Source organism: Lissotriton helveticus, chromosome 7 (genome assembly GCF_964261635.1).
Source record: "Lissotriton helveticus chromosome 7, aLisHel1.1, whole genome shotgun sequence".
Classification (NCBI taxonomy): Eukaryota; Metazoa; Chordata; class Amphibia; order Caudata; family Salamandridae; genus Lissotriton; species Lissotriton helveticus.
This window is the reverse complement of record NC_136068.1, coordinates 1,294,604,700-1,294,726,595: the sequence shown is the minus strand read 5'-3', so window position 1 is coordinate 1,294,726,595 and position 121,896 is coordinate 1,294,604,700. Positions and strand designations below refer to the sequence as shown.

General features: G+C 46.5%; 1 protein-coding gene across 1 annotated transcript; it reads right to left on the bottom strand.

Moving 5' to 3' along the window:
* Positions 1–729: 729 nt before the first annotated feature.
* On the bottom strand, positions 730–56,784 carry TRIM47 (tripartite motif containing 47). Its single transcript, XM_078650824.1, has 6 exons — positions 56,103–56,784; positions 46,426–46,521; positions 46,104–46,337; positions 16,747–16,906; positions 14,541–14,639; positions 730–2,263 (listed from the first exon to the last, which is right to left on the bottom strand). The coding sequence occupies exons 1-6, from the start codon at positions 56,667–56,669 to the stop codon at positions 1,674–1,676; spliced, it is 1,746 nt and encodes a 581-aa protein (XP_078506950.1). The 5' UTR covers positions 56,670–56,784; the 3' UTR covers positions 730–1,673.
* Positions 56,785–121,896: the final 65,112 nt, after the last annotated feature.

Below are 121,896 nucleotides of genomic sequence, written 5' to 3'. Positions count from 1 at the left end.
GAGTCATGTAACTTCCAGGGCATAGCTCTTCCTCCGAGCTATCTTCCGCGGCCCCATAAACTTCTTCTCCAACGTCCCCTACCTCCTCGACGTTTTCAAGGTCCTGGCCCTCGACGGTTTCTCCGGATTCGGGCTCAACCTCCGTCGACGGTGGTGAAATCTGCAGATGATGGCTTGGGCCTTCTGCCTCGGGGTCATCGAAGATGTCGTCCGGTGCCGGAGCCACTCGCCGGGCCTCAAGGCGCGCCGCGCGCCTAAGCTTGAGCGTCTTCTTCGACCTGAACTTCGAACAGGCCATACAGTTTGTCTCGTTGTGGTCCGGCGAGAGGCATTTGTTACAGACTGGATGCACGTCGATGTGTGGGTACTTCGAACCACACACGGGGCAGTACTTGAACGGACTCCGTTCCATCGTTGTATCGTCGGTGTCTTGCTGCGACGACAGGGCCTCGATTTCCGAAGAGTTACTCGACTCCGCAGAAGACCGACTCGTAGAGTCGGATGAAACACGAGACCGAACGCGAACAATACCGACGATGTAACGAAGGCCGTTTGGCCTTAAAGAAGTAGTTTTTTCGATTCCGACCAGGAGAGGTCGAAATCACATCCGAACCCAATGGCGGAAAAAAACAATCTGGGGATGGAGTCGATGCCCATGCGCACTGTAGTCCAGGGGAGGAGCCACCTATCTCGTGATACTTCGAAGACTCTTCCAGGACAACAATGTGCAGTCATCCGGACCCAACACTAGGCGGCGATCTATGCAATAGATATGAATTTAGCAGCCCACATGCCTCGAACAATATCACTTAACCGCATCGCTGCGACCGGAATTCCACCGCGGTGCGGAGGAATTTGACGCATGCACGGTTCGGACGGCCCCCGCCCGTCCTTCGCACACGCCCACCGTGACGTCAGACGGCCGGGGTCCATCCAACGCACGGAAGAGGTTAAGGTGCCTGTAACAAAGAGATTAGACATGGGCTTTTTTTAGAGGGATTGCAGGCCACTGTGTATTAGAAAGCATTAGTATTCCCTCCAAGAATATAGATCTGAGAGTCTGTGCGCAATACAGATAAAGAACAGGGGGCCAGATATACAATCTATAGTCTAACAGTGGTTGCAGTTTGAGCACCAATGTTTAGTGAATCCCAAGATTTTTTGCAAACCGGCCTACGTACTAATAGGTCAAGGCGAAAAATACTGAATCGCAGTGGGTTGCAATTCCACCTGCCTCATGCACTTTGGACCACTGCCTACCCTAATGTTTTTGCCAACATTCACAAAGGGCAAGGGGTCGCTTAAGGACCCCTTTCCCTTTGTGAATGGTTCACCACTACCTTTAGGTAGTCTATAAAATATAAATATTTTGCCACCAGATTTTGGTTGCAAAGCATTAAAATGTCCCACAGCAAATTGCTACTCAGATGGGATGCCCTAAACACGCCCTTTCTAAATAGTGATTCTGTATGCACTTGTAAACCCAATTTGCGTTTCGTAGATACTAAAAGTTCATTTTGCAGTTTTAAAGGCTCCAGTTGTGGCAACCGTATCATTTGCGACTGCAACACCCCTTCATTGATCTGGCACATGGTTCCTTCTATGAAGTGGGAAAGAGATGTTTCAGGTACTACATCCAAGAACCTGCTCACGGACTTTGTGCATTTTACTACTCAGAAGTCTGCTGAAGCTTGACGCATGAACTGCCTTTGCTGTGTCTCCACTTTCAGTGTTGGTGTATCTACACCAATTGTGGCAAAGGAGTTCCAACTCACAAAGAAGATGGGGCAGAGGGGTTGGCTGAATTCCGCCTGGAAGCTGTGGATAAGCGGCATATCATCTCCAACCTCATGGAAGGACAGGGTTCCTGCTGGGTAATCAAGGAACACTCCCAGCCTGTCGTGATGGCTCTTTTGAATGACACTCTTCTGGTTATCGTGCCAGGCTGAGCAGCGGGCGCTGTTCCATTCAAGGCACCAGGAGTGAGCGTTCCTGCCCACCAGACAGCAGCTCTGGTGGCCCTTCCGTGGGATGCTCTGGTACGACACTCCCAGTGCCACACGGTTGCCAGACAGCTGCACCTCCCAGTAGTGGCGCCCCCCAACAAACTGCTGCTGGCATAGCACCTGGGTAAAGTGCTCGAACCTCTCTGGGCACTCGGGATAGGCCTGTGGCTGCAGCTTGCAAATCACCTTTCTGTTTCCTGCCATCAGGCAGAGATTCCTATGCGCCGTCGTCTGGTCCAGGGTGAGTTCGTGGGCATCTGAACGGGTGAAAAGAGAAAGAAAGTGGTCAGTATAAACATCACGAGATTGTTCATATCAAGGAAAACAGTGAGAGAAAATAAGAGGACTAATAACACAAAATTCTACAACAGCATGGAGCTAGGCTTGGACAGATTGACTGGAGCACTGAATATTATTCTCCTTTGTAATAATCATTTTCCATCTTCCTACTTCCTATCCTCTATTTCCTTCTATATCTTTCTTATATATATTCACTACCTACCCATTTTCTATGCTACTTTTAATACCACCCACTTCTTGACAGATTTATTTAAACACCCTTTAAGGCATTGCCTCTCACTCTGACTCTTAACCTTTATCTTTCTGTTGTTATCCTCTGAGGCGGAAGCCGGAAGACTGTATTTACATCTGTTTTTAAAAACTGCACCATTTTCACCTGTGTTAGAATTGAGGCGGAAGCCGGAGGACTGTATTTTCATCTGTTTTTAAAAACTGCACCATTTTTCACTTGTGTTAGAATTGAGGCGGAAGCCGGAGGACTGTATTTACATCTGTTTTTAAAAACTGCACCATTTTCACTTGGGCTAGAATTGAGGCGGAAGCCGGAGGACTGTATTTTCATCTGTTTTTAAAAACTGCACCTTTTTCACTTGTGTTAGAACTGAGGCGGAAGCCGGAGGACTGTATTTTCATCTGTTTTTAAAAACTGCACCATTTTCACTTGTGTTAGAATTTTAAGACCTTAGAGGTCACCTGCTTGGAAGCGCTGACCTGAACGCGCCCTCACAGACCCCCGACCACCCTTGACACAGCGACCCCAGCGCTGAATCAGGAAACGCCCAAGGCGGTAGCCACGCCCACTGCGAGGCCACGCCCACCCCCAGAGACTACAAATGTGCCAGCCATACCAGCGCAGCGGACGAGCGCAGCGGGAGCGCCGTTTGCGTGCCGAAGGCGCGCCTAAGGCAAGCCCGTCTGCGCCCGTCTGCGCACGACCGGGCCTAGGGCCACTACCCCTGCCGGATACAGCTGCCCCTAAGGTAAGATACTCACGTCGGGAGTTACTAAGTCTCAGACCCCCCACCCCCTCTTGTAAATACACTCACGACCTAAATGGACCCTTCATCTGCTGTACCCTCTGCAAGCCAGTACAACGCAAATTACTTATAAAACCTCACAAGCCTGCTGCCCTGATACTGGCCTCACTTAACTGCTGTTCGCTCCCCAAACATGCGACGCAGATCAACCACCTCATTGAAGACCAAAAGATTGATATCCTCTTCCTCACGGAAACATGGCTCGCCCCACATTCTGAGGCAGACATGGTGCTAGCAACCCCTCCAGGCTTCCTCATTCAGTCCCTAGGCCGAGGTGGCGGTGTCGCCATCATCCACCGGGACCACCTTCTTTGCAAATCTGAGGATGCACAGATCCCTGACTCTGAAAGCCTGCAATTTACAATCAACTCGACCAACTCTCTGACAGGAGTCCTTGTCTACCGCCCTCCCGGGCATCCAGGCCCTTTCGCGAGCGCTCTCCTGGACACTGTAGCAACCCTGGCCCACTCCATATCGAATTTCCTGATAATAGGAGATCTTAACATCCATCTCGAAGACCCTACCGACCAGACAGCAGCTGACCTGATCGCTGATCTGGCAGCACTTGACATCCACCTCCTTAATTCCGGACCCACTCATACCAAGGGTCACCTGCTGGACCCAGTGTTCACTAACACTCCATTGATGCAAGTGAAGGATTCCTCCCCCCTACCCTGGACAGACCATTTCCTAATTTCCTTCCTACTGCTAGGTTTCTTCAGGAAACCTCAAAAACCGCCCACCTACATCAGGGACAGGACCTGGTCCAGACTTCCTACCGAAGAGTGGGCCAGCATTCTTAAAAACACCAGCCCGGCACGCGCAGACGATCCGGCTGTCGCTGACAGCAATCTCAGAGAGTGGATCACCACCTCCCTGGACTCCGTACTCCCACTAAGAACTAGGGAGGATAAAAACGGAAAACCTGGGTCCGCCCCGTGGTATACCACTGACCTCCGACTCCTCCGTAAAAACTGTAAAAGAGCCGAACGGCTTTGGAGGAAAGACTGGCAGCACTCCAGCAAGGATGCATACCACAATACAGTCAGACTCTACAAAGATGCCATCAGGCACGCCAAAGCCTCCCACTATGACACGCGGATTACAGAATCTTCTAATTCAGCCAGAGAATCCTTCATAATCGTAAAGGAGCTGCTCAAAGTACCCCATTCCCCGTCCTGCAGTGTCCCATCGGTGGACCGAAGTAATGACCTAGCCACGTACTTCAACGATAAAATCGCCCGTATAGGGGGAGGAGCCAAGATGGCGACGGAGACGGACATGTAATCGCCCGGCTCCCCGAGCCTGTTTTGCTGATAATCTATCCTGCTTGATATCCGGCGACATAATAGCCGCAAAAGGACGAGCGAGGCGCGCTGTGGCCGGTGGCGTCTCTCCGGTACCCCTACCTGCCTGTTTTTTGGTGGTGAAGACGGGTTTTCTGGCCGACCGATGCCGAGCCCTGGACCGGTGCCCCGGGTTGATGCGCCCAGCTGGAGACGACCGAAACTCCACGTATCCCGCCTGCGGGTGATGTGCCTGCGCCCCCCCGCTACGACTGCCTGTTAGGTGCCCGCACTGCTCTCTCCTGTGGAAGGACTCTTCTTCGTCCGGCTGTGATTTCGTAACGCCTTTCCCCTCACACCGATGTTAAGGTGGGCGGCGTTGTTTTGCATTCGCTGTGGTGGAAGTGGCCGCTGTGCTCTGCCATAGCTACACGCCGGGACGTGTTGCTAGACGGGACCTACAGGATCCAGTGCACGCTACTGGGGGAGAGCTCCGACGTTCTTCTGCGATTACACCCCGGCTGCCTATCGTGTGTCCCACCCGTATGTGCGGGGACCCTAGGTTGGTGCACAATATGGCGGTCGTCTCCTCTGTGGTACGTATGGATTCAGTCTCTGCCCCTGGAGATCTCGCCCTCCATGATCTTGAGTTCGGACCGGATCCCTTTGTTGTTCCTCACACTGCCGATTCCCTAGATCGGCCACATTCCATCACCCGTGCCTCCATCCTTGCAGCCCTGGTCGAGCTGAGGTCGGACTGGCACGATCGCTTCTGTGCGCTCGATGGGAGGCAGGACGCATCCGCTCTCGGGCAGGAGAATGCCTTGCCAGCTGGACCCCCTTTTGTTATCGACCGAGCCTCTCCTGACACCGGCATGGGAACATTGTTGCAACGCAACTATCGACTTGTGGAACATCCTGAGACTGTGCCCTTTGTGAGCCTGCCGCCAGCCCATGTCGTGAACGCTACTTTGTTTCCCTGCCTGCCTCAGCTTTTCCTGTTGGACAATGGACATTTGTCCGCGCTCGCGGCTCGACTGGGGATACCACTCTCATTCTACGTTGCCCAGGCTGGGGATGCTCTGGGTTTCAGTTGCTGTTTTGTACTGCTTTGGGTGGATTCAGGTGTGACATTATTCTGGATTGCCATGGTTTGTGACTGTGTGAGTGTGACCCGCGCAGGGGGACCTTCTCCGTGTAGAGGGCGGCCATCTTGTCCCTTTGTTCTGTCTGGGGCGGAGCGTCATCCGGGGCCATTTTTGGATGGGCGTTTGAAATCTGGTCAGGGTTAGGCTTGACCTTCTTCTGTGTTGATTGTGTTTAAGGGGCGGGTGGGGGCCCGTGTCCGGACGCCTCCTCGAAGTGTTCTGCAGCGATCTCTGATGTCTCTCCCTTCTTTCTATATGATGGACGCTCTATTCGTTATTGTGGGGAGTGACAAGGTTTTATGGCCGGGGAGTTCGGGTGATTTAGAATAGGCCCTCCTCCATTATTAGGGATTTCTTTTTCTTTTTCTTTCTTTTCTCCTTCTGTATTTCGGGTTCTTGTGGGCGACAGACACATTGTCGGGGGGGGGGTAGGCCGTAGCCTCCGCTTTGATGTAGGGAGGGGGGGAGGGGGGTTTATTTTTATATAGTTCATTTCTATGGGCCTTCTATTTTCTGAGCTTTCCTTTACCTGTTTCCGTCCTGGGTCCAAAGGTAGGGTTACTAGGAGTGGGTGGCGCTATGCGTGGCGGGTGTTGGTCAGTCTCTGCTCCTGTTGTTTTGCTTTGATCCGCCATGTTGTTTTCGATGTCGCTTATATCGGTGATTTTGTACTATGCTGTTGCCTGCTCCTGATGTGAAGTTATGACACGGACTCAGTACTCCTTGATCTCTATTCTTCTCTGTTTACGTTTATAATTTAAAAAACATTTTTTTTAAAACTTAACCTTCACTGCTCCTGTTGTTCTGGTGGCACATATTCTTTCCGCGGACTTACTCCATGTATTGATACTGTTTATCTTGGTGCCGCTGGCAATTTGTATTGTTTGTTTTTATACTGATAGCATTGTGGCCGGCCTGACGGTGGTGGGCCCGTATTTGTACACTTTCCATGCGCAATAAAGGTTTTAAAAAAAAAAAAAAAAAAAAATAAAAAAAATCGCCCGTATACTAGTTTCCCTCCCCCCTCCCGGGCCCACCAGCCACTTGGACAATCCGACACCCCCCAGTCAAACCGAAAGTCATCCTCGTCCTCAACTTGAGACATTCAGGCCAGTAACATGTCTGGAAGTCGAGCGAACCATGACCAAAATGAGAAGTGGTTCACCACTTGATGCGGCTCCCATCAGATTCCTCAAAACCGTGGCCCCGGTCATCGTTCCCACGGTCACGGAGCTCATTAATAGCTCACTTACCCAGGGATCTGTCCCTGCCAGCTGGAAGAGCGCGGTGGTAAAAGCACTCCTTAAAAAACCTCAGCTCGATCCAGCAGACATGGGAAACTATCGACCAATTTCTCTCCTACCGGCAATCAGCAAGCTAGCTGAGAAACTGGTCAACAGACAATTGTCCCAGTTCTTTGAAACAAACAACATCTTACGGGAATCCCAAACTGGTTTCCGCCCGGGCCATGGCACAGATACTGCCCTCCTCGCCGTCATCGAGGAGGCAAGGCGCATACTGGATTCAGGAGGGTCAGTGGCAGTGATCCTCCTGGATCTCAGCGCAGCCTTCGACACAGTCAACCACCGTGTCCTCCTCCATCGGCTCGCGGCAGCAGGGATCACCGGGACGGCACTTAGTTGGACAGAATCCTTCCTCACCGGACGCACGTTCCAGGTATGGGACGGCATCTACCACTCAGCCACCCTCCCCCTCACAAGCGGGGTCCCTCAGGGATCTTCCCTGAGCCCGACGCTGTTTAACGCCTATATGGCCTCCCCTGGAAGACGTGGTGACACCATTTAACATAAAAATGGTAAGCTACGCTGATGACACTCAACTGGTCGTCTCTCTATCCCAACTAGCCGACCACCCAGAGAAACTGGCGAACTGCCTTACCCAAATACACAGCTGGATGAGTGATTCATCATTAAAATTAAATGGGTCTAAGACCGAAGTGATGCTCCTGGGAAAACAATGGGCAACCATCCCCCCAACAGTCTGGCCCGACGTATTCGGAGAAATCCCCTCCCCGAAGCGGGAAATCAAAACCCTTGGAGTATGGCTCGAACCGGAGCTCACCATGAAGACGCAAGCGGCCAAAACTGCTGGCACCTGTTTTGGGCTCATGCGCACCACCCGTAAGATCCTCCCATTACTACCTCCTCCCTCTAGGAAACTTCTTATCCAGGGGCTAGTATTGTCCCGTCTTGACTACAGCAATATGGTCTACCTGGGCGCTCCAGAGGCCACCCTGACTAGACTACAGCGGACACAGAACGCTGCGGCCCGTCTGCTCACGAACCTTCCTTCGAGAGTGTCAGCAAAACCAGCCCTCAAGGCCTTGCACTGGCTCCCTGTTCGCCAAAGGGTGGAATTCAAAGTCATGTGTACAACACACAAACTTATCAACGGATCTGGCCCTACTATCCTCAGCAGCCTGGTCACCCCCTACAAAGCATCCGTATCCCTCCGTTCAGACAGTGAGCACCTGGCCAACGTCCCCAAATTCAAAAGGACCCGCACCGGAGGCCGACGATTCTCGGTGCAAGCGGCCGCGAGATGGAACTCCCTCCCACGCACCCTCAGACTGGAAGCCAGCTACCTGACCTTTCGCAAAAAACTGAAAACGCACCTATTCCCGAAATAACTGTTCCTCCTCCCTCCCTCTCCTTACAGGATAAACATTCTCCTTACAGCGCGGGGATGCCCTTGGGTCACCAGGCGCTATACAAATCGCTAAAATAAAAATAAAATAACGAGATGGGACACCTTGCCACAGCCAGTTATAAGCAGCATGCGGTCAAAGCTGCAAACGTGGGAGCCTTACAAAAGGATTAATTTACCTACAGACAAGTGGAAAGGAAAATTATCATGGATCCAGTTTATTAAAGCAGCGAATAGAAACAAAATATTACCAATATTTAATTCACAAATTGCTCAACAATCAGACTAGGGCACAGGCATATTGTTGTGTGAAAGCTATATTGCAACTCTAGTCTCCTGGCTACACAGTCGACAATTTAGCCACTCACTGGACTAAATTTCCTCAGACTCATTTGCAGATCTTTAACCTGACATCTGAACTCTTCACCATAGAAACAATGCACCTGCAGAAAACGTCAATATGCTGATCTTGGCTGAGGAGTGAAGAGAAAAGTTGGCTTGTTCAGTGAGTCAACTATGGGAGTATTACAAAGCACTCACTCAAAGAGCATAGGCTATTCAATGCAGTAAATCAAGTACTTTTAATCTTTCATCCTCCCTTTTAAATGCCTGGGACATACCAGAATGTGAGCCTCAGCACCAAGAAAGCCGCCGAACGCATGGGCATCCTTTCTCATGCTCAGGCTCCATGCTGTTAAGCTTTAATACTTCAGTTCGGCTCCTTCTCTTTGTCTCGAAGAGTCAAAACAGTGCAATCTGCTGTCCTGATATAAACTATGAATGCTTCTGATGTTTACTGTTGATTGTTAGACTAGCATTTATATGGCACAAGATTACATAGGGAATCACAGAATCTTTCATGTCTTTACTCCTGTGTTTTAAACAGATTTTAATGTTTCCCCAGGGCCAGGTTCAGTGTCTCTATCTCAGCCTTCATCCATCTGGCTAGCTCAGCAAGCTGAATAGGTACACACTGATTGTCCAGCAAAGTAGCCATCCGTGGCTCGCAGGTCCTGGTGAATTAACTGCATATTGTAGTCATTGATGCTGCACCCCATCTGTAGTGGGAGAGAACAGGAGCTTCCTATCAAAAGTTTTGCCACAGTAATACTGTGTAAAAGGCCTCAGCATCTGGTGATGATTGCATTTGAATTTGGTTGCAGAAAGAAGGAAGGAAGTAAGTATATTTACCCTCTTTGCCTTTATGCATTTGTATAAGATATTTGGAAAGACGAAACAGATAGAAATGTGGCAGTAGCCAAGGAGCCACTTACCCACTTGCAGTAAATCAATTAACCAGGGTTTGTTAAGTGCAGCTACTCACCCAGAAGGGTCTCAAGGCGCTGGGGGAGTGGGGTGGGCACTCGGCTCCTAAGCCCTCGCGGAGAATCATCAAAAGGCTATCATAGTCCATCGAGTGCGGGATGCCTTCTGTTTACACTAACTCCCTCTTTTGACCCAAGTGTACTTTTTAATCTATAAACTACTTCAATCCATTCTGTATCAAAGGGACTCACTGAATGCGTTTCCCGCTTGCACCATCATATCATAAACCTGATCTTCAGATGATGACCCAAATGATACTTTCTCTCAACTATTCCACTCATGGGTCATAGATGTAAGAGTTATTCAATCACCTTGAGTGAATATTCACTCCAAAGGGCACACCTTGATGTCAGGTATATTAAAGCTCATTTATTTCTCATACTGTTGTTCTTCCAACTATTTGGTCCATAATTTTCTGGTCAGTTTTACTGCATGCTTCCCAGAAAAAAAGTCTTAAAAGATCTAGCGTGACTACTGACATAGTGTTACTTCATCGTCTCATTATGGGGACAATTTAGAGTTAAGCAGAGTGGCTACTCTCTCCTCCATACTAGCTAACCCGCCCACTGAATTTTAAGGTCGGCAGACCATCAGTATGTCAACGACAGAGCCAACTCTGGCTGTGTCACTGACCTACTCCTTTGACAGCCCAATAAAATACAGGCCTTGGAGGTAAGCCATTCTGACTGTTTGCCCAATTTAAAATGGGTGGTCAGGTGGCTTTTTTGGTTGTATGTCACCAGCTGGTACAACCCGGGGTGAAGCACAATAAAAATAATAAACTGCACCCCCACATCATGGGGGAAGACTCCCATGATCTAGGGGTTATTAGTTTGACCTTTTTCAGAAACAAACTTCTGCTTTGGAAGTAATACTCTAAGGGGAGATTTACTAAGATTTTGCACCGTCTTTGTGTCACATTACTTTGCGCAATGGGGGCGTACAAAGGGTGGTACATGGGCGTTCCGATGCAACCACCCAAAGTTTCTCACGCTAAACCCAATTTACTAAAAATAGTAGACTGTGTTTAGCGTGAGAAAACGGACCCCTTTTCAACTAGGCGCAAGGAAGGAGAAATGCTTTCATTTCTCCTTCCTTTTCCGTCTTTGCATGCGTGCTGCACTGTACAGCATGTGCACAAAACTGGATAAAGCTTTCCCTTGTGTCTAGCATAGTATTTACTATAGGAAGAGTAACCTTCCTGTAAAAAAACGATGCTACATTCATGCACACACCCTAGCACTACAGCGCTAAGTTGTGTGCCTGGCGCACGGCAGCTGTAATCAGCGCCGGAGAAAGGGGAGGAGAGAGCCGTATCTTTGTAGATGTGACGCTCTCCTGCTCCCTCCCTGTCGCCTAACGCAGCACTGCGTCGCGAGGGCTGTGCTGCGTTACGTGGAGACTTTGTAAAACTCCCAGTTAAAGTCTAATGGCCGTCCGTCATGTTTGATGGAGCCCTCCATCAAACTTTTACAACTTTACCAGGAAACAATGTGGTGGCGGTTCCGGCCAATGTTAAAAGATGTCCACGAGGCCGGCAGACATCTCTAAATTTGGGGGGTGGGATGTGTGCCAGTGCAAAAGAACAATTTACTCTCTTGCCTCTGAGAGACATTACTCTATCCTCCACAGCCTAAATCAGGCCCTTAGTCTGCTTGAGCAACTTAATGGTGTTAATTACCTAAAATCATTTAATTACTTGTACAGTGGATTTAGCACTCTGTTCTGTATTCCTATTTCCAATTCATGGTTTAATACCCAGACTCTCAATGCGAGTGCTCCTGGTTCAATTGTGTGCTTAAAGCCATGAAAAAAAAACATTACTGGCCCCTTTCAAGGATACTGCATTCTATTTTATTCCTAATTGAGGCAGTCTCTATCAACTTAATCTGTTTGATTTTAGACTATCTGAAAAGTATGGACTAGTTTTGGGTCCACTCCAAGCTGGGATACCAAAACGATGTAGGTTGTCATGGAAAGAAGTGAGAAAGACAGCCAGGAAGTATAAAGAAGATTACATAAATAGAAACATCATTTTAGGTGACGAGTGAGAGCACAAGGCATTCATAGAAATACCTTGACGAGAGGTAAGAGATGGGCCCAATTCTTGATAGACATGATCTGTTTATACACCGATGATATATTGTAGCACATAATAAATCCAGAAGGGTCCATGGCGAAGATTCTAGATATCTTTGAAATATAAGGACCATCCTCAGAATTGTGGATTAACTGGGATAATTTGATCCTTTAAACATGAAGTTTGTTGCAGTCCATGCAATATAGCAGAAGTTCCCTTCCCATTGCAGAAGATGGGTTCAAGAACTTATGTAATGCCTCGGAAAAACAGTTTTATGACCAGAATTAAGCTGTGCCCGTGGTGAGGCTTTGAACGTATCATGGCTACTGGGGAAAATGCTGGTAGTCGCTGCTAAGTAGAGCAGCACTTTGTAAAATGATTGAACTACCCAGATTATTGTTTTATTTTGAAATACACCATTAGGAATCTCTGAAAGTATTTTCAGCATTTTAGACTCTATTTTGTGGTGGTTCTTATGAGGAGGGAAGGGAGCCCAAAATATCAGTGGACATTTGGGAGGGTACTACCATCGCAGACTCTCCAGTACGAATGTCCATAGATATTACCAGGCATCACATCTATTAGTGATAAATGATTTAGCGTTTAGCATGGAGGAGGAACCCTCTTAACACAAGGGCAGATAAAGAATGGGGGATGTGGAATATGTTTATGATTTGTATGGTGGAGGAGCACCACTTAAGCTGCCATCCCCTCCAACAGTGGCAATATGTGTTTAGAAGGTGGACAATTGGGATGGGAAAAATACCCGAGACACCCTCTGTGGACCAGTGGCATTATAAAGGAGATTAGTGGGCTACAAGGTTTAAAAAGAAAATGGAACTTCGAGATCCACAAGATAAGGGATTTATGGAGAATGGAAACAATGTTAACTTTTACTCATTTGCACTAGTAATACAAATAATCAAACAATGACATTATTATATATCTTCAATTGCGAGCTACGGGAAAACATGAAGGCGGGCTGAACTCCGGGATCATGCTCATTTAAAGAACCCACGTTTTAAAGAAATGTTGAAGTTATACAGAATGTACTGAGTCATAACATTTGTTATGTTAAAATAGGGAAAAGATGTAGGTGAGCTGCTGGAGTTGGACCAGAGGGAGGCATTGATGCATCACAGGGAGGTGGCAGTAAGGGCTGAGTCATGGTTTTATTTAACTGAATATACTGCATATAATACACTATTCAAGAAGTCAGATGCAGGTGTTTGGGTACACTGGCCTCATCCATATGTTTTCATGGGAAAGTGCACAAGTAGGTACATTTTACCACATTCTGTGGTCATGCCCTGAAATACAAACTTTGTAGGGGAAAGTATTGGAGACGATAGAATAAACATTAAGAATGCTGCACTGCTTGGAATATTGGATGATCCTGAAACCAAAAGGTGGAATTACCTTCGCTCTAGTGGTGCACAAAGGAAATAGGGTGCAAGAATGGTTATCCTTTTGCCCTTTTGTTTTACAAATGGCTTAGGGATCTTGACTGGGACTTACGAAAGCCAGCGATGTCTAAAAAAAAAAGTATGGGGTGCCTAGCGTAGCAATGCCAATTTCCACTCAATTAAAAGGTTAACTGGGTTACATTTGTACATAAATATTGGTAGGACCAACACTGTTAGCATAGTCCATGCTGTTAGAGCTGTCATGACAAATGAGGTCTTAAAGAGAATGTCAGTCCTAGAACCTTAATGACTATTTTGCTGATTTTTTTTATTCAGAAATAAAATCATACGGTTTTTAAAAAATGAGAGAGCACGAAGAACACAAGTGTATAGGTGGAATACAATGGAAGTGTTTAAGAAAGGTGCAAGAGTGCAAGATCACAGAAATTAAGAAAGTTTGTACAGGTAAGAAAAGGGCATGGAGTGCACTAAGACATGGGGAGAATGTAGTAGTTCAGGGTGCACACGACAGTGTAGGAGTAATGTAGCAGTGCAGGAAGGACGTAGAGGTGCTGCCCGCTCAGTGGCGTGCAGACTATGCACAGGACTGCAGGGCGGGCCCAGAACGAGAGAAGAGAGCCGCAGGAGACTGTGAGTGAATGATGAATTCAAAAGTGTAGGGAGAGCATAAAAGTATGCAATGCACACAAGAGGGTAGTGGAAGCTTAGAGGTGCAGAAGTAGAGCAGGCACGTAGGGTGAACATGGACATGCACAACATGAGAAGACAGAGGCTGGAAAAGATCTGGAACCACGCAGATGTTCAGGAGAGAAACTAGAGTGTATGGAGTGCCCAGCAGTGCAGCAGGAGTGTTCAAAGAGTGCAGCAGAAGACAATGAAGAGGGTGGAAGTAAGGGAAAAGCACATTAATACAAGAAGAAATAAAGAGGCGAGGATTGTAGGACTAACACAGGGGTTCAGGAACAACATAGGTGTAAGGCAGAGTGCAGGTAGGGCACAGCAGTGCTAGAAAAGCATAAAACTTCACGAAAGATACAGGGATGCAGTTACAATGCAGCAGTCAAAAAGAGAGTCGGCTTGCAGGGGTGCACAAGAATGATGGAAATATGCAGAAGGGCGTCAGAATTTTTTGAAAGGTGCAGAATGAACTCAGAACTGCAGCGCAAATACAATAAGAACAGAGGAGAACAGATGGGAGTAGAGGGTGGACGTAGGTTAGCAAGAAGTGCAGAACCGTGCATGAAGGGCAGAATCTCAGCTTACAATGCAGGAACTCCGATCGTACCCTGGGCTTCAGCGGCTGCAGGTGGGAACGGTCCAAGCCTGAGATGGGGCCAGCGGATGAGACCGGCAGATCCGGCACTGCAGAGAGTTTGAAAGAAATCAGACCAGAGACACAAGAGTTTCAGGTAACTGTGGCAGCTGGATTCGCTCTTATTAGAGAATATATGGATGCTGTTTACAGTTAAAAATTGAAATGAACTGTCATAGGCTTAGGCAGAATATTTGGTACGATCTTGAAGATGTATCTCTTTAAAGAACACTACAGCACAATGGATTAACTGTCCAAAAATCAGCTACCTCGCCTACCGCTCACTGACTTCATGCTTGTCGTTCACCCTGTACATCGCTCTGCTGCCTTTTGGCTATGTTCGCTGTACAGAAATACCCTATTCACATACATACATACTGAACCGATGCTCTTTTCATGGTCCTGTCATTTAAAAGGCCAGCATCCTCTGGCCCACTGTAGTGAGTGGACTCCGCTCTGGACATTGCTCTGTGTGTGTACACCTCTCACTCCCAGGATCTCCAAGCAGTCAGAAACTTCTGGTCTCACTTTAGTTCAAGGGCTCAACTCTTCAGGATGTTTTCTTTATGTACTATTTTATTGGTTTTATTGTATTAAAGAAGTGGAACATGTATCATTCGCCCTTCATGCAGACTGCATCGTTTATAAACATTTTGTTTTAATTGTGCTACAATTTTGCTCTCTCGAGTGTGATCTACAACCACGTCACAATAGTGAAGTTGATGCATAGCAGCCTGTATGAAAGGTATGCGATCCCCTAATAGTACATCCAATCTCCCAATATTTTGTCATATTTCTGCAGCAGCTACCTGTTGTGGGAGGGGTATCTCCAGTGTCATGCAGTGATCTATTGCTCGCACCTCACTCTCAAAGGTAGAGTGTGCTCTGCCACATTTCTGCAATGTTATTTTTTGCATTCCCAGACCAAGAGCTATCAGTGCCGGTTTGTGTTGGTTTGTCTGTAGGTCTAGTGGTATATGATGGAGCAACAACTTTGGATAATCATTTGCCAGCTAGTTATTTCTTTAGCGTACCCATCACCCTGTCCCAGAATAACGGTATCCCAGGGCATCGCAGTGTAGCGAGCACTAGGTCACCTACAGGATTCTCACATCTGATGCAATCCAGTCAATTTCCCAAACTCCCACGTTTTTTGATGAGTGATATTAAGTCCTGTGCAGAAACTTCAACTGAATCATCTGGAACTGTGTGCCAATATCTACCTCATGTGGTGCCATCTTGCCTTCTGCTAGTCCTTGTCCGAAAGTTTTCCAATGTTGTTTTCCATGCCAATCTAAGGGTGTCCAAGGAGTTAGGTGTGGATTACTAATTAACAGTACACCTGTGAAATATTATGGGCACCTATATCTCGCTAAACAGGAGCTTAGTTAGTTTGGGCCCAATCCACCAGGGGCTCAATTGCATTGACGAAAAGCAATCGGGACAGTGGGCACCCGACTCGTTCCCTTCTCCATCAAACAGCACTTGATAATGCTCTCCTGTTCCAACCCTTGCCACCAAATCAGCCGCCCAAAACCTGGTGTCCAAAATTGAGCTTCTTGAGTTAGTTCCACTCAAATGAGTTGAATGCCTTTTTGAGATCTACCATCAAGAGGGCCAAAAGCCATCCAGAGAGTTCAACAAAGCTAGGGTGTTGTGTAGCACCAGATGTTGTGACGTATGGATTGACCAATACTTCACTAGAGCATAGATACTGACCCTTAAAAACACGTAGGGGCTTATTTACAAGCCCATATGTCACTTTATCCCATTTTAATAGTGACGCACCTGCGGCGCAAGGGTCTTGTAAATAAGCCCCATAGTACTTTGCAAATTGCGCCCAATCTTTCTGCATCTACATCATGTTTGAAATGACTAGATAAACATTAACAGTCGGGCAAGAAACCCGGACTCAGTCTGGTCACGCCGTCCTAAGAAATATAGCTATCAAGCGGCCCAAGCCTTGTCATCTGCAACACCCCAGCCACTCCTCCTTTTCTATCCACAAGGTTCACTGCTGTCACCCCTGGGCTCCACCATGCAGTGCACAGTGGGAAATCAGGCACCATGTGCAATACTCTGCATGTACACCTCCTCCTACTGCCAGGCCTGTGGAGTTATTGATATCCTGGTGTCACTCGAGCACCTATTACTCACCTCTTTGAATGATGCTCTCCACATGCTCCGTACACAGGTTCAGAAGCTTCTGCTTGAATTCTGTCACGGACTGATTTAGGCGTGCAAGTGGTAGATCCTCTGGACTCCAGCTGTTGCGGCTACAGTCAGGATTCACATCCATCACCAGTCCCTGCAGGTCCTGAAGCGGCAACATAAAAGGGTATCAAAGAATGTTAAGACTCTCTAGAGCACATCAACAAGCACTTCTGCACACCAGATCCACACTAAGGCACCAAAACTTGGTAAAACAACTAGAGCGCACATGGTAGCACACCAAGGCACACATTTTCATACTAATACACAAGAGCATGAAAATGTTCAGGTTACAGTGCTCACAAAATCATGTCAGTTTAGGTACCATCAACATATAACATGACCCTGCCAAAAGCATCAAAAAATAGGGTCCCCAACATAAACCTAACATACAGCAGAGGGCAGTTCCAGGACCCTGGTTGGACAAAAGGACATGCAGCACAGGGTATCAGGGGCAGAAAGAGGCCCCAGTACCAAGTTAGATGAAAAGAACAGGTGGCCTGCTAAGGGCTCTAGCTGCAGATAGCCTGCAAAAAGGAAGTATGAGTTGGAAAAGTGAAAGGACTATGCTGTGCTGGGAGACAGTAGTACAGTTTGTCTCTAATGCAATCTTTCCCAGTACAACACCCTGACAGGTAACATACATAAACGTAATGTGTGCATCTTTTTGTGTGATCAATCCACACTGGCAAGCCTTCTTTGAAATGTTATGTAATAAAGTATATTGCAAAGTATGCTGTTGTTTTGCAACGGCCATCAGCTCAACCCATGTCCTGGAAATCTGCCTCTCTGTAGTAGTCCCAGAAAATCCATAAGCAAAACAGGCAATGTACTATGCCCTGAACCTTCAACAATCCTCAAACGTGTCCTAACTACGTGCTGAAACCTCGCTTGGATAAGATCATACTGACCTCACTGGAGTTGCTGGCCATGCAACAGAGGGTTAAGACCAGAACGTTGAAAGCCCGGCACAAGGCCACAGTGGTCTAGTCAAGTGAAGGACCAATGCCTTCAGCACCTTGTGAGAACATCTCCACAAGTCCCAATGCCCTTCCCTACAGATGGCACCGCACCAAGTGATATATAACCAGCCACAGCCATCTTGTGGCATATCCATTTTCAGCTGAGGATTACACAAAATGTCTGACTGTGGCATGGTGGCCAGGACATGAAGAAGTGGCCGCCTTCTCAGGGGCTCCATGGCTAGTGGGGTGGGGGTCATCTCCTGCCTCCCAGGGGGCCTTTATGGGTTGTCATTATATACTTGGAATAGGGTATAACGATTTCAAATTATCTGTAACACATATCCTCTCCACCGTACCCGTCTAACTCCTTAGTTCTCCTTTGCTCACTTCTCTCAACCATTCTTTTCCTCTACAGCTCCTTCCCTACTCGCCCAGTAGATACAAAAGATTAGCTACACACAAAACACTATTCACCGTCTTTTGAGAACTGCTCACATTATTAGAACTTGTGTACTTCTTCTTTTATGTTATGTCTTATTATATTCTCCATCAGATGTTTCTATCATATTCATAACATATTTCAGAAGTTGGTGGTTGTTGGAGCAGCCAACACGTGTTTCGCCCCCTGTTGGTCCATTGACCTGGGGCTTTCTCAAGGCTCTTGTATTAACTTGTGCATCAAAGTTGTCAATCATTGCAATTGGTATCACTTATAAGGTATTAACAGCAATGAAGACGGAAGTATGGTTGTTGGAGTTTTGCTCGTCATTCAGTTTCGCGCCGGCGCTCACACTGTTACGTGGGATTTGACCCAGGACGCAAAACTGAAAGACGATGGAGAATAAAATAAGAAATTACATGAAAGAAGCAGTACTCAAATTAATTATAGTGTACTACACTCGTTCGTTGGAAGAAGAAATTACCTCAAATTAAATACGAGGACGCACTCAACCTTTTTACAATTGTTCATAACAGAGGCATGGAAGGTCCAAACCTTGAGGGAGCATCCTACCTCTAAGAAAAAGAGGCATTACTTTCCAGGGGGAGATAACTTGGACCTTACAACCCTAACACAGCAGCATTTTTAGAACTGTTGGGCATCCTTAGGACATACAGTTATGTAACTGTTAAACATGATTCCAATATTTCAGTATGTGATTGCTAAACATGGATGAGAGAAGCACCTCTCTTATTGTTAAACAGGAAGCAAAGCAATGTAGTTAGAAAGGAAATACTCATCAACAGTAGAATCTATTCCTCACACAAACATCCTTGATGACAACAGAATATCATTAAAACACCTCACAAAAACATACAAGGCTATGTGACTTTCGTCAGTGAGAAAGCTCACAAACATGTAGGGAGGCATCCCTAGAGTGCTATAAAGCCACCCACAGAAATGTGCTAAAAGAATGCTGATAATATGACTTGGACTCTTACTTGGAATGTTGGGGGACGGGATACTCTTTTACAAATGAGGAAGATTTTCCATCTGCCGTATTACAAAGGCTTTGTAGCCTGTGGCACTTGTTATCCAGTGGAAGGGATATCCGCCAGCTTTGACAGCAAACCCTGTCCACCAAACTCTAAATAAGGCCCATAATCTTCAGATACTGTGCTCATGCCAAAAGCATCAATATACTAGGTACCGAGCATTCAAGTGTACTCCCCTTCTACCACCCAAAAAGATCAATGTAGTAGTCCTCACCTACACCACTCAAATACAAGGTCACCAGCAAAACCATCTGCATACAGAGTCTGAGTCAAAACAATGTATCTGCTGAGTTTCAGACAAAACCAGCAACTTACTGGGAACCAAGACAAAACCAGCAATGCACAGGGAGCTCACCTTTTGAAAAATCTGTGTGACCACATAAGGTGTGTTACTGAGCACCTCGCTTTGAAGAAGGCCTTGAAAACAGTCCCCTTCAGCCACCATGTAAACATCACATGTTATGTTAACATCACTTGGTGACATATTAGAACGCATATATAAACAGCACATGACCATATGGCCCCAGACTCTCGTTACATTGTAGAATAGGGGGCTCAGGCAATAAAACAAACAGAGCCATGTCACGCTATAGAGCCAATTCCAAGAATGGGTGCGCTGTAGATGCAAACAATCTTTATCAAGAACAAAAGAAACCAAGAACAACCAAACCCCCCCCCCACGCCCACCCCAACCCCCCTCCTCCCACTCACCACCCAGGTTCCAAGTCCACTACCCCCCTCCGTCAAGGGCTCCATCTCATTAACCCGTCCCCGACTGATCCGCATCTGACAGACGCAGCAAGCGCAGATAGCGAGGACATGTAACCTCTCGAAACTCTGAGACCAGCAAAGACAAGAAAGGCTGCCAGAGCTCAGAGTATTTAGCACCCTCCCCCGCCAATATCAAAGACAGCTTCTCCATGCCTAACACATGCCACAGACGGTGGAGCCAGCCCTGAAACGTGGGAGTATGTGTAGTGCAAACCAAAAGAGAGACACATGGAGTATGTGTAGTGCGCCAGAATATTCTGGATAGCAGAACAATGGGAAATAGCTATTAATCGACCCCTACGAGAGCGTAACGGATATGTGATGGGATTCGGCAACCCTAGCAATACATAGGAAGGAAACCGTGGGATCTCTGTGTCCAAGTGTGCATCAACCTCGTCCAGGACCTGCTTCCAGTACCCCTGAAGCTGAACACAATCCCAAAGCAGGTGGACTAGTGTGCCCGTCACCCACGCCAACATGTCGCCTCCCTAGAATGGTCAATCTCATGTAACCTCTCCGGTGTGTAGTACCAATATGTTGCGACTTTAGTGAGGGTGTCGGTAAGACCCAAATGGTATGTGGAGTGCCGGTCCCTGTAGCAAATACCATCCCAGTCTTTGTGGCTAAACGTCCGACCCAACTCCCTTTCCCAACGTGCCTACCCTGAATTATATATGTGCGTGTACTTGGCTTGTAACATTTTCTATAGGTCAGAGATGAGCTTTTTATCGGATTTACGTGTAATTAACCAGTACTCATACGGCCACAAATGTCTGTCGGCCGCAGAGCGTACCTGGCCGTTGAGCGCCCAGCGTCGAGCCTGGAGATATATGTGCCTCTCTGACTCTGGCAGACCATACACCTGTCGGAAAGCCTCAAATGTTAACACCCCTCCCTCTGCATACAAGGACCTACATCCCGCCGGTCGCCATTTTGCGAAAGCCACGGTGTCCCGCCCTGGGCCAAAATCCGGATTATCCATCAAGGGTGTGAGGGGCGACGGAAAAGAGGTAAGCTCATGTTTGACATTAGTGCTATCCCACACTTCCATAGGGACCCTGGTAATGTGCGAGGCATACAGGTTAGGGGGTCTATGCTGCCGACGAAGGAAGGGGATCTCTTGAAGCAGACGACCCGCGACTGCCTGGTCTTGAAAAAGCCAATGCTTTTCAGACTCCCATCTGCTCCCAGACTCCCATCTGCTCCTCTCAACAAGGAAGCGCAGCTGGGCCGCTTGGAAATAAAGAAGAAGGTCTGGGAAGCCAAGACCCCCTTTCTCGGGGGGAAGTGTCGTGAGTCTGAGCTTCATCTGTGGTTTTTTACCATTCCAGATAAACTAAGCCTGTTTTTCTGACTGAGCCTGGCGGATCCAGCCCACCGGTGGCCGCAGCGGGATGGTGCCTCCATCTGCCCAGCTCGCGCCTGATTTTCTGGCGTAACCGCGTATAATTATTATGAACCGTATCATGAAGTGTAGGCGCCAGCTGAATCGGGATTGCTTCAGTCGACCAGTGAAAAGGAAAAGCCCTTGCAAAAATGTCCGCGTGTGTCCGTCCAAGGACAAGTCCAGGGCCACAGACTTGTTCATGTTCACTTCAAAGCCCACCGCTTGTGCAAACGCGTCGAGGGTGTCAAGACACGCTGGCAACGACTCCCTGGGATGGGACAAGGAGAGTAGCACATCATCTGCGTACAAACTTATGGTGTAAGTGTAGCCACCAAATTTGATCCCCTCCACCTTTGGGTCAAGCCTCAGTCTCTGCGCCAACGTCTCCATGTATAAAGCAAAGAGCAGGGGCAACAAAGGGCACACCGGTCTCGTTCCACGCTCGATAGCAAACTGAGGAGAGGTACAGCCATTAACACGGACGGTCACAGTTGGGAACTTGTAGCAATTCATGACAAAAGTGCGAAACTTCTCCCCCATTCCTGCCTTCACTAGAACCCGCTCCAGGTAGGGCCAGTGGACCCAATCGAAAGCCTTTTCAGCATCAATCGCCAGCATCATGAATTCTCCAGACATACGTGTGGCTTTCTCTATCAAGTGCAGGGCCCTCTAGGTGTTGTCAGTGATTTGGCGTTCTGGGATAAACCCAGCCTGATCCGGATCAATCAGGCCACTCATAAGGGAGGCAAGTTGTGCCGCTAGAATGCCTGTATAAAGCTTAAGGTCAACGTTAAGAAGTGAAATAGGGCGGTATGCCTCACACTGCGAGCGATCTTTCCCTGGTTTCGGGATGACGGAAATAGTAGCGTCCAGCAGGTCTTCGGGGATCGCGCCCTGCGCCGAGAATGAATTAAAGAGGGCCATCAGAAGGGGGGTTACTTGTGAACAGAACGTCTTATAAAAGCTAGTAGGAAAGCCATCTGGCCCCGGCGCGTTTGCCAGTGTACGACGCGAAATAGCCGTAATAACCTCTTCTGGCCTAATGTCACGATCTAAGAGGTTTGCCTGCTCTTTCGTGAGGGCGGGAAGAGGGACAGATGCGAGAAAGGACTCTCCCGCAGATGACTCAATGGAGTACCCAGCATAAAGGGAGGCATAAAAATCACTAAAGGCAGCGGTTATATCAGCTTCCTCTGTAACCCGCCCACCCCCGCACCTGTCACCACCAGTATAATACGTGTTTTTCAGCCTCAAAGCAGCGTACTCTGCCCGGTCTTGGTCTAACGCTGCCAATTGGTGCCGCATGGCCTTAAGTTGTTTCCAAACCCGGGGAGCCCCCGTTCGCTGGTGCATTTGTTCTAGTTCCCTCGTCCGCTGAGTAGGCTCCTCCCTTTTACGAGCGAATCGCAATGAGCTCACCCCGCAACACTGCCTTTAGCGCTGCCCATTGCGTCACCAATGTGGTGTGCGTATTGCTATTATGCTCAATATAGTCTGCTATAACCCCCTTGAGCCGTACAACTACCTCGCAATGTTACAGCGTTTGCCGCAGCCTCCAGCTCCGCGTCACACGCGAAACAGGCGGGAGGGAAAACACAACGGTCACCGGCGCATGATCCGAGAGAGATGCAGCACCTATATCTACACCCGTCGTGAGTGCCTGAAGTGATGTGGAAGCCAATAAGTAATCTAAACGTGCGTATGTCTTATGTGCATTAGAGTAATATGTGTACTCCCTGTCCCCAGGGTGAAAGCTGCGCCAGAGATCCACCAAGCCCACATCCCGCAACCGGGCCAACCCGTCCGTGGAGAGAACTCCTGACTGAGAGGTGCGCTGACATGACCTATCCAAGGTGTTGTCAAACACTAGGTTAAGGTCCCCGCCCAGCAGGACATGGCGGGCCGTTGTACTGGAAGCCTCACTAAGTGCAAGTTGGAAAAACTTCTCCTGACCCTCATTGGGAGCGTAGACAGAGCGTATAGTAAATACTGAAGAACCCAGAGAGAACCTATATGTCAATAGCCTTCCCCTTATCTCGACCCCCTTCTGCAAAACCTTACACCTAAATCGCTGGGCCACCAAGATCGCGAGCCCTGCAGTTTTTGGGGCAGCAGAGGAGAAGAACTGTAATGGGAAACTACGAGCTCTGAGTCGGTGGCAATCTCTCTGTAGTAAATGTGTCTCCTGTAGGAGGCAAATATCGGCCTGCGAGTGCTCTAATAAAGAAAGGACCGCCCTGCGCTTCTCCGGTTTATTTAGCCCCCCGACATTTAACGTCAAGACTCTAAGCTCGGTGTCAGGCATTACTCACCAGATACCCTCCTCTCACGGGGCACCGCACTGGCCACAGCCGCTCCATCAGTCACCGGCCCCCACAACAGCGCCGATTCTACTGCACCCACACTCAGTACTCCAGCTACACTGTGCCTCGGCTCCGAAGTGTGCCCTATCTTCAAGCAGGGTCCGCTGCTGTCCTCCTCCACACTCTTACTCCCATTCACAGGGCCCCCAGCCACAAATACAGAGCGATCACCTGGAGGTGCACAGTCCAAATAGGGCCCATCGTCGTCCTCTGCCACGCACTTGCTCCCATTCACAGGGCCGCCAGCCTCAAACACAGCGCAATCACCCGGGGGTGCACAGTCCAAGTCGTGTCTCGCTTGGCCCGCCGGCGCCACCTGACATAGCCACACCAGCCAAGACCACACTGGAGTGCTCTCGCGTAACGGCCCCCAGGCCGGCTCCCAGCGCGGGCCTGTCTTTGGCTGGCCGCAGCCCAGTGCTCTCCTTTTGTAGCGGGAGCCGCTGCCTCCACACACCGCTTCGGCAACACCCCCGGGCCAGTCCGCGCCACCACACTTCCCGGGCTCAGGTTACATGAACTCCGCAGCCTCCGGTGGTGCTCCACGTGCCGCCTAATCACTGGCAAACCCAGCTCACAACGCTCACAACGACCACCAACTCACAACGCTGACGGGACACCGCTGCCGCCTCCGGCAGGGCCCCATTCCAACCTCTGCTGCAGAGCTGTCCCGGCCCTCACTGAATTCCGGCGCCAGGAGCCTCAAGCGGTGGCAGACTCAAAATGGCATCTCCGCCACCGCCCAGGTCCACACTCGAGGTCCGATCGGCCTCCCTCAGCTGGCCGCGGTCCTCCGACAGTCAAGATCGGTTCAGACCGTCATCAATTGCCGCCCTGGCCGCCATCCGCACCGCCGCTGCTACCTCCAATCTGGGGACCCCGTCCGGGCCGCACTGCCTCTCCGGGCCTCCGTACTGCGGCCGCCGATCAGACTTCTCCAGATCTGGGCCACAAGGCCGGGTCCCAGCAGCCCCCTCTGATTCCAACGAACGCTCTGGGGCCCCCTCCTTTCCAAGCGCCTTCCCCGCTGCTGCCGCTGGATGCTGTAACGGCCCGGTGCTGTGTGGGCCATCAGCGGGAGCTCCGAAGCCTTCCGTCCGGTCACGCCGCCATCTTGGCCACGTACCCCCACAACCATGTCTTTAAAAGCTTTTTAAACTTACTAAGCTCTGTACATGAGCTATTTTTCTGGGGAAGTAGAAGGGGAAGAAGAAGTAGAACAGGGCAAGGCAAGAGAAAGACCTCCAGCCAACTCTCAAAGTATGGAACCGAGGAATCCGAAGTAAGGATTTGTCCTTCGATCTAAACAGTCTGACAGGGCAGATGTATCTAAGCCTGATTAGCATGTAATATGGGCCTTTGCTAGTGAGTGACTTATGGGTGAGGAACTAACTATATGGTCCCAGCATCCACGCACAGCACCATACTATGACACTTTAGGTTGTGAACAACCCTAGATGCCTCACTGAATATTGTCTAACTGTATTGTCGTTATCAGGGGCATGCATACTGTACATGATCCTGTGTGTACCTACAATTTGGTTTATTTAACTTACGTTAGCAGCGTTTTGAACAGTTAAGATTTTCTTGCCTGTCTATAGCGCACTGGAAGCCTATATTCTAATGTTGGTGAACTCAGATTACCCAAAGGCACTTTGATGACCTCATGATCAGGGTCTTTAGAGGCCTCATGGAATCACCACCTTACAGTTTTGGGCCACAGGCCCGGAGAGCACCTTTTTTTCCTCCTGGACACCTCTTGAAACCAGAGGTGTTGGGTAGGCCTGTGCAAAGAGGTCAAATGCTGGGAAAATGTTGATGAATATGCTTTGCATCTGGGGACAGGACCATGAGTCACTAAATTCTTGCACCACCAAATATGAAGTTGTTAATAGGGATGTCCCAACGTGTGGCTCGGGTCTATGTTGCAATCAACAGGGTGCAATGGTAGGCCTAACTTCAATGCCACACTGGGCAGAGAACACACAGGCTGGGCTAGAGACCACAAGGGATTGCTACTCCGAGCTGAAATTTAGAAGTGGTAGAGAACGATGGTTGCCGCAGGCCCAGTTCTTTGTATATGAAGAACTGAACCAATGTATACAAAAGGTGTGGGATCAACGCAATTTGAAGACACCAACCCATAAGCTCTTACAAGTTCTACTGACTTTTGGTGGCAGACGTAATCGGGTGCCATGGCTGTATAAAACAATGTTGTCAATGATCTTCAATAGCATCCCTGTATAACATGTCAGGCGGGAGGAAGCACTAGGGAGACACTTTTGAGGGAAAGAATGGGAGCAGGCACTAGAGCATGTGCATAAGGGACCTAGAAATACTCAATACAAGTATACATAGTTCAATTACGTACACACTGCATACCTCACCCTCACAGATTGAACATTATGAAATCAGATTGAAAATTTTAAAACACACTGAAGATGTGACAGAGTGGAGTCGTGCTGAGTAGAGTAGAGTGCAGTGGCTTAGAGGAATGCAGTAAAAGGTGTATGTCAGAGTCTCAGTTCAAGTTCTACGGGGTCCTTAATCTCTGAAAAGAAGCAACTCTCATGAGTTTTATCAATTTTCAACAGAGGCACTGCACTACTGAGCACTGCATTTTGGACAAAGTGAAGGACACTGCAGAAACAATGTTTTACTCCATAAATGAGATTTTGGGGACAAGAAATAATGTTGCAATGTTCGTTATTTATAAGGCACAAAGAATCACAGTCGCACTTTACAGTACAAGGATATGCATATTTTGTGCCACAACGATGGACCTAATCACTGCCATAGATAAGCTGATTTGCTTATAGTGTTGGGCAAGGGGATGGGAGGAAAATAAGGAGCATAGAAGGGGGCAGGTGGTAGGGATAGAAGATACATGGACAACAAAATGGGAGACGGACTGAAAACACAAAAGCACTCATATGGAGTGCTTAAAAACAAAAAAACGTAGCTCCAAAAAAGGGAGCAGCGGAAGGACAGAAGTACTTGGTTAATGCTCTAGGGTAGGGCCAAACACAAGAAGAGGACATGACGCAGCCATGCTAAGACAAATTAAAATCAAGGAAATGAGAGCGACGCTGAAGCTAACAAATGGTAAGCTATGAGCAGGCTGTGGGGCTCTGTATGTAAATAAAATGTCTCACAGAGCTATTTAAGGGAAACCTAAAAAGAGAAAGCAGGCTTTTTTCTGCCTTAAAAACACAGGAGCCAATCTGGAGTTGGGTATGAGGATGGTCTGAGGAAAACTTTAATATCCCTGGATTTTATTTTGAAAAACGTGGAAAAGTCCAGTGGAGATTTACTGAAAGAGGATGAAGAAGATTGTAAGGGTGGAGTCAAGGTAAAATGGATGGAGGCCAGAGTGGTGAAGTTGGAGGGCTGCTGTGTTGTGTGGTTTCAGAGGTCACCCATGCTCCGCTTCAGAACAATATTGTGTGTGCATTGCTGAAGTTGAAACACAAGATTAAAAATGTAAACAACACTAGAGTTCTGCCCATCCCAACTGTGACTTCAAAGAAGCAGTCTTTATCTGTGGCTCACCTAGCTGACTGGCACCTACTTGCTGCACATTCCCTCCGTCCCCGGGCCAGGAGGGATCTGGTGAAGAGGCCTGGATGTCTCATCCTCTCCGCCATCATCACCAAAATTGTGGTAAAGAAAGTGGTGATGTTCAGTGAGACTCTCCAAGTGGACATAAACATTTTTTTAATCTACCCTATCGTTGGTGCCCAATTGCAATTCAAAAGGAAACAACTCCTGGAACTTTTTTATTTGGGCTTGTCTGTCTTAACTTTGATGCTAAAAGTGAAATATGATGGCAAACTATGCGCCCCATATAATGTGGCTACACAGAATTTCCTACACAGTGTGGCAGAACACTATCAATTCAGCCCTCTAATCCTTGCAACTGTAATTGCGAATGACTCTTGAACTACGGACACTGCTTGATTCCTCCTGTATATAACAGACAGTTGTGACGAGAGCTATTTACTTTAAGGGGTGTACAATTTGGCCAGATTTCTTATCCTCTTGGCTCCTTGACTTCTTTCCCTTTCCTTCCTCTCTCCCCTATAGCCCTCTCATCTCCTTTAAAACATATCTCGGTCTAATGCTTCTGTGAGTGACCCCACTTACTTTTAAGGGGTGGACGAGTCACTGCTCAATTGAAAGTGTTTGGGATAAAAATACTCTCTCTCTCTCTATATATATATATATATATATATATATATTCTGCTCCTCGCCCTCCTGCCCTTTCAAGAAGACACAGCACTCACGGGGGGGAAGTCAATAGATTTATTTCAGACTTCCAAACGCAAACGCACCAGACGCGTTTCGGCTATCGCCTTCCTCTGTGGTACAGGGGGATTGCGGCCATTGCAGTTTTTTATACATCTGTGCTCAATCGTAAATAATAGTAAACATAAACAAAGGACACAACATTATCTTCCACATATTGTGCCAGCGCCATCTTGTAATGGTGTGAGTTCATATACAACACAACCTTAGCAAATTTCGCTATTGATTCCGATCTAGCCCTGTATGGGCTTAAACCTATTTCAATCTTGCCCTGAATGGGCCTTTTGTTGCATAAGTCCTCCGTTGCTTCAACAACTAAACGTGCTCCCCAAATTAATAAATTCAAAATACAAAATTACAATTTTTTACAGTTTTCCACACATTATCCTTCAAAAATTTCCATTGTATTTACACAGCAAACTAAGATCTTAGCAATTATACATCTTTGACTACATCCAACTATTTACATATGAAGCAAAATTATTATTCCTAGGTCAAAGAGCCCTTTAACCCAGGTGTACTGCTAGCTCTCTTTGACCTAGGAATAATAATTTTGCTTCATATGTAAATAGTTGGATGTAGTCAAAGATGTATAATTGCTAAGATCTTAGTTTGCTGTGTAAATACAATGGAAATTTTTGAAGGATAATGTGTGGAAAACTGTAAAAAATTGTAATTTTGTATTTTGAATTTATTAATTTGGGGAGCACGTTTAGTTGTTGAAGCAACGGAGGACTTATGCAACAAAAGGCCCATTCAGGGCAAGATTGAAATAGGTTTAAGCCCATACAGGGCTAGATCGGAATCAATAGCGAAATTTGCTAAGGTTGTGTTGTATATGAACTCACACCATTACAAGATGGCGCTGGCACAATATGTGGAAGATAATGTTGTGTCCTTTGTTTATGTTTACTATTATTTACGATTGAGCACAGATGTATAAAAAACTGCAATGGCCGCAATCCCCCTGTACCACAGAGGAAGGCGATAGCCGAAACGCGTCTGGTGCGTTTGCGTTTGGAAGTCTGAAATAAATCTATTGACTTCCCCCCCGTGAGTGCTGTGTCTTCTTGAAAGGGCAGGAGGGCGAGGAGCAGAATATTTTGCGGCGACACTTCCCGCATCAACAGCACCCGTGAAGGAAAGAGTGCGTGGAGTAAGTGTATGAGGAGCAAACATATATATATATATATATATATATATCAAGAATATTTCACGCCTTGTGCAGCGCAGAAATCAAGCCCACCAGTCTGATTGCGGAGGAACCTCTTTTAATCAGCAGGAAAAGCATTACCGGTTTCGACCTCACCAGGTCTTAATCATATGCAAACATGGAGGAGCAGGTAAGCCAGGTTTAAATGCATTTTCGTTTAACCAAAAGTAAAGAAGGACTTGTAAATCGGTTGCAGAGTCAGTTCTTAAAATCAGTTCTTTTTTCTTTTTTTCATATTGTAATCTTCACGAACCTCCGTGCATTTCATGACCTTTCTTTGGTAATTTTTTGGCAACAATCCTAGTATTTCAATGATGTTCGAAGGTCTCACTTTGGTTTCAGTTGCCCATACTTCCGGACTACAAGGTCCAGCATTCATGTCAAACAAAAGTAAATGCCCCAAAAGTCACTTCCTTGCAAATCTTCATGTAATTGGCTTTTTGCTAACCTTAGGCGCACTGATCCTCCAAGTCCACACTGTCCCAATAAACAGTGTGGCACCCTGCTGATTGTCTGTCCCCGATATCCGACCATGTAGGAAAAGCAGTTTCCCACAAACCTTGACTGCACACTGGAGTGGCAAGATATCACGGGCCCGCAGACCTCCCAAAGACAGTGGCAGCGCCTCCTGCATACTCCGGTGGTACTCGCTCGGCGCAATCCTTCCTTCCAATTTCGTGTGCAGCCGGCGGGTCACCCTGATTAATGTGTCTCAATTGAAGGTGTTTGGTATAAAAATACTATATATATATATATACATATATATATATATATATATATATATATATATATATATATATATCTATATATATATTCACTGAAAAAACCATAGGTTATAGACCATATATAGTTAGGAATTAGCATTTAGAAAACCTTATTTTACTCACACAAAACCATTGAAATTCCATATATAGTTAGTTGCACTAACTATATATCGCGCACCCGCAATCCACTGCTGATGATGTCACATATTACATCATTCATGACATGGTCAGTGACATCACTGATGACATCACTGATGACATCTCAAATGACATCACTGATGACATCACTGATAACAACATCCAGTGATTTTTTGTTTCTATAAAGTTTAAATATGTCTTACATATTGAAGAATGAGTGGATGTGTAAGTGTCTGGACGAAGGATTTAGTAGGTGCATGACTGACTGTATGAGTGAGTGATTAAATGTGTCTCACTGACTGCATGGGTTAGTGACTAAACTGTCTTAATTTGTGCATCATTATGTCTGTTGTTCTGTAAACTGCTGCATGTGTTGATCAGTAGCTATATGAGTAACTATATGGGTTATTGATTGATAGCCCAAGTATTTGTATGGGAGACTGAGTGTGTGTGTGGCTAGCTGGGAGGTGTGTGACTCTGTGCAGATCAATCTGTACTTGTATCAATGATTGTATAAGAAGGTAAGTATGTGTTAGTATATGTTTGAAAATGTAAGGTGCTCTATGTTTAACTGTATAGACAAGAAAATGGAAGTGTCATTGATTCTTTACAGGACTGACTAGGTGTGTGAGTAACTCCATGGATGAGTGGCAGACTGTGAGTGTCTGTATAGGTGTATGAGTGCATATGATAGTGTTGTAAAGATGAGTGATTGTATGTATGAATGATTGTATGGGTGAATGAGTGAAGGTGTGTGTAGACGTAGCAATCAGTGAGTGCGTATGTAGTAACTAGTATTGGTGTGTCAATGGTTTCAAAAATTATACTCTCTTTTTAACACTGGGTGAAACAGAGGTTATATTAAAATGTGAGGAGATGCATTGTATTGTCACATGAATGATATCATCAGTGATGTGGTCATTGATGTCAAATGAGATGTCATCAGTGATGTCATTTGAGATGTCATCAGTGATGTCATCAGTGATGTCACTGACCATGTCATGAATGATGTAATATGTGACATCATCAGCAGTGGATTGCGGGTGCGCGATATATAGTTAGTGCAACTAACTATATATGGAATTTCAATGGTTTTGTGTGAGTAAAATAAGGTTTTCTAAATGCTAATTCCTAACTATATATGGTCTATACCCTATGGTTTTTTCAGTGAATTTTCAAGGTTTTGTAAATGCTAATTCCTAACTATATATGGTCTATAACCTATGGTTTTTTCTGTGAATTTCATTGGTTTTTTAACAGCTAATATCTGTAGCTGTAAAATGTATTCTTCTTTAAATCCCAAAATATATTTTATATGTTTATGAATAATTTTTTTTTTTAATATTTTTTTTTCTTCGTTCCCGCTTCGCGAATCGGGAAGCTTCCCGTTAGCTGACCTTGATGCCGCGAAATAGACCGCGAGCCGGTAAACGTTTCTTTACCGCAAGTGCCGCGTTAGAAAACAACATCGTGACGCCTCCCGTCCGCATGACGTTTCACGTTGTCGCGTGATACGTCATATGACGTGCTACGTTAGCGAACTGGTACGCGAAGCGAGTCGCAAAGCGCAGGTTTCTGGAAGCAAACCGGGAGGCCCTGCAAAGCGCTTAACGTAAACACAGCAAGTCATGTGACTTGGTAATAACACTTTTCATTGGTTCATTTCACTTTTGGTTTCCTAATGATGTAAGACTAGGTCATATAATCTAAAATGAACACTTTTGATTGGTTGAGAACTCTTGTTTTTCCCAAATGATGAAAATCCCTCCTTCTTTCCTCACTCTGACTTTCATCATTGTGAGAGAAAGACCCTTTGTGATCACTGAGCAATGGCTTCTTTAGTAGCTTCAGCTGGTGCTTCCCCACCACCTCCACCACATCCAAGGAAGAGTGGACCACCTGCTCAAGTTATAATTCAACAAGAAGAAGAAGAAGAGGAACAGGACGACGAGCACGAAGAGAGGCAGTTTTTGCCTGAGCAGCCCAGGACGTCTCACCGGAAAGAAAACTTCATTTGGCAATTTTTTAAAATTCCCAAAGGTCAGAAAAAAGTAAATGCAAGATACGTAACTTGCCTTATATGTCAAGATAGACTGTCCAGAGGAACCGAGAAAAAATACAGTTTCGGAAACTACACAATGCATCGCCATATGACTAGGTGGCATCCTAACAACTACAGTGCTGCACAGTTTCGGAACGACCTAGATAATCTCCCTATTATGGCCAGAAGATCTGTTGTACCGGAAGTAACGGGACCAGAGGGCAGGGAGATGGTGCCAAATATACAAATGAAATTTGGTGAAGTAAAACACATCTGCGTATTTTGCGATGGATTCATTTCCTACGGAGAAAAAAGCATCACTCTGATCAACAGAGCTATTGACTATCATATGCAAGTTTGTACGAAACGCCCAAAATAATAAATACTTCTTTTTTTGTTTTGTTGCTCCTGTTGAGCCCTTTACAATGAATCGTTTTCATTGCCCCCTCCAAGAAAAACCCCAAAAAATATAAAACTGTTCAGAAAAATTCAAAAAAAGTAAAAAAAATGTTCCGAAAAATAATAAAAAAAATATAAAACAACAAAAACAATAAAAAAAAAGTTCTTTTCAGAACTACCTCCCCGTTATTAAAAAATTGGTACAATATTTGGAACTGTGCCAACCTCTATTTCTCTTAGTTCGCTTCCCTGTTCGCTCGCCGGTACGCGAACCAGAAGCGAACCAAAAACAGTAAGTATAAGGGAAGGAAACAGACACTTATGTTAAAAGAAAGACAGCTATAGGGGAGTAAACTAGAGATACTATTACCGGTAATCCACTGCTGATGATGTTACATATTACATCATTCATGACATGCTCACTGACATCATCAGCAGAGGATTGCGGGTTTTTTGGCAACGTGCCTTATCCACGGTTTAATAACGCTGCCTTTTGCTTTATATAAGTTTTCAAATTGTATGAAATATATACCAATAGGTCGTTATGAACCTTTAGGTAGTGCTTTTCTTCATGAGGTCTGGTCGCTTCCATACACATACAGATGTTTCAAAGATGATCAAGAAGTTTATCTGAATGGAGAGGAATGCACTGAGACGCCAGATCATTCACTAATGTGTAGGCACATACAGTTACACGGTTCATGCAACAAACACCGACCAAATATGGCTTGCGTGTTGCAAGGCACGCCAGTTCCTGCTATCATCCCCACGTTCCAGTTGTTGGAAAATGGTAGTTATTTGATGCTCAATAATGAAGATTGTTCTGAGTTAATTGAAAAGGGTCTGCACCTCTGTACGGGTGTTCGCTATGTGAAGCACGAAAGTTTCACGGGCCGAACTCAAGACCACCTCTCTCTGAGACAAAAGAGCTCTTATTCTTGCCATGCCGTTGAAATCTGTCCCAAGGTTGGTATTTGTGGCCAGATTGAAAACTCCCTATGTTCATGTGTGGGAGGAAATAGAACATTTCTGCAGCAAATAACCCGTTCACTTACTGTTACGATAAAAGGAATACTTTTAATTCAGATTTGCCTTTCAATTTCAGCAAGATGGTTCCGACTATCTTTAACGCATCCTCCACAAAGACCCTGGCGCACTTTTTTAAAGTTGTTACCAGTGGTCTCGTGACTTCATTTGAGAAAATCTTTGGAGTCATCCCTGCTTCCTTTCATTCTATTTTCTCCACTCTGGTTCGTGGATTGGCATTTTTACTTGCATTACCAGCGGACGCTCTTGTGCTTTTTTACATTTTTAAATATGGATGTCCCTCCTATGCAACCTCCCACCCTGCAGCTGCTGACACTGTTCCGCAATCGCATGCTAGAATATTATGGCACAATGCCGTTGGCGATATTAAGCACGGCATATGGATTATCTTTTCGATTCTCCTACTTCACCTGTGTCCAGCCTGTATTTCACTGCCTGACCTGTGATTTCGATTGGGCCATTGATTTGTGTCTCTGCGGACCGGTTTCTCCTGACGTCGACTTTAATCAGCTGATGACTCCTATCATTACTCACGAGTTGGTTTGTCCTGGCGAAAGGATTATGGCTGTGGCATTGATGCATGGACTACTTGGTCCCTGGAATTTACTGGCGGCAGCACAGTCTTTCTTGGAACAGAGCTTTCTTGAAAACCCACCGAGCTGTCCTCTGATGGTGATAGAGGATCCGGTGCTGGGAGAGCACGTATGTTCTTTTCCGCTTTTAAATTGGATGGCTGAACTGTTTTCGGATGAAGACGGTGACTTCCTATTGGAGGCTGTTGCAGCTTATTTTGCATACACAGTTATGTCATAGACCTTTTTCATGTTTGATATGCTGAGTACTAGCATTTCATTGACAATTCATTGACTTATTTGTCAAGTTTTTATTATTTACCTTGCCTATTGGCTTAAGACTCGATAAAGTACTTGGCTGTTTTATTTTTCTTTAGCATTAAATTTTCCTAGTTTTTAATGCTTTACCTTGCGGACCGTCCACATATAAACTTGCAATCTGCTCTCATGAGATGGCACTTCTATTATCTTATTCAGTTCGTTTCCGGATCATGGGGAGGTGTCATCTAGGTCCTGGATATCTTTACACCGTGTTAAGTTAGCATGGGCTCATTACCGGTTTAAACGCCATTTTTCCTTTTTTGCAACTTCTGCACACGACACTTAGTTGTTGCTTTAGCTTTCCACCTAGTAGTTCATCGTGGTTTACATGAGAATAATATGTTATTGCTCTACTATCTGCTTTGCTTGTTAAACTATATCTGTACAGCGAGTGCTAAAGTTTCAAGAACAACACGATACAGAATTGTTATGAGGTCTGATCTCCACGACTTCATACTCATAACATAAGTGCAACTTCTGCCAATTCTGGGCATGAGGCGGGTTTTATATTGCTTTGCCGAACACACATACACAACAGTTGATGCGGTTCACATGAAGAGAGAGCTGGTGTATGCTGATGTGATTCCTTCAAATCTAAGACACTAAAGTATGGGCACGCCCTAAACCAACACAAAGAGACCTTCTTAGCAAATAATATAATATGTGTATTAGGGAGGGTGAGATATAAGCAGCCGCGGGCCGTGGAGGGAGTTACGGTGAGGCAGGGAGGCGGGGAGGGGGAGAAGCAGGGTGGAGCCCTCTCTACCTTGCCCCTCCCCCTCCCCGCCTCCCTGCCCCACCGTAACTCCCTCCACGGCCCGCGGCTGCTTATAAGTGTTGCTAACTCTTATTCATTTACAGCATGTTAACATACTGTCACCATTCGCTTTTTATGTACTAGTAACTATGCTGGTAATTTTGCTACTGATAATATGTGTACTTGTATTCTCCACCCTGCTTCTCCCCCTCCCCGCCTCCCTGCCTCACCGTAACTCCCTCCACGGCCCGCGGCTGCTTATAAGTGTTGCTAACTCTTATTCATTTACAGCATGTTAACATACTATCACCATTCGCTTTTTATGTACTAGTAACTATGCTGGTAATTTTGCTACTGATAATATGTGTACTTGTATTATCTAAGATACTACGCCTGAGAAGACGGCATTAGTAAATAAACATTTCAAATACACATGTGTTCTTCTTAACTCCATGTTCTGGTTTCTAAGAAATATATAACGACCGACTGTTCATGAGTTCCACGTATCCTGAGGTACTATAAGTTCATATTCTGGATTGTCTAAACATTGAGAGTTTGTTATATCCAATGTGACACTGTACCTAGCTTGCTAAGGAGTTTTTGATTACTAACGTGAGTTTTGGGACACCCTAATTCGCCGAGGTTCCAATCCTCTGTCCACAGTTCTGTGTGAGAACAGAAACCCTGCGACAGGGGCACCCCCGACCCTTGCTGGAGCTTCATCACACTTGCGATACAACTCCAGCAATGCGCCACCTTTACGGCACAGATACATCACGCATCTGTGCTGTTTTTGCCCCATGATGCGCCGCATTGTAAATGCAGCACACCATAGGTGACGGAACAGCGGCACAGAATGACTAACACATCCCTGGTGATGCGCCAGTCATCATAAATGTATCCCTATGCTTCTTATCTTGTTAGAGATGAACCGCCATATGTATCATCAAAGTTTTTTGTATTTCCTAAATAGCGAACTTTAAGGAATAAATAGCGATTCTTTACCATTCCTAGTTTGCGATTAGCTATTTGCTAATTACAAATTACCCATTCATTTCCTTCATTTCCATAGGGCGGTTGGACTCACTTTTAGCTCGAACGGCTGAATGGATTTCCACGAAACTTGGCAAAATTGTAGGGACTGGTAGCCCGATGTGCCTTTGCTATGTCTCAAGATATATGCTCCAGTGGTTTTTACGAAAATTAACTTTGAAAAATATATATTGGGCTACATTGGCCTATATATATGTTGGAGCCCAAATGTAGCCCAATGAAGCCCAATGTAGCCCAATGTAGCCCAAAGATGGCCGCCAGACACACAAAAAAACAAATGTAGCCCAAATATCAGCCAGATGTAGCCCAACTATAGCCCAGTGACAGAATGACCAATCAGCTTCGCAAACCTCCGTTACGCGAAGCGTAACGGAGGTTTGCGAAGCTGATTGGTCATTCTGTCACTGGGCTATAGTTGGGCTACATCTGGCTGATATTTGGGCTACATTTGTTTTTTTTGTCTCTGGCGGCCATCTTTGGGCTACATTGGGCTACATTGGGCTTCATTGGGCTTCATTGGGCTACATTGGGCTACATTTGGGCTCCAACATATATATAGGCCAATGTAGCCCAATATATATTTTTCAAAGTTAATTTTCGTAAAAACCACTGGAGCATATATCTTGAGACATAGCAAAGGCACATCGGGCTACCAGTCCCTACAATTTTGCCAAGTTTCGTGGAAATCCATTCAGCCGTTCGAGCTAAAAGTGAGTCCAACCGCCCTATGGAAAGGAAGGAAATGAATGGGTAATTTGTAATTAGCAAATAGCTAATCGCAAACTAGGAATGGTAAAGAATCGCTATTTATTCCTTAAAGTTCGCTATTTAGGAAATGCAAAAAACTTTGATGATACATATGGCGGTTCATCTCGAACAAGATAAGAAGCATAGGGATAGATTTATGATGACTGGCGCATCACCAGGGATGTGTTAGTCATTCTGTGCCGCTGTTCCGTCACCTATGGTGTGCTGCATTTACAATGCGGCGCATCATGGGGCAAAAACAGCACAGATGCGTGATGTAACTGTGCCGTAAAGGTGGCGCATTGCTGGAGTTGTATCGCAAGTGTGATGAAGCTCCAGGAAGGGTCGGGGTGCCCCTGTTGCAGGGTTTCTGTTCTCACACAGAACTGTGGACAGAGGATTGGAACCTCGGCGAATTAGGGTGCCCCAAAACTCACCTTAGTACTCAAAAACCCCTTAGCAAGCTAGGTACAGTGTCACATTGGATATAACAAACTCTCAATGTTTAGACAATCCAGAATATGAACGTATAGTACCTCAGGATACGTGGAACTCACGAACAGTCGGTCGTTATATATTTCTTAGAAACCAGAACATGGAGTTAAGAAGAACACATGTGTATTTGAAATGTTTATTTACTAATGCCGTCTTCTCAGGCGTAGTATGTTAGATAATACAAGTACACATATTATCAGTAGCAAAATTACCAGCATAGTTACTAGTACATAAAAAGCGAATGGTGACAGTATGTTAACATGCTGTAAATGAATAAGAGTTATCAACACTTATAAGCAGCCACGGGCCGTGGAGGGAGTTACGGTGGGGCAGGGAGGCGGGGAGGGGGAGGGGCAGGGTGGAGAGGGCTCCACCCTGCCCCTCCCCCTCCCCGCCTCCCTGCCCCATCGTAACTCCCTCCACGGCCCGCGGCTGCTTATATCTCACCCTCCCTAATACACATATTATATTATTTGCTAAGAAGGTCTCTTTGTGTTGGTTTAGGGCGTGCCCATACTTTAGTGTCTTAGATTTGAAGGAATCACATCAGCATACACCAGCTCTCTCTTCATGTGAACCGCATCAAGTGTTGTGTATGTGTGTTCGGCAAAGCAATATAAAACCCGCCTCATGCCCAGAATTGGCAGAAGCTGCACTTATGTTATGAGTATGAAGTCGTGGAGATCAGACCTCATAACAATTCTGTATCGTGTTGTTCTTGAAACTTCAGCACTCGCTGTACAGATATAGTTTAACAAGTAAAGCAGATAGTAGAGCAATAACATATTATTCTCATGTAAATCACGATGAACTATTAGGTTGAAAGCTAAAGCAACAACTAAGTGTCGTGTGCAGAAGTTGCAAAAAAGGAAAAATGGCGTTTAAACCGGTAATGAGGCCATGCTAACTTAACACGGTGTAAAGATATCCAGGACCTAGATGACACCTCCCCATGATCCGGAAACGAACTGAATAACATAATAGAAGTGCCATCTCATGAGAGCAGATTGCAACTTTATATGTGGACGGTCCGCAAGGTAAAATATTAAAAACTAGGAAAATTTAATGCTAAAGAAAAATAAAACAGCCAAGTACTTTATCGAGTCTTAAGCCAATAGGCAAGCTAAATAATAAAAACTTGACAAATAAGTCAATGAATTGTCAATGAAATGCTAGTACTCAGCATATCAAAAATGAAAAAGGTCTATGACATAACTGTGTATGCAAAATAAGCTGCAACAGCCTCCAATAGGAAGTCACCGTCTTCATCCGAAAAGAGTTCAGCCATCCAATTTAAAAGCGGAAAAGAACATACGTGCTCTCCCAGCACCGGATCCTCTATCACCATCAGAGGACAGCTCGGTGGGTTTTCAAGAAAGCTCTGTTCCAAGAAAGACTGTGTTGCCGCCAGTAAATTCCAGGGACCAATTAGTCCATGCATCAATGCCACAGCCATAATCCTTTAGCCAGGACAAACCAACTCGTGAGTAATGATAGGAGTCATCAGCTGATTAAAGTCGACGTCAGGAGAAACCGGTCCGCAGAGACACAAATCAATGGCCCAATCGAAATCACAGGTCAGGCAGTGAAATACAGGCTGGACACAGGTGAAGTAGGAGAATCGAAAAGATAATCCATATGCCGTGCTTAATATCGCCAACGGCATTGTGCCATAATATTCTAGCATGCGATTGCGGAACAGTGTCAGCAGCTGCAGGGCGGGAGGTTGCATAGGAGGGACATCCATATTTAAAAATGTAAAAAAGCACAAGAGCGTCCGCTGGTAATGCAAGTAAAAATGGCAATCCACGAAGCAGAGTGGAAAAAATAGAATGAAAGAAAGCAGGGATGACTCCAAAGATTTTCTCAAATGAAGTCACGAGACCACTGGTAACAACTTTAAAAAAGTGCGCCAGGGCCTTTGTGGAGGATGCGTTAAAGATAGTCCGAACCATCTTGCTGAAATGGAAAGGCAAATCTGAATTGAAAAGGGTCTGCACCTCTGTACGGGTGTTCGCTATGTGAAGCACGAAAGTTTCACGGGCCGAACTCAAGGCCACCTCTCTCTGAGACAAAAGAGCTCTTATTCTTGCCATGCCGTTGAAATCTGCTCCCAAGGTTGGTATTTGTGGCGAGATTGAAAACTCCCTATGTTCATGTGTGGGAGGAAATAGAACATTTCTGCAGCAAATAACCCGTTCACTTACAGTTACGATAAAAGGAATACTTTTAATTAACCCAGAACAATCTTCATTATTGAGCATCAAATAACTACCATTTTCCAACAACTTGAACGTGGGGATGATAGCAGGAACTGGCGTGCCTTGCAACACGCAAGCCATATTTGGTCGGTGTTTGTTGCATGAACCGTGTAACTGTATGTGCCTACACATTAGTGAATGATCTGGCGTCTCAGTGCATTCCTCTCCATTCAGATAAACTTCTTGATCATCTTTGAAACATCTGTATGTGTATGGAAGCGACCAGACCTCATGAAGAAAAGCACTACCTAAAGGTTCATAACGACCTATTGGTATATATTTCATACAATTTGAAAACTTATATAAAGCAAAAGGCAGCGTTATTAAACCGTGGATAAGGCACGTTGCCAAAAAACCCGCAATCCTCTGCTGATGATGTCACTGAGCATGTCATGAATGATGTAATATGTGACATCATCAGCAGTGGATTACGGGTAATAGTATCTCTAGTTTACTCCCCTATAGCTGTCTTTCTTTTAACATAAGTGTCTGTTTCCTTCCCTTATACTTACTGTTTTTGGTTCGCTTCCGGTTCGCGTACCGGCGAGTGAACTGGGAAGCGAACTAAGAGAAATAGAGGTTGGCACAGTTCCAAATATTGTACCAATTTTTTAATAACGGGGAGGTAGTTCTGAAAAGAACTTTTTTTTTATTGTTTTTGTTGTTTTATATTTTTTTTATTTTTTTCGGAACATTTTTTTACTTTTTTTGAATTTTTCTGAACAGTTTTATATTTTTTTGGGTTTTTCTTGGAGGGGGCAATGAAAACGATTCATTGTAAAGGGCTCAACAGGAGCAACAAAACAAAAAAAAGTATTTATTATTTTGGGCGTTTCGTACAAACTTGCATATGATAGTCAATAGCTCTGTTGATCAGAGTGATGCTTCTTTCTCCGTAGCAAATGAATCCATCGCAATATACGCAGATGTGTTTTACTTCACCAAATCTCATTTGTATATTTGGCACCATCTCCCTGCCCTCTGGTCCCGTTACTTCCGGTACAACAGATCTTCTGGCCATAATAGGGAGATTATCTAGGTCGTTCCGAAACTGTGCAGCACTGTAGTTGTTAGGATGCCACCTAGTCATATGGCGATGCATTGTGTAGTTTCCGAAACTGTATTTTTTCTCGGTTCCTCTGGACAGTCTATCTTGACATATAAGGCAAGTTACGTATCTTGCATTTACTTTTTTCTGACCTTTGGGAATTTAAAAAAATTGCCAAATGAAGTTTTCTTTCCGGTGAGACGTCCTGGGCTCCTCAGGCAAAAACTGCCTCTCTTCGTGCTCGTCGTTCTGTTCCTCTTCTTCCTCTTCTTGTTGAATTATAACTTGAGCAGGTGGTCCACTCTTCCTTGGATGTGGTGGAGGTGGTGGGGAAGCACCAGCTGAAGCTACTAAAGAAGCCATTGCTCAGTGATCACAAAGGGTCTTTCTCTCACAATGATGAAAGTCAGAGTGAGGAAAGAAGGAGGGATTTTCATCATTTGGGAAAAACAAGAGTTCTCAACCAATGAAAAGTGTTCATTTTAGATTATATGACCTAGTCTTACATCATTAGGAAACCAAAAGTGAAATGAACCAATGAAAAGTGTTATTACCAAGTCACATGACCTGCTGTGTTTACGTTAAGCGCTTTGCAGGGCCTCCCGGTTTGCTTCCAGAAACCTGCGCTTTGCGACTCGCTTCGCGTACCAGTTCGCTAACGTAGCACGTCATATGACGTATCACGCGACAACGTGAAACGTCATGCGGACGGGAGGCGTCACGATGTTGTTTTCTAACGCGGCAGTTGCGGTAAAGAAACGTTTACCGGCTCGCGGTCTATTTCGCGGCATCAAGGTCAGCTAACGGGAAGCTTCCCGATTCGCGAAGCGGGAACGAAGAAAAAAATATATAAAAAAAAAAAATTATTCATAAACATATAAAATATCTTTTTGGATTTAAAGAAGAATACATTTTACAGCTACAGATATTAGCTGTTAAAAAACCAATGAAATTCACTGAAAAAACCATAGGTTATAGACCATATATAGTTAGGAATTAGCATTTACAAAACCTTGAAAATTCACTGAAAAAACCATAGGTTATAGACCATATATAGTTAGGAATTAGCATTTACAAAACCTTATTTTACTCACACAAAACCATTGAAATTCCATATATAGTTAGTTGCACTAACTATATATCGCGCACCCGCAATCCACTGCTGATGATGTCACATATTACATCATTCATGACATGGTCAGTGACATCACTGATGACATCACTGATGACATCTCAAATGACATCACTGATGACATCTCATTTGACATCAATGACCACATCACTGATGATATCATTCATGTGACAATACAATGCATCTCCTCACATTTTAATATAACCTCTGTTTCACCCAGTGTTAAATACAGAGTATAATTTTTGAAACCATTGACACACCAATACTAGTTACTACGTACGCACTCACTGATTGCTACGTCTACACACACCTTCACTCATTCACCCATACAATCATTCATACATACAATCACTCATCTTTACAACACTATCATATGCACTCATACACCTATACAGACACTCACAGTCTGCCACTCATCCATGGAGTTACTCACACACCTAGTCAGTCCTGTAAAGAATCAATGACACTTCCATTTTCTTGTCTATACAGTTAAACATAGAGCACCTTACATTTTCAAACATATACTAACACATACTTACCTTCTTATACAATCATTGATACAAGTACACATTGATCTGCACAGAGTCACACACCTCCCAGCCAGCCACACACACACTCAGTCTCCCATACAAATACTTGGACAATCAATCAGTAACCCATATAGTTAATCATATAGCTACTGATCAACACATGCAGCAGTTTACAGAACAACAGACATAATGATGCACAAATTAAGACAGTTTAGTCACTAACCCATGCACTCAGTGAGACACATTTAATCACTCACTCATACATTCAGTCATGCACCTACTAAATCCTTTGTCCAGACACTTATACTTCCACTCATTCTTCAATATGTAAGACACATTTTAACTTTACAGAAACATACAGTCACTGTATGTTGTCATCAGTGATGTCATTTGAGATGTCATCAGTGATGTCATCAGTGATGTCACTGACCATGTCATGAATGATGTAATATGTGACATCATCAGCAGTGGATTGCGGGTGCGCGATATATAGTTAGTGCAACTAACTATATATGGAATTTCAATGGTTTTGTGTGAGTAAAATAAGGTTTTGTAAATGCTAATTCCTAACTATATATGGTCTATAACCTATGGTTTTTTCAGTGAATATATATATATATATATATATACATATACATATATATATATATACATATACATATATATATATATATATATATATATATATATATATATATATATATATATATATTCTCTCTGGAAAAAACGAAGGTTAAAGTAATATTGGTAAACATCCTTTACAACGAAACTTTTACCACGCAGTGCTGTTACAACGCAAGTATTACAACGAAAACCTTTACAACGCATTACACTGGGGGGCGCTCTAGGATAGGAAATAGTTTTAATTTACTATCCAACACCTTCCCTAGTGTCCAGGGGGACTGGAGTTGGAATAGTAAATTAAACTATTCACTATCCAGCACCCCTAAGTGTAATGCGTTGTAAAGGTTTGCGTTGTAATACTTGCGTTGCAACAGCATGCGTGGTAAAAGCATGCGTTGTAACGTCATACATCCAGTAATATTATACTTAGGTGTGATAAAAAGCTTGTTTTTCTTTTTTTTAAACAAAGGTTCAAGTAACGTTGTAGTTGAGTGAATTTGTCAGTGACAATACTAACATTTTGAACTAAAACAAAAAACACAAAAATTCACCAGTTATAGTAAGCAGAGGTAACTATAATCTATAATTTGCACCCACGCCATGCACTGCTTATGGCCTCATATATTACATTACTCATGACATGTACTATTACATCATTTATGACATCATCCAAGCTTCTTTTGTCCACATTGCTCTATAAACAGGTATAGCATTAGAGCTCTGAAAGGAAGTACAAAATAGCTCACAAGAATAGAAAGCATCATTAATGCTGTCACAGAAACAACTCCCATAGGTGTAGAAAGCATGGGTTATGTGGCACATTGGCCCAATACCATACGCTTCAAGGGTAGTGTAGTTCAAATTAACACATCCACCACAGATATATGGGAAACCCTTATTCCATACGGTCTTTAATCTGTACACAACTGTTCAGAGAATATAGACAGTAGCCAGCGTTTGCAGCTAATCCTTTTTTCCGGCAGAGAAAAGGATAACGTGTTTTGACCTGTTAAAGTCTTGATCAATATATATATACATATATATATATATATATATATATATATATATATATATATATATATTGAGGATCTAGTTTCCATAGATGGAGCTTTTTTTGTTTTTGCTAATAACTTTGGCGTTGTTTGATGTGTATATATATATATATATATATATATATATATATATATATTATTTTTTTATTACTGCTGTCGCTGTACTTTGATGGGAGGGTAGCCTTGATAATGTTCTACTTTTACATTTTGTTTAAGGATTTTGTTCTGGAGTACCAGACAGCAGAAGAAGGTGGAACCAGGTTCGAAGACTTCTATATGGTGGCAGCTCAGATAGGCACTTGAATGTCAAAGAACTTTAAATCTGACTGCCTTGGAAATATGCAGCCAGTGCAGCGATTGTGTATGTTGGGAAGCTGAATCTCTCTATTAACGCCCATGGTTCAGTGGGATTCCAGGTTTCTGGACAGTCTGCAGTCGCTTTTTTCTTTTTGATAATCTAATAGCACAAGGATGGAGCATTAGTGTATTCGTACCTAGAATGAATCAAAGCACAGGTGACTACTTTGTGATGACAGGAAGAAATTATAGAACTTGCTTTAGCTGGTTAAGGTTGCCCACAGAGCCCCTCCTGACTACCCCTATCTGCGAATAGGTACTTTTCCTCTGTCCTACACCTCCATTGTCGTCGATGGTGACCCTCCCACGCCACCCTCACTGATACTAATGGATGTTTGATTCCAGCATTTGAGAGTTCTCGTCATCTCTGTAACATGCCTTAAGTTTTAAGGATAATTTTAGCGGTGAGATTACAAGTGGAAATAGATGCTAGATAAAAAGTCCCTGATATTCATTATTAAATGCTACCATTCTGTTCCTACTGCCCCTACTTGGCCTGTAGGCGGAATTTCCAGGAGTTTTTCCACATGACCACCTCATGGACACCCAAGTTCCCTTCCACACAACCCATTACTTTCAAATTTAAAAAATGTCATATTCACTGCAATAATGCTCAGTTACACACTATGGATCTTTTGACAACTCTTTCGTTTTCTTTTCCTCCCTACAACTCTGTCTACCTCGCTTTCTGTCTGTCCTTATCTCACTCCCTCTGCAGACAGAAACCTTAATTTTGCTTCCATACAATGATAATCAGCCTCACTAAATCTCTGAGGCCTAGGCTAGTAGGAAAGATCTTTTTTTCCATGCTTCTGGAGACCTTGTGATCTTTATCTATCTTTCTTTCTCTCCCTCCATTGTTCGCTATTCATTATTAAACCATCCTCTGTTTCCAAGCAACTTTCTCTTATTTACTTAAACTAACTTATTTTCTCGAACTCTTTTCACTTGTTCACTATATGCCTCTCTATCCATCAAATCTGCTGCTTTGCAGATGTCGAACGAAATGTGCAAATATAAATGTTTGCCCTCTTTACAATTTAATTAAGTAGATGCCGTAAAATAATGTTTTAATGAGCCTTGTGTTGACCATCCTAACATTTCATGGTACTGTTGGTTAATAACAGTGAATTAACAAACAAACTAAACTTTTCAGCATCTGCTGTGCTACCAGGAGCTAATGAAAACTACCAAACTACATTGCCCTGTCTATGAACCGTGACTTCCTATGCCTTTACCTCACCATTGGAATGAACCACAAAGCTAATCTGTCCTCTGATTGCATTGAGTGTTCTTTTATTTTCCCATTTTATTTTATTATGACAATGTCTTTCCTCACATTCCGCATATCATCATAAACCCGTGTCCTAGGGTTTATCCCCTTTGTGATCATCTGACTAGACAACCCATGGGCTCAGCTAGTGTTTGATAGCATCATTTAGCTCCAAGCAAAGGTATGCCCACCTTTAGAAGCTGTTCATTTCCATCAGCTCTGGTGCTCTGCTGTAGTTTCTGCTTTGTGAGCCAAAGCTCAGTTCTCTTCTCTCCAAGCTCGCTGAGCCTTCCCTCTGCCTGGTCCAGGGCTGCTCTCTCCACACCCTCTGCCAGCTGCAGAACCTTCCCCTCGGTGAGCTTCACCGCCCTCAACATTTCTGTGAAATTCCGCATCATTGCCTCCTTGTCTCTCAGGGTGGAGATCTTGGTTGAAAGAAGAGATAAGCACACAATTACAGAAAGATTTCTTTGGCAAAATGTTCCAAGACATATGAAGCCAACATGGACTTACTTTTATTATGTTAATTTGCTTCCTTATTGAGCATATCTCCGCTTCAACATCTTGAATCTGTTTCTCGAGCTCCATATGCAAGAAAAGGTTTATCTCCTGACAAATAAATGGAAAAAAAACAATAACCGAGAAACGCAATATTAAGAGAATATTTAAAATTCATTAAAGTAGAACAATACAAACTTGCTTCATAACAGACGTAAATCAACAACATTAATTCAATTGTCTCGACATTTGCCGTTTTAATTCAATTTTAAACATCAAAAGGACTATACTAACACACTAAATAACCTACTAGTTTCATTTTAAAAAGTAGTCTTAAATATTTGCCCACTGATGTTTTAAATGAGGCTGGTTAGCCCATTGGCAAACTAAAGGAAAACTGCTCCAAAATAAATTCCTTGGCTAATTGCCAATAAACAAAATTTTAATTCCATTAACCATCTTGAGTAAATGGAAAATGCAAAAATGAATATATATTCCAAAAAATTAATCAATGTAATTCTTGAGAAAATAAATGTTAAGTTTAAAGAACTGATTTACTCAAAAAAAGTAGTGACTCGTGAATAGAATGTCTAACTCTGGCAGATTATGTTTTTGATTCACACTCTGTCAAATCCCCAAATATTCACGTATTTTAGCCTGATTTACGAATTGCTGACAATAACATTTTTGTCCAGCCCTTGGTTTAAAGTTGAGTACTTGCTCAACAATTTCTGTGCATTCTTCTTCAGCAGAGTCCATTATATACTTCAGTATGAGTTAAAAAAAATAGTACATGCCAAGCTATATCAACTATTATATTGGAGTATTTGGAAGATCAGCAGTGGCAGTAAATTAAGCCTATAGCTAGCTCAGTCCATACTTGACTAAGAGGATATTTGAGGGGTTGTTCCATATGTCTGGAAAAGGTAAGCAAGCTAAACAGTGTTTGTTGCATGGAGTACTAGTTGATTGTGGGGCATATTACCAACAAGTAGCGATAATTATCGCTAAATAGGCTTAGCGACAATTTTTTTATCGCTGCCTATCGCTGGATATGTTAGCGGAGAAAATAAGCTATTAGCAAAGTTTTTCTCCATTGTGCTAAAATATCAAGCGATAGCGGTGAAATGCCTGAATATCGCTGAGAATACATCGATATTCACGCATTAGCGACTAAATGCTCTTAGCCATGTTATCCACCTCCCATTGGATAACATGGCTAAGAACTGGTCTGAGCAGGCATTAGTTTTTGGCGATAGCGGGAATATTTCTATCGCTACGCCTGCCTTCCTAATAGGCGATAGCGACGTTTGCAACTCCTTTCAGTCGCTAACAGGTTGGGTACGCCCACTTTGCATGTCATTAGCGATAAATATCGCTGACATGCAAAGCGGGCCCCAAACCGCTCGCTATCGCCTAAAAGCTGTCGCTAACTGATGTTAGCGACAGCTTTTAGCTTAGCTTGCTATTAGAGCGATAGAATTATCGCCGCTTAGTGGCCGAAAACGGCCGCTAAACCGGCGATAATTGCCTATCGCTACCCTTGGTAATATGCCCCCGTGTTTCCTCTCTGGGGAGCTTTTTCTGAATACTGTGGTAGATTCATTTTGCAATAAACTTCAAAACAACTTTTTTTTTTTAAGATTTGACCACCGTCCAATTAAAGCATGTCATTTTTTGGATAGGACATCTGCCCAAAAGAGGTTTAATTTACTAGAGTATGAAAAATATTTTGAATCTTCGTCAAGAAGGATCCTGGGCATACAAGCATTAGACACAAAGTCAACCCCAGAAAAGGTATGTGATACACAGTGCTTTATTTACAGGGAAAGGCACCCTACAAGTTACCTATGAATTTAGTGATAACAAATATTATTATGTATTTATGAAGAGAAAACAAAAATGTTAGATACTCTATATGAGAAAAAAAAATGAAAATAGCAAATGGTTCACATGACCTCTAACAACGAGGCAGAGCAATTCCTGAAACTGGATTAAAACTTGGATGCCTAGGGGAAACCTGTCACCCTAGTTTGAGATAGAGAGGACTGATAGAGCACTTACTTGCTCCCTCCCTGCATCCCATGATCGTTCGCATATTCAACTGTTGAGATGGAGACACAATTTTGCACGAAACGTGAACTGAGCTGCCATTCATCCCACAGCATGATATTCCCAGATTATGCCAGACAGGTCCAGAAACAGGAAATTGTTAGATGCGGTCAAGTAACAATTTGAGCCATGCCTAACTGCATCCCCCCACTGTATCCACAGGGTACATGTTACCCTGGCCCACCTTAAGCAAATTAGAGATTCATGTGCACGTTTACTTATTGGTTTCGATTAGACTCTTGAGAGAGGATGGCCTTATTTATGGCCAGAGCTACCGACTTTGGAACTTGGAAACCAGGTTCGAACCTCGTCCTCGGTTCAGCATCCTGTGATTCTGGGTAAATCACTTAATCTACCCGTGCCTACCAAAACTGAATGTGTCCTCATGTACGTAACTGGTGCTCATGTGAAGCGCTCCAATACCTACGTGTCGAGTTTGCGCTACTTAAAAATGCAACAAAAAAAATTATAATTTGATACTGTGTACAGGACCTTTCTGGATCACGTCCTTCTTCGGATGGGATTTGGGCCCTCATTCCGCAGATATGTCTGAATTCTCTAGTCTGAACCTTCTGCACATGTTTGTTTCAACAGCATTGTTTCAGATCTATCCCCAAGCCATAGAGCACTATGCAAAACTGCCTTCTCTCTCCCCAATTTTCTTTGCCCTGTCAACCGATCCCCTAGCCCATTTAATCCGAGGCGATGCTCAATTCTGGGGACGACGTTGGGTAGATGGGTCAGAAGACCGATTTATATAAATATTTGCAGCGTCATCATGCACTTTTGAGTTATCATGCAGATTTTTCAGACCTTTAGGAAAATAATCATCTCAAACCTTGTATCTTGATGGGACCCTTTGGGAAGGGTAGAACTTCACAGACCTACCACTCCTTAGTCATAAATGCCTTAGATTAATTTGCTGGACTTCGGAAGAAATGGTAGGGCTGGGTGGGTCCCCTTGACTATGCAGACTGGAGGTAGACTAATATGGCCCCATGTGAGATTGCCATATCCACTTAACTCCAGCTGATACTGCTGTATTATTTGCATATCAGATAGTTCACACCTAGATGCATATGGCATACAGGAACCCCCCTGCTGCCACTACACATACCCAGACACTCACTTCTTCCATATGGTTTGGGAGTGCCCAAGATTGAGACCTACTGGGCAAGAATCGGAAACTCTGACCCACATCCTGGGAAAAACAACTGACATCTCCAAAAGTGGCTCTATTAGGGATCATTGATGATGTGGGGGGCACCCGTGGGGAGTGGGCATTGGTGGGAATAACCACAATTATCACCATGAGGGACATTGCCCATAGTTGTAAAGCAGCCCCCTACAGCAATAGCGAAATGGAGGGCTGCAATAGGCTGGTGCGCAAAACTGGAGAAACCCTTTTACGAAGCTAGAGCATGCTCTTGCAATCAGCAGAAAATCTGGGAACAATGCTGGAAATACTGTGGCCTCTAACACAACTGATGGGTCAGGTAAACAAGACTAGGTAGGAAATCCTTTTCCTACCTCGCTCCCCTTTACTGGAACCAGTTTCCCCATTCACCTGAGACAATGCCCTGACTATTTGCGCTTCAGGAAACTTCTTAAGACCACCCTATTTTAACATTGCTTGTCAGCCCGTTGAGCAGCACAGTCTGAAGCACAAAGATACCCCTCAGGGTGTGATTCGGGCGCTATGCAAAACACATAAATAAATAAATGACTCAATTTTGTATTGTTTTGCGAGGATCAGTTATAACATGCCTACTGACTGGAATGGATGCTTTGGTCTTGTTGTTGCCTATAAAAAAAAATCAAAAAAGTTGATTTATAACAAAGTTTTAAAATTGTGTCTGAAAGGCACCAGGGATGGAAACTGCCTTATGTGAATCTGTGGGATAGTGATGAATAATTAGATTTCAGAAGCTGTGTTTTTATTTCTTTAACTTGATTGGTTAAAAAAAAACGCTGTTGGGGAAGGTAAAAAAAAATTGCGTATAATACTTAGTTTTAAATAACTTTTAGCCATGCTGCTCTACAACATGGCTAAAATATAATGGCAAAGCTAATACCTCTCACAGAGGTGACACCTATTGGCTTTTCCAATTCTTGTTTTAGTTGAAAAATACATTATATTTCATCTGGATACCTCACCATCATCCTGCCACGTGCCCCCATAGGGCACTCTGCAGGCTATGTGAATCCTCATTGGTATCTGAAATCACCCTGGTGACGTCGTTTTCAAATGATTAACACAGCATCACCTTAAACAGAAGAATGTTTTATACAGCCATCAATAGCCTCTCATAGCACAAGCAAACACCTCTGGCAAGTTTATATGTAAAACAAAAAGAAACTGAAATGCATTGATGTGACTAAGTACCAGAACCCACATGCATCAAAGTCAGGATTTGCGAATCCTAAATAGCGAATTTTAAGAAATAGCTATTTAGGGCTCGCAAATCCCTATGCATGTAGGAATTGCAAAAAAATGTCATTCCTACATATTCCTTGATTGTGACTCGCAAATTGCGAATCACAAGTAAGGAGTAGCTACCCATTCATTCCTATGGGCCTAAATTGCCATGTTACCACATGTTGCGCACATACATGCCCCAAGGGAATGTGTTTGTAACATGAAACTTTGAAAAATGCACTTTATTGAATTTTTCAAAGTTTTTGCAAATTACCATCAAGTTCAAATTGATGGTAATTTGCGATCCCTAATTGCGAATTCGCAATTTTAAATTGCATCATGCATTTCCGATTACTTAAATTGCGATTTTGCATTTGGGTTGATGCATCCCAAATGCAAAAATACCGGTCGCAATGGGGCAGATTCTGCGAATATGCCTGTTTGCGATCTGTATTTTCGTTGATGCACATGCCCCTAGGTTCCTGTGGTGTAAATCAAGGCAAGGGCCGTGAGAAAGAACCTTTTTAACACCTGTGGTGGTTTCACCTTCTGAGAAAATGAAAACGATTCAGTGACTGACTATTAAATAATAAAGTTAATTTAATAATCACGGAACATATATATTCCTGGCTTCTTCTGTAGTTCTGCTGCAATGTTAACATCCTGCAAGTTATTTCTTAATTTGGGAGAGAACTCAGTCCTCTGCAACCCTGCTGCTTCATTTGAATGCCACTACGGTTATCTGTTTAACATGGAAAAAAGGCAATTGGGAGACGGAGGAGGTGGTGGAGTGTTGGAGGGGAAGCAGACAGATGCAAAGCAGTAAGAGGCCATTCTCGGCGCATTGGCCATGCCTACTGGGGCTGGGCAACTGGAGTCTAATGATGTGGAGTAGCTGCTGAGCAAAACAATGTACTTAATTACCCATAAGGGCTCAGGCTATGGCACACAAACACTTTACTGGAGAAGGCAAAGATGGAACTATAGACAAACAGGTGTGTGGATGGATGAAATACAGCCGGGATTAAAATTAGTGGACCATGCATAAGCATACATTAATACCGGGACGGCAGTGTGATTGAAAAACTGAGTGCCTTATTTATGAAGGCCTACAATACTTTTACTCCGCTGTTGTGTCACTTTTTGTGACACTGCAGCAGTGTAAATAATGCGCCACAATGCACTATATTTATAAAGTGACGCATCTTAGCAGATGTGTCACTTTGTAAAGGCTTGCGCTACATTATACCTACATCAGGTATAACGTATGCAGGGTGGTGATAAAGGTTTGTATAAGTGTGGCAGTGAAATCTATGTGCATTTCTAGGACTCTAAAGCGTCAATATCTTATGCTTGCCTCACAGAGGGCCCTTTCACAGGAGGCTTTACCCATGTGAAAGGACACATTGCTGGAGTTGGTTCTGTTTTTAGAGACACCACAGCAATGCGCCAATTTTGTGCCTACAGATCCGTTGAAAATACTGACGTATCTGTAACTCCTTGCAACATGAAGCGCCATACATTAAATACAGCACATCTGTCCTGTCGCAAGGAGGGCGCAGTGAAAACTGTTGCATTGCTGTTTTCACGCAGCGATGCAACAGTTTTCAGAAATGAGGCCCTGAAAGTGAAGTTCAGCTTACTGGTAGCCATGGTAGCATAATAAAGGCTAGACCAGGAGCATTCATCCATGAGATCAATGGAGCACCAGGCCATCATAAGCCATAAAATAAGCATTTGCAATGTAATAGGTCTCGCCTTTGGGATCTTATAAAGATTTAGTAATGCAGCATATTGTGCGGTAGTGGAGCTTTCAGGGTGCCGAGTCGCCGATGAGCAGCCGGTGTCAAGTGACTTTGGGCAAATCACTTAAAATACAAACAGCGATCTCGGAGGGGTGGTGGGCAGTGGGGGGTGAAGGGATAGGGAGAAATGGCACAGGGCGAGCAGGCTGCCACAAACAGGAAACAAAACGCGATTGTGAAAATGAAAGTGGTGTCCTGCGGTTTTGGGCAAATGACTTAAAATAAAAGCAGTGATCTCGGAGGGGTGGTGGGTGCAGAGTGTCGGGATAGGGACAGACGGCACGAGATGAGCAGGAAACAAGATGCGATGGTGAAAATTAAAGCTGTGAGGGGTTGGAAGAGACAGCACACAATGTAACTGGAACAGCATTTGAGCTTATAAATGACTCCATCTAGCAACATTAAAAAAACAGCAATGAAACGGCACCAAACAAGCTGTGAAGGGCGTGCGGTCAGAGCTGCCAGCTCTGGCTTTCAAGTCTCAACGTTGGCTCAACATCCCGTGATTTTGGGCAAATCACTTCAAATACAAGCAGCGATCTAGGAGTGGTGGTGGGGGCGGTGTTAAAGGGTAGGGAGAGATGGCACAGGTGAGCAGGCTGCCACAAGTAGGAAACATAACGTAATGGTGAAAATTAAAGCGGCGTCCTGTGATTTTGGACAAATCACTTAAAATACAAGCAGTAATCTCAGAGGGGTGATGGGTGTGGGGTTAAGGGGCAAGGAGAGACGGCACAGCAAGAGCAGGAAACAAGATGCAATAGTGAAAATTAAAACGGTGAGGGGGTGGGGAGAGGAGACATGCAATTTGAATGGAACAGCATTTGATCTTATAAATGACTCCATCTGGCAACGTTTAAAAATACGCGTTCCCAGATGTGAAGAGCACCTGTTAAAAAAAAAAAGTCCCTAACCAGAAAGTTAAAAAAGCGTAAGCAGACAAGTCCTGCGGCAATACTCCAGAGCCCACAAAGTGCATGCAACAGATCATCCTGTAGCACAAGCACTGTAGAATCGACCTAGAAACGAGACAGTAAAAAAGCGCAATTTAGAAGGTGTTAGGAAAAACGGTTCAATCCAGCCTGGATAAGCTAGAGATAAAATGTGTTGTGCAAGTTTGTTAAAGTTTTCTGTGCTGTCCAAGTCTTCACGTCAGCATGGGACTGCAATTCAAAGGCTTGAGAGGGCAACAGCCTTCTTGTGTGTTCATGGCAATATGCTGCCCGTGAAACGACTGCAACTTGCCAGTGAAGGGGGACATGCTTGGTTATGAAACGAGAGGATGGGAGGAGAGGAAACAGACACAAGGATGGGTGCAGGAAGATGAAACAGGGACCGGGTAAGGGGGAGATGAAGCAGGGACAGGGCGGGTGGTGGGGATGAACCATGGACAGGAGAATGGAGGAGGGGGTTGGGAGGGAAAAGAAGTAATATGAACAGGGATGTGAGAGACGACCTGAAATCACAAGCACTCATATGGAGTGCTTGAAAACTTAAAAAAAGTAACTCCAAAAACGGGACCAATGGAAAGACACAAGTCTTGGTCTCTACTCCAGGGGAGGGAAAAACTCAAGCGACGATTTGATGCATGCAAGCTGTGACAAATAAAAAAGTAGCAAATGAGAGCAACACTGAAGCTAACCAATGATGAGCAATGGCCGGCTGTAGCCCACTGACTGTAAACGAGATGTATCAAAGAAACAGAGCATGCGCTTTCTATGCAAGACCTAAAAAGTGCGATCACTTGTGCAGACATTTCTCAAACTTCATTAGTTAGTTAGCAAATGTTTGATGATAGGGTAAGAGGGTTCGGGAGGAATTGTAGGTGCTTGGTAAATTGATCACGTGAGTGAATGGGTGAGTTAGCAGGTGGAAGAGTGGGAAGGGGAGAAAGAGTGCACATGTGATACAGACATGACCTATCCTGCTTCTGAGCAGAACATTTGTGAGTATTTTCCTGGTCTTGGCATCTCGTGCTATGGTGAAAAAGACTGCCACTAACCCATATTCGTTAGTGGCACATACTATCTAGGGCAGCGGTTCTTAACTTGTGGTCCGGGTACACCTTGGGGTCCGCGATGCCAACGCAGGGATAATCACGACTGCTTAGAAAATTAAATAATATTAGAACATTGGATTGTTGGTAGCTCCATTGAAAACAATGGAGTGCTCCGGGCTTATAATGGCTGGTATAAGCCCAGAGCTCCAACATTCCAATGTTTCTTTGTTCACAGCTCTGGCTGTGAGCAAAGGCTTTAGGGAGCCTGAGGGGATTTCAATCCCCTCGCGCTCCCTGAAGGCTTTGTTTTATTTGTTAGAACATTCTGCGCTGAATGTTCTAATAGCCTTATAGCTCTTCATAGCAGGGCTATACTGGCTTTTAAAGTCCAGCTGCCTTGTTAAAGTCTCTCGCCTTCGGCTCGGGCCTTTAACGCTGCAGCAGACCTTTAATAGCTGGTATAGCTCGCTACGGCGGGCTATAAGGCTATATTAATAGACTAATAAAGTGTATAGAAATAAAAGAAAAACTGTAAAACTTAAAACATTCTGTATATAAGACATTTAAAACAGGAGGCAAAAAATGAAGTTTGTATCCTCAGACTCATTCGTGGGCGCAGTGCAGGTGAATCAAACAGAACACAATATGGACTACGGGTGGCCTTGGATGAATTTAGAAAACTTTAACTATTCCATTACATTTTTGATTTGATATGTTTGTGAATTAAATAAAATCATTAATCGTTTTTGTATTTGTCTGATGTCTGTTTTTTGAGAACCATCTTGAAGTTCAAATCTTCGAAATTGCTTAGGCAGGGATCTACAGGTTCCAGTAATGACTCAGTGGGGGGCCCCGGGTCCAGTAATCATTAAGTGGGGGTCCACAGACCAAAAGGTTGAGAACACTAGTGTGGGTGAATTGTTCTAAGATAAATCGTTCAAAATTAGATGCAGTTACGCGTCTTTACATAATGATGATTAATTCCCATGATTTTAGTGGCACTAAACTGGGTGAAACTGCCAGGAAGCAAAATTGTTTCTAAAGCGTCCACCACGATGCTAGGATCCTGTGGTGCCTTCAGATTAAATAAAACCTATCCATGGGTGCACCACAACCCTACTGTGCACCGAAGGTAAAGGCAGAGTCTGAGGGAAGCAACGGGCGCAAGCAGAGGATACCGTCAAACCCGGTACCACTGGACCGGTTTGGAGACCCCTGCCTGCACTAGAACCTCTGGTTCAACTGCCCTTATTCAAAAAGGAGCACCAAGCCCACCTTTTTTGGGCGTGGTCGAACTAAAGTACCAGCCACGCCACTACCTATATAGTAATGTGTTGCAGACTAGTGCTTCCAGTACCTTCTGCTCGACGTCACCGCCCTCCGGCTCCATGACGTCGTGCGCCAGGTGCGCCTGCTGCCCACACTCCGGGCAGATCCAGGTCTGGTCTGTCCTGCAGAAGAGCGCCCGCGTCTTTCCGTGCTGCGGGCAGTGCCCGGCCTCGGCTCCCTGCTCTCGGGCGGGGAGCCAGCTATCATCCCTCAGGGCCGAGGCGCCTGCACGAGACCCGAGGTGCTGCCGGCAGTAGGACGCCGCGCAGACTGGGCACGACTTTGCGGCCTTGAGCTTCCGACCGACGCAGAAGTCACATGGCGTGTCCCCCGGCCCGCGAGCACTCGCCTCGGAGCTGGCAAAGTCCTCGGCCAGCTGGGCGAGGATGTTGTTTTTGCAGAGGCGGGGTGGCGGCTGGAAGGCTTCGCGGCACTGCGGGCACGCAGCCTGGGCGCCCGCCTGTGCCCAGCAGCGCCCGATACAAGCCAGGCAGAAGGTGTGCCCGCAGGGGATGGTGACGGGGTCCCTGAAGACGTCCAGGCACACGGGGCAGCGCAGGTACTCCTGGGCGAAGAGCCCACCGCCAGCTGCCATGACTCTACCAAGGTGCGTCGAAGGGAAACAGTTATCACTGCTGCCCGGCGGCGATGGGAAGCGTCCGGACAATGGGCGGAAACGGACATATCCTGCCGCCTGTCCGTGCGTATGTCCGTCCCGATTTTTGGGTCGGATAAGTAGGAACAGCCTTTTTTTTCCCCAGGCAGGCACCAGGATATTGCTTCCCATTGGCCCCTGCTTTAGCTCCGAGGGGCTGGTTTTGCCGGAGCTGAGTCCTGCCATTGGCTCAAAGAAGCAGAGGCTAACATCTGGAGTGGGGGTACTCACAAACAGTTTGCCAGGGCCCAAAAAGTAGAGTCGCACTGATTGATTGACGGTTGGGACATCAGTAAAATAAGTAAGTAGTGTACACTGTCAGTTTCAGAGTTATTTCATGGGTTTTATTCTGCAATGTCCTCCTCTGCATTAGGTCTACAGCCCGATAAGAGAACTAGATCCGACCAGGTCCATAGAAGACACTACATTTCTGGGGGGGATAAAGACAATCTTTTGGACTTTCCAGTTATCCTTTACAAATCGCCCATTGTCCGAGAACCGTACGCCCCTTTAAACAAATATAATTACATAGTTTTGTAGTGAAACACTGATGAAGGCAGGCATGTAGTTACAGTTTGCAAGAATACTTTATCGTTATGTACATTCACAAAGTAATTAGACTGAATGTGAAAAAACATGTTTTTGAATCTTACATTTTCATGCACCATGCAAACAAAGGTAGGGAGAAAAAAAGGAGGCATAAACTGAATGCTCTTCGCAACAATTCTAGACCTCAAAATGCAATTGGACTAATATTGGAGACAGGCTGCAGGCACACAGAGTTGTAAAAGCAGAGGCATGTTCACTTCCTAAAAGTGGCTTATCAAATATAATAATGTGAAATCCAACCTTACCAGTAAAGAGGATTTATCATTACCATGCCAAAGATATAAAACATGATACAGCTGCTCCTTTCTAACCAGGAATTACAGCAAAAAAGAGTGTATTAAGCAATTGCCTATGTTGATCTATTGGAGGATTAACTCTCAGTAGTGAAAAATAAATTAGGTGTTTTTCGCTACGAGGACATGCAAAACTTAAAAGTACGTGTTCTACCGTTTACTTTCACAGCACCCTGCCCAATGGGCTACTGAGGACCTACCTTAGGGGTGACTTATGTGTAATAAAAGGGAAATTTAAGGCTTGGCAAGGGGTTTTTAATGCCAAGTCGACATGGCATTAAAAGTGCATACACAAGTTCTGCAGTGGTAGGCCTGAGACATGTTTAAAGGGCTACTTGTGTTGGAGGCACAATCAGTGCTGCAACCCTACTAGTAGCATTTAATTTACAGGCACTGGGTATATTTTATACCACTGTACAAAGTACTTACAAGTACATTAAATATGGCAATTGTGTGTACACCAATGTTACCATGTTTAGGGGAGAAGCACATGCATTTTAGCACAGGTGAGCAGTGGTAAAGTGCTCAGAGTCCTAAGGCCAACAAAAAGAATCAGCAAAAAGAGGAGGTAAGCAGGCAAAAAGTTTGGTAGAAGACCACCCTAAGGTTGACAGGTCTAATAGTATGGTATTGGATTCTGTGTCTGAGTATTGAAGTCAGTCGGATCCCTTTTGGAAGCCCCTCGTTTAGCAGGGCACAAGAAGGAGAGCGAGAATAGTTACTCTAACCCTGGAAGTTTATTGCCCACATTCCCGTGGCTGGAGGGTGGAGAAACCCTTAATGCATTGCAATGTATACAACACAATACAAAAACTTGTGTTGTCCTTTCTATGAGAAGCGTTATTGCAGATGAATGATATGAGTGTAAAGTACACTCAATCCGAATTATCTTGCACAAAAATATAAGAAGACCTATGAGAGAACTTTGCAATAAAAATTAGCCTCATGTGGGATGCTCGCAAAAATGAGATGTACAGTGTTTGTGTGGAAGACAGATGCGTACCAATGTAAAAAAGCCTGCTGTTCAAGACACTTATGAGATGCTCACAGAAGATAGGTATAGGGAGATATGTTGAATGAGGTATGTGGGCAAAGCTCAGATACGAGGTGTTGTGATAAACACCAGAAACATAGTGTTTGTGAGTGAAGCTTACAAATTAATACAGTGGGTGGAAGGTCACAAATGAGTAGTGCATGGGATGCACTCAAGCACAAAAACGTTATTCTATGGGAGACTCACAAAACTATAAAGTGCTCAAAACTAGCAAATATGCCTCATGCTAGGATTATTTGAACCAAAATATTGAGCATTTAATTGAAACAATGATTGAAGGCATGGATGCCTTGCTCAAGAATATTATGATGATTTATTTACAGGTGGCATTTGGACAGTTGTGTAATAATAGAAAGGTAATCTTTGGGGAATAGTTATTGCTACCAAGAAAAGTAGTGACCTGGTTTGATTGCTCAGATACGGACATTATGTTCTCGAAGCGCATGTATGGTTGGTGTATTTAATTCTATGTTAAGAAGCTCAGAGGAAAAACACACAACATTGATAATATTGGGACATGACAAGGAGGATTATTGGTGCCTTGCCTCTTTGAAGACAATGTTTTCCCAAAGGTTACAGTATTTAGAGATGCATGTTTTGATTGCTTGAGTGAAGATTCCCTTGAACTGGCAGAATGGAAAACATTGAGCCATGGAGGGGTTACTGATTCACTATGCCATTGCAAAACACAATTTCCCATATTTTATGGAATAGTGCATTATAGATACAAACACATAACTTCTCAGTACTTCTGCAGTACTTTATGACCTTATGTATTTAACCATCTCTTTGTAGAACTATGTGTGCTGCACATAGGCTGGTAATTTGTATCTTGTGTAACTAATAATGTACATCCACGTTTACTATGAGTAAATATCATATATATATATATATATATATATATATATATATATATATATATATATATATATATATATATATATATATATATTACCTACTGGCGGTCGCCAGTAGGTATATATAGTTAGGATTTTTTCTCTATGGGATTTTTGAAAATTCTATGTCTAATAACTTTGGCGTTTGTGGACGGAATTGGCTGAAATTTTCAGGAAAATGGCACATTTTGTTTCTGAGCAGCCCTTGAAAATTTGGGTGGGGTTCGTCAAGGGGGGGCCGAGAAAAAAGGGGGGTCCCAAAACGTGTTTTTAACATTGAGTTTTCCATAGGGCGGTTGGCCTCACTTTTAGCCCGAACGGCTGAATGGATTTGCACGAAACTTGGCAAAATTGTAGGGACTGGTAGCCCGATGTGCCTTTTGTAGGTCTCAATATATGTGCTCCAGTGGATTTTGAGAAATTAACGTTTAAAAAAAGATATATATCTGTAACAGCGGACCTGGCAGCGTCCCAGGACGCGTACTTTACGCGCAACGGAGCTTTGTGAAGCGAAGCTGATTGGTTCTCCGGCGTCTGTCAACATTCCAAACAGTCCGTAGCGGCCGCCATCTTGTCTCTCGGTAGGATCGAGAGACAAGAGGAGGCCAAAGCGAAGGGGCAAATGACCATAAGGGGGCGTAGTACATTGTCGCTCACCCCCTAGGTTTGATGTGGAGGTTTTAAAAGGGCCCCGCGGGGCAAAAAAAAAAAAAAATAATAATAATCGAACAGCTGAATGGATTTGCACGAAACTTGGCAAAATTGTAGGGACTGGTAGCCCGATGTGCCTTTGCTAGATCTCAATATATGTGCTCCAGTGGATTTTGAGAAATTAACGTTCAAAAAAAGATATATATCTGTAACAGCGCACCGCTTCGCGTACTTTTCGCGTTACGGAGCTTTGCGAAGCGAAGCTGATTGGCTCTCCGGTGTCTGTAAACATTCCAAACAGTCCGTAGCGGCCGCCATCTTGTCTCTCGGTAGGATCGAACAGCTGAATGGATTTGCACGAAACTTGGCAAAATTGTAGGGACTGGTAGCCCGATGTGCCTTTGCTAGGTCTCAATATATGTGCTTCAGTGCATTTTGAGAAATTAACGTTCAGAAACAAGATATATATCTGTAACAGCGCTCCGCTTCGCGGAGATAAAATTATATGTGTATTACCTAGCTGTTGCTAACACCAGTTAGCGACGGCTAGTAGAATATAGCGACCATCTTGGGCCCCACTTTGCATGTGAGTGATATTTATCACTAATGACATGCAAAGTGGGCATGCCAAGATGTTAGCGACTGGAAACAGTCGCTAACATCGCTATCTCCTATTATCAACTTTTGGAAATATTCGAGATAAGCGCGAATATCTCCAAAAGCTACCACCTGCCCTGAGCAGTTCTTAGCCATGTTATCCAATGGGAGGTGGATAACATGGCTAAGAGCATTAGCTCGGTAATGCATGAATATCGCTGAGTTTTCAGCGATATTAATGCATTGCGGTCGTTTTTTATCGTATTTCCGATAAACCTTGATAATAGCAAGGTTTATCTGCGATAATTTCTGACGGTAAAAAAATCGTTGCTAAGCATCGTTAGGGATAAATATCGCTTAACTTTGGTAATATGCCCCAACGTCTGTTAACGTTCGATTCGAAGGAAATCAGGAAGTGTTGAAAAACATTGTCTGCGCCATCTTGTCTTTTTTCAAATGCCACACTTTTGTCGTGCACGGCAGCCATTTTAGATGCCTTGACCAGACCCACTCTGTGCACGCTGTCGATCCATAGCATGGCTCCCCACCCTCGCAAGCATCTCCCCCAGGCAGTGGTCACCCCCGCTCTCTGTCTTATGCATGGGTAATAAACCTCCGCCATCTGCGCTGCTCTTCCCTGAGAATCACACCCTGTGCCCGCCCGACACCTCCCTTTCGCCCTATTCACTACCGCACCCTCTGACACTCCTTTTCCTCTGTGTCCGATTGTCCAGGCTGGTCCTAGGGTATCAGCTAGCCCTGCAGATGTAGTTTATGGCCACAGCTGTAAAGAATCACCCCTCTTCAAAGGAGTTATAGTAGATCAAGGCCCACACTCGATGAGATCCGTCACAGCAGAAGCGTTGCTATTATCTGAAAACCATCCTGTATTGTGATTGGGGAGGGGACCGAGCCTGAAGCGGAAGATTCCAGGGATGACTCTTTGTACATCAAAGTTTTTACAATTATGTGTCACATTAAAAATATATAGCACTCCGACAAAGTAGTAAGATTATAAAACTTTAATAATTTATAAATATATACAAGAAAACAAAAATAGTAATAACATATAAACATTTTTAGGGAAAAACAACGAAGTAGCGGTCGGCTGTGCGAATAGTCCCAATGCAGCACAACGTCCAGATTTCCGGCGTGGGGCGTCGCGGGGGGTGGGTCATCAGTAGCAAACTGTTGTGCGAATAGTTCCAAGGCAGCAGAACGCGCCGAAATCTAGATGACACGAAAGTGATGTCTAGTAAGTTGCCACCCAGCAAATAACGGCGTGGGGCGTCGCGGGGGGTGGGTCATCAGTAGCAAACTGTTGTGCGAATAGTTCCAAGGCAGCAGAACGATGGCACCAAGGTGATGTCCAGTAAGTTGCCGCACTGGTTTTGGTATCCTACAATGCTGCTCCGAATAACGGCGTGGGGCGCCCCGGGGGAGGCGGCGTGAACGGGCCTCTCCAGGTGGAGTGTCATCTGTTGTAGTGGGGCGCCCCTTTACCGTTTCAGTTGCCATTCCGTCCGTTTTTGGTCCACTGTGTCAAAAGCCGCAATTCAGCTGAGTTGCGCCCACTCTTGCGGTGCAGCGATAGGCGGCTGTCACAGGACTCTCAAAATGGCGGCAGGCTGTTTCCTTTTTGGGCCTGGTCCACTGAAATGGCCCTGGGACACCTTGGAAATCGGACGCTTGTCTGCTAGGTCTTGGACCCCATTCTCGAAAGCGTCCCCTCCGCCTTGAGAATTCATCAAAAGTTTTGGGGGCTCCGACTCCTGCAGGCTTCTGGTGGGGAGCGGCTGCCATGATTGCTCGCGGAATGACCACGACTGAGCTACGAGATGGTGGTGCTCTCATGCTGACGCCAGCTTCAGTCTGAAACATCCAGAAACAAGGTGGGGCTTTCATCGTTTGGGAAAAAAAAAAAGTTTTCATCCAATGAAAAGTGTTGTTTTTAGGTCACATGATCAAGCCTTCCATCATTAGGAAACCAAAAGTAAAATGAACCAATGAAAAGTTTTATAAACAAGTCACATGACCTGTTATGCGGCATAGGGTGTAAAATGCGGAGAAAATACGTTGGCACGTGAGGCGGCGTCAGTAGCGGACCGATGTGCGAATAGGCCGAAGGCAACACAACGCGCCAAGATCCGGATGGCACCGAGGTGGTGTCCAGCAAGTTGCAGCACTGGTGTGGCCATCCTACAATGCTGAAAGTCGGCGTGGGGCGCCCCGTTGGCCTGTGAGTTTGCGTCAGTAGCGGACCGATGTGCGAATAGGCCGAAGGCAGCACAACGCGCCAAGATCCGGATGGCACCGAGGTGGTGTCTAGTAAGTTGCCGCACTGGTGTGGCCATCCAACAATGCTGAAAGTCGGCGTGGGGCGCCCCGTTGGCCTGTGAGTTTGCGTCAGTAGCGGACCGATGTGCGAATAGGCCGAAGGCAGCACAACGCGCCAAGATCCGGATGGCACCGAGGTGGTGTCTAGTAAGTTGCCGCACTGGTGTGGCCATCCTACAATGCTGAAAGTCGGCGTGGGGCGCCCCGTTGGACTGTGAGATGGCGTCAGTAGCGGACCGATGTGTGAATGGGGCCGAAGGCAGCACAACAATATTTTCGGAATAGAAGACACCACTAGGCGCTGAGATTCCAAGATCCGGATGGCACCGAGGTGGTGTGTAGCAAGTTGCCGCACTGGTGTGGCCATCCTACAATGCTGAAAGTCGGCGTGGGGCGCCCCGTTGGCCTGTGAGTTTGCGTCAGTAGCGGACCAATGTGCGAATAGGCCGAAGGCAGCACAACGCGCCAAGATCCGGATGGCACCGAGGTGGTGTCTAGTAAGTTGTCGCACTTCTGTGGCCATCCTACAATGTTGAAAGTCGGCGTGGGGCGCCCCGTTGGCCTGTGAGATGGCGTCAGTAGCGGACCGATGTGCGAATGGGGCCAAAGGCAGCGCAACAATATTTTCTGATTTGAAGACACCACAAGGCGCTGAGATGCCAAGATCCGGATGGCACCGAGGTGGTGTCTAGCAAGTTGTGGCACTGGTGTGCCCATCGTACAATGGTAAAAGTCGGCGTGGGGCGCCCTGTTGGCCTGTGAGATGGTGTCAGTAGCGGACTGATGTGTGAATGGGGCCAAAGGCAGCGCAACAATATTTTCTACAATATTTTCGGAGTAGAAGACACCACAAGGCGCTGAGATGCCAAGATCCGGATGGCACCGAGGTGATGTCTAAGTTGCGGACCGATGTGCGAATGGGGCCAAAGGCAGCTCAACAATATTTTCTGAAGAGAATACACCACAAGGCGCTGAGATGCCAAGATCCGGATGGCACCGAGGTGATGTCTAAGTTGCGGACCGATGTGCGAATGGGGCCAAAGGTAGCGTAACAAGATTTTCTGTATGGAAGATACCACTAGGCGTTGAGATGCCAAGATTCGGATGGCACCGAGGTGATGTCTAGCAAGTTGTGCCACTGGTGTGGCCATCGTACAATGGTAAAAGTCGGCGTGGGGCGCCCTATTGGCCTGTGAGATGGTGTCAGTAGCGGACTGATGTGCGAATGGGGCCAAAGGCAGCGCAACAATATTTTCTGACTGACACCACAAGGCGCTGAGATGCCAAGATCCGGATGGCACCGAGGTGATGTCTAAGTTGCGGACTGATGTGCGAATGGGGCCAAAGGCAGCGTAACAATATTTTCTGTATGGAAGATACCACTAGGCGTTGAGATGCCAAGATTCGGATGGCACAGAGGTGATGTCTAGCAAGTTGGTGTGGTCATCCTACAATGCTGAAACTCGGCGTGGGTCACCCCATTAGCCTGTGAGATGGTGTCAGTAGCGGACCGATGTGCGAATAGGCCGAAGGCAGTACAACGCGCCAAGATCCGGATGTCACCGTGGTGGTTTCATAGTTGAGAGGCACTTCATCTGCAGTGGGGCGCCGAGATCCGGATGGCACCGAGGTGATGTCTAGCAAGTTGCTGTACTGGTGTGGTCATCCTACAATGCTGAAATGTAGTGGGGCGCCCATTTACCGTTTCAGTTGCCATTCAGCTGAGTTTCGGCTGCTCTTGATGCTACAGCGACAGGCGGCTGCAAGAGGACTCTCAAAATGGCGGCCTGTTCTTTGGATTTGGGCCTGGTCCACTAAAATGACCCTGGGACACCTTAGAACTTGGACGCTCGATTTTTTTTTCCTTTCCTGTACATGCAAAAAAAGGTAAATGCCCGGTACGTTACACGCTTCATCTGCCACGATGAACTCTCCAGAGGAACCGAAAAAAAATATAGTTGTGGTAACTATACCATGCATCGTCATATGGAGAGGTGGCACCAATTAATTATAGTGCTGCATAAAAGAGAGATTTGGAGGAGAACCCCTGACCTGCTAGTACATTCATCAAAGAAGTGGCACTGAGAGCTTCAGAGGCAAGGGAAACGGTCCCAAATATTTAGAAGAACTTTGGAAAGATTAAAATGACATGTTTAGATTGTGGTAAATTAATTTCATGTGGACAGATGAGTGTTACTCTAATAAATACAGCATATGAACATCATCATAGTCGATGGTTGGTAGAGACATTTTGACTATATCCTGGACCTGCCCGTCCTCGCCCAAAATGGCGCCGGAATAAATGGGACTCGTAACTCCTTGTTGTGTACTGGTTGCAGAACCTTGAAATCACGAGATACGTATGCAGTTTTGAAGCACATGGCGGGCGGGGACGAGAATTGATTGAATATTTCGACATCCCTATTGATATTAAGTTCTGATGTGTTATTGATTACTGTACTGTTGAAAGTTCGAATTAACGTCACCCATGGTACTTGCCCGCAAATGTATATCTAGATAATTTTATTGTAACTGGCCCTGTCGTATTTTAATTATAAAATGTACGTCCACCGATTCCGTAACTGTTAGACACCTTAGTTCTTGCAACCTAATGGCCCGCCCGTTACGTTCCTCTACAGTGTAAATGTCTATTCATCATATACGATTACAGTTTGCTCCGTGGCAGGCCCACGTGGTTATAGGCTCGTATTTGTATAATGAAATTTTCACAATAAAGGTTTTTAAAAGAAAACATGGTAGTAGTATATACATTGGTAAAGTTTTTAATAATAGTCACTGTTTTAGAATCATTAAAAGGCAAGTGAAATAAAGCAGACCAATTACATGAAGGGTAAAAGGTATAATACGAAGGAACGCAGTAAAGATAAATGGTCAAGGGCTGTTGTGTTTTCTATTCCTGCAACATAAAGTGATCGATAACAATCTCATATTCAGGCGTATCGGCGACTAAGACAGCAGGTCGACCCTCTTTTGCTCAACGGCTCCGTCATGGGACGAAGAAACGCTCTTTTTCTCGAAAAAAGAATATATTTTACTTGCAGGACAGTTGTAAAATTTCCGGGAAAGTACATTAGCCTGGAATATTATAACATATATTTAAGAAAAAATAATGTTCGGAAGTAATTAAAAGCGTAATTTTTAGGTGATATGACCAAGGCTTTCATCATTAGAATAAGAAAAGTAAAATGAACCAATGAAAAGTTTTATTAACAAGTCACATGACTTGTTATGCTTACGTTACGCGCTGCGCGCCCCGGATGACTTCCGGATGCGCTAACGCGGCGCGTCATATGACGCATTACGCGACAACGCAGGTCCAGAATATAGTCAAAATGTCTCCACCAACCAGCGGTCGAAACACAACCCCTTTCAGCAGGCTAAATAGTTCTGTTAAATGACAACAGAAGGGACAGGCAACAAGAACCATCAGTCAAAGAGGGGAGGGCTAGTTCTTCTCTACCGGGTTACATTGGGGCGCTACCGGAACTGATCGAATTGGTAGTCTACAGTGTTTCTGGATGTTTCAGACTGAAGCTGGGGTTAGCATGAGAGCACCACCATTTCGTAGCTCCGTTGTGGCCATTCCGCAACCAATCATGGCAGCCGCTCTTTATCGTTATTTTGGGCGGGGTGGGTGGCGGAGCCGAGCTGTTTTGCAGCCATCATTGTGTGGAGTTCAGTTCATCTCACTAGTTTTGTATTTGTCATGAGGGGTTGTTCCTAATGTTTCTATTTTAGCGAGGTCAAAAAGAGATCCCATTAGTGGCCTACTGATTTTGGTCGATTCCTTTTCTTTTTTTTTACACGATTTTTCGTTATCTGCAAAGACTAAACAGAGTATTGCGACTCTGTGTTTGTTTGTAAATAGAGAATGAACCAAAGAGAACTAATTCTAAAACAGTAAATACTTGGATAACAATCAATCAAATGGAGAGAGAAGCAGGCACGACGGATTACAACGGGGGCAAAGGCCTGCGTTAACTACCTTTCACTATCTGCAAAGAGAGAGTACTCCTAATAGAAATGAGGGGGGGGGCACCATTCAAAGCAGATCAGTGTGCATAAACACGAAAATGTTTTCACTTACCACGTACTTGACATTCGACAGCTTATGATATTTGCTATTAAAAAACCATTGAAATTCACTGAAAAAACCATAGGTTATAGACCATATATAGTTAGGAATTAGCATTTACAAAACCTTGAAAATTCACTGAAAAAACCATAGGTTATAGACCATATATAGTTAGGAATTAGCATTTAAAAAACCTTATTTTACTCACACAAAACCATTGAAATTCCATATATAGTTAGTTGCACTAACTATATATCGCGCACCCGCAATCCACTGCTGATCATGTCACATATTACATCATTCATGACATGGTCAGTGACATCACTGATGACATCACTGATGACATCTCAAATGACACTAGTGTCCCTTACATAGGAGTCTAGTTTCTTCACCGATTCCTGTAGGAAATAGTCAATATAGCGGGAAATATTTTCCGTGGAGCTGTCTATAGCCGAAATAATTGGCCTCCCAGGTGGCATAGAGGCATCCTGGTGCACCTTGGGTAAAAGGTAAAAAGTAGGGATAACCGGATGATCTTTTTTCAAGTATTTGAATTCATCAAAAGAAATCAAGCCACTGCTCCGCCACGCCATCAGCTTCGAATTTTGGTCATTCCATGCCAACTTAATTGTGGACAGGTTGCTCCTTCTGTAGCATTCCATATCCCCCAATTGTCCATCAGCCTCTTTAATGTATTCCTCTCGCTTCCAAAGGACGATGTTTCCCCCTTTGTCGGCTGGTTTCACTATTATTTTGTTTTCGGCTTTCAATTTTTTGACCAAATTATGATAACCTTGGTTTCGTCTGTCGATAGCTCTTTTCTTTCTGTTCGAAGTAGTGTATAGTTTCTTCAAGTCCTCTATGATGAGGTCATGATAGACATCCAGGTTGTCATGAGTGGATATTGGCAAAAATGTAGACTTGGGTTTGAATGGTGTGGTACTGATCCCAGTGCCACATGTTTCATTAGTTTCAACCCCCTGACCTGTATCTGCACTCTCACGTTGTAGCGTCCATATTTCCTGGAATGCACCCCCCTCACCAGCAGTCAGTAGTGAGGGACTTTTTGTTGTTGCCATTTTAGGTTTCTTGTAAGGTTGTAGGCGGTGGAATTTGCTCAGTTTTAGCTTCCTGACATATCTAAAAGCATCCATTCGTGTGTCTGCATAATTGAAATCCCTGAGTGGGCAGTAAGAAAGTCCAAGGGAGCGCGGGGAGGAGCGGCGTCCAGGAACGCGAGGAGGAGCGGCGGACATGGCGCGGGGGAGGAGCGGTGAGGAACGGCGGAATGGCGGTGAGGACCGGCAGACAGGCGGGAGGAGCGGTAAGCGGCGAGGAGCGGCAGAGCAGTGAAATGAGGAGTGCAGGGGAGGAGCGGCGGCTGAGGTAAGGCTCCGGGCAGGCAGGGGTCGCGGCAGGCGGGAGTCGGGGCAGGCGGGGGACGGGGCGGGCGGGGGCCCGGGCTGCTTGACAATGTCGGGGCGGGCGGGGGCCCGGGCTGCTTGACAATGTCGGGGCCGGCAGGGGGGCGGGCTGCTGCACAAGGCCGGGGCAGGGGGGTCCGGGGGGCCGGGGCGACCGGGGGCCCTGAACACTCATTTCGGGACGGGCTGCTATGTCGGGGCGGGCGGGGGTCGGGGAAGTCTGATTGCTCCCGGACAAGGTCGGGCGGGCTGCTAGTTTATATATATACCTGCAACTTTTGAATGAAGCCAACTAATTGTAAGTAAAGGGGGCTGAAGACACTTTATATGTGCCTCTTAGTAGCCACTTTCTAAGAGTTTAGAAATGCCTGAAGCTAAGTTAGATTGAATGACATGTCCAGGATCACACTAAGTTGAGTGGATGTGGAGGGGGAGCCAGAATTAGAATACAAAGTTTCACCCTCACACTGGCTGTAGTGAAGACTTTGTCTTCTCCCATTAAACACAACATTATTCAAACACAAACAGTAATGAATAAGGAAACTCAGAAGTGTCAAGGGAAACTAAAACAGGAGTTTCAGGAGGAGCTGTTGCACAACACAACATTGTTTTTTAACAAACATATCACATCTTGCAGATAACTGAAGGCTGGTACAAAACGAGCAGTTTCACCTACACAAAGAAAAAGCAATGAAGACCACCACAAAAGGTTAACCTACATTGACAAATGTGAACTTTACAGTATCACTGTGGAAAATGAGAACATGTATGCATTACAGCATCGCTGTCAACACTGGGTAAAAAAATGCCCTACTAATTGCCTTTGGATAGTGTAAACCTAGGCAGACGTGCATTCATGTAGGATTCTAGAAACATAGCACATATTGCTATTGTGGGGCATTCTGTTCGGACTTTGTTCAGAATGTGAAATTACGTTTTAATAATGGGGCTCGTATTTATTATGGTTCTGTGCTAACTTGAGCCACCATGAACACTAATAGCAAATACAATATGATGTGCTGGCAGTGACATCTATTATATCTAATCGTAAGCAAAGGTATGGCACTGCTGTCACCTCCGGTAACAGACAAACTTGTGTGGAAAAGTCTGAGGAAGGTTAAAGAGTAGCACGGTATGCTAAACATTTAGGACAGCTATGTGGTGGAGTGGGGTCTCATTTTATGTGTTTGCATTAGAGCCGATGGTCACCAAGGTATGTAAATGGTGGAAAGAGATGTCTCCACGTCTTCACCGCTGGACATGCTCGTTCTGTACTTGTAAACATTTACAACATTTAAAGAACTTCTTTAATGTAAATCCACAAAAAATCATGAATTCTGTTCTTCTCCAAGGTCAAAAAGTCTTTCAACCCTAACGTATTGAAGTAATTATACATTATTATTATTATTTAAAGATTTGGAAAGCTCAACAGCTACTCAACAGTGTCCCGGCGCTAAGTAGCAAGTTTGATCCCTAAATACCAGAGGTTCTAAAAGGAAGAACCAAAGAGCAAGGTCAGTCTTAGGAAGTTTCTTAAAGAACAGAACGTTCCTTTAAGTAGGGAACTGAACTGGGAGGGCATTTCACTCCCTGGCGGCCAAATAAGAGAATCAACTACCACCCCACTTTTTTCGCCTGAAATGAGGAATGACTATCAGCAAGGAGTTGAATGACCAAACAGACCGAGCTGGTTGGTAAGGTGTGAATCTGTTGACAAATCCTGATGGTCTTTGTGGTAAGTAGCTCTGTGTGCCAGAACCAAACCTTTGAACCTCACATATTCTTTTATAGGCAACCAGGGCAGTTCCTTTAGGCCTGAGTGAATGTGGGCTCTCCCTGGAAGGCATAGTAGAAGCCTGGCAGTAGCATTCTGCTCCAGCTGTAATCTCTTCAGGAGATAGGCAGGTAGGCCCAGTACAGAGAGTTAGCACAATCTAGCCTTGAGGTGATCAAGGCCTGGATCACTGTTTTCTGCTGCAGGAGAGGGAGGATGTAGAGAAATGTTAAAACATTTTTAGTAGGTCAAAGCAGGTGCCTACTACCCCTCCCCCCCCCCACCTGGGAGGCAAAAGAAGCAGTAGTATCAAATTGTATCCCAAGATTGCACGCTACGGTGGTAGGGGGAGGTGCAGGGGGCATCCTTGGGCAAATGGTCATTGGCCGAGTTGGGCGGGTGGATCCCAAAGAGCAGAATTTCTGTTTTGTTAGTATTACATTTGAGACCACTATCGCGCATCCACTGAAACACCAAATGCTAGCAGGTTTGGAAGTTACGCAGTGCATTAGGTGAATTTCTGTCAAGGGTGAGGAGCAATTGCGTATCATCTCATCTGCATAGGATATTGCCTGTACCCCAAAGGGTTCTATTACTGGTGCCAAATGGGTCATATACACACTGAAAAAAATGTGTGGCTTCGTGCAGATCCTAGATGGACCCCATAGCCCCGTGGTTTAGGATCAGAGGCAAATGTGACATTCCAGACAGACCAGAACCTCTCTGACAAAAAGGAACGGAGCTATGCCTAAGCAGAACCGTAGACACCTATAGCTTCGAGGTGCTGCAGGAGTGTCGAATGCGAGACCGTGTCAAAAGCATCCAGTAGATCAAGGAGGATCAGTGCAACCTGCATCCCTTGATCTACCGCTAGCCGAATTGTATCTGAGACCTCTAACAGTGCAGTCTCTGTGTTGAAACCTGGGCGGAAGCCCGACTGGATAGGGTTAGAAGCACATTCTTTTTGAGCTTCTCTAAAATCTTGCTAAAGAACGGCAGCCAAGAAATGGGACAGAAATTGGCAAGATTGGTCTTGTCTGCCGAGGGTTTCTTTAGAAGAGTAATCATCTTGGCCTGATACCAACCACTGGGCATTGTGGCTAAACAAATTGACGGATTTGGAAGCTGTTTTAGAACAGGGTTGATGGCCATACAATTGGTGGCGAGAATGTGAGGAGGCACTCAAGGCCTGAGCGGACTCCTCAAGTGAAATCAAGGCAAATTTCTGTAGCAATTGGCCATGAGAGGGCACTATTTCTACCTGTAGTGCTGTGTGATACCTGTTCCCCATCAAGGCTGCATCTGTGAGATGTAAAGCATCCACAATGGTTTGGATTTTAGTTTCAAAGAAGTTTGACAGTTGTGTACATAAATTACGAGAAGGGATTAAAGGCTGAAGCAAGGCTTCTCGGTGCGTAATAGTTTTGATGATTTTAAATAGTTCCCAAACTTGTTTTGAGACATGTCAATCTGATATAGAAATAAGTCAGATGGGGTTTTCTTAATTGCACTGCACGATGGTAGATTTTTAAAGCCTTCCTGTAGAGCGCATTATCATTAGAAAGATTATTAATGCCTCCAATTCCTTTCTATTTCCTACAATGCTTCCAGTGGACTTTAGGCTCCCCAGTAATCCAATGGGCGGACTGTCTTTTTGCTGAGGTATTAACATCTCTGTGTTTAATAGGTGCGATGTGGTTAGCCACCTGTGTAAGCCAGGAGTTGACTGATCTGACATCAACTTCCATATCCCCAGTCATAGGCAGAGTGTTCTTGTTCAAGGCAAGACTAAACTCTGTAGAAGAGACAGAGGCCCAATTACAAAGCAGTAGAGAAGGCGAAACTCGCGTCTGTGAGGGCCGAGGTTCAGTGACCAACCAAGATTCTCTCTTTCTCATTGATTATAACCACTCTATTATTCTGAACCAATTCATCCATCAACTTGCCCATACTGCTGGGCAAACACTAAACCCTATATTTACAAATGTCAAAGGAATGCTTACCAACTCTCCACTCTCACTACAATGGACGGACCACAAAGGCATAATATTAAAGGTGTCCCTTGCTTTGTACTTCCTCTTTGAATTTAAGCCTGACAAGATGCCAATTTTGCAGGTTTGGAAGTCTGTTTCCTCTGTAATGCTCTTGATGCTCTCCCAGTAGAGCTGAATAAAGACGTGGCACCAGCTGCCATTAATAAAAAAAAATTGCATATGTAAATCACTTGGCAGCATTGCTCATGTGTTAGACCTGGCACCATTGGCGTGGGTCACCCTTCCATTTTGTTGCTGTTGCCTCATGTGTTTTGTTGGTGTTAGCAGCTCAGAGCACTGCCACTGTCAATCAGTGCCACAGTGCAAGTGCTCCCTGTATAAAATGTCTATATGTATTGGATTTCATGATTGGCTTATTTGGTTTACTCTCAGACCCTAGTACAGTGCACCAGGAGTGTCCGGGTCTTGTAACTCCAAATGCTGCTAGTGGGCTTGCAGCACTGGTTGTGCCACCCACAAAAGCGGCCTAGTAAAATGTGTTTAAGGTCCGCCATTGCAGAACCTGCGTGCAGTCTGGTACTGTCATGCTGACTGGGCAAGTGCACCCACTTGCCAGTCCCTAAACCTTCCCTTGACTTCATATTAGTCACCCCTATGGTAGGCCCAAGGGCAGGGTGCATTGTAAGAAGTACAAGGTAGGACAAGCCCTGATGTGTGTGGCATGTCCTAATAGTGAGTTACAGCCATTTTCGTTTTTCACTATTGCAAGGCTACCTGTTCTCATATGCCAGAATGGGCTGTTAGAATTAATACATTCTATGATCCTAACAGACTCAGGGAACATGGTAGAAATTCGAGTTTAATATGCCTGAACTCAGAATAATAAAATACATCTTTTAGTAAAGTTTATTTTAATATCCTGTGTTTGCAAATACCACTTTTAGAATGTAGGTATTTGCTTGCCTAACCATTTCAGCCCGCCTCTGCTAGGATGTGTATCTGCTGTCTGGTTTCTGTGAGTGGCAGGGCTGGGGAATTCAAGAGGGCAGGGCTAGGTAGCCTGGTGGTGAATAGATAGAATAGGACTGTGCCTTTCCACCACAATACTGGCTCCACCCCCTGTGGAGTGTCTGATGTATCTAGCCTGCTCCCTGAATGAAAAGTCAGAGTCATGTCCAATAAGTGCTCAAGAACTGGTTTCGGCTGGACAAAGGCCCCTCTACCCCAGAGGAACAAAGGATTTAGGGGTATAAGTATTGGGACCCTGCTCCCAAGAAATTAGATCCTGCTTTAACAAGAAGAAACCTCTGCCTGACGAGAAGGAACTGGCAAAGCTGTAAGGAGGAATACTGTCCCTGACCTGGGGGATTGGCCTACAGTGGTTGCCTTGCTGCTGAAGGAGAGGAGAAAGACTACAAAGTACTTTATTTTCCAACTTGTGCAAAAGATCTCCAAGGGCTTGTGAGTGAGCTTGCCCCCTGAACGAAGTCCCAGGACCAGTGGACTTCATATGCCTCGCAATCCGCTGTTGGAAACGCTGTTTTCAGTATTTGCCGAGGCCGGGAGCTGTGTACGCCTCGTACCACCCAATCGTGTCCAGCAACGCACCGTACCCCGCCTGTCCGCCTCAATCAAGGCGACCAACTAACCGTAGATCGCACCGTGACTGGCCGACCTCGCCGTGTACAAACGCTTTGCCTCATCGAGTCATCCTGGTTGGTACGACCCGCACCCGGCCACCGAAGTTCAAGGCTGCCGATCGCATCTGAAAGGGGAGTACGCTCCGTACGTCCGCCTCGCACCGCAACCAAGACTGAACGCTGTGGCTCCCGCAGTACGGCTTGTACGCCGCATCGTAAGTTGAACGTCTCGCATTCAGCACCGTCCGCTACACTCCACGCGGCTCTCCGCTCTACGCCTCGCACCGACAACTGCAACGAGCTGGGGCTCGCACCGGGAAGTGACCTTCTTTTTACAGCGCCTCGTCCGTGCCGGACTCATCGCATCAAGGTACTGTGTACGCCTCGAACCCCCCATCCTAATACGCATCGGACGGAAGCGTCCGCTGCCCGCAATAGACTCTGGTGTTAATTTTTCATTGCCGTAAGAGCCAAACCCAGAGACCGAGTCGCACAGAACTTAAAAACTACGCATTTACTAATAACTCTTTATTGCAAATAGTATTGTGGTCATTTGTGTCGTTATGTTGGTCTTGTGCTAAGCCTTTACATAAAGATTCACAATTTTTTATATAAATCTAGTGTGGTGTCCATTTGTGGTGTTGTCCCTGAGTTACTGTATGTGTTCACAAATGCTTAACCTATAACGCCTCTGAAAATAAGTCTTGTCTGCTCGCGCCAAGCTACCTAGAGGGTGAGCAGGGGTTATTTCAAGAGGGTGATCCCCTTATCCTGACTAGAGGAGAGGGTCCCTGCTTGTCACAAGTAGTTACCTGTGCCTACCAGAGACCCCCAAATCTAACATCATGTGAAGACCAGGAAATTGCACAGGAACTCTCCCTCTGCCCCATAGTACTCAGAGGACTTCCGTACGGCCAAAAGGCAAAGCTAGGTTCTAGAATTGAAATGGCGATCCTCTTACGAACAGCCTGATAAACAGGCCTACAGAGCTGCATTTAAAACCTACCACAAGCCAATCATACTGCTCGATGCACCTATTTTTCAAATCCTATTACTGATCCTTCATGTAAAACTTTCTCCATCATCAATAGCTTTCTTCACCCTGCAACTCAAAGAAACAAGGTCACACCCTCTCAGGAATTATGTGACTGCCAATGTTGTTCATTAACAAAACTCACAACATGCAAAACAAACTTACAATTCACTGCCACAGAAAAAAGTTTTTAATCACTTTGACATAGATTCCTTTTCTTACAGAGGTGTGACGTTGACAAAGTTGCAACCTGTAACAGATTCAGAACGGCTAAACTTCTTAGTAACATCAAATCTGGCTCACTGCTGCAAGAATACTCTCCAAGAATAACCTCCAAGAATACCCTCCAAGAATACTCCACAGGGGGTAGAACTTAGTATATCTGCATTCAAAATATTATTTAATATTTTCTTGTCCTTTGTACCTACGAAAAGGAAGCACACCCTTGTTGTGCCTTCGCTGGAAAAGCCCTTGACGGACCCTGAAGCGCTGACCAATTACAGAACCACTTGTCTTCTTTCTGTTCCCTCTAACCATCCAGAAAAAAGTTTAACATACAATTGCTTCTCCTCCTTGAATACAATGCCCTTTTAGACTCCTCTTAATCCAGTTTCCAGGCATAACACAGCACTGAGAGGGCTCTAGTCACTGCCACAGATAACCACTGCTTGCTCCTTGACCAGGACACTGCTCTACCCTGATGCACCCCTGGCCAATAGCAGTTGACTCCAGCCTCCTCCTCCGGATCCCACACCAGATGTGCCCATGCATATCCCGACTGGTAGTAGGATCAGTGGGTCACTGTCCCATCCTGTGTTGCACACCCTAGTTCCTCTCCTGAAGAAAGAGGTTCCAAACTTTGTTTTGAAGTTTCAAATATGCTTTTATTCAGCAGAATTTCATTCTTTTCTTTTTTAGTAGCTCATTTATTTCGTTTTTTGCAGCATTTTTGCAAGTATTCACTACATATTTAATATGTCAGCACTGTCCTTTTATAAACATCCAATGCATTTCGAGGCATATCCGCCTCTTCATCAGGGAAAAGGATACTGAAATGGAATAAAACAAAAATCGTGATGAATGTTGGGCTGGGTTTGTGGAGTGTAAGTGATGTTTGGGGTTTAAAGGTGAAGGAAAGGAGGGAAGGTTGTGTTTGGAAACGTGTTGTTTTACAGTGGCACCTTAAAAAATGTCCCGCAACCTGTGTAACGTGGTCAGAGATTATCGTCACCATGCTTACGTGTAGCGCTGTTCTATGTGCTCGTACAATCTGTGGATTACAAAGTAGCGGTAAGGGTAATACTACAGTTCTCTTGGGAGAAAGTTCTCAAAACGTTAGTGCGCCAAAAGGCTGCCGGGGTCTCTAAGGACTGACCTGTTACTGGGTGCTGGTTTCGCTGAAACGGTTCCAAGCTGCCGCGGTGTTCCGAGCGGGAGTGTTAGTATCGGTTTGGTGATCGGCTCATGTGATGTTAGTTGCGATCACGTGGTCATAGAAAGTGAAGTAAGCCTATAAGTGTCCGTGTTCGAGCGTGTGTTAGTGGAGTGTCCTATAATTCACTATTATATTTAAAATCGGTGGGCCAACCAAAGTAATTATCAGAGAAGTTACATTATAAAGATATAACGAACAAGGATAAAAATAATATACACTGAAAACGGTAACAAATGACAGTAAAAAACAACTGTGTGGGGGGCGACATGAGAATACACAGGTGTCCCATTGTTGCTCCATTCATGAGATCACATTGTTCCTAATCATAAATAGCAAGAGAGTTCAATTCTTTCATTGAGCCCAGATGGCTTCTGGGTCGATAGTCTTTGAATCCATACATTCTCACGTTGCAGGAGATATTTGGTATTGTCTCTACCTTCAACTTTCACGATGATTTCCAATACAATAAATTTCAATTGGGAAATGTTGTGGGAGTGTTCCTGAAAATGCGTAGCCACAGTGGATTTACTGTTCTTTAGCCGTATGTTTGATTTGTGCTCAGTTAGCCTTGTCTTGATTTTTCTCTCTGTTTTCCCGATATAGAGTTTACCACACGGGCATTTTAAAGCGTAGATAAGGTTGCTCGAATCACATGTAGCATTGACTTGTAATTTTATTGTATTGCCTCTCATGGGGTGGCTAATTACATTTCCCTTCATGACGTTGTTGCAGTTCCCGCAGTTCATGCAAGGTTTGGTGCCCGTGTACTTTGTAGTTGGTGTGTGTCTGTATTGAACTAGTTCACCAATGTTCAGTGCCCTTGTAAACGCAAACAAGGGAGGTTCCTTAAATATCTGGTTGAAATCTGGTTCCAGATTGAGTAGTGGCCAATGTTGATGTATTATACTTTTGAACTTGGGACTGGCTGTAGAATATTTTGAAACCGCCACTATGCGGGCTTGTACTTTTTCCTTTCTGGGTTCTAGGAGTTTAGATCTTTCTATTGTAAGAATCTTGTTGGTGGATTCCTGAATGATTTCCTGGGGATAGCCTCTTTGGTGGAATTTCTGAGCTACTTCAGTGATTCTCAACATAGATTTGTGGGGATCTGATGTTATTATTTTGGCTCGCGCCATTTGGGAAAATGGGAGATGTTTTCTGAGGTTGGGTTCATGGAAGCTCGAAAAGTGAAGCATGTTGTTCCTGTCTGGGGGCTTCGTAAATAGGTCAGTTTCGAATCCTTGAGGGTTGACTGTGACTTTGACGTCCAAAAAATTAACACTTGTGTCAGATATTTCCCAAGTTAATTGGATCCTTTCATCAATCGAGTTAAATTGGGTTAACAAGTTTGTTAGTGTCTCTTTACTGTTTTTCCATACGATAAAGATATCGTCAATGTATCTGGTTAACAGTTTCAGGTTATCCGTCCATTCCTTTTTTGTGAAGATGTGGGTTTCTTCGAATTGTTGCATGAAGAGGTTAGCATAGACGGGAGCTGCCGAGTTGCCCATGGCCATGCCCACCAGTTGTAGATACCAGGTATCTTGGTATACAAGGAGCGTACGTCTGCTGTACATAGAATTAATTTCTCTTCCGGATTAATTTCAATGATGTGTAGTTTGGAGATAAAATCAGTAGTGTCCCTCGTATAAGTCCTCATCGATTGTACTGCGGATTGTAGATATTTATCTATTAGCTGTCCCACGGGTTCGTGGATGCTTCCACAAGTGGAGACTATTGGTCTCATGGGAGGGTCCATTAGATTTTTGTGTATTTTCGGCAACATTCTCAGAGTGGGACTCTTCGCATTTGATTTAGTCAAGAATTTTTTTGTGCGTTCATTGATAATACCTTGATCGTATGCCTTTTCTAAAAGGGTTGTCAATAGTTTAGTGAATTCCATGGTTGGATTGTTGTCCAATCTCATATAGGTGTTTGTCACTGAAGTAGCTCAGAAATTCCACCAAAGAGGCTATCCCCAGGAAATCATTAAGGAATCCACCAACAAGATTCTTACAATAGAAAGATCTAAACTCCTAGAACCCAGAAAGGAAAAAGTACAAGCCCGCATAGTGGCGGTTTCAAAATATTCTACAGCCAGTCCCAAGTTCAAAAGTATAATACATCAACATTGGCCACTACTCAATCTGGAACCAGATTTCAACCAGATATTTAAGGAACCTCCCTTGTTTGCGTTTACAAGGGCACTGAACATTGGTGAACTAGTTCAATACAGACACACACCAACTACAAAGTACACGGGCACCAAACCTTGTATGAACTGCGGGAACTGCAACAACGTCATGAAGGGAAATGTAATTAGCCACCCCATGAGAGGCAATACAATAAAATTACAAGTCAATGCTACATGTGATTCGAGCAACCTTATCTACGCTTTAAAATGCCCGTGTGGTAAACTCTATATCGGGAAAACAGAGAGAAAAATCAAGACAAGGCTAACTGAGCACAAATCAAACATACGGCTAAAGAACAGTAAATCCACTGTGGCTACGCATTTTCAGGAACACTCCCACAACATTTCCCAATTGAAATTTATTGTATTGGAAATCATCGTGAAAGTTGAAGGTAGAGACAATACCAAATATCTCCTGCAACGTGAGAATGTATGGATTCAAAGACTATCGACGCAGAAGCCATCTGGGCTCAATGAAAGAATTGAACTCTCTTGCTATTTATGATTAGGAACAATGTGATCTCATGAATGGAGCAACAATGGGACACCTGTGTATTCTCATGTCGACCCCCACACAGTTGTTTTTTACTGTCATTTGTTACCGTTTTCAGTGTATATTATTTTTATCCTTGTTCGTTATATCTTTATAATGTAACTTCTCTGATAATTACTTTGGTTGGCCCACCGATTTTAAATATAATAGTGAATTATAGGACACTCCACTAACACACGCTCGAACACGGACACTTATAGGCTTTCTTCACTTTCTATGACCACGTGATCGCAACTAACATCACATGAGCCGATCACCAAACCGATACTAACACTCCCGCTCGGAACACCGCGGCAGCTTGGAACCGTTTCAGCGAAACCAGCACCCAGTAACAGGTCAGTCCTTAGAGACCCCGGCAGCCTTTTGGCGCACTAACGTTTTGAGAACTTTCTCCCAAGAGAACTGTAGTATTACCCTTACCGCTACTTTGTAATCCACAGATTGTACGAGCACATAGAACAGCGCTACACGTAAGCATGGTGACGATAATCTCTGACACGTTACACAGGTTGCGGGACATTTTTTAAGGTGCCACTGTAAAACAACACGTTTCCAAACACAACCTTCCCTCCTTTCCTTCACCTTTAAACCCGAAACATCACTTACACTCCACAAACCCAGCCCAACATTCATCACGATTTTTGTTTTATTCCATTTCAGTATCCTTTTCCCTGATGAAGAGGCGGATATGCCTCGAAATGCATTGGATGTTTATAAAAGGACAGTGCTGACATATTAAATATGTAGTGAATACTTGCAAAAATGCTGCAAAAAACGAAATAAATGAGCTACTAAAAAAGAAAAGAATGAAATTCTGCTGAATAAAAGCATATTTGAAACTTCAAAACAAAGTTTGGAACCTCTTTCTTCAGGAGAGGAACTAGGGTGTGCAACACAGGATGGGACAGGGACCCACTGATCCTACTACCAGTCAGTTTATAGTTTACGCCGTGGGATACGCGACGATACTGTGACTGCACCCAAAAACACGTCTTACATATCCCATAAAAATTCGCTGTGCGTCGAGTCAATACTTTTGTTTCCCATGCATATCCCGCCATGATCTGAACTTTCCGAATCACTTCCATGTACTTAAAACATAGCCACGCACCGTATATTTTGTGCAGTAAACACTAGCATACATTAAAAATGCTGCCGTCCAATTGTCTATCATGAGGGGAATTGTTGGTCCTTGGCCAGCTCATATTCCTCCTCCTTAGAGCCTTCCTGCAGCCACATCTCTCTGGGCAGGAGGTTTAACATTTCAATGAACTCCCCTTTCCAAATGCGTTCCTTTGAGGCCAACATCAAATGAGCGCCCAATGGCTTTGTCACATCCATGTACGGCAATTTCTTAATCTTTAATTCTTTTCTGTCTAGCCCATCCTTCTTTACCTCGCCCTCCCTCGACCCTCCAGCCGCTGCCCATGCATCCTCTGCTTTGCTTGCGCTCCCTCTCAAGCCGCCCACGCTCATCTTCTCCCCTCTACCCTCTCCCACATCTGTTACGTATCATCCCTTACGCAACCTTTCACCCACCCTTCAGACCATGCGCTAGCATTCACGCCCGTGGAAACCATCTTAGCAGCGGGATCCTTCCTGTTATCCTTACTGGACGCTAAGGTCGGTGCCCGTGCTGCTGCAGTATGCCTCACCAGTATTTCCTCCTCCTTTCCACCTTTGGGGGCCATATCTTTGCACACCTGCAACATACTGGACAATTCATTAACGTACCCTGCCCCAGCTAGCTTCCGGCTCCTTGTCGCAGAGAGCTCCCTCCTCCATGCTATCCTCAGGGTAGTCCAAAGTGACCACCTCCAAGGGGTCATCCAAACGGTCCCAATCGCTATCCAGTACCTTCCCCTGTACATTACTCAGTCAAAATGTCACTGTGGTGCTGCAGCACCCAGCGCCCGAGGGTGCCAAAGAAGCATTGCAATGCAGGTTCCTCGCTACCCTAGCACACATGCTGCTCCTCTCCTACTAGAGGCTGTTTGAGACCTACCAGCTGCTAGGGCCAACAAAGTCGTTCTAGACCTTCGTGCGTTGCCCGTGTCGGGGTCCCCTGCCATCATCAGGCAAACCGAGCTGGACCAGGCCTTCTCTTCTCCTTGGTGCTGTTGAGCCGCTCCCAGATATACCAAGTCTAGACTGCTGTGCTGGCACCCTGGTCCCGCCTCGCCAGAACCCCAAAAATGTCTTACCTCCCAAGACCACACCCCCACTAAGCCGAGATGCCCCCAAACCCCCCCCCCCCTCGAAGGCCCACCTCTGAGCTGGGGGCCCCTTAACTATGCCAAAATCGTCCACCAAGCCCTCCTCCTCGCTTCATCAAGCATAGCCGCAATTTGGGTGGATGCATGGCACCTTCCTCCCACCTCGAAAACCATCTCCCCTTTTTGAGCCAGCCCCGGTGCTTTCCATTGAAGGGACCCTCCCCTGCTTAAAGAGTCATCAAGACAGGCCACTGTGCCTCACTCCAAATATTTCAAGGCCAGACTAATCTGGCCTGTCCTCCACTCCTACATAGAAGGGCTGCTCCTGAGCCCCCCATCCTGCCTCCAAAGCAATCCCCAAGCTCTCAACCCCCCTGTTGCTTTCCCTAGCTCCCCTGCTGCTGCCCGTCCAGCAAAACCCTTTCTGGCCCTGCCCGCCCCAGCCAGCCCTGCCGCCCTCTCCTCTCTCTGCAGCATACACTTCCCCGTGGGCCCACACATATACCTGCCCCTCCCCTCAGGCTCCTAGGAAGCAGTCTGCTTTCTGGCATTACTTTTCCCCACAGCCCTGTAAACGGTCCCACTGCTCGACAGGGCGCGCCCCTTTGCTCTGCCTATCACAGACCAAGCCAAGCCTTCAAGTCTGTTACTGCTCCCGCTGGCCAGCCCACAGGAAGCCCGCCTCCATCTAGATGCCTTCTCCTCCAACCCTCAGACACATTCGCCACACTGGGCCTTGCTTCAAATATCCTGGCTCCTGCCTCCCATGCGCCCGCTCCACTGGACATGGATTGGCAGCTCACTTCCTCAGATGCTGCCTCAATCTTCCATCATGAAAGCAGCGGGGGCAAGCAAAAACTGCCACTGCTACTCCAGTGGAGGCCCAACGAGGCGGGTGGGCAGGCCAGAGAGCACAATGCAGCACTGCCTATCATTAAGTTTCGCCTCCCAGGGGGTGTGGCCAGCGAGCCAACATGGTGGACACAATCTGCTAGAGCTCCGCTGTGTAACCCTCAGTTCTCCTGCCCTATATCCTGCCTCTGAGCCATCCGCACTAGTGAAAGTTGGGAATCTGCGGGTGCTGGCCTGCGGTCACTGCTAGGGTCCTTCAACTTCTCTGAATGCAGAGGTGGACTGTGAAATCAGCATATAACGAACTGCGGCCTACCAAGCAGTAAAGCGAACACGGGACTGACGGCCTGTGGACAGCGCGGTGCTTCCCGCTGCGGTCATTTTTTTTTTTTTTTTTTTGTAAACTGTTTTTTATTAAAGCTGTGCATACAACATACCATCGTAATTTGCATTCCCAATCTTACATGTCCCAAATGGCAAATACATTCTTATCAATCGCTCTCAGCTATCCCTAACCGAACTATCCCGCCTCCCCCTCTACCCCCACCCCTCCCATTGCCAGTGTGCTTCGTTGTTTCCGTAAGAGTCCGAAAAATTCAGCCAACAGTCAGTGGACGAAGCTCTTCTGCATTACACGGTCTCGGCGACTCCAGTGCAATTGTCCATTGTAACAGTAGTCTTTTACGTCGGGCCCAGTACCGGAAACCCATTCAATTCGTACTTGTCGTGCGTTCAGGCTCCCCTTCTAACCATCCCCTCTCGCTGCGGCAGCCTCCACCTCTCCCTGTCCCACATCCTCCTCCCGGTTCTCCATCCCTCCATTCGTTTCCCCGTCCTCTCCCTCCAAAAGTGACTGCAAGTCTGTTACTAGCGCGTTCCACGCCCTGGCAGTTTCTAGCGCTTTATCATTAGCCATACGCCTAGCTAGCTGCAGCCGGAGAGATCCTTCACTTGCCGCCCATTGCGCAAAACACCTCCGCCACCTCTGAAAGTTAGGGCCCCCTCTCGCTTTCCAATGTAGAGTAAGTTCCCTCTTGGCCATAATGAACCCCAGATCATAGAACTTACTAGTGATTTTAGTGGCAGGAGTATGGGGAAACCAAAGTAGCAAGCAAGCGCCTGCCTCTACATCCACCTGGCGGCCCGTAACTGTGTTCAGGCAAACGAAAACCTCAGACCAATATGCGCCAAGTCCTGGACACGTCCAGAACATATGTGCAAAGTCCGCGTCGTCTGCGGCGCAACGCGGACATAACGACTGCGCACCTCCAAAGATCCGTCGAATTTTGGCAGGTGTCCAGTACGCCCTATGAAGCATGTAATATTAGACCATCTGGAACCGAACATTTCGAGTGCCCTTCCAGGCTCTGCGCACAAGCTGAGGCCAGGTCGTCTCCGGTATGGGCCGACCCAGGTCGACCTCCCAACGCTCCCGCAGCCCGTCCAGGGGGGGAGGATCAGACAGCGCCAGCCTCCGGTACAGGCATGTAATGGCCTTATATGTGCCAGCCGCCATCACGACATATTGGCAGCCGAGCGACGTGGGGGGTTCTACTAGTCCCATCCTCCAACGCCTTCGGATCCCCGCAACCAAGGCCGCGTGTAACAGAAAATCGCCCCGCGGTAGACCGAAGGCTTCCTGCAGGTCGCCGAACGACATCAAGGTGCCGTCCCGGTATAGATCCCCCAGCATATGAATACTGAGGTCCTCCCAGTCGGCAAGCGCTGACCAGTCCCCGCCATGTGGGAGGGCCGTACACATGCCGAAAGGAATCTCCGGTGCATACGGGACGCGACAACCCGCCCGCCTGTGGCTACGCAGCCAGCACCGTCGAAGAGTGCGTTCCTCAAGAGTCAGCTGCTCCAGTCGAAGCTCCTGCTGGAGCACAATAAAGGATAAGACACGGCGCTGTACGATCCATCCCTGCGGTCCGTCCGGCCCCCTAAACTCCCGCGCCACCACCTGCGTGAGCCATTGAAGCTGGGCAGCCAAGTAATACCATTCGAAGTCCGGCACCGCCAAGCCGCCCTCCTCCCGGGACCGAAGCAAAGTGGTCAGGGCAATGCGCCGCCTACCAGTGCCCCAGATAAAACCTATCACCTCGGACCTCAAAGTCCGGAAAAAGGAGGGCGGAATCCACACCGGCAACGTGCGGAAAAAGTACAGAAGACGCGGCAGGACCACCATTTTCAGCAACGCAATTCGCCCCGCCACCGACAGCGGGAGGACGCGCCAAAATCGCATGCTACTCCTGATGCCCCTCAGGGCCCTACCCACATTCCCCTCGTAAAGGAGCGAGGGGGTGTGGTATATGTATACTCCAAGGTACTGCAGGCAGTCCGGTTCCCATCGCAGGCCATCCAGCACGACCGGAGGGGCGCAGCGGGAAGTCAAGGGGAAGAGGCAGGTCTTAGACCAATTAACCCGGAGGCCCGATAAGGTCCCGAACTCCTGGAGCAAGGCCCGTGCCCCCGGCAGCGACGCATCGACATTGGCCAAGTATATCAAAAGGTCATCAGCATACAAGGAGATATGATGCAAGTCGCCGCCCGACGGCACCCCCTCAAAGTACCTTCCTTGTCGAGCCCGCGCCGCCAATGGCTCAATCGCCAAGGCGAACAGGAGCGGGGACAGGGAGCAACCCTGTCTGGTGCCCCGTCCCACCGGGTAAGCCGCGGATACGGTGCGCCCCGTCCGGACCCTAGCAGTGGCCGACTCATACAGCAGCCTCGTCCAACGGACGAAGCTCTCCCCCAACCCAAACCGGAGGAGCACGCTGAACAAATAAGGCCACTCCACACTGTCAAACGCCTTTTCAATGTCCACCGACAGCACGGCCGCCTGCGCGGGGCCCGCCCCATCTACATTCATGACCCTGATCAGACGCCGTATGCAAGTCGAGGTGTTCCTAGTGGGAATAAAACCCGACTGGTCCGGGTGCACCAAAGAGCACATATGGGTGGTCAGTCGTGTCGCCAGGATCCTGCTTAGCACCTTGTAGTCCACCGTGAGCATTGACAGCGGGCGGTATGCCGTCCTAGCTGTAGGGAGGCCACCCTTTTTCAGCAGCGGGACTATGATCGCTTCCCGTGCCGACGCTGGCAACCTACCCCTCTCCCAAGCCTCCCCATAGACCTGGTGTAATCGAGGGGCCAGGAGATCTACGTATGCGGCGTAAAATTCCACCGGGAAGCCATCCCCACCCGGCGTTTTCTTCCTAGCCATATGCTTAATAGCCGCTCTGATTTCCCCCATCGTAATGGCAGACCCCAACGCGGCGCCCAGCTCCGGATCCAGTCGTCGCAACTGGGCCTCTTCAAGAAAGGCATCCAACGTCGCCGGGCAGATAGTCATCCTGCACCGATACAGGTCTGCATAGTAATCCCGGAATTGGGTGTTTATCTCCTGCTGTGAGTGGACCAGGTTCCCCGTCGGGGTAGTCAGAGATAAAATCGGCGTCCCCCTAGTGTCAGGAGAGGCCAGCCATGCCAGGAGTGAGCCAGCCCGATCCCGCTCTGCATGCGCTCTGACCATATATTCCCGGTAGTCATGGCAACGGAGCCTCTCCACCTGAACTGCCACCCGTTCACGGGCCGCCAGTACCGGTTCCCTGCTTCCGCCTGCCCCATGGTCACGTTTCTCCGCCGGTCTCCTCCCGCGTCACATCAGCCAGCAGCGTCCGTCGAACCCCCGACGAAGACGAAAGGCAAGCGCCACGCACCACCACCTTGAAGGCGTCCCACTCCATCGCTCGCGTGGACGCCGTACCCGAGTTTTCCAGGAAATAACGTTCAACGCAGTCCTGCACCTCAGCGTGGAAGACCGGGTCCTCCAATGCTAGCGGATTCAGCCGCCATGTAGGGACCGGCTGTCTCTGCCTGGTCCAAAGGACTGTCAGCAGGCAAGGGTTATGGTCCGATATGGTCCGAGCCAGGTACTCGCAGTCACTCGTAAGCTCCTGAGCCCCGCCCGAGCACAGGAAGGTGTCGAGGCGCACATGCAAATCATGCGGTGCGGAGTAAAACGAATAATCCCTATCCGTAGGGTGACACGTCCGCCATGTGTCTTGGAGCCCCCACCGATCCTGCCAATCCCTCCGAGCCTTGGCCACTCTGCGCACCACCGACTGGGCGAGCGGAGGGTGGGAACGATCCATCTCAACATCGGCCACAGAGTTAAAGTCCCCACCCACGTACACCGTGCCCACCAGCATGTCCGACAACCGGTTGGATAACACAGAGAAGAACGCAGCCTGATCAAAGTTAGGGGCGTAGACACAGCAGAGCGCAACATCTCGGCCATCCAGCCTCCCCAACACTGCCACAAACCTCCCCTCCGGATCCACCTTAGTGCTCAGTGACTGAAAGGGGACACCCGCCCGGACCCAGATTAGCACCCCCCTAGCGTGCGCAGAGTAAGTAGTATAGAAGAGTTGCCCCCTCCAACGCCGCTGCAGCGCCTGCCCTTCCGCCAATGTCAAATGTGTCTCCTGCAAAAAGGCTACCTGGACCCCCCTCCGAACCAAATACGCATGCACCTTGTATCTTTTCCTCATAGAGTTGAGCCCCCGCACATTCCAGGTAACGCACTTCAAGTCCAACCTAGCCGCCATCATCAAACATACAGTAAAGGCCGAACCCCCACAGTCCCTCCAGCACACTGACAATCCCCAGAAATACAGAACCCCCAAAACAACCCCAACCAACTCCCACCCCACCCATCCCCAGAACAGGCATCAAACAGCTGTCACCCATCCAAACCCAACCCCCGAGTACGGGGGAAACGCCGGGAATACCAGAGACTCACAGGTTATGTGAGATCGAGGGGGTGACTCCCCGCCAGCCGGTCGGTGAGCCCAAACCCGTCACCCCAGAAGGGGTCGATCCCAAGTAGGAGTAGATTTCCACCACCCCTCTCCCAGCAGCGCCACCACCCAGCAAGTAGGTCAGAAATCAGGCACCACCCATAGTAACCGGAACACATCTGCGGCCCCAGTCAGAAAAAATGCCCCAATCCGCCCTCAGTAGGCCATCCCTCAGGCCCAGCACACCCCCTTACTGTCCATAACTCAGCTGTCCATGTTCACTCATCCAGCAGTCCATCAGCCGTTTGCGGGGTGATCCGAGGCAAATCCCCAGTATCCTCGTCCGAAGCTGCATCTGAACCACCTGGCTCCGCCTCATCCGAACCCAGCCTAGAACCAGAGTCCGCCACCTGAGTCTCGGGCACCGCTCCGGAAATGGCCGACACCGCTTGTAGGGCGGCCCTCCTCTCCTGGTCCGTCTGTGAGGCCGAAGGCGATCTCCTGGTCCGTCCTCCTCTCCTATTACGCCTGCTCCTCCGCGGCTGCGGTCGGGCCTCGGCACTCCCGGTCCAGTCCCCAGTGCCATCCTTGCCCGCTCGGTACCGCTCCAGCCATTGCCAAGCGTTATCCGGGGAGTCGCAAAACGTCGCTACTCCATCTACCAGCACTTTCAGGTGAGCCGGGAACAGCAAAGAGTACTGTACACCCTCATCTCGGAGAGCCCGTTTGACGGCAACGAAAGAGAAACGGCTGCGCTGGACTTCCTGGGAGTAATTAGGGAATATCGATACAGAGGCATTGTCCACCCTGTAGGGGCCAGCCAGCCGAGCTTGTCGTAAAATGATGTCCCGGTCCCTAAAATGAAGCAACCGGGCAATCACAGGGCGGGGTGGGCGTCCCGGGGCAGGAGGACGGGCTGGCACCCTATGAGCTCGTTCCAAGGTGTAGAAAGACGTCAAACCCTCCGGGGCCACCACAGCCCGCAGCCAGGTCTCCAAATACGCGACCATGTCTTCCCCCTCAATATTTTCGGGCAGGCCCACCACGCAGACATTGTTGCGCCGGTTGCGCCCTTCTGCATCCGCTGCTCTCCTCTCCAATTGCTGCACCCTGCGGGTTAAGTCTTCCAACGTGGCATCCGACGCCTTCTGAGCCGGTTCCAGTGTTCCAATTACCAACTCCGCTGCCTTTGACGCGATCAGCCAACTTGTTATGGTCCGCTTTCAGAAGGCCAAGGCCCGTGGAAACCTGGGCAATGTCGTGACGTAGTGCTTCTCTCGTGTCCCCTATGGCCTTAAGAATTTGGTCCAGCTGTTGCTGTTGCAGTCCGGCCGCCTGGTCACCCGACTGTTGCAGGCCGGGAACGTCAAGCGACTCCTCCACGTGGTCCGGCGGCACCGCGCCCGTCACCTTCCGTGGCTTCCCCATGTAGGCCGGCCGGCAAACCCGCCCTCACCAAGCACCGATTCGAGGTCCCACTGACGGAAGAGGCGAGCGGCCGATATCCAGAAGGCCGTGATTCCAAGGTCGCTGGTGGTGGCCCAGCTAGCGCCATTTCGCTGACTGCGGCCAAGGCTGAGACCGAGGTGGGCTTCCCGCACCGAGGCAGCGGCGCGCAATTGGCGAGGTAGCCCACTGGAGATAGTTACACCTGCCGCCCCACAGGGATCCCAGATAATCCCCACTGCTGGAGATCCACAAACACAGGGTCTGCCTGCCACAGGACCCGCTCTCAAAACCGAGACGCCACACAAAGTAAAGCCGCCTACAGCACACAAACTCAGATACGCTGTACAAATGCTTCACCATTGTGAGTGAGCCAGGCGGCCTCCAGATCTCGCTTATTGGCCTGCCAGCAGTCGCGACCAACCCCACTAAAGACTAACTGCGAATGCCAACAGCGCAGCAACTTGTGATGGGCCGTATGCGTGCCAAGATACAGCAAGGACCGCTACACATGGGAAGTCTGGACCCCTCAAGTGTGAGAGACGAAGGAGAGATGGAATCACAGACAGCGGCCCTGGCAGCCAAAATTGACTCAGTGCTTGCAGCAGTGGAGAAGATCGGTACCACACTAGAACAAACCAGAACATCTATGGAAACACGGATCGATAAAGTCACCTCGGACTTCATACTCCTACATGCAGACCACCGTAAACTGCCTGAGAAAGTCACTATCCATAGCCAGACCCTCAACTTAATAATACCGGCATTTATAAAGCGCGAACAGCTACCTCACAAGGAGGTGTCCCGGCGCTGAGTGATCGTTTTTCCAGGTAGGAATGGGCGGAGAAAGGGGAGAGAGTGTTTAGTTATTCTGGGAAAAGAGCCAGGTCTTTAGCTGCCTCTTAAAACTGGCTTCCGTTGGAGCCAGTTGGATGTTGACCGGTAGGGCGTTCCAGAGTGTCGCCGTGCAGGCAGAGAAAGATCTGCCTCCGAGTCTGGCTCTCTTGGCGCGGGGGATGGAGAGCAGGTTTCGTGAATTAGAGCGCAAGCATCTCTCCTGATAGTATCTGGGGAGTCTAAGCTTTAAATAGGAGGGGCAGGTCCCCTTTTGGGCTCTAAACGCCAGAGTTAGAGCTTTAAACTTGATTCTGCAGGCTACAGGGAGCCAATGCAGATCGCGCAAGTACGGAGAGACATGCTGTTTAAAAGGGATGTTTTTTAGCAGTCTCGCAGCCGCGTTCTGCACGATCTGCAGTCGTTGCACCAGATATTTGGGTAGGCCGAGGTAGAGGCCGTTTGCGTAGTCCAGTCTGGAAGTGACTGTAGCATGGACCACCGACTTGCGACAGTCTTCAGGCAGGAGGGACAGAAATTTGCGAAGGTTTCTTAGTTTATGGAGACAGCACGCAGAGACCTGCTGTATATGTGAAGAAAAGGAGAGACTCTCATCCCATCTTACTCCCAGATTTTTCGCATTGGTGCTGGGTAGAGGAGGGATACCCATTTCGGAGGGCCACCACAGACTTGGGGGGGGCCGAGTATGTTTGCCAAAGAAGATGACTTCCGTCTTGCTTGCATTCAATTTAAGTTTGTTTGCATTCATCCATTTGGCAACATCTCGCAAGCATCCCTTCATATTGCTGAAGGCTGCCTCTGAGACGTCCGAGAAGGGGAAAATTAATTGTGTGTCGTCGGCGTATGAAATCGCCTTGACACCCCAATTAGCAATAAGGGAGAAGAGAGGAGCCAGATAAATATTAAAAAGTAGTGGACTGAGGGCCGAGCCCTGAGGGACACCACACCAGAGGGGTTTAGGTTTTGAGGAAAGGGGGCCCAAGGCTACTTTCTGGGTACGATCCGTGAGATAGGACTGTAGCCAGCCCAGAGCCTTATCTTCCAGGCCTGTGTTTTTTAGCCTTGACAGTAGCCTCACATGGTCCACAGTATCAAAAGCGGCAGATAGATCCAGGAGCACCAACATAGCCGATGCTCCTGAATCTAAAGACCACCTGACCGACTCAGCCACTTCTATCAGAGCGGTCTCAGTGCTAAAACCCGCCCTGAAACCCGACTGGGTTTCATGTAGTGTGTCTCTTTCTTCTATGAACCTGTTCAGTTGGCGCTGTATCAGTTTTTCAAACATTTTGCCAGGGGCTGCTAACAGGGAGATTGGCCGGAGATTGCTCAAATCATCCGGGGCACCGTTTGGTTTCTTTTTTAAAGGCAGGAGTGTGGCATGTTTCCAGCAATCAGGGAATAGACCAGTTTTGATAGATGTATTCCAGATATGTAGCAATGAAGTGGCAATTGAGTCCGACATCATTTTCCATAGCTTGGGCGGGCATGGGTCATCAGGAGCCCCTGATTTACATTTTTGTAGTTCCCTTTTAGCCTCGGCGAGGGAGATAGGATGAAATTGAGCTAAGGCGGGGAGGGAAGCCACATTATCATTTCAGCCTGTCACCCAAAGTCACGCTGCTGCGCTGCAAGACATGATGGATCGTATGCATGCACTCAAAGATAAAGTAGAAGACGCGGAGTGCGCTCCCGCCGCAACAACATCCGCGTGGTGGGCCCTCATGAGGGAGCGGAAGGAAGGAATCCGGAGCAATATGTTGAGCGCTGGCTACGAGACCTGCTACCCCAGGGTGCACTGTCGCCGCAATTTGCAGTAGAAAGGGCACACCGGGTGCCGGCGCAGAAACCTCAGCCAGGAGCCAGGCCCCGCCGGTTCCTATTTAAAACTTCTCAACTATAGAGACAGAGATGCAGTGCTGCGTGAAACCCGGAAACTAGACAGCCCTAAAGTGAGCGGCAGCAAAGTCATGTTATTCCCAGACTACACTGCACTCGTGCAGCGACGCAGAAGCAACTATACAGCAGTGAAGCGCCAACTTAGAGAACTGGAACTGCCCTACTCCCTGCTATTCCCCGCCAGGCTGAGAGTGGTAACGAAACGGGGGACCCGCTTCTTTGATTCTCCTGCGGAGGCGTGAGACTGTCCGGAAGAGTCAGGGCTGTGGACTGGAACGCGCCCCCCAGGCTCGGATGCTGACAACCCAGCAGGCAAGAGAACTCACCGACGGGGAAGATGCGGGGCAATATGGAACGCAACGCCAGGGACAGCAGCGCCGAGTCTGGAGAAAATCAGAATGGAGCAACAAGAGGTCTTGGAGGCGGATGCAACTCTCGGAACTACGCATAGCAGAGAGCACATGGAAGCCTGCATGCGGTACTCAACAGTGACTAGAGGCTTATCATCTCATCATCAAAAGAATCTGAAGACATGAGTCTACCCGTAGTAACCCCACAGACTGCTGATGGCAGCATATGATGCAACACTGCTGCGCTTGACTCTGGCATAGTCAGCTCATGCAAATAGAGCTCTGATTGTTAGTTTAAATATTTTTAGGGCGCGCTGGAGATAAGGTACTAATGGGTTAAGAGTCACCCACGATGCATAACGAGACAGCTAGGTGACCACAGAGTTCAGGTCAGACCATACTGCGCATATCACTGCGGAAACTGGGCGCATACGCGGCAACACTCAGTCACAACTCATGCTGGTCCTGCACACTGACCTGGACGATTAACAGGATGGCCCAGCTCCTAAACATGAAAAGAGGGAGATAGTAATGGCAGGACACCGTTTGTGCGCGTGACCCCACCAGGCAATACGCTGGACTAGTTTATAATTATAAGTTATTACAGACGTTTGGATGGACATCCCCGCAGAGTTCGCCCAAGCTATTATGACGTTCGAAGTTGACTTACTGTTTTCTTTGCTGCACACCAATACACCCCGGCCTACCCATGGCACACACTCACCAGTGCAAAATCTACACCTTACACCTCAGGTGACTAAATATTCTAGCAATGACATGAGCTAACATAATAACATGGAATATACGCTGCATGCATACACCCACGAGGCGCTATTCCATATTCTCCTACCTCCAGAGACACTCGGTGGGTATCCCTGTATTACAAGAAACACACATGTCCCCCGTACCCACATGGCGCCTCCAAACGAGAGCACTCGAAGACCCAGGGTTTCGCTCATCGAAAGAGACGGCAATCTTCACATATTTTGATATTAATGAGGGAACAGCAAGCAATGCACTAGTGGAATGGGATGCCCTCAAAGTAACGATCAGGGGACACCATCTAGGGGCCACATGGAACATACGTAAGAAGCTATCAACCTCACTAACACAATTGGAATACCAGCTGTTACAGTACAAGCGTGAAGGAGAAGGGAACGGCAAGCACTTGGGCCGCTTGGAGAGGCTCCACGCCCAACTCGCAGAGCTCCTGGAGTGCCTGTGGTGCCACAACTACACAGCCCATACAACCGCACGCACGCTTTGGCTGATAAAGCAGGCCGACTACTTGTCTGGCTGCTAAAGCAGGAGAGCAATCACGCCCTTATTGGAGCCATACGCATATCAGAAGGGACCCTAGTGTACACACAACGCGAGATACATAAAGAAATGATGGACAACTACACACAACTATACCGATCTAGGGGACACTGCCCTGGTCAGGTCCTGGAGAGATTCTTAGAATCTGTCAAACTACCCACAGCCACAGAGGAGCATCAAGAGGCACTTAATGGCCCCCTCGTTCTAGAGGAGATTGGGGAGGCGATCAGGTCCATGGCATCCAGGAAAACGCCGGGGCCGGACGCACTACCGGCCGAATATTATAAAGCTTACCGCGAGTCTCTGGTGCAACACCTCCACACATTATATACTACGGCACTGGAGAAATGTACACTTCCCCCTCGATGAGTGAAGCATACCTGGTGTCCCTGCTAAAGCCAGATAGAGACCCCACAACCCTAAGTTCATATAGACCCTTTAGCGTTACTCAACACGGACTATAAGATACTCACTAAAGTGCTAGCCGAAAGACTAGCGCTAGTAGTCCCCAAGTTGGTCCATACCGACCAAAATGGATTTGTACCCGTGCTGCACGTCACTGAACCTGCGGAGGTTTTTCAGGGTGGTGACAGATGCCGTACAGGAGTGGCCAGAGCAGGATGTCTCATGATAGATCTGGATCAAGCATTTGATTGTTTAGAGTGGGGCTATCTGTCTGCAGTGTTGCTGCGATACAAGCTAGGCCTGGGGTTCCTTTAGATATTATTATACATAAATCCAACAGTCCGGGTGCGGTTAGGTCCATATATCTCTGATGCCATACCGGTGTGCAGAAGTACCAGACAGGGGTGACCCCTGTCTCCTCTCCTGTTTGCACTGGCGATAGAGTCCCTAGCGGCGGCGATACGTGCAACGCTGGGAGATGGAATACCATTGGGGGATGCGGTGCACCAAGTGTCGCTGTGTGCGAATGACCTACTGGTCTACGTGAAGGACATAGAAAACATACCAGATCAGTTAGCACATTTGCTGCAGGAATTTGCCACCATTTCGGGACTCTGCGTGAACGCTGGCAAATCCTGCATTTATGCGTTCAGTGAGGGAAACCATGAGGTACACTCTGAATCGCAAAAGGGTACAGTGGAGGGAGTGCCCCTTCCGCTACCTGGGGATACTGATATACCGCCAACAGAAAGACCTGTTTGACAGAAACCTGGGGAGGGCTGTAACCGCAATCAAATCGCAGGTGCGCTTTTGGAACACGCTTCCACTGACTATCACTGGCAGGGTAGCACTTGCTAAAATGGTGATGCTTCCTCGACTCTTGTATTATGTTGTTCATTTACCTCTGTATGTTCCTGCAGCCTTCTTCGCTACACTCACTAAACTGCTCAGGAACTGGATATGGGGGACGCCCGGCATAGAATGCCCTAGCGAAACTATATTTACCTACTCATCAGGGAGGCCTTGCTGCACCTTGTTTTTAACACTATTACCTGGCTGCTCAGCTGCAGTGGATAGCCCGCTGGCTCGCAGATAGGGGCTGTGACGATACGGCAACCACACTGCCGCCGCACTCGCTGGAGCAAATAGTCAGACTCTTTCACCCTGCTGCCAAAGCCACACCACCAACGCCGCTTCTACTAGCAGTGGCATACAAATGCTATCTCAGGTGCCTATATCTTACTAGAGCTATTGTCCCTTACGCGCCCGCAGTACCACTAGAGGAATCCCCTAGCGGGCCCGGGGTGCTTACATCTCTTTCACTCACCGAATGGCAAGAAGCCGATATACAGACCCTTGGGGATCTGTAACGGGATGGTGCACTCATACCGTATGAGTCCTTGGTGGCGGACGAGGGACTCCCACTGGGGCAATTCCTAACACACTGCTCACTGGTAGCGAAACTGACTGCCAGATGGCGGGACATGAGCCAAGTCAGGACCTAACCATACAGTACCTACACGTTATAGGACGAGGCAGACACCTTGTTTGCTGGTTTGCGGCGTCACTCCGAACACATGTAGCTATAAGTCTAGATCCACTCCGCCGCAAATGGGAACTGGACTTGGGGTGACAATCGGCAGATAAAGAATAGGAAAGGATACTTAAAAGTCCCATGCATATACCCAGAAACATGAGAGTCCGACAAATAGTTATTTATCGACCTTAGAGCATTTCTTACACCTGCGATGATCAACAGGTATTTTCGTACCGATGCAACATGTCCCAGATGTACCAAACAAGGGGCTGAGTTGATACATATGTTGTGTGGAGTTGCCCTAGACTATGTACATATTGGCACATAATCAGCAGACAGGTATGCCCAGGCCGCGACATACCCTTTGAATGGACTGTGTACCTATTGCACCACTTTAAGAGGATCCCGCCACAAAGGTAACATCCTGGTTCCTAGACCTAGGGCTAGTAGCTGCTAAGCACCTCCTAACGTTTACGTTTTACTCATTCTCCAAGATATTCGTGACTGTATGTAATGTTAAGTTAATGAAAGCTTTATAAAGGGTCCACAACTAAGCAGATTGGTACACCCTCTCTCTCTCCTCCCCACCCCGGCCCTCTTGTTGCCCTTTGTTAGGAAACAACGAGGAGGAAGAATAAGAGTTTGACCTGGGTCTGGCATAATGAAAAGACAGACAAGTGACAGGTGTTGTTATTATTTTGTATTTTTTAGATACACCGAAATGTGGATAAGTAACATGCCCTGATGAGAGCGCACTAAAGCATAAGTGTGTCTCGAAACGCGTCGGCACAGCGAGAATACCGCTGAGTTGTAATAGGCACAGCGAGAATACCGCTGAGTTGTACTAGGAATATGTTTATTTTTAGCAAGAATATCTTGGAGAATGAGTAAAACGTAAACAAGATATGATAATATTGTCTAAATTTATATAGACCTGCTGCAATTGATTTGTCTTGTGAAAAACATTTCTTCAGTCCACATTGTCTTATCGACATTAATTATGAACATTGTGTGTAAAAATTCGTGAATTGATTTGTTGTATTGAACATCGTTAATCGTATGAAAAAAGTGTATGTATTTGTAAATATTGTTTGGTAAATTCTGTGTGTAAATCTGTGGAGAACAGTTGCCCTTTATATTATAACTGAATGAATTGAAATTTCGGGTAAAATAAATAACCCAGCCACCAACAGAAAATAGTGTGGTTTCCCTCCTTGAAATGAATGGAGTTTAAGCGACATAGGAACCTTGGTTATTGTTGTTGTTAGTGATATTCCAAGAAGGCATACCAAGTTGTCAATGCCCAGCACAGAAGTAGTCGCTACTAGAGTGCAGAAGTAATCACCAGGTGGATAGTAAACACTGGGGAGTGCGGTGCGGGGATAAATGCACATGTACCGGTTAATGCTGCTGCTGTTATGGTTTTCTTTGTTCTTAATCACACCATCTGTTTAGAAGCCCAAGGTGAATGAACTGAAAGGACTTTACACAACGTCAATATGATAATATATTGTTACTGAGTTGTATTCTCTGCAATTATAATATGGATTGAAGGTAAAACTTGATCCTGTACGAACGACGCTCTAGGCGCTCATGGTTTGCCGAGCATCTACACAAAAAAAGGAACTGTACACCAAATTGTTGGCAGAAGGTCTCATGCATAAATATACATCCAAGCGTATGTTGCCTATCATAACTAAGCAATAATTAAAATCAATAAAAACAGATTTAAAAAAAAAAAAGAGGTTTCACCACCCAGCCTCCTTCAACACGTGCATCGCCTGCGCCACCTCCCTGTCGTTCTCCGCTATTGTGCACTTCGATATTTTGCTGCAGGTAAGCTACGTCACAGTAAAAGCACACAGATTACCGCTATTCTCAGACTTCCAGTCTCCTGGTCGCCTGAACCTAAAATGGTGACTGGTAGCCTAAAATAACCTCCTAAATATATGCTGGGCTACTTTTGGGCTATAAAGTAGCCCAACACAAAATGGCAGTCACTGGACTGCACCACCCTCCCAATCTGCCTGCAGGCAGACTTCCCTATGGTCAGCTACCCACCAAACCCCTCTTTTACTTGATTTATTTTAAAACTGGAAACTTGTTCAAAACATTCCAAACCTGCAGCACATGCCAAGTTCAATTGGTGCAAGTTGCATGTTGCCTGTAAATAGTGATTTTATGCGAAAGGTCTCATCTGGAATGCCCATGATCCTCTAGCTCGGTCCCACTGTGGTTGTGCAGAGCTTTATAACCCACACACATAGCAGGGGTATAATGGAGACATAGCACCATTCCCCTTCAAATTATGTGTGGTGAATTATGTCAGGTGAACCAGATGCCTTCTTTTGGTTAGCAAAGGCTAAACTCCTTTTACCTGTGGCTTTGTCAATCAGGTGAGCTTCCGTTCCGATAATGTCATGAGTTTGCTGTTCCCTCACAAACTCCCTATTGAGAGGTGTCAATTAAAGGAGAAAGATAAATACTAAGTGTTATTGCTAGCTCCCTGGCCCTGGTAGAAATCTTACAATGTGCAATAATTAGGGCTGTGGGCCTATAATATTTATATTCTATGGGATCCTTCCCGGTTTCAATCAATCAATCACTTGTAGATCTTGCAGAGGGTGTTGAAGCAGCTGGAGGTGACGGCGTTGACCTGTCGGTTCATGGTGAGTGATGAGTCGAGTACGATCCCGAGGTTCTTGGCGTGGTCTAACGGGGTAGGTGGTCTCCCGAGGGCGGTTGCCCACCAGGTACAGTCCCATGCAGAAGGGGTGGTAACAAGGACGAGGACTTCTGTCTTCTCGGCGTTGAGCTTCAGGCAGCTGTTGGTCATCGAGACTGCGACGTCTTGCATTCCTTTCTGGAAGTTGAGTTTGGCAGTGGTGGGGACTTTGGTGAGGGAGAGGATGAGCTGGGTGTCGTTGGAGTAGGATACGATGTTGAAGCCGTGTTGTTGGACGATGGCTGCGTTGGGGGCCATGTAGTTGTTGAAGAGGGTGGGGCTCAGGGATGAACCCTGTGGGACTCCGCAGGTGGTTTTTTTCGTGGGGTCAGAGAGGAAGGGTGGGAGTCTGATCCTTGGCTTCTTCTGGTGAAGAATGATCTGATCCAGTCCAGGGCTGGCCCTTGTATGCCTGCGTCATGTAGTCTGGTGACTAGTGTGCGGTGGGAGACGGTGTCGAAGGCTGCTGTTAGGTTGAGTAGGATGAGGGCTGTGGAGTGGCCTTGGTCCAGGAGGGTGCAGATGTCATCTGTGGCGGCGAGAAGGGCGGTATATGTGCCGTCAGTGTAATTTGAGCTTCCATCTTAGTGGGAGTCACCCCTTTTTCCTACTGAAAAGAATTAATTAGTAGTGCAACTATTTACAAAAGCCTGTAGTGAATTCATCTGACCCAGAGGAATTGCAATTCTACTATTATGACTAGAGAATCTGGATTTAATTGAATACACGGAGGCTAACATTATGCATTATTCTTTTAATGCAACTTCAAGCAGCCAATTTGAAGTTATTCATCATAAAGCAAAGATCTAGAAAAGAATGATTGTGTGTTACAATAGAGACAAGCCTAGATAGATCTGCCTCTTTTAAATGCGATGAAAACAAAGTTAAACTAAAATTAGAACAATTAAACTTTCCTCTTGTACTAACGAATGAGTTCCAGGTGAACAACAATATCATGATGCTGAAACATGCTTGGAGGCAAGAAACCCCATTCTTGAATCTTCAGTGGTTAGCTCCTATTGGTGCATCTTTGTGGAAGAGACATCTAAGATGAGTTATCTGAGAGAGGACAAAATATTAAAATGTGCACTATTAAGCCCTGTGTAAAAGCGAGAATATTAAATAGTGCATTAATAAATAAGTTATACAAACAAAAAACTTTTGTTTCTTCATTTCATCAATTCCTAATTCTAAGCATCAAAATAAGACATTTAAATGTCCACTTCCGGGATGGAAGGGTTGGGATAATGTTAGCCTCCGTGTCTTTAATGAAATCCAGATTCTCTGGTCATAGTAATAGGGGAATCGCAACTTCATTACAAGACCGGAGGCTACCATTATGCATGTTGGTAAGTCTAGCAAAACTACGTCAGACATGTGTTCAACAGGGTCACAGTAGTGTTTTGCAAAGTTATAGGAACTGGTCCAGTTGGCCGCTTTAAGGATATCATCTAACTTACCCCCTTTCCAAAAGGATTGGCTGGCCATAGTGCCTCTTAATAAATGTGCTTGAAACCTTTGGAGATCTATACCTGCCAGTTCCATAGCTAGTTTAACCCATCTGGCAATAGAGGTAGAGGAGATGGGTTTGAAGGGTTTAACAAAGGAAATAAGCTGGTTTCCGCCAGCAGTGCAATGTTTGCTCATCCTTGCATCATACTCCTTCATACAATCAACCACACACAACCTTTTGCAGGCATCAAATCTTGGGTAAAAAATCATGTCCGACATAGTTTTAGTTCTTTTGATAATTTCAATTCTGACACCGAAAGCATCGTAAGATCTATTAATTATTTCCAGTGCTTTAACAACCGATACTCTGCGACAGGTTATTAGGCATAGTAGAGAGGCCAGTTTTATGTTGAGTTTTTTATTATCTAGGAGACTGTTGTTGGGCCAGTTACAAAAAAGGTCAAGTAATAATTTCACGCCCCATAGTGTTTCGTATTTAGGTTTAGGGGTCTTTTAAGCCTAATCTTTTTTTTTTTTGGACTTATAAAGCGCATAGCTGCCCTAGGGCTTCCCAGCGCTGAGCGGTCAGGTACTGAGTACGGTTAACCATGCCTTAAAGATGTTGCATAAAAAAACAATTATGCTTTTCATAATTCTACATATTATTGAGTTTTTCCCTATAGTCCTTCAGTTGAAAAGGGAGTGACCCGCTTAAATAGCTGACCTATAGCAGTTAATTGATCTATAGGTAAGGTCTTTTTCGAATTGTTCAACAAGGAATTTTCCTACATGCACGATAGGAGCCTCCACAGAATCTATGTTCCTTTCCAAGCACCAACGAACCCATCTTCTCCAGATGCTGTTGCATCTGTAGAGTGTACCAGGGGCCCAAGATTTTTGGAGGAGAGTAGAAGCCTGTGCCGAAGTCAGTCATTTCATGGGCTCTCCTGACACTTTCCAGGAAAGAAGGTTCAAAGTCCCGTTCTGGAATAGGTGAAGTTCCAAACTCTTAGGAGGCCTTGTGAAGCTGGGAGTAGAAAGGGTATTTTGTAAGCTAATTCCAAGGTTGTTGGAAAACAAGGTTGGGCCGGCCAGAAGGGTGTTATTAGGATTATTGAACATTGTTCCTTTCTCAACTTCTGTAGGACGCGCTGGATCATTGCAAAGGGGGGAAAGGCATATCCCAGGATCCCTTACCAAAGTTGGAGAAAAGCATTTACTGCCAGAGCACTCAAGTCTGGCATCCAGCTGAGGTAGTTCTGTAGTTGAGATGTCAGCCTGCTCACAAAGAGATCTACTTCTAAGGGACCCCAAAGTTGTTCTAGCCTTCTGAAGACGTTCACGTTCAGTTTCCAGTCGGTGTGATCAACTAGGAATCTGGAATGCCAATCCGCCCACACATTGTTTTTTCCTGGAAGGTACTCTGCTCTTAATTATATTTTGTGGTCCAGGCAGACCATCCATAGCTTATTTGCTGGATTGGAGAGATCTGGCAATTTGGTGCCTCCTAGGCGATATATGTAGGCTACAGCTGTTCATCTTGAGAATAACTGATTTGTCCTGAAGGGCTTACTTGAAACTCATTAGGGCATAGAGCCCAGCGGTCAACTCCAAAACGTTTATGTGGTGTGTACTCTCTAAATAGGACCATAAGCCTCCCGTGTTGTGATTCTGAATGCAAGCACCCCAGCCATGAAGGCTTGCATCTGATTCCAGGACAAATTCTGGGGAAATTACAAATATGGCTTTGCCATTCTAAGCTTCCAGATTTTCTAACCACCAGGTCAGTTCTGTCTTGGCTTCGGTGTCTAGATAAACGTTGTCTCCGTACCATAGGCCAGATCAAAGGGCTCTGCCCTTCAGCCGTTGGAGGGCCCAATAATGTAAAGGACCCGGGAAAATAGCTTGGAGGGAGGATGAGAGGAGGCCCAGGAGTCTGGTTAGTTCCCCTTAAAGTTAACAGGTCTGATTTAGAACGTGTTGTATCTCTCTGCGAATCTTGGTTATCTTTTTCAGAGGGAGTAACAGCATTGACTTCATGTTATGTACTGCGCGGGGGGCGTGGCTTGGACTCCACCGAGCATGAACGTGTGAGCCGATAGCTCCGTGTCGGCCTCGGTTCTTCTCCTGATCAGCGACCTCCCTGGCTGTGCTGGAGGCCTCAGCGGGGGCCCCCTGGGACTGAGGGGTACCGGTGCCCGGATCGGGCCTTGGGCCGAAGGACAGGGGCTACACGGGTGGCGATCGCGGCCGCCGACATCTGCGGAGCTCCGCCCATGTTGCCTGCGGCCTATACCCAGCCTCACATCCCCGGCCTTGTGTGCGGCTGCTCCCGCCGGCGATGGACGGAGATCCGGCTGGGGGACTGTGGAGTGCGGGTGCTGGCCGCGTCGTGGCGGGGGCGGCGCTGAACGGAGCTGTGGTGCTGTGGTGACCGGAGTGGAGCGGGGCCCCCCCGACGATGACGGACATTGGCGGCTTGGCTGGGCCGTCACCCGGAGCCCTGGTGAGCGCTTTGGACGGCGGCATGGCCGCGGAAGAGTCGGCTGTGGGGCCCTGTTGGACTGAACTTCGTGGGGAGTTCCCCCCACCGTGCATTTGAGCCCCGGTGCCCGGGCTGGAGGCTCGCTGGACCCATCGGGGTCTGTGAGCGGGCGGGGACGCTCCTGCTGACCCCCTGACCTGCAGCTTGGCGGCCCGCCTTCATCCCGAGTGGGCTGCTACCTGGAGGTCCTGCGGGGGTTACTGCACCGGCCCGGGGAACGCGCTGCCGCTGGAGCTGCGGAGCGCAGGGCTCTGGCGGAGGGCGGGAGCGGATCGGAGGAAGCGGATTGCGAGGCGCCTGGAGAGGAGGCCGGTGACGCTGTGAGTACACCCCTGGGGACCCCACCACAGCTGAGTAGAGGGCGGCCATAGCAGACGGACCACCTGTGGATTCGAGTGGTGACTTCTCCTGGCGGAGCTGACGAGGGGGACCCGGGGAACCATACTCCTGGCTGAGAGCGGCTGGTGCTTCGCCCCCAACGTATGCGGGACGAGCAAGGGGACGCCACCGGGGTGAGGCAGGGCGGTGAGGTCCACAGACACTGCGACGCAGCATCGCTGCACGCCTTATCATTACTTGGGGAACACGACCAGGGGCGCTTGACCCGGGCCTTCTGCGTTGGATCCCGGCCAGTCAGGTTGCGCCATGGGGAAACCTCGGCGCACTCCGGAGGCGACACAGACTGACCCTGTGGAGGACGTGCCAGACTCTCAGGACCAGGGCTTGGCGGGGGGGCCCAGTGGCGGGATTGCAACAACAGCAACTTGACCAAATTCTCAAGGCCATAGCGGACACGAAAGACTCATTGCAACATGACATAACACAGGTATCCACCAGTCTTGGGCTTTTGCGGGCTGACCACAGCAAATTGGCGGACCGCGTTAAGAGCACAGAACTAGCAATAGGGGCACTAGAACCTGCCCAGAAGGCGACGGACATATCGCTGAGTGACTTGTCGCGCAGAGTGCAACTGCTGGAAAGGAGGGCCGAAGACGCAGAAGGGCGCAACAAACGCAACAACGTAAGGGTAGTAGGCCTTCCCGAAAAATGTGAAGGGGACAATATGGTGGATTTTCTGGAAAAATGGCTGCGAGAGGTGGTCGCCCCTGAGGGTCTTTCACAGTTCTATACCCTGGAAAGAGCGCATCGCGTCCCGGCCCGCCCTCCGGCCCAGGGTCGCCCCCCCCCCCTGTCCTGTGGTGGTGCGCCTGCTTCACTTTAAGGATCGTGATCTCATATTGCGGAACGCCCGGACATCTGGCCCGTATAAGGTGGACAACGCCTCAGTCTCCTTCTATCCAGATTACTCCCAGGAGGTCCAGCGAAACCGCTTTTCCTTTCTGACTGTCAAGAGGGCACTCCGAGCGGCGGGCATACAATACGCTCTGTTCTTCCCGGCACGCCTGAAGGTGATGGTGGATGGGACTGCTACCTTCTTTGACTCCTCTGAGGATGCTTGGCAATGGCTTGAACTCTACCACACAGGCAAGGACGGCCCAGGACAACGGGACTCGGAGACTGAGATGCGACACAGACCTTGACGGAGCCGCCGCACCAGGAATCGCGGAGTGCATGGTCGGTCCCCGACGAACCCCCAGACGGGGTTGGAGAGGCAGGCGGCGGTGCAGGCGGTTGCTATCATATCTGGAGCGGCGGCCGCTTCCTCCCGGGCGGACACAGAGTCTCAACAGGGGTCGGAGGAGGTGGGAACGGGGGGCTCTGATGAGGACGAGGGCCCTTTCCCTCAGGTCACCCCAGGGAATGCGGATGGCCTGTTGGACGAATGATGGTGCATACCTGCAACTTGCGAACAGTAAGGGGGGACATGCCAGATGTGACATTTTGTCACTGTGAGGGGTGAAAGCGGTTCGGCCGCCAATGGCGGGGGGCTGGATGCCTGGTCCGGGTGGGGGCTCGGTTGCTGTGGGGGGGGGGGGATGGGACTTGCTGGGGGGGCCCCTGTGGGGCGAGGCATGGCCAGGAGGAGGGGAACTGGGCTTCTGAGGCTCGACCGTTAAGCTGGACTAGTAAAGTTGCTGTTCGGCTTGTGCTGGTGTTGGACCACCCCCTCTACCTCACACTTATTGTGAGACCCTGATAGTTGTCAGGGTGTTTCCTTCGGAGGGGACTGTGTTTGGATGGGTAACTATGGTTTAGAGCCTGTTCTGGGGATGGATGGGGTGGGGGGTTGTTGGGAATGTTTTGATGTGGGGGGGTTTGTTAGTGGGCCCGCTAGCGTATGTTGGATTGTGTTTTGTGAAATCCCTTCCTATGGCGACCCGACTTGAATTAAAGTGCCTAACTTGGAACGTGCGGGGGCTGAACTCCATGAGAAAACGCTATAAAGTTCATGCACATTTGGTCCGCAGGGGGATCCAGGTGGCCTTCCTACAGGAAACGCACATTGATCAGATGGAGGGGCGGGCGTTACAAAGGAGATGGAGGGGACAATTGTTTTACACCACTTACTCTGCCTTTGCCAGGGGGGCCTTAGTGTGGGTGAGATCAGGAGTCCCTTTTCAGCCTACGAACACTGTTGTGGACCCGGAGGGGAGGTTTGTGCTGGTGTTAGGGCGCTTGGACGGTAGGGATGTGACGTTCTGTAGCGTGTATGCTCTGAACTCCGACCACGCTGCGTTCTTTGCGCAGCTCTCTGGGAAGCTAGCATCTTTCTTGGTTGGCACGGTATTCATGGGGGGGGGGCTTTAATTCCGTTCTTAACGTGGACTTGGATCGCTCTCACCCCCCGCTGGCTCAGTCAGTAGTGCGAAGAGTGGCCAAGTTACGGCAGGACTGGCAGGAGGCCTGGGGCCCTTGGATGCCTGGCGGGTGCAGCATCCCGCGGATAGAGATTACTCCTTTTATTCGGCACCACATGATTTACATGTACGGCCTGACGGCTTTTTGTGCACCACGGGGGCGTTGGAACTCACGCGTCACAGTGAGTACTTAGCAAGGACGCTCTCGGACCACAACCCCTGCTTGATAACAATTCTCTGGTCGTGACAGCGGCAGGTGATCCCGACGTGGCGGCTGAACCCGGCGGTGCTGGAGGACCCCGCGTTCGCTGCGGAGGTCGGGGAGGGCATAGAGCGCTACTTCTCGGACAACTCGGGGACGGCATCGAGCAGAGCTCATGAATGGGACGCGTTTAAGGCGGTGGTGAGAGGCGTGTGCATCTCGGCTGTCGTGGGGACACGTAAAGTACTGCTGCAGGATGTAGATCGAGCGGAGGCTCGTTTGCGCCAGGCAGAATTGGATAGCCACGCGGCCGGGAGCGGCCGTGGGGAGGTGGCGGCGATGCGCGAGGAAGTAGCCACGCAGATCGAGCGGCTCCGCTGCTATGACCATAGAGAGTACATGGCCCGTGCTCATGCGGAGCGGGACAAGGTAGGGTCATTGCTGGCCTTCTTGGCTGACCCGGCGACCCGGGGATCTCCCATAGTGTCATTAGCCACGCCCGCGGGGGGCTTAGTCTTTTCGCAAAAGGAGATCAATGATCAATTTCTGGATTAATATACTCTGTTGTATCAGAGCAGGATGGGGGACGCTCTCGACTGCCTGGATGAGTATCTAGAAGCCGCAGGGCTACCGCGGTTGTACCCGGAGCAGGGCACCAAGCTGGGCGACCCTATCTCACTGGGAGAAATCAGGGCGGCGGTTAAGCACATGGCCAGGGGGAAGACGCAGGGGGCCGACGGACTCCCGGTGGAGTTCTACGCCACGTATCTGGACGCCTTGGCACCGCACCTGCTGTCGGTCTACAGGGAGGCGTGGGAAGTGGGCAGGCTGCCGTCCACCATGAGAGAAGCGATCATAGTGCCACTGCTGAAGAAGGGTGGGGACCCCACGTCTAGGGCAGCATACCGGCCGCTTTCTATGCTCGCGGTGGACTACAAGATCCTTAGTAAGATCCTGGCCTCCCGCCTTTTAGATCATATGGGTACTCTGGTCCACCCGGACCAGTCGGGTTTCATCCCTGCTAGGAACTCTGCAACGTGCATACGGCGGCTGATACGGGTCATGGGGGACGGAGGAGAAGGCTTTGGGAGGGCAGCGGTGCTGTCAGTGGATATCGAAAAGGCGTTCGATAGTGTCGAATGGTCGTACCTGTTCAGAGTGCTGAAGGCCTTTGGGTTAGGAGATCATTTTATACGCTGGACCAACTTGTTATACAGGTCCGCCACGGCTAGGGTTCGAACGGGACGCACGATCTCAGCGGCTTGCCAGGTGGAGAGGGGCACACGTAAGGGCTGCTCCCTGTCCCCGCTATTGTTTGCACTAGCAATAGAACCGTTAGCATCGCACACCCGACAGGGTCTTCTGTATGAGGGGGTCCTGCTGCATGGGGAACCACATCACATTTCCTTATACGCGGATGATCTCCTTCTGTATTTGGCCAATACAGGGAGCTCCTTGCAGGGCGCTAGAACTTTGCTCAGAGACTTCGGCCGCCTATCGGGTCTACAGGTGAATTGGAATAAGACTTGTTTGTTCCCCCTGTTTCCCGGGGGTCGGCCACCGCCGGCCTTGGAAGACCTGCGATGGGAGTCTGCCTGTTTACCGTATCTGGGTGTCCGCATTTTCCATGCCCCCGCCGACCTCTTTGAGGGGAATGTGGGAAGCGCGCTACGGCACCTCAGGGGTAGCATAGCGTTCTGGTGCACTCTCCCTTTATCGGTGGCTGGGCGCGTGGCACTATTGAAGATAGTGGCGCTCCCTCGCTTGCTCTACTACTTTCGCACTTTGCCGATTTGGATCCCTGCTTCCTTCTTTAAGACACTACGAACACTGATGACAGGGTTTATTTGGGGATCTGGAAGGCGGAGGGTGGCACTGGCCACCCTGATGAGGCTGCGGGCAGAAGGGGGGCTGGCGGCCCCAGACTTCGAGTGGTATTACCTGGCGGCGCAGCTGCAATGGCTGACGCAGGCAGTGGCGTGGGAGTTCAGAGGGCCGGATGGGCCACAGGGTAGGGTCATCCCCCGACATGTATTATGTAAATGTAAATGTAAATGTAAATTGATACTTGTATATCGCACTACTCACCCGCAAGGGTCTCAAGGCGCTTGTACGAATACCGCTGTGGAACCCATCCTGGCTTTCCCTGTGAGGTGTCCACTCCTGGGCACCCCCAAGGTGGAGGCCAGGCATCCTTAGCGTTGTGGAGGCCGTTGTGGAGATTAAGCAAGCTATTGCCCAGAGTTGCAGAGTGGGACTCCATGATTGGAATAGGCTTTGTTCATTATCCTTCGCCAGACGCTTAGACTGGATCAACTCACTCTGGAGGAGCGCACTCTCAGGTCATGCTGGCTACGAAGTCAGAAAAGAGCAGGTTTTGCGAGCCCATATGCCCCGGAAATTCCCTTGGGCATGTGCACGGCCTTCTTTCATGGCGGGGACTGGGCGGCGTTGGCTGGCTGGGAGGAGCGCGGGATCCACATGATTGGGGATCTATATAGGGACGGGGTCTTACTGTCTTTCTCAGTCCTGCAGGGCACTTTTGACTTACCAAGGGAGATTACTTATTGCACGCTGCCCTTGTGGCGGGAATCCAGAAGCAGTGGAAGGTGGGACTGTCGGAACCCCCAACGTCGCTGGGGTGCCAGTACGTCACTATGGCGGCGGGCACGTTCATAGCCATCACCTGTCTGTACAGGCGATTGTAAACGGAGAACCTCCCCTCTTTGCACAGCTTGCGAGCTAAGTGGGAGGAGGATCTGGGTAAGCCCATCCCTGAGGCGACATGGCCACTATTGCTGAGACGGGCCTGGAAGGGCACGCGCAATGCCAGGTTCCAATTGGTTCAATTCTACACTCTTCACAGGGCTTATTTAACCCCGGTCAAAATTCAGCAGTTCTTTGGGGGGACTCACTCCATGTGCCCTAGATGTAAAGCAGAGGGCGCTAACTTTGGCCACATGTTCTGGTCCTGTGCCGAGTTGGGATCTTACTGGGCAGATGTGATGGAGTGCTTGAATCGAGTGACGGAGCGAGAGCTTGAGGTAGAGATGGGCACCTGCCTTCTGCTGTGGTTCCCGCACACCCCCGCACTAAAATAACCAGCAAATTTTGTGATTTGGGCTTGATATTGGCAAAGAGGGAGCTTACCATGCACTTGAAGTCGAGGACGGCCCCTAGTTTTCGGAGATGGAAGGCGGGTTTTTTAAATTGGGCAGGAAGCGAGGGGACCCTTCGGTTACAGCTGGCCAGACGTTCCTCCAACGACAAGGCGCTGGAAGCTGCAAGGGCTTGGGAAGCACTGGTAACGGCGCTCCGCTCGCTGGATGAGTTAGACACGGAGGATGAGGCTCTGGCGACTCTGGATCAGAGGATGGAGGTCAGGACAGGGTTTCCCGAGAATGCCGAGGGACTGTTTTTGAGTGAGGGCCCCTGTGCATAGATAGAAAGGAGTTACACCTGGCACGACACGTTCAGGCACACTGCGAGGCCGGGAGGGAGATCCGGAGCACACTTAGATAGCCTGGCGGACTCTCCCTTCCCTAGGGATCATTGTTGTTGCTAACTGTTTTTTTTTTTTTTTTTATTTCGGTTCACCTTAGCTCTGGCAGGTCCTGGAGCTTCGGGAGCCTGCGCGCCGGAGAATCACCATGGGCAGGGGGGGTGGGGGTAGAGCGGGAGGGGCGGGGGAGCTAGGGGGGGAACAAAAATTTTGAGTATTGGTTTATCCTGTTCTGATCGAAGCATATCGTACAGCCTTTTGACATCTTTGCATGTAATTGATATATTAATGTGCTGGATTTTCTCTCAATAAAAATATATTAAAAAAAAAAAAAATGGTATGTACTGCGCATGCTCACTGAGGAAGCCAAAATTGAGTGTTACAAACCTGGGAACGGATGGTGAAGAGTTAAACGAAGAAGGATCTGATTCAGAAAGTTAATAAAAATGTTTAAAACTAAACCAAATGCGAATGAGAACTAAATTCATGAATAAAAAATTAAGGGGATGGGTTTGCGAACACTAGTTGTACTGATTTTAGTGACGTGTAAGCATGGTGTGATGAGCTTCCCCCTTGCCTGACCAATCAGATTTCGTATTTTTACGATATTGAAACATTGATGGGTGGAACATGAAGAACGAAAGGTATAATTAAGATAGCCTTAGTTACTTAGTCGGAGCTGACAGTACTGAATGCTGTGGGCGATTTGAGATGCTGTCGTTGATGTGGAGATGCTGAATGGAATGCAGAATTAGAGCTATCCTAATTTAATTGGGTTAGGACAGATGACCGCAGAAGAATCTCGAGGAGGAAGAGAGTGTTAGAGAGGGGTGTGACGCAGTCGTCGGTATTCTAGAGAGGTCAACTATCCTGTCCTGATGTCTTTGTCTCCTGCCCTATCCCGGAGGACCCTCACCAGCCCTTTGACCAGGTGGTTGGTCTTTCACACCATCTTTAGTAACTATATTTTTCTTGTTATTAGTTGATGTCCTTTTCTCTTCCTCTCCCTTTCTGAGCATTGAATGTTGTATAAGTCCGAAGTAAATACTTGGTGTTTTATGAATTGCATTTTCTCTTCTATGAGTGACGGTGACTGCACTGTATTTTGGAATGGTTCACATGCATTCTTTTTAGATAAAGATGTAAAACTTTCCTGAGTCTGTGGTTATTTACATTGAATAAAAGAGCAGTTAGTCTATAATAAATTATCACCGTCAATTAGTTCAACGAATGGTCCATTGACAAGATAAAATAACTTTTTGATCAGTGAAAGGTTAGTTAGGAGTATTAAATAACTAATCTTGAGCACTGTGGAAAATCACACACTTAACCGACCCCAGGAGTTTTTACCACTTGTGAGTTTATGGGCCCAGGTGAGTATATGGTAGTGGAGTATCTGTTGTTGGTGAACGGCTGGATCAGTTTTCTGGTAGCAGAGCTATGGTTATTATTAACTAGTTTGGTGATAAGTATTGATTATTAATTATCAATTGATGTTTAACAAAAGAGTTAGTTTCTTATAATATGTTGTCTTTGAAGCACAGGTACAGAGGTTCCAGGGCATCCCGGGAATGAAATAGCGGGTGGTGACAGAAGCCATTCTACAGGAGGTATTAGGGACTATATCATGCGAAAGTAGAGTGCGATTGATAGCAAAAGGGGTTAGCTGGAGAAACTTTGGTCTCATTTCCCAATACAGGTGACACTGGAGAAGTAACAGGTTCCTCTGAGCTTGGAATTCTGGAATAAGTTATAATCTATCCTGATTTAGTGCAACAGACAGAGTAGAGAATGTTTTTATGTTGTTACTAACAAATTTGAAAAGAGGGTCAGTCGAAGGAGCTGAACTGACGTCACAAAGAGCTGCACTGGGATTGGTTGGAACAGCGGGAGTGAGAAGGGAGCAGATTGTAAAGGAAGGGTCAGTAGTGAGGAGCAATACTGACATCACAAAAAAGCTGCGCTAGTATTGGTTAAACAAGCAGCGCAAGCATGAGCTTTGATTGCTAGACAGAAGCTTTCTTAGGATTGGTCAAAAGAAAATTGTACGTTAGATTCTGATTTGATATTTGGTGTAAGTAGCTCTGAGATAGTACAAGACATAAGTAATCAAACTCGAGGATTTACGGAAGACGCTTTCATATATTGTGCATCCAGAATGTATGGAGAAAAGAGAAAGATGTCATTAATAAAGAAAATTAAGAATTTCTTTAAGAAAGATAAGCCTGTGTTGACTAGAGAAGGAATTCCTATTCTGCCGCCAAAGATGCCTGCTTCATTTATGATGAAGGAAAGAGGATATCATACTTTTGTGTGGATGGAGAATTGGATAGAGTATATAAAAGGTGATGTTGTTCTAGCTTTTCCCGAACATGGTACATTTAATGGGAGAATTCTTCAGAATTTAAGAATGAGAATGAATGATCTAGAGCCAAGACCTAGATTGACTCAGTATGAGGCTTTGGAAGAATGGGAAACTGAGGCATTTGAGAGAAATTCAGAAGTGGAAAGAGATTTAGAGGATTTTTACCTAGATATCCATATGAGTCACGAGAGGATCACAGGAAGCAATGGCGAAAGGTTATGGTATCAGAAGGTTTATATCCAGTGTTAATGGCTGAAGAGCAGTCCGGAAGCAAGTATAAAGAGAAGACAAAACACATAAATATTTCAGGGTATGGAGAATCAGATGATGAGTTATTGGAGGATTTTTTAATTAAAGACCCTCCACCGTATCAAGAGGTGCCTAGTAGAGTAACCCCGAGTGCTCCAGGATTGGGAACACCATTAGTTCCACAGATTCTCCATGATACATCAAGTGCTTATAGTATTACAAGGTAGCGAGAGAGAAGCCTTGAACAAAACTAGAGAAGAGTGAGTACAGAAAATAAGTCAGTTGAACTTAAATACTGAAGCGTTGACAGAGCCAGTAACAATTGGTCCTGTGATCCCATTGTATGGAGATAAAAAGAATAGTCAGAAACCACATACTATAACAGTACCCTTAAGTAATTTTAGAAAAGAACTATTGATGGCTGATGATCAGGTCAGTGAGAGCGATTTGGTAATTTCATTAATGGATCATCAAATTATGAAACCTTTAACTGAGACCCCAAAGAGAGTTCCACTTGAAAAGGCGAAAGAAAAGGTGACTTCACACCCTGGTGGAATGGGAAGCTCAACGATGGTTACTCCAGAGGATTTAAATAGATGAGCACAAGGAATAGAAAAACGAAATTCACAACCAAAGGTTTTAGATATTGCCAGATTGAAAGTGGCTTTGGAAAAAATTATAGCTGGTAATGTAAGGACGAAAAGGTTGAACATTTACAGTGAATAATTGTTGTTTTTGTGTAAAAGCATAACAAGAAGAGTAAAGATTTTTCATGAGAAGTTAACAGCGGTTGCTTCAGAGATTGGAATAGATGTAGAGAGATCTAAATTGTTGCAGAAACCATATCGAGTGGAGTTTGCTGAAAAGGATTTAGAAAGTATAAATACTTCTGGGAAGAGACTGCAGATAAAAGAATTGATGAATATTTTGAGAAAATGGGGAGCCATTGATAAATGGAGAGCTAGATGGACCAAGATGAAAGAGTAAGCACAAGCTAAAGAAGCACTGTTTGCATTTCCAATGAGGGAGTCAGAAAAGGTTGAAAGGGTATGTCAAATGAGGGAAGTACCTGGTGGTGGTTATGTTCAAATTCCTTGGAGTAGACAAGATATTTTGTCATTTATGAATGATTTCCCTAGGTTGAGAGAGAAGCAAGTTGAATGGTACAAACAGGTGGAAAGGTTTGTGAAAGTTTCAAAAGTTTTGTTGAAGGATTTAGATGGTTTATTCAATATTGTTGTACCATGCGATTTATGGACGGAATGTAAGATTACAGTTGGTTGGCCAAATGAGGAATATGCAAGAAATTCCAAAACAGCAGCCCCGTCCGAAGAAGTTATGAAAAAGTATCACCAAGTAATCACTTTCTTGAAAGGGAAAATCCCTCCAAAAGAGACTGATTGGGTTAAGATAGATAGAACAACTCAGGAGCAAAAAGAGTCTGTACATGCATACTATGAGAGGTTGTTACAAGCAGTATAGTGGATTTGAGAACATTGGTGATAAGGATATGAGACATTTTGTATATTGATTTGTGTATGGTTTGAAACCGGAGATTAGTCAGATGATTCAGCAGCACATGTTGTGCTGGCAGAGTAAAACGATCTATGACATATTGAAATATGCAAAATATTGCAATGATGACATTGAGGAAAAAACTAGAAAGTTAAAAGAGAAAATGATGTGGGCACAGGTAAAATTGGCAGAACAGCAGGAAGCAAAATTAATTTCCCAGACTAATGAGGTGAAAGATCAGAATCAGGGTGAACAAGTGTCGAGTGGTGATAAAGGACGAGGTTGAATGAATAGAGAGGAAGCAAGGAAGAAATTTTCTTGTCATGCGTGCGGAAAGCTTGGACATTGGATGAACGAGTTTAAGAGTTTTCAGAATAATAATGGGGCAAATAAAAAGTTTAATCCGGATATGCAGAATGAAGTGGTAGTGAAACAGCAACAACGGTAGCAGGTAGTTACTACACATTATCAGGTGCCACAACCTCCTAACCCAAACCATGTGAACATTCAAAAACAGTGCGAATGCCGAATTTCAAGGAGAAATTGGTAAGAATAACCCTGTGGCTGCACAGTATTTTTTGCAGAATGATGATGAATCGGACTATATGCAATGACGGTGCCTGAGGGGGGAGGAAGAGGAGTGTGTGCTTGGTGCATCCTTGCCTGTAAATCAGACAGGTCCATATATTGATGGGAAAGTCGAAGGTAGTGACATCACTTTTCTATTGGACACTGGTTCTACCAGGTTTACTGTGAGAACAGCAGACATCCCAAACCTACCCCTCTCAGGAGAGACTATCCCAGTTGTAGGAGTGTCAAATCAACATATTAGAACCCCAGTTACAAGACCAAGGGAAGTGCATATTGGACATTTTAAAGATATGCTACGGTTTGTGGTGTGTGATTCAAGTCCAGTGAATTTGCTAGGTAGAGACCTACTGTGCAAAATGAATTGCACAATTTATTGTATGCCTGATGGTGTTGCTTTCCAAACACCTGATGAGGAAGTTGTGTACAAGATGATGTTAGCTAAGCAAGGCACAGAAGTGGATTGAAATGTTTTCATTAGTAACTGAAAGCGAATTACCAGAAGAATTGAGAGGCACCGTAAATCCAGCGGTGTGGGATTTTACAGGAAAGGACGTAGGGCTAATGGCGAATGTAGACCCTGAAAGAAGTGGTAAAAGAAGGTGCAGTTTATCCAAACACAAAACTGTATAAAATTAGTTGAGAAGTGAAAGCAGGAGTTGCTCCAGTGATTGAACAAATGATTGAGCAAGGAATTTTGAAGGAAATAATAGTTAGTCCTTGTAATTCGCCAATCATGGGACTTAAAAAGCCTTGTGGCAAGTACAGAATAGTACAGGATTTAAGAAAGATTAATAATATTGTAGTGCCTTGTTGTCCAGTGGTACCAAATCCAGCAGTGGTTCTTTATCAAATACCCTGAAATGCAGGTTGGTTTACAGTGATTGATTTGTGTTAGGCATTCTTTTCCATCCCTTTACACCTGGAAAGTCAATGTCTTTTTGCCTTCCGGTTTGAAGATCGTATTTTGGCATGGTGCAGAGTTCCTCAGGGGTACACAGAGAGTCCCTCAATTTTCAATCAAATCCTGAAAAAGTGTCTAGATTCAATACATTCAGTAGATTCAGGAAATCAGTTCTGGTTCAGTACATTGATGACCTATTGGTGGCATCAAAGACACGAGAAGATTGTATCACTGATTCAATTGCATTACTGAACCATATGGCCGAAGGAGGACACAAGGTGTCTCCAGAGAAATTGCAATTTTGTCAACAAGAAGTTAGATATTTAGGGCATAAAATAAAAAGAGGAGTTCAAAAAGTGACACCGGATAGAATAAAAAAATCAAACAGATGCAACTACCTCAGACCCAAAAGGAGATGAGAATGTTTTTGGAAGTGGTTGGGTATTGTAGGCAGCGGATAAATAGCTTCTCCCTGCTAGCGAAACCATTGATTCAATTGACCCGGAAAAGAGCGAAAGACCCAATTGATTGGAATGACGAATGTTTGGAAGCATTTATGAAATTGAGAAATTGTCTGTGCGAGGCCCCTGCCTAGGCATTGTGGTTCTGAAAAATCTGGATTCATATAATAGTACTGGACTCGAGAATAAAAACTTCGTCGAAATAGGACGAATTTGGTATCAAAAGACCGAGAATGACGAGTACGTCAAGTACATATATTTTCGGCATATTCGAGTGACGATTTCACCTCGAAATCGTCATTTACCTTCTGAACCCTTAGCTGCATGTTGCCCTTTTCATAGGCCTTAATCCAGTTGAATTTGATTCCACAAGGACACATACTCCTTAATCGACTTCTCCCTGACCCCAGTACAAGTTAGAACCATTGCCCCAGGCCGAGCTCGTTAGGTCAGTTCCCTCCCAGTGGCCGAGCAAGATAGCATCTAGGCTCAACCAGCCATAAAACCATTTCAGCGCGCACACCTGCCATATCTCGCTCACATCTTTCTCCACTCCTTTCCTTCACTTGCTTTATGATGGGGAGGTGACCGTTTTTATTAAGGGTCCAGCGATATCTGATGAAATGTTGGGCCTTGCCGGATGATTTGTTATGGGCCGCACGACGTGAAATATGTACATGTCATCATGACTCTGCTTTTCTTTTGTAATCAGTAACCATAAATGAAATACCACGAATCCAAGGAATGTATTGCTCAAGGCTGAATATTAGGTATAAGAAGAGAAGCCTGACTTTGTGAAAGTGTGCAGTCTCCTGAATATACTTGTATCGTACTTCTAGGACCCTGTCACCTTGGTTGCAGCCAATAAACTAATCTTTGACTTCACCTGGAAGACTCTGAAGTTTCTGTCGGTCTGACTCAGGAGAACCCGAGGTCTCTGGGTGTTGATCCCCTGGCACCGCTGGGTTACCGGTTCTGTGCCGGTTCTTAAAAACCCAGTACCTCATTTGGCGCCCAGCGTTTGGGGCGATTCCAGTGGTACCAATCAGCCTGAAGATCGTGAGGAGCTTCGTGTGAAAATTCCGGAGGAGGGCCCACCACCTCATCGACCCCTGCATGTCGACGTGGTCCGAAGGTCTTTACTGCGAGGTTCCCCGCTTCTCGACGGCTACAAGGACTGCTGCCCTGGCTATCGCCCTGATGTTGGACCCTTGAAATTTTCGGTAGAGCGAAACGCTGAGACGAGTCTTCTGGTGAAGCCATCGATATTTTTCAGTTAAGTATAAGTGGAGCGTCTCCCAGTCCTTAGTTGGACTTACTTTGTGGTATCTTGGAGATACATAAAGGTTTTTATTGGTTCTTGCAAGCACCATAACCGAAGGACTCGTGTTTTCACGAGAAATATCGTAGTCGATAAATCCTTTGAAGTTTTGGAACTAGACTAGAGAGCGAGGATGCCTAGTCTTAGACTCGGGAATTGGTTTTGTCTTGGTAGTAATAATAGGGACTCCCGATTGGAGGACTCATGTCCGGTTCCTCCAGTTGGAACTCCGACTTACGAGCTGTACGTTAAACATGGGGTAGGCCCCATCGTTTACAACGAGGTATGGATTAAATACACTAGGAAAGACGGTGTTTTAAAATGGCCCCAATATGGTAGCTTTGATTCTGAAATCTTAGACAACCTTGAAGTTAAACTCTTCAAAAAGAAAGCCCGGCCGGCGATGTTTGACTCTTTTCGCTTATGGCGCAAAGAAGCCAAACAAAAAGAAATTAAATTAGCTAAGAAAAATAAGAGAGAAGGGGGACTTTCAGTAATGCAAGCTGCCGTGCAGTTTAAAGATAATGAGGAAGAGCAGATAAATGAGCAGTTGCACAGGCAACGTAAAATGGCAATAGATAAGTGTTATCCAGTTTTGCCGTCTCTTCAGCAAGGGACAGCAAAAGAGCGTGAAAAAGACCAATTAATGTCGCAATTATTAACTTCGCCACCCCCCTATGCGCAGAATGCTACAGCACCCCCGCAACCTTTTGTTGCACAAGCTGCGCCTCTGGCTCTTCCACAGCACTCACCAGCTGTTCTTCAGCTGGCTCCTACTTCTTCGGTGCAGCCTCCTTCAGGCCCACCGACAACTTCTGTTTCTCCTGTGTTTTCTACGATTTTGCCTACTGTACTTCCTACATCTCCTAATGCCCCTCCTATGATTTTGCCTAGTACCACATCTATTATTCCTCATACCTCTTCTGCCATCTCTACCTCCGCCTTATCTCACCCCGTTTTTTCATCTGTTTGTCCTTCTGTTTCACCTTCCCTTCGGCAGAAAATGGCCAGCACTGTTACTAATCTTCTTTTACCACTTTTCGGGTCGCCTGCTACGACCCCTAACATAGGAAGAAGACAGTTGCGAAGTCAACTGCCTGATTATCAAGAGAGAGATTCCCTGAATAGTTTAGCTCGGAAATGGGTCTTGGACACTGCAAAATATGATTTACAGTCTGTCGTGGAAGTTTTCCATCAATGGGAAACAGCGACACAGAGATATGTGTTCGAACAGATGTGTGTTTTTCTTTGCGAGGATTTAGAAGACAATGATCAGGATTGCCTCCCACAAGAGATGTGTCGTATAAGGTTTAAGTTTAGTCAAGGTATGATTGTAGGTCCCGATGTGGAAAAAGCAGTTGAAATGCTATTATCATATCGAAGTAAGGGAAGTAGTTCTGGGTCACCATCGGAATATAGTGCATCTAGTAGGAAAAAGGCACGACAATACCCTATGAGAGAAGTTCCCCCACAATGGAGAGAGGGTGACGCGACAGCTGTCCCACCTGTCCTGCCCCACTTTCACCGCGTATGGGTACATGTTCCATGGAAGCGAGCTGAAGTTTTAGCACTCAAACAAACACTACCAGATCCGCGTAAAAATCCTGCAGGGTACTATAAAGAATTGTCGCAAACTGCTGGGTCATGTATAATGAATTTGGCCGATATCGATATGTTATTCGGGAACGTTGTTCCACAGCCTTTATGGGGAAAAATTCGTCATGTAGATCATGACCAGGAATTAGGTGACACGTGGGCTAATATTACTGCTGCAGATGCACGACAAGTTGGTGGTGCCAAGCCTGAGCCTTTGATAGCGGAACTACCTGGTAGAATAGTAGATTACATGAAAACGATAATGCCTGCAATACGCGTAAATTGGGATAAGTTATCTGCATGCAAGCAAAAGAAAGAAGAAACTGTTTCAGACTTCTTCACCAGATTTGAAGAAACATTCATTGACCACAGCGGTCAAGATATGACCACAGAAGGTGGTCAGAGATTGTTTGTCGATAAATTTGTGCACAATCTACTTCCAGACTTGTGTAGAAAATTAAAAGATTCGGAAAGTTCTTGGGCAGTCTCATCTTCAGCCCAGATATTAGCTACCGCACAGTACTACGAGAATAGAGACAAAGATGAGAAAGATAAAGTAGAGAAGAAAACTAGAGAACTCAAAACGAAGGTTTTGCTACAGCAAGCCTATCCTCCACGTGGTGGTGGTAACAAAAATAATAATGGTCAGAATAACTACCAGAACACTTTTCAGCAGCCTCAAAGAAACTTGCAGAGATTCGATTACAATCAAAACCGCGTAGGTCCCAACCAGTGTTTATACTGCAAACAAGAGGGTCATTACAAGTATGACTGTCCTGCCCTGCCACAACGTGCGAATGGATTTTCTGGCGTAAGAGGTCGTGGTAGTCAGCAAGCGCCTAGAGGTAGAGGGCGTGGAAACGCCCCTCAGGACGCACGTCCCCTTCCACCACAAAACTCTATGAACAGGTTTGATCAGCAAAATAACGTATCTGACAGGACAGCTCAATACTACGTTGATGAGCATTACACAGAAAATGAGCAGTGGGAGAATAATGATTGCTAGGACAGCCTTAGACAAGGAGAGGGAGTTGTTTCAGTTCCAGTAGATCAGAGTGGACCTTACGTTGAGGTGATTACATCGGGTGTGTCAGAACCTTTTCTGTTGGATACTGGTGCTACAAAGAGTTCTATTATGCACTCCAAACTCCCTGGCGCACCTTTGTCTGGCGAAATGAACGTTTCCGTAGGTTTTTCTGGCGCCCCGGTTAGAAATCCGATTTCTGACCCTTTATCTCTTTCTGTTGGTCCTTGTGAATTCGAAGCACCCCTTATTTTGACAACAGGTTGTGGTGAAAATTTGCTAGGATTAGATTTGCTAAAAAGATTGTATGCGACTTTGTACTGTTCTCCCTCAGGAGTACAACTGACTTTAGGTAAGAAAGTGGTTTCTCCCATGTATTTGTCGAGAAATACGCTTCCAGCAGAATTGGCACTTCTTCCGGATATTCTTTGGGCTACTGGTCCGAATGATGTAGGTCTTTTAGAAATTCCACCGTATGTTGTAACATTGAAACCGAATGTCCAAATGCCACGAATTCCCCAATACAGGATATCCAATGAGGGCGAAAGAGCTTTGCTAGCGATTGTTTACGAGTTGATTGAAAAAGACGTAATTGAAGAAACACGAGGCAATGTTTGCAATAGTCCTGTTCTGCCTGTTTTAAAACGAACTGACCCTTCTCAGCCACCTGTGTATAGATTCGTGATTGATCTTAGGGAAGTAAATAAGATAGTGGTGCCACAATTCCCAGTTGTCCCCGACATTACAACATTATTGACTATGATTCCAGCCTCTGCATCCTGGTTTTCGGTGATTGACCTGAAGAATGCTTTCTTCAGTATCCCGATTGCTGAGGACAGCAGGGATATTTTTTCTTTTAGTTTAGGTGGTCGCAGCTTCCGCTTTAAACGCGCTCCTCAAGGCTACTGTGAAAGCCCCTCAATATACAGTCAAGCTCTGAAAAGTCAGCTTGACGCAATGGTTTTGCCCAAAGGTTCCACTCTCGTACAGTACGTGGACGATTTGCTCATAGCTGCGGATACTGAGAAAATATGTAAAATGGCCACGTTGGAATTACTGCGTCATCTATGTGATCTACATCACAAGGTGTCACTTTCCAAGCTCCAATATTGCCGACAAGAAGTGACCTACTTAGGTCATCTCTTATCGAAGGAGGGAAGGAAACTGACCCCAGAAAGAATTCAGGCAATAGCTAAATTGAATGTGCCAAGAACGCAGAGAGAAGTACGCGCTTTCTTGGGCATTACATCGTACTGTAGACAGTGGATTCCAAATTTTTCGTTATTAGCCAAACCCTTATTGGCACTAACGTGTGCGAATACACCCAATCCCATTCCTTGGTCTGATGAGTGTCAGAAAAGTTTTCTCGAATTACGCACAGCATTATGTTCGGCCCCTGTGTTAGGTAACCCCAACTACAGTAAACCTTTCACATTATATGTCCACGAGAAGGAGGGCTGTGCATTGTCCGTGCTGACGCAGTTATACGGAGATAGACAGCGGCCATGCGCCTATTTTTCGTCAACTTTGGATCCGGTAGCACGAGCATTGCCAAGTTGTCTAAGGGCCACAGCAGCAGCAGCCGTTTCTATTCGACAGTCTGCAGGTCTAGTAATGAATAATACACTAATCGTGGAGGTCCCGCATGCAGTAGACACATTGTTAAATAGGACCAAGACACAGCACTTAACTAGTGCTCAACTGTCCAGTTATGAATTGACGCTACTAGCGAGCCATGTGCACATCAAAAGGTGTAGTACCTTGAACATAGCCACATTGTTACCAATTACAGAGGAATCGGATGCTTCCGAACAGCACGATTGTTTCCTCAGAACGGAGGAAGAGACGAAAGGGAGAGTTGATTTATTCGACACTCCTCTTGCTGAATGTGATGGTACATTATGGGTGGATGGTTCATGCTTTAAACTCCCAAATGGTAACGTGACTACAGCATATGCTGTCACAACCTTGCACACAATCGTTGAAACTGCGCGAATACCACATGGTTCAGCTCAAGCCGCTGAACTTGTGGCATTGACGAGAGCATGTGTGTTATCCAAAGGAATGAAAGTGACTGTCTATACCGACAGTCAGTATGCTTTTGGAGTGGCTCACAGTTTTGGACGATTGTGGAGAGAACGTGGGTTCCTGACTTCGCATGGAACTAAGATTCAGCATGGTCGGTTGGTGCATGAGCTTCTTGAATCACTGACGTTGCCCCTGAAAGTAGCGATCGTAAAATGTAGTGCACACAAGAAAGTGATTGATGATGTTGGTCGTGGAAATGCATTTGCTGATGAAACTGCTAAGGATACGGCAAAGAATATGATGAGCCGAATGTATGTTGCGAGCCCAGAAAGATGGACTGGTGATGTTGGAATATGTGAAGACACGATAGAAAGTGTGAAGTCCATCCAAGCTGAGGCCACGGAGAAAGAGTTAAGCATGTGGAGAGAAAGTACAGGGAGAATGGATGCAAATGGTTGTTGGATTGAATCGACAGAGCAACAGAGATGGTTGTTACCCGATGCATATGTGCCTGCAGTGGTTACAATGGCTCATGGGATGGCCCATATCAGCGCGAAAGGGATTTGCGAGTCATTGGCCCCAGTGTGGAAGAATTCAGGGATTCCCAAGTGTGCAGAGAATGTTGTCAAGAATTGCATGGTATGTCTGAAACACAATCCTGGTAGGGGAACCCCAACTCCAGCTGGTCATTTTGCACCTCCTACGTATCCGTTCGAGGTTTTGCAGCTAGATTTCATACACATGGAGAGGTGCAACAACTTAAAATATGTGCTCGTGGTTGTTTGTGCCTTCTCAAGGTGGGTAGAAGCCTATCCCCTAAGGGACAATACTGCCTTGTCCACAGCGAAAGCCCTTGTGAAAGAGTTCTTCCCCAGGTTCGGAATGCCTAGAATGGTCTGGTCGGACAACGGAAGTGAATTTGTGGGTTGTGTGATGAAAAGAGTGTGTGAAGGGCTAGGCATTAGGCAGAAGTTCCACGCTGCAAATCACCCCCAATCAGCTGGATTAGTGGAATGTTACAATGGCACGCTTAAACTTAAATTGGCCAAAATCCAAGCGAGCACAGGTCTTAAATGGCCTGACGCTCTACCCTTAGCACTCCTATCCACCAGAATGACTGTGCATTCGCGAATGAAACTCAGCCCCTATTAAATAATCTTTGGTCGGCCAGCCAACATATGGGGAGTGCCTAGGCCCATGAAGTTTAGCGAGCTGCAACACCCCATTTTGCTTGACTATTTGTATGAATTGACGGCTAAATTGCGTGTTTTATATCAACAGGTCCACAACACCTTGCCTCCGGTCTCTGAGACACCGGGTCACTCCATTGACCCCGGTTCCTGGGTGTTGGTCCGCAATTTCCAGAGGACAAGAAACGACCAGCCCAGATGGACCGGGCCTCACCTCGTCCTCCTGTCTACAAGGTCGACTGTTAAAGTGGAGGGGAAGGCAAATTGGGTCCACGGGATCCATTGTAAGAAGATACCCTTCCCTCTGCCACATGACCAATGGGTCCGAAAAGGAGGCACTGACTCAGAGCGCACAACTGATGAACGTGTAAAAGAAGCTAAACGTGATTGTAAGAGTGGGAACATTTTTCAAGAAACTACGCCGCCATCAGGACAATTGAACTTTGTGGAACCTGAGCTACTATTTCTGGACCAGA

Excerpts from the sequence above, each read along its gene's own strand:
- TRIM47 (XM_078650824.1), bottom strand. The coding sequence starts at position 56,669 with ATGGCAGCTGGCGGTGGGCTCTTCGCCCAGGAGTACCTGCGCTGCCCC. Across the intron at positions 46,522-56,102 it reads GCGGTGACGTCGAGCAGAAG|GAGATAAACCTTTTCTTGCA; the intron begins GTACTGGAAGCA and ends TTTATTTGTCAG. Across the intron at positions 46,338-46,425 it reads AGCAAATTAACATAATAAAA|ATCTCCACCCTGAGAGACAA; the intron begins GTAAGTCCATGT and ends CTTTCAACCAAG.